This window comes from Arachis hypogaea, chromosome 1 (genome assembly GCF_003086295.3).
Source record: "Arachis hypogaea cultivar Tifrunner chromosome 1, arahy.Tifrunner.gnm2.J5K5, whole genome shotgun sequence".
In the NCBI taxonomy this organism is placed as follows: Eukaryota; Viridiplantae; Streptophyta; class Magnoliopsida; order Fabales; family Fabaceae; genus Arachis; species Arachis hypogaea.
In genome coordinates, this window is record NC_092036.1 from 4,205,175 (window position 1) to 4,323,895 (window position 118,721).

The following is a 118,721-nucleotide window of genomic DNA, read 5'->3' on the forward strand; positions in this document are numbered from 1 at the left end:
ACTAGTTTTCTTGTGTTAAAGGCCAAATCAGAACTCCGTTGTTTAAAGAAACATAAGCACCTGCTGAATGTAGCTAGAGATCTTTTTTTCAGTCCAAGGCACCAATTGATTTTTAAGGAGAATGCATTCTAACTGCCACCTCTTTTATTAACCAGCTGCCAAGCCCAGCTCTGCAATACTAATCTCCCTATGAAAGATTGTTCCTTAAGTAGCCAAACTAGCACACTCTAAAGAGATTTTGGTTGTTTGGCTCACGCATCAACTTAGGCATCTCAAAGACACAAGTTCTCCCCAAGATCAGTGAAGTAAATTTTTGTTGGCTATCCTTCTGGGTACAAAGGTTATAGGTTGCATGATCTAAAAAAGAAAAAGGTTCTTCATCTCAAGAGACATCACCTTTATTGAAACAGAATTTTCCTTTGCCCAATTAGCTTCCAACACCTTCTCATTCATTGACAACTTTCTGGATGTTATTTCGTCTAACATGATCCAAGACATATTTCCTTCAATACCAACACCTCACCCTATCTCGATGCACGATAACCAAGCTAGCTCACTAGAATTATCTTCTCACCAAAATCCCACACTTACCCCCCACCCCCCAATACCTGAACCTGCCTTTTATCATCAAACAGTGAAATTCCCAGAGTGGGGGAAGCCATGAATGAAGAACTTCAGGCTATGGAAGATACCAGAACTTGGTCATTAATTCAACTACCATAAGGGAAATACACAATTGAGTGCCACTAGGTTTATAAAGTGAAGTGAAAAGCTGTGGGTCTGTGGAAAGATACAAAGCCCTTAGTCACTAAAGGCTATAATCGACAAGCTGGCATTGATTACAAAGACACTTTTTCCCTAGTTGCAAAGCTGATAATACTCAGATTCTCCTCTCCCTGGCAGCCACCAATGGTTGGTCTCTTCTTTAAATGGACATCAATAATGCGTTCTTTAATGGGGATTTATTTGAGGAAGTGTACATGGACCTACCCCTTGGGTACAAAACCAAAGATTCAAATCCTGTTTGCAAATTAAACAACTCAATCTATGGTTTAAAGCAAGCCTCGCGACAATAGTTTTGTAAGTTCTATTCGGCTTTACTTTGTACTTTCAAATAATCCAAGCAAGATTACTCTTTGTTCACTTATGGTGCTGATGACAAAGTAGCCTACTTACTGGTTTATGTGGATGACATAATTTTGGCTAGTCCATCTAAAGAGATGTTATGCAAGGTGCAACAGATTCTTGAATCCCTCTTCAAGCTCAAGGTATTTGGTGACCTTAAGTACTTTTTAGGCCTCAAATTGGCAAGATCACCTGAAAGAATTGTTTTAAACCAACATAAATACGCCCTAAGCATTTTAGAGGACACTAATTTTGATGATGCCAAGGCTAGCTCGCTTCCCACAGAGACTAATTTGAGGCTGAGTGCTTCTGATGGGGAACTTCTGGATGACCCAGTGATCTATAGGAGCATCATTAGGAGGTTTATGTACCTCACTATCTCGCGTCCTGACATTTTCTATGTAGTTTTCACATTGAGCCATTTTTTGTCACAATCACATTCTACACATTTCCAATTTGATTTTCAAGTTCGGCATGTTAAATATATACATGCCAACTTGAGTATGGATATTATGACACATGCTTAATTTAATTAGTTAGTTAGATGCTAATGTAATCAAGTTAGCTACTTTTATTTTTCTGTTCTCACTACTTGTGTGTGTATATATATATTCCCCTGCATTGAGAAATCAGTAATGAGAATCATTCTCTTTCTCACATTTCTTCATTTCGTTCCCTAAGGCATAAGACATTCTATTAATTATATATAGAGGAATGCTAGGGGCCAACAATTTTGGTGTTTTGTAACTATCAATTAGTCATCAATAGTATTTTTAATGGTGTGAGATTACATATAATAATATCTAATGGTGGAAGATTTATCACTTTTGTTTTGATGGTTAAGTGCTGGCCAAAAGTTACAAAAGTTGCTGGTCCTTAGACTTTTCCTTATGTATATATATATGCATTTTAATATCTTATTGTTTTGATGACTATGCCAAATGAACAATCTTGATGTTAGGTATTATATTATATTATGGGTGAGTTCTGTGCTGATATAATAATTGAAAAGAAGGGTGAGGTACAAGTGTTTTGTTGTATTTTAAATATTTTTGTACTCGAACTTTTCTTCCTATTTAGGTCGAAATTTAAAACAAATATTTAAAATAAAAAAATACATGGACATGAAACAAAGATCTCCTTAGGTTTTTTCACAATAGAAGATGTTGGGTTAAAGCAATGAGATTTCATGGAGAAGCTCTACGTTCTTTACTTTAATTTGGGTCATTTCCCTTGCTCGTTGATTTCCACGCTTGATGTTCTGTTCGTAATAGCCTTAAACATCTATGCAAATAAGTGCAAACATATGTAAACACTTAAATGCTTAAACAACTAATGTAAATGCTATAGTGTCTATCATTTTCTATCTAAGTTATTAAAAAAGATAATTAAATAATATTTAATAAATTTTACATAATTTATTTTTTATTTTAAATATTTTACTTTTTATTTTAAAAAGGAAATTAAGTAATTTAGGCACCATAACAAAGGCACCATAAAACTCACCAACAATTAAATACACCGTACACCATACCCAAAAAAAAAAAAGGAAAAAAACACAGCACAAGACACCACTCCAATAAAACTATCCATTAAATCATCTTATACTATGAAAAGAATTTCAAATATTTTTGGAATATCAATTTTTTAATAATTTTATCCATTAATCTCAATTATAAAAAATATATAATAATTAAAATTAACGACTAAAATTACTGAACATCAATCTTCCAAAAACATTTCAAAAATTTTTCATACTATATGCATAATAAAAGTTGATAAAAAAATTATAATAAAAGTAGTCAAGCCAGGCTAAAAGAAAATAAATTAAATTAAGTGACAATTTTATATGAAATATCGAAGGTCGCTTTACGCTTTTAAGAATCTTCAATATTTTGATGTTGGAACTTAATTTGAATACAACTTCTAAACATGCATAAAAAGGCTATATAGTATTGTAATTAATAAAGGATTAAACAAAGCTTGGTGCTGAATTTAATATATCAAGATATAATATCACACTCATGAACTTTATAAATGAGCTTTAGATCTAACGTCGAAATATAAACAGCATCACTTTCGTTCTCCATTAATAAATTAAAACAGTCCCGTCACATATCTAAATTTTTTTGATTAAATTGGTCTAATTCTCCATTAACACGAATGTTTTGTATCACCTACTCTTTAATATGAATATCTTTTTTTTTGTGTTTCTTTTTATTATTTTTCTTTATCATTATTCTTTTATTGTTATTGTTGCTGTGTGCTTTTTTTCTTTTCTCTTTTCTAATAATTTTGTAGCATTATATATATTTTTTGTTTATTTTTTTTCTTTTTTTTTTATTTTTATTTTTGTTAAAAAGATAAAACATGAAAAATTATGAGAAGGTGAAAGAAGAAAAAAGAGACGAAAGAATTTTGAGTTATACAAAATTTATCAGAAAATAGCACCAAAACTTTTTAATTGTGACATAAAAAGTTTATCAATTTTGACACTAAAATTTTTTAATCGTGACACAGGTTCTTGTTAAGAGGGTGAAATAAAAATTATGAGAATATTACTTCTCAATTTTGACACCGAAATTTTTTAATCGTAACACATGTTATTGTAAGAGGGTGAAACAAGAATTATGAGAATGTAAAACAAGAAGAAGATGATGATCAAAAAGAAGAGGAGGTAGAAGCAGAATTTTAAATTGTGCATATTTTATCAAAAAAATAGCACTAAAATTTTTTAACTGACGTAAAAAATTTCTTAAGTTTGACATCGAAATGTCTTAAGTGTGTCATTTTCAACTAAATGATATAATTTTCTTATCATTGAACTAGTTGAATCGTATTGAATTCATATATAAGAGGTTTAGCCATTTCTGTGCCATTTATAATAAATTAATGTATTTTTTTATTCTAAAACATATTTGAATGTATTTTGTTAATTGAGTGAGTTAAGATTTTATACTTGTGATTTTTAATTGTGTGGTATCAAACAAATATATAAGAGATTCAGTTTTTTCTGTATCATTTTTAACAATTTGATGTGTCTTTTGAATATAAAATATATTTAATATATTTTGTTAGTTGAATGAGTCGGTTTTAAACTTGTGGTCTTTTGAATATTTTTATGTCATCCACCAAAAATTTCAGTGTCATTTATAAAAAATTCTCGTGTCATTCATAAAAAATGATGATGATGATGATAAAGAGGAGGATGAGTTTTGAGTTATGCAAAATTTATAAAAAAATATGACCAAAACTTTTTAATCGTGACACAAGAAGTTTTTTAATTTTGATACTAAATTTTTTTAACAGTGACATAGATTCTTATTAAGAGGGTGAAACTAGAATTATGAGAATGTGAGAGAAGAAGGAGGAGAATTTTGAATTGTGTAGAATTTAACTAAGAAGAATAAGATGATGATAACGACGATGATGATGATGATGGTGGTAATGACAATGAAAGAGGAGGAGAAAAAAATCAAATGAGGAAAAAGGGAGAAAGAGGTGGTGGCGACGACGATAACAAAAGAAAAAGATGAGAAAAAAGGAGCAAAAGAAGAGAAAGAAGAAACATGAGTGTAAATTGAAGAAGAAGAAGAAGAAGCGCGTTCCACGAACTGCAATCAATTAGAGATGAAACTGGTTTACTGATGAGTGACATTCTTGGTTTACTAGGTGCTGACTATAAAAAATTTTCTATCTGTGAGGAAAGTTGGAAAAAGATTACCATTAAAAACAAGGTTTATAACGAGTGTATAAAGATAAAAGTTTATAGCGTCGTTGAATTAAATCTGTTTTGTTTAACATTTATTAACAAATTGAACTTATCTTTGCAGCAAATTTTTCACTTTGATAAAGATAATGGAAGAACTATCAAGAAAACTATTTTTAAAAGTATAAGGAAGTCCTGGAAGAATACAAGGCTCAGGTTGTATGATGATTATTACGATCCAAAATCAACAATTGAACAAAATATTGAGAAACGCCCGCCGAAAATTGTTAGAGAGCATTGGAGATGGTTCCTTAGAAATCGCAATAAACTTGAGACACAAGTAATATATTTTTCATTTGTAACACAATAATATTATTTATCTTGCATTGAGTCTGATAAAACCAGTTTCTAATCACTCTTATATCTGATGGCATAATAGGAGAAGTGTCGAAATATGTATACACTCACATTGGCGGTTCGAAAAGTTTGGCAAGGCGAAGGAAAGAAAAGGTAATTTACGTTTGAATTCACTCTTTGAACTATATCTTTGTCTTCATTTTCCTTAATTGTGTAGACTACAGGTGATGGCATAAACTATATTGTTGCAGTCAGAACTACAAGAGAGAAAAGTCAGTAGAGGAGAGTTATAGACCGTAGTGCATAAAAGAAAAGATGGATCCTATATTCATGAAGAAGTTAGGACAATTAGTGTAAGTACTACATTGACATTCATTGTTGTATCCCATTGGTTTCGATTATAAATTTGGTTTGAAAGTTTATTATCGTATGCTCTATGCTTGCTAATTTATGTCTGTAAAAAATAATTATGGAGATTAAGCAACAGGATGAGTCTTCTAGAGTGTTATCTCAAAATGATTCGCTTGTTCAAACTCTCAGAAAAGAGAATCCGGGTAGAGTGCGTAGCGTGGGTTTTGGACGACTCCTAATTAACTCTGCGGTCGGAATTTGTATCCGTCGAGAAATGGAGTTCAAATAGAGGAGACCCAAAGAGTGCTGCTTGAATTACAGGTAGAGTTGAAAGCCGAGAAGTTGAAAAGGAATGCGGTAGAGGATGAAGTAGCAATAGAGAAGAAAAAGAGGTAGGCAACGGAGAGTGCTCTAAGATATCTAATTCAACGGCAGGGTGAGGAACTGCCACAAGATATTGCTGCAGGGTTGAATTCCTTGGAAGGACAGAGCAAAAAATAGATATTAGGATTGAAATTATTTTGGTTTGAAGCAGACATTTTTTTAAATTTAATGATACAACTCTTAACAAGCGATTTACTTTATTGATATTTTTATAAAGGGTAAAGTATATTTTTTGTCCTTAAAGTTTGACAAAAATTTCAAAAATACTCCTAAGTTTTATTTTGTTTTAATTTTATCCCAAAAGTTTTTTATTTGCATCAAATATACCCCTAACGGCTAAATTTTTAAAAAATTTAAGACCAATCTAATAATAATGCATGAAAATTATGCTTGATTTGCTTGTGTTGAGGATTGTTCTTATAAAATTGTTGTTGAATTGACCTTAAATTTTTTGAAAAATTAGTCATTAAGGGTATATTTGATGCAAATCGAAAACTTCTGGGATAAAATTGAAACAAAATAAAACTTAGGGGTATTTTGAAACTTTTGTCAAATTTCAGGGACAAAAAATATACTTTACCCTTTTATAAATATATTAATTTGTTTCGCAGTTATTTTTTTATTTTTGCCATCAACTTAGATTTTTAGATGAAAAATAATAAGATTTTTAATATTAAAAAATTCCAAAAAGTGGAAAAAATATATCTTTAATATTTAAAATAAAAACAGTAGCGATTTTTAAATCAAAATACAATATTTTGCGGCACTTTATACTGAAATTAGTAGCGGTTTTAAAACGGCCGAAAACAAATTCAAAAATTATGCCGCCTGACAATTGCGGCATATTGAGAACTGCCACCAAAATTAGGAAAAAATTATTCAATTTGCGGCGGATTTACACCCGCCAGTAAACATGGTATCAATTCTAACAGAAGCATATCGTGGCGGTTTTGAACCGCCACTAAATTATTTGCCACAAAATATTGGTCTTCAAAAAATTTCTAACCAGACACTTTAGTCCTCAACTAAAATTAATTACTCGATTGGTTTTTAATAATTAATTTCGTCTATTACTCAGGTCCTTGACTCCGTCAACTCTAACGGAAGACAAAATGGTCCGTGACAACTCTAACAGAGAAAATGATTCCTGACAACTCTAACAAGGGACAAAATGATCTCTAACCCCTTTGTTTGAAAACAACTGTTCTTCCCTAATTGTCATTATATCTTGCATAACGCTAACATACATGCTCTCCTTCTTCACATTCACAGTCTTCTTTTCCATCTTTTCTTTCCTCCTTTTCAACTCCAAGATCAAGCCATGGTATAACTGCCACACGTATCGTACCTACCTCAACATGTCATGGACCACATACTTCCTAAATCTTTGTGACTGGTACACCCACCTCCTTCACACTTCACCCATCAGAAGAATCCACTTTCACGTCCTCGATAACAGCATCACCTCCAACCACGACAGCGTCCACCACATCCTTAAGACCAAGTTTCACAACTACCCAAAGGGCACACCTTTCTCCACTTTCTGATAAGTAATATAGATTGTTGGACATTAGGACATCATGAGAACTCCTTCGGCATCATATGCAAATTCTCATTTGAAATAGACCACGAGTGCTTCATTCCTTCTTTTCTGGAGTCCAAGTTAGCAGACAACTTCGACCTCGCATCCAAGCTATCAGTACAATGAGCAATGTCGTCGTTGCCGCTCATATAAAAACTGAAGCAATTACTGAACATTGGTTCAGAGAAGAAGATGAAGGAAACGATCGGAGTGATAGACAATGTGGTCAGGGAGATGATAGGACAGAGGAGGAGGGAGATGGCAACGATGATAACGGGTCTTAACAAATCAGACTTGCTGTCTAGACTCATAGGATCCATCGAAGACGACAAGTACTTGAGAAACATAGGTATTAGTTTTCTGAGTATGAATTGGTTGAGAACAAGTTGATTTTTTTTCTTGTGAAAATTGAAGTTGCAGAGTGTACATTATGTAACTTGATGTTACAGTATTAGTTTGTTAGTGTTATGCAATATATGATGGAAATTGGGAGAGAATAGTGTCGTTTCCGAACAGAGGAGGTCATGGACCATTTTATTCCCTATTAGAGTTGTCAAGGACTATTTTTATCCTCTGTTAGAGCTGACGGAGCAAAGGACCTAAGTGACTGACGGAGTTAATTGTCAGGAACCAATCAAGTAATTAATTTTAATTGAAAACTAAGTGTCTGGTTTAAAATTCTTTGAGGACCGAAATAAGTAAATACTCTAAAAAAAATCAAGTAAAGTACTGCTTAATGGGAATTGGAAAGCATAAAAAACAAAGAGAAAAATGAAAAATAAAACGCGGGCAACATGCATGAATAGTAATGCAAGAACATGTTGTTCGTCGTCCCTTCATAATTTCTTAACTACTACTAGAATACTCGCCAAAAAGAATTCAATTTAGTAAAACTTATTAACCATTAACCTTTCTTCTAAATGAAAAATTTTATTTCTCTAAAATTCGTTAAAATTTTTGTTATTGGTTGTAGTAGTGCTTTTCTTATAGCTAGCTTGATGACCTGAAAAGAACAAGGCAACTTGCATGAAACTTCCATGGAGAGCATTATCATATTTTTCTAGCTTACTCAACTTTTTGCTTAAGCCAAAAATCTCCTTAATTTTCTAGGAATAAATATATTAAATAGTTTAAGCAAAATAATTAGATGCATGAAAATTTCGAATTGAGAATTGCGTTAATATTTATTTTATATATGAATTTAATTTTGATGTATTATTAATATAAATTAATTTTATACATATCTCTAGTTAAATAATGACATATTAGTATAAATAATTATTTGTATATTTGACTTCTTAAATAATAATTATCCCAAAAAATAAATATTATTATTAAATATCTTTTTTATATTGTTTGCGGATTAAAATTAAACTGTGTATAATCCGAAAGAGTCTCTGATCTTCTTTCATTTGCAATAAATAGCAGTGTTAATAACACGTTATTAGTTTACATGCCCCTACCCGCCAATTAAAAACAAGCCTAAACTTTAGTTGTTTAATAATTGTTAGTTTTTTTTTCCTTAGGAAATACAGCCACCTTATATGCAACATGTTGCCAATTTTTGTTGGTTACATAAAGTTGGAAGTCTAGATATTCAAGTAACATACGTACCAAAACCAAACCACCTTTGTTGTAAGGTCATGTCTCCTAGTTTGAATTATATATATCAATTTCATAGGTATTAGTAAAATTTATTCATAAAAGATCATTTATTTTTTAAATTAATTTTTAAAAAATTACATTAATTATATTAGTTTTTAAAAGATAAAATTAAATTAAATTGATTCTTTCATTAGTTAAATGATAACATGTCATATTAAGTACTATATAACATTATGATGTAGTAAATTAATATTATATGTTACAAGATAATTGGTTGACGTATCAAATCAATAATACCTGGCATGCCACATGTGCCACGTGTTATAATTTATTTGACATGTCATAAAGTTATTTAAAGCCAAATTAGTCTTTAAAAATACATATATAAATCATTTTTATTTTTAATATTTTAAAAATTAATTAAATTAGTCTTTATATAAATCTCTCTTATTTTTTTCATAATATTATATTTTTAATATTTTTAATACTACTAATTTAATATATTTTTTAGATCTTAATAAATAAAATTTTCTTTTCATGAAATAATAAAAATAATTAAATTATTACAAAGTTATTTTGTCATTAGTATTTTAAAATTTTAATTTTTTTAGTTAAATTTTTTATTTAAATAATTTTATCAAATTATTATTATTTATATACTTAAAAATTTTAATTTTTTTAAATTTTACTAGATAAATATAATAGTTATTTTAAAATTTAAATTTTTTATATTTTTAATTTATAATTTTTGTTATTGTTTAATTTATGTGATAAAATTCAATAATTGAAAAATTGATTTATGGGATCACTCGTTGAATCTTAACATCTTAATATAGTTTTTTTAAATATTATTATTACTTAGTTAACCTCATTTAATTTCTCTATATCTTTTCAATTCTCATTTTTAATTTCTTTATAAAAATTTAATTTGTTAAAAAGAATTCTAAACTAAAACAAATATAAAAAGATGAAAATGAACAACTAGTGATAGATTAAACTAAATTTTAGTTGAGATCCAAAAGATTAAAATTTTAAAATAATTGCTACATATTTAGTGAGATCCAAATTATTAAAATTTTTAGTATATAATTAAAAATAGTTTGATAAAACTATTTATATAAAAAAATTTAAAAAAAACTAAAATTCAAAAATGTAGAATCTAAAAATATAAATGAAGAAAAAATAACTTTGTAATAATATAATTTTTTAATTATTTTATTTAAAAAGATTTTGTTTATTAATGTAATGAAATCACTCATTCCAAAAGTTTAAGTTGATAGGAGAAAGTAACATTAATAGTTATATATCTCTAATACTCTCCCTCAAACAGGAGCTTCTTTTTGGTTTGTTTGATGCCTTTCATTTTTCTTTTTTTGGCCGTGCTATTTTGTTCACTTTTGGAGTTTACCAATGATTGAACTTTTAATCTTTCCGGCATAAAACTCTGATATCATGTAATGAAATCACTCATCCTAAAAGTTTGAGCTGATAGAAGAAGACAGCATTAATAGTTATATTTTTAACAATTAAGGTATAAAAAATGAGATTAAAATTAGTTGGACTAAGAAATATTAAAAATTTAACATTATAAAGAAAAATAAAATATTTATATAAGGACTAATTTGATCATTTTTTTAAATTTTAGGGATGAAAATGACTTACACGTATATTTTGAAGGACTAATTAATTTGACTCTAAATAAATTTATGATATGTCAAACATGTGGCATATTACGTATTATTAACATGACACGTCAATCAATTATCTTGTGACACGTGACATTAATTTACTACGTTATTATACCACATAATATTTAATATGATACATCATTATCTGACTAACAAAAAGATCAATTTAACTTATATTTTATCTTTTACAAAATAATATGATTAATTTAATTTTTTGAAGACTAATTTAAAAAATAAATTATCTTTTAAAAATAAATTTGATTATTATCTTTATTTGTGTTGTTAAACATGTAAAAAGTACGTTTAGGGTCTTCACACCACCAATACATGAAAATGATTCTTAGACAATGAAACATTACTATTTGGGCATAAATTTAGACCCACCCATATACATGAGATAGCCCATCCAAATTTTAGGGTTTTTTTTATATAATAATGATAATAATAATCACCAGAAAATGAAGCGTAAACGGAAACCTTGCTAAATAAATATATGCATGTATGTCCTATTCCAATAATTGATTAAAAGAAATGATGAAACTTTGCTTTCGTTTAAGCAGGTAGGCCTACTTACAACAACATTAATTAGGGGGTGTGACCTATTCAGCTTTGATACCTGCCTTATCCCCTATCATGCAAAGATACGAACACAGTATCATGGAACACGATACCATACGAGACATATCGACACACAAATTTTAAAATTTTATACGTATATATATAAAATATAAAATATTTTTTAAATAAATTATAATAATATTTTAATATTTTATTGATATTAAAATATAAATTAATTTTTTAATTATTTTTATTATTTTATTTTAATAAATAATAATATATACTATTTCTAAATTTATTTTAAAAATGTATCTTAAGAATAAGACTTAATACGTTGACACGTGATAGTATTTAATAAATGTGTCTAAATGTGTTTGAAATTTTTTTTTATTAAGACACGGCAGACACATATATCAGACTAATATCAATGAGTGTTGTATCCAGAATGTATCCGACCATAAATACAATAACCTAGCCTGTGTTTTATAGTTTATCCAAATTCAAATTTTATTGTTCATGGCAAATAATTAAGATTAACCCTCATGTTATTTTTTTTATATACCAAACATTTTTAAAGGTGAAATAAATAGCATCTTTGAGTTTAATTTGCATGCAATATTAGTGCACAAATATTTTTTTTTTTACAAATATCAAACGTGTATTATTGATTCACAAAATAGAAAAAAATATATATATTACTACATTAGAAAAATATTTAACTTAACTAGCTATATATTCATTATTTTAAAAATCTTATTACAGACATAAACATACTATTAAATGACAATTTATAGTTATTTTAAAATATTAATACGCAAACATTTATCTAATAAACACTTGGTTGTTAGGAAGATTGAAATGACTCTTCTAAAAATATATATAAGTTAAAACACATAAAAGAATTACATTCAATAAAATATAATTTTTGTTACAACAATAACACCCAAACTAGCAAAAAAGGTCGTTATTAAATAGAGAAAATTTTACTCCCCTTTCTTGCGATATGCTAAAATGACACTTCCCTCTCCTTTATTTTATAAATGTACATTTTTCTCCCTTCTAATTTTTAAAAAACCTCCTCTTTAATCTATTTTAAATTTTTTGTGTTAACTAATATTAACTTTATCCATTTTTTAAGAAAAAATAAATTATTTTTTGAAAAAATATCCATTAACAAAAATTTTATTTTTTATTATTAAATTTTACTTATCAAAATATCCTTTAATAAATTATTTTTTATTGATTAAATTGTATTTTTATTAAAATATTTTAAAAAAATTAATAATTAAATTATTTTTTTAAGATACTTACCTTTCAATAATTTTTTAATTATTAAATTATAATTTTACCAAAATTTTTGTTAACAATTATTTTTATATTTTACTATTAATTTTTTGATATCAATATATATTATTTTAATATTAAATAAAAAATCTTACTATATATTGTTAATATATATAACAATGAATATATTAATATTAAAAAATAATTTTACTAAAATTTTTTGTTTAACGTTAAAATAATATATATATATATCAAAAAATTAAGAGTAAAATATAAAAAAAATTGTTAACAAAAATTTTGGTAAAATTATAATTTAATAATTAAAAAATTATTAAAAGATATTTTAGAAAAAAATTATATAATTATTAAATTTAAAAAAAATACGATTTAATCGATAAAAAGAATAATTTATTAAAGAATATTTTAATAAGTAAAATTTAATGATAAAAAATAAAATTTTTACTAATGAGTATTTTTTAAAAAAATAATTTATTTTTTTTTTAAAATGGATAAAATTAACATTATTTAACACAAAAAGTTTAAAATGGATTAAAAAAGAGTTTTTTTAAAAATTAGAAGGGAGGGGAATGTACATTTATAAAATAGAGGGGATGGGAGTGTCATTTTAGCATCTTACAGGGGAGGGGAGTGTAATTTTCTCTATTAAATAAGAACTACATGTGTTTATTAATGACTCCTATGGTTAACATAATTTGGGAAAAATCCAATAGTCATGTTCGGTAAAAGTCGTTAGAACATAAAAACTGTGTGTGTCTATATATATTTTTAATTTCACGTTAAAAAAAAAAAAAGAAAAAACACAGAAACACATGAAGCTTTCAACATCCAACGTGCATAGTACTAACAAAAAGAACGTTGTTAGTTGTTGCAGCAAGAATAGGTGGATGTTTTTTGGTCTTCACTTCACTTAAAAAGAAAAATATCAGAAACTGTTAAATATGCAAAATTGTAACAATCATTTCTAGCTTCTAAAGGAGGGCCACATTATGTTACACAAACAAACAACTTGTTCGATTTGGTGGCCAAACGTTGATCACACAAATCTCCCATCATATCAACTATACCCGCCAGAATTCAAATATTTTTTAATATAATTTTTTTTATTATTTCAAATAAGTTTAGATGTGTTTGATGTTAATCACTCTTGTATGAGAGCCAGATATATATCCCTCATCAATAAAATAATGGGTGATATATTTTGGTGTATGTACATCACTATTGATTGACTCTTATATCTTTTAGATATATATAAAGATAATAAAAATTGAATTAGTTAAGATGATAAGTGATTTATAATTTAATAAAAAGATATGTGTTCGAATATTAAAAATAATTTTTTTATAAATTATATACAACGAAGTATATTTTAGAAAAAAAATTAGACACCAAACTTTTTTTGTATTTTCATTATATATAGTATAAATTTGAATATACGTTTATTAGACAAATAAATATGAATGGAAATCATAATCTAATTAATAATTATAAATCATAATGATAATTATATAAATATTATTTTCCGTAAATAATTAAAAGAATATCTATATGTAATATTCTAAACTAAATAAATCTTTAAAAAATTAATGAAAGCCATGCCATAATCACACAAACAGGGACATTGAGCCTTATTATTAGATAATAATCACTTTAAGTCTTATCCACTTGAATTCTAATAGAGATAAACACAAACTCTATAAAACTTTACTTCAGTTTCAAAGAATTAAGAATCATTAATTATTTTAAATAAAAAATAAATCTTTGCGTTGGTCCTAATTTTCTGAAAGCAAGAAAGAGAAATTAAAGGAGAAAAAAGCCCTCAATAAAATAAAATAATTTTTTGCATTTTTTTTTCTTGATAGAAAATAGTTTGGCCAACGGTTAACACTACATACCTCTGAGTCTCTTGTATTCTAATCAAAGCAAAGTTTCTTCATCAGTTTCTTGGTCACCCTCTGAGACTCAAACTTCACCTTCCCTGACATACCCTTCACACCAATCCCTCTCTTATATATCTTCTCATCATTTTTTCATAAAAAACCATCTCTCTTTTCTTCAATATTGATTCTCAAACCTTGCTTGAATGTTTCCTTGAACTATTTAGGTTTGAATTCTTATTATTATTCTTTTCTTTTGAGACTTCAAAAAAGTTGGCTCTTAATTTTTTATTTTGTAAAACAAGACTTGGTCTCTCTCACAAACACGTTTGTTATTCAAATCTTGGTCTTTAGGACTATTTCTAAAATTTCTTTATATATAAACCAAAAAATTGTGTCATACATACTCTGTTCAAATTCATTATTATCACACAAAATTTTTTTTTTCCAATGATGAGTTCTGTTTCTTCTGAAACACAACAAAATAGGCCTTCTTTGATGACTAGAATGGCCATGAGAATATCGAGATCGAGATGGTTCACATTCTTGAGGAGAGTATTCCACTACCAAAACGGGCCGAGTTCTACTTCGTCAGAACTCGGCTCGAACCCTTTCAATTCCAGCACCTGGATGGGGCTGGAATTGGTTGCATTGGTGGTTCAAATAACTAGCACGACTCTCACTCTTGCAATTTCCAAGAGTGAGAGACCAATTTGGCCTATGAGGATTTGGGTAGCTGGTTATGACATTGCTTGTGTCCTTAATTTGTTGCTTCTTTGTGGCCGCTACCATCAAATTCATGTCACCACTCATAGAGATGTTCTTAGCGATTTGGAGCAGCAGAGATACAATAATGGGGATGCAAGGTAACTACTTCAATTTTTAAGAACTTGAATTTTCAATAATGTTTTACTTTTAGAATTAACGTTTTATAAACATGTTCAATTTATAACGATAACAACTTGATTTCATGTAGTTTTGTCGTTAGTGATTGGTAGTTTATTTAGTTTTATTTTACAAGGAATCTTTAGGGGATTAATTGGGTCAATGAGTTAAAAAGAATCTTCTTTGGGAATATGGGATGGGGAGAATCTTCTTGGTATATATAAATTATAAAAACAATACAATATCTTAGAAAATGAATTGATTATATTGACCATTCATAAAAAAAAAGAAAAACCTTAAATTATCATAGGGCATCAACTAAGATGATTGTGTATTTTGAAGATACTTACAAAACTATTAACTCATCATAATTTCTAATTTAGGGTGCAAAAGTTAAAACACAGAAGGATGGCTTGTTAATTCACTTTGATTCTAATTTTGTTTTGGTCAACTACTTTGATTCCGTTTATTCACCGGAAAACTGGGAATAAATAAAAAAGAGAGAAAGAAAAGGAAAGAGTTGGTCATAGGTGTGCGGCAAATATTAGTTAATAAATAAAAACAAACCATCCCTTATTAAAGTGAACCCCTAACTTTTTTTTTTCTTTTAGCAATTTAAATAATTTGATTTCACTATACTGTCACTAAAAGAAGTATCAAACTATATTAAATAAGTATATCCATTATGATGATTTCTCACCTTAAATTTATAAAGAAAAATGTTATTTCAACAACTAAAAGTAGCTTGACAATTAACAATAAAAAGTAAATTATCTAAATTGTCTGATGCATTATTACGCATATATTCAAGGCAATAATATAGTATTATATTAATAAAATTAAATATTTTTTTAAAATTTATTATTAAATAGTCATTTAAATATAAAAAACCTGATTAGGCGATCGTATAGTTTTTCACATAATGCATCTATTAAAATTAAACTCATTTTATTTATCGATTGCACTAAAGCCAGAAATTATTTTTTCAAACTTAAACAATAATTTTATTTACTTTTCCATTTATTTTTTCACCATTTTATTTACTTTATTTATTTATATATATTGTTCATGATCAGTTTACAGAGAAGGGCACATTTGATGAACAAATGCCGGAGTTCATTGGAGCTTTTCTTTGCAATGTGGTTTGTGATGGGAAATGTTTGGGCCTTTGACTCACGGTTTGGGTCATTCCAAGAAGCCCCAAAACTCAATATTCTATGCATAATTTTGCTCTCTTGGAATGCAATATGTTACTCTTTCCCTTTCCTATTGTTCTTGTTGCTTTGTTGCATTGTCCCTTTGATTAGTACCCTCCTTGGTTACAACATGAACATGGGATCTAATGCTAAGGGTGCCTCTGAGGATCAAATCTCACAGATTCCAAGTTGGAGATATAAACAAGTTCATGATCATCATGCCTTGGATCATTGCAATCATAATGATTGTTCTCAAACATCCATAAATGAGGATCAAGTAAGTAATAATGAATTTATTTACTTATCTCTTCTATACATATAAATTAAGAAAATTTTCAAGTGTACCGTCATACTGGTATTTTACTGATTTTTAACCGTTGATCTTAATTATAAAAAAATATATAATATATATAAATAAGAGATTAAAAATCACATATACACTAGTATGACGGTACACTTAAAAATCTTTATATAAATTAAAAGGAACACATTATAATGCAACTATCTTTTTAGTGTCTTTCACTCAATTGAATAGTTTTTTTCAAGTTCACTAATAAGTAGTTTATAAATTTTAAAATCCAGAGTTTAACTAAAACATTCTATTGGAAAGAGTCCATATTTTTCCTATAATTTTATATATTATATTTTTAAAGTTAGATTTAATAAATTATATTAATAAAAAAAGAAAAAATGATCTAATGCTTATATTGATAGTTAGTATTCATCATAATAAGTAATGAATTAATCTTTTTAATGTTTTTTTTGGATTATAGATTTAATTAATAATGTAGAGGTATTCCATAATGTAAATACATTTATCAAAATATTTTATATGTTGATAATAGATAAAAAATAAATTATTATTAATCCTATTGGCATCTATATTATTATTAATTTTGTAATATAAAGTAACAAATTAGTTATGGTTGGTGACTTGGTGTGATGACAGGAGTGTTGCATTTGTTTGAACAAGTACAAAGACAAAGAAGAAGTTAGACAATTGCCCTGTTTCCATCTCTTCCATAAAAAATGTGTGGATCAATGGCTAAGAATTATATCATGCTGCCCTCTTTGTAAACAAGGATTACAAAGGTAGCAATAATAGCAGCAGAAGCAAATTAAACAAAATTCACCAAGAGAATTTTTAATAATTTTATTCCATGTATTATTTCTTTCTTTATTTATTTTTGGTCATGTATATGTACACACTTTACACACGGGTTACTTGAGTGAGAATTTACATGTACAGAAGACGCCACCAGTAACCCCATATTGAATTGAATATTTAAAGATTGAGATTGTAAGTATAAAGCTTCTTGTTTTTTTTTTTTTTTTTAATTTCAGCAAACATGTTGTACAAGCATGAAGCATCTCTTTGTATTGAATAATGAATCCTTCTTATTCATGCAACTAGTGAAAGGGATTTTTCCAAAAATATTTAGATTTTATTCATGATAAGGTTTAACTTAGATTCTTAAAGTTTTACTTAAATTTTTTATTTGAGTTCTGTATAATTTGGATTTTATATTAGAGTTTTTATATTATTAAAAAATAAAATATTATTTAATTCTTAATATTTAAGTTAAATCTCAATTATAAATTTAATATTTAAACTATTTTATTTTTATCTCAAATATTTTATTTTTTTATTTATGTTCTTTGATGAAAATTAAAATTTATATCTATTATTATCTTTTTCTTTCTCTTATTCTTTTGATCATTTCACTCTTAAATTATTGCAACTACAATTATTATGGTGGCCTAGAAAAAGATGATAATAAAAAAAGTATATTTGAAAGAAATTAAGTTTGATAAAAAAAATGTAAAATAAAATAAGATGTTTATAACAAAAATAGAATATTTTTTTAAAAAAAATCAATTGTTAAGTTACAACCTCAACCCTTCAAAAAAGAATACAGTTGGATGAATGACTTTTGATCAATTAAAGATTGTTTTGACATTGTCATTACGAGTAAGTAATTACAGCAAAAAACATAAAAAATACACAAAAAGAAAACATAAACACAATCACAAAAGCATTACGCCCAAAATGCAAAGAAAGCACCACAACCAAAAATAAAGAAACAATAATCCCAGCGTAGAGAGGCACCAGCTGCATGATAACATGTCCAAGCACAATCACAATAATTCCATTTTCCAGAACCACCTAAGCTTCAATAAATAGACCCACCAAAAATTCATGCTACACCAAACCTCCGTGCAAAGTACTCCCATATTGTATGATAATAATCTCTAACTCATCAACATTATTATCTCCATTAGCCCCATTGGAGCACTACTCGTATATAAAATGCAATGAATCCAATTTACTATCGAACCATATAGCAAAAATGATAGAGATACTATATTCTTGGTCCTGTAAAAGCAAAACACACCAACCCCTTGCCATCAACTTCTATCTCTACCACATTATTATTCTTTTAGCCTGTGTTGTTACTAAATTTCACCAAAAATCAGAGGCCATTTTGTTCAGCAATCATATTAGATGTATTCAAAAGTCAATCACCAATATAAATATATGTCAAAATATAAAATATATATATAAAAATAAATTAAATATATAGTGATTAATGTTTAATAAATATATATATATATATATAACAATTTTAATTTGTTTGCTCAAAGAATAAAAGAGTCATAAATTAGAGAGATAAAAAACAGTTATAATTATTTACTTTGAAATAGATTGCATTTGTTTTCTAAATATAACTTTTTGAAATAAATTACATTCGTGTCTTAAACCGTTACATTCTATCACAGTTTAAGATTTACATGTAATTCATATGGAAATACTATCTTGCTTGGAATGAGCGAAGAAAAACAACAAAAAAAAAAAAGAGAAAGAAGAAAAGAAGAAGGAAAAAAGCAACTACAAGTGACACCGATGGAATAATCCCTATAAAAACTAAGAAAAAGAGGAAGACAAAGATATCGAAGATGATAAAAGACAACTATGACAACAACAATGGCAACAAGAGGAAGAAAATAAAGACAAAGATAAAGACACTGATAAAAGTCTCGCGTTGTCAGGAACAACGACAGGATTCTGCTTTGTCATGATGGAAGCCCACCACAATACATGTAATGTTACCTGCACTGCCACCACGAGAAAATGTTGCTTCTGTTAACTCACGAGCAGCTGCCTCAGGCTCCTCTTCTGTGCAAGCAAGGGTGATGGCATCATCATTTAGTACTACATCCCAAAGTCCATCACGTGCAAGAATCGGTTCATCTATCTCCTGGTCCTGGGTCTCAGGTTCTGCAACGACAAACCGCTTCAACATTCGATTGCCAAAGGCGCAAGACATTGCTGCTGACATTCTCAATTCTCTTCCGTTCATCACTTCTGTTTGGCTTATGATCCTCAGAGAGCCCAATTGCTTTACCAGCCTTGGATATGATAGTCCTAGAATCTCCAACATTAGCAACGTAGAGATGGTTATCAATCAAAACAGCTGTGGAAGCAGTAGAGCCATCATCCTGAAAAGTGTCTTTTCCAAAATCCAGAAATTGAAAATCAGTCCCTTGATACGTTTCACTTATAGCCAATTTGGCATTAGTAAAAAATTTTGGATGCGTCATGAGATTATCAAAGAGATGCTCTTTCAAATACCCTGCAGCACGAGAACCACCATGACCATCAAATATTCCAAATAATCATACTGAATGACTACCAATCTTCAATGTTTTAATATCATAAAAATCCTCCATCGTCACTCTCTTCCCTCTGAAGCTTGAATACCCACAGCTAAGCTTTCCATCCTCACTCTTCCACCCTCCACTTACAAACTGGTCATCATCATCTTTCTCTGGCATCATATCCACAAGGGAACCAGCACTTCTTAACACAGAACCCGTATCTACCATCATCACTGTGAATGTCTTAAATTGACGAGTAGGCGAATAAGAAATATTAGGGACAGCTTACAAACTCCTCCTAGTGTTGTTTATTCTTACTCGTTTGGCAAAGGTTCCAGTTTGAACAACTAAAGACCTTACACAACTGCTGCATACCATCTAAACGACCAACCTGATAGAACGTTCAACTCTCTAAGCTAATGCAACATCTATTCTAAGAAAAAATTGAATACGATACTGCGATAAAAGTGCAAAAACAGGTGCTGATGGTTAGGGTTTTCGAATTCGAGATGAAAAGGATCAGATCGAATTAAGCAGAAAAATGTGGCGACTGAATGGGGGATTAAAGAATCAGGAACACCTGAAAGGTTGGGGAGAAGAATCGAGTACAGATGGTATATGCAGTTGAAATCTAGAAAGTGGAATCCTAAAAATGAAATCGTAATAAGGATAAAAAAAATGATAAACATAGCAGATGAAGAAGTACAGGATAATTATTACTTTCTAAATCTTGGCAACTCTATGTATGTTCTGAAAATTTTAATTAATTCCTTTAGTTTTAGTATTAGATTTAAGTTTTGTGTTTATCATTTATTTTTCATTTAGTTATATTTGGAACTACTTCGGTTTAGAGTTGTAATATATTAACCTATAAATAATAAACTTTGACTGACCTAAAAGTAACACAAATTTACATTTAATTGGGTTGGTAGGAAATGTAATTATGCAAGATTCATTAATTCAACCTTAATCACCACATATATCATTCTAACAAAATCATTAAAATTCCTATTCACTTCATTCTTCACCGATTCCAAATGCAAGGTTCTCTAATTAAAACTTGATCAAACTTCATAATTTGTATAATAAGTAAAAGGATAAAATTACAGTGAATTAAATTTTAGGAGAATCTGATAAATTTATAACTTATTTCGATTAAATAAGTGAATTCCCTTTCATAATTGGTCATTCTTACAAAAGCAAATCAAAGATAAAATGTAGGTACTCCCTCCGTTTTAGAGTAATTTTCCTATTTCAATTTGTTAAAATTTAAAACATTATTTGTTTCCTTCACAATATTATAGGTAATATTAGGTAACGTTTGTTTTGAGGTATTAAGACTAAGATTAAGATTAAGATTAAGAGACTAAAATTCATCATCATGTTTATTTATTTAAAGACTGGTACTAAAATTTTTATTTTTGTCTTCAAAATTTTGGTATTCTAGTACTTCCAAAAAGTAGGGACACAAGGAACTAAAATTTTTAGAGATTGAGACAGAAACTTTAATAACATTTTATACCTAAAATACCCTCATTTTAATTAATTAATTTCAATTTTATCCTTTATATAAATTAATTAGAGTTTCATTCTTGTTTCAATTTCTGTCTCCCATTTTACACCAAACAAAATACTGAGATTTATTTTAATCTCTCTTTTAATCTTTGTCTCTTAGTCTTTTCGTCTCTGTCTCTCCACCAAACACTACTTTAAAGCTTTCTTTTTTTTTGGTTTGCACTTTGCAGAGCTTTCCTTTGTAACGTGGTTTGTCATAGGAAATGTTTGGCCCTTTGACTCGCGTGTTGGGTCATTCCAAGAAGCCCAAACACTACTTTAAAGCTTTCTTTTTTTTGGTTTGCACTTTGCAGAGCTTTCCTTTGTAACGTGGTTTGTCATAGGAAATGTTTGGGCCTTTGACTCGCGTGTTGGGTCATTCCAAGAAGCCCAAAACTGAATATTGTGTGCATAATATTGCTCTCTAGAAAATCAACTTGGATTGGTCGAGCTCACTCGTTCGCTTATGCAAGTGTGTGAGAAATTCGAATCCCGCCTTGTGCATATAGCATCCCAATTTAATTTATTGATTTAATTTTAATACATTAATAATGTAAATAGAAAAGAAGAGTGCTGCATTTGCTTGAACAAGTACAAAAGCAAAGAGGAAGTTAGGCAATGGCCTTGTTCCCATCTCTTCCATAAAAAATGTGTGGATCAATGTCTAAGAAAACAAATGCATGTAATTTATTATTTTTAGCTAATATTTTTAGTTTATATCATTTTAAAATATAATTGACTAATTGTTGATAAAAAATGATAAATTTTGTTAACTATTTAATATTTTTTGGCTAAGAATAATATTACATCATTCACATGTAGATAGTACTTGAACTAAAACTATGCATGTTACCCATATAGGTCAACGGATTTAAATTTTAAATTAAAGAAAATTAAAACTAAATTAAGTACTAATAAAATGATGACAATAAGAGGTTTAACTAAATATACAATTGAAAAGAAAACTGTACGATATCAAAAGAGTCAAAACACTTTCTAACATCCCCATATTGAATACTAGGTGTTGATCATCATATAGAAAAAATTTAAAACAAATAAAATTGAAGAGTAGCAAGATTTGTTCTAATAAAGATGTGGGTACTCCTTGCGATTTTGTTCTTCCTCTTCAGGAGTGAAGCCATGGTCTTTGATGTTGAAGATTCTGCGTATCTCATCTATTTTCTTTCCCTTTATCATATTTTTTATAGTTCCGTATATCAGATCCAAGAGATTTCTAATCTCAAGATAATTTGCTGCCTAAATTTACAATAAAGAAATCAATACAAATATACCAAAATTAATTTACAATGGGCACTAATTAATGTTATTTTATGTTTGTTCTACAAATGCTGCCGATAAATCTAAGAGGGTAATGTGATCAACATTAACATTAACAATAAAGGAAAGAGCAAAATATAGTAGAAGACTAGAACTCTAGAAGTATATACTATTATATATAAGAAACTTCTTTAAAAGTTAGTATATCATGAAAACGAATCAATTAAAAATTTAATTTTTTTTAGTCAATCATGCATTTAAAAATTTTTTTCTTTTAAATCTTAAATCCTAAATTCTAAATTCTAATAAAAATTAACTAAAAATATAATCTTACGATTAAAAATTTGTTAATATTAACTAATAAAAAATTAATCTCTATACTTATTAAAAAATCTAAAAATTTTAAAAACTAACTACGAACATAAGATGTGGAAATTTTTTTTCCTTAAATTCTAACTGTAAAAGCTAAATTCTAAAAATTGAGATTTTAAAAAAACAATTACTACTAACTAAAGATTAATTTCTTACCCTTATTAAGCAAATAAATAATATTAAAATTAACTACGAACATAAGAGGCAGTTTTGTTCAGAAAGACCAAAAGCTTTGGGGAAAAAAATATTTTTTTCTTTTTTGTTTTTAATTAATTCTCAGTGGAAAGACAAAAAAGAGCAATTATAAAAATTGAAGAGAGATCAAAAGCAGTTTTTATTTTTTTCAGTCATCTTCGTCAATATATAATAGTATATCTATATTCATAACATGCATGTGCAGTAGTGTATGAGAGAAGAAGAGAATGAGAGGGTTAATCACCATCAACAAATCATAAAGGGTGTTAGGATCAACATTGAGAAATTGAGCATCCCAAGCCTCAAGATCTTTTTGGTTGTCGTTGTGGTGGTGAGTGTGGTGCGTACAATACTCGATGATCTTCTTGAGGGTCTTGGAGTCAACGCAATCCAGTGGAATCTTGCTCTCTTCATGGTTAAACGACCCATCTTTGATCATGTTGTTTATGATCACCGAATGTTGCACCATCACTTGTTCTTCCACATTGAAAATCTCCTTTTCCGAACTGCATAGCATGATCTTCTTCGGCGGCGAACCCATCACTAACAATAATAATAATAATATTAATAATGTATTGCTTGAACTATTTGATTAATCAGAAAACCAAAAGTGTTTGGAGTTCAAGGACTATGTGTATGGTGTATACACTGACTCAAGAGTTTGTGTTGTATTTATATGATGTAGATAACAGCACCCATACCATAATTATCAAAATCGAACCGGTATTTGATCCGGTCATACAACTGAATCATCGGGTCACTAGTTTAACTGGTAGATCACTGATTCACCCGGTTAACCCAGTCATAATTAAATAAAAATATAAAATTATAAAAATAAAATTAACATCAAAAGTTAAAATTTAAAATGATGTCTTCAGGAACATATTAATAACAATTAATTATCAATTCTTATACATAACTAATGATGCAAAGAGATAATAAACTAATCACTAGTACAAAATATTTTCTAAATTTAAATAAACAAGAAAGGGCAAAAGATAACACAATCAGTGAATCAAATCCAAAAAAATAAACTGAAAATCGACATCTATATCTTCATAAGACAAATTTAAAGCTTAACCAACATTTCCTTCATTTCAATTTGCATCTATATCTACATAATCAATACCAAGAATAATTCATAATAATACAAACAGAAAGCATAGAAACAACAATTTAACTGAATAATTTTATTCTTGAGTTGCAGAGAACATGAACCCCATTTTCAACAATAAATTTAACTATAATAATTTTCAGCAACGAAAGATTTAGCTCAAAAGATTATTTACAGCCATCAACATAAAATTTAGCCAAGTGATTATTTCACCAGGACAACAATAGCTTCAATCGTGATGATAACTAATAATAAATTTAACTCAGTGATGATTTTCAGTAACAAACAAATTCAAGTGAGTGATTATTACAGCAACAAACTCAACGGTCAATCAGAAACAAATTCATTCAGCAATGAATAAATTGAAGTTAAGTGATTATCTCAACAAAACAACAAATTCAACGTTTAGTGATAACCAGGAACAAATTGCAGCAATACATTCAACTTTCAGTAACAAAATAAAACTGCAGTGATGAATTACAGCAACAAAATCGAAACAGAAAGAAAAGAGGAATTTGTTGGAACTCACCAGATCGGGTTGCGCCAAGGAAGCTGACGGCGAGGCTCCAAGCAAGAAGACGAACGCCGAGGAGAGAGTGGCGAGAAAGAGACCCCGAGGAGAGCCGTTGAGGCTAGAGGGCATTTGGGGGTGGGGGTGAGGTTGGGGATTGGCAAACGACGCCGTTTCCTTTGCAATGTGGTTTGTAATGAGAAATGTTTGGGCCTTTAACTCACGTTTGGGGTCATTCCAAGAAGCCCAAAACTGAATGTTGTATGCATAATCTTACTCTCTTGGAATGCAATATGCTACTCTCTCCCTTTCCTATTGTTCTTGTTGCTAGTGATGGCTCCGGGCAGGTAACCCCACTTTGCTGTATAATAATTCGTATAGAATTTGCTCGCTTTTATTTTATGAGTAGTAAAATATTGAATCCTAACTCGTTTTTATGGGTATTCGTTTCGGTCCTGTAATTATTAAAATTCAATAAATAAAATTAAATTTCAAAATTTATATAACTATCATCATATACATAACATAAATTAAAGTAAAAATTTAGATATAATATAATATTATTAATTATTTACTAATTATTTTATATATATTATATATATACCGGAACAAGTAGAGGCGGATATTACCTAAACTTAACTTTGTCTTGCCCCTCTTGAAAATCCACCTCGAACAAATAGAAATAGAATGAATACCCGCAGATTCAGGTAGTGTTATCATCCTACTTGTTGCTTTGTCCATTACATTGTCCCTCTAATTAGTACATGAATATGGAATCTAATGCTAAGGGTACTTTTGAGGATCAAATCTCTCGGATTTCAAGTTGGAGATATAAACAAGTTCATTATCATCATGTCTTGGATCATTACAATCATAATGATTGTTCTCAAACATTCATCAATCAGGATCAAGTAAATAATAATGAATTTATTAATTTATCTACTCTATACATATAAATAAAAAGGAAGATGTTACAATGCAACTATTTTTTTTAAAACTAGCATGTGAATAATAAAAAATAGTAATCAAATTATGTATTTTTATATAAATATATATTATTTAAATTATTTTTAATATATATTTATATTTTAATATATATTCTATACAAATAATTAATTTTTATATGTATAATTTGCATGATTGCTTTTTTTTTATTGTCTTTCACTCAATTGAATAGCTCTTTTAAGTTTACTAATAATGAATTTATAAATTTTACAATTCAGATTTTAACTAAAAGATTTTATTGGAAAGACGAGAATTAAAAGTATTCTGGATGTGTTTATTTTTTCTATAATTATATATATTATAATTTTTAAAATTAGATTTAATCATAAGTAATAAATTTAATTTCTTTTAATGTTTATTTTATTTTTAACTTATTGATTTAATTTTGATATATTAATAATGTAAATATATTTAGACAAATATTTTACGTGATGATAATATATAAAAATGCATTATTATTAATTCTGATCCCATCTATATTATTAGTAATTTTGTAATATTAAATTAAAGTAACAAATTAGTTATGGTTGGTGTGATGCCAGGAGTGCTGCATTTGCTTGAACAAGTACAAAGTCAAAGAAGTTAGAATATGTGTAGATCAATGGCTAAGAAAAAAATACATGCCTAAATACAGCAAAATTTATTATTTTTAACTAATATTTTTAGTTATTAATCTAATTTATTCAGTCTAATAATATAATAATATATTTTTAATTTATATTATTTTTAAATATAATTGACTAATTACTGATAAAAAATAATAAATTTCGTATTTCTGTTGGTTATTTAATATTTTTTGAGCTAAGAATAATATTACATTATTAACATGTAAAAACTAGTACTTGAACAAAAACTGTGCATGTTACCCATATAGGTCACTGGATTTAAATTTTAAATTAAAGAAAATTAAAACTAAATTAAGTACTAATAAAATGATGACAATAACAGATGTTTAACTAAATATACAATTGAAAAGAAAATTGTAGGATATCAAAAGAGCCAAAACACTTTCTAACATCCCCATATTGAATACTAGGTGTTGATCATCATATAGAAAAAATTTAAAACAAATAAAATTAAAGAGTAGACAAGATTTGTTCTAATAAAAATGTGGGTACTCCTTGCGATTTTGTTCTTCCTCTTCCGGAGTGAAGCCATGATCTTTGATGTTGAAGATTCTGCGTATCTCATCTATTTTCTTTCCCTTTATCATATTTTTTATAGTTCGGTAGATCAGATCCAAGAGATTTCTAATCTCAAGATAATTTGCTGCCTAAATTTACAATAAAGAAATCAATACAAATATACCAAAATTAATTTACAATGGGCACTAATTAATGCTATTTTATGTTTGTTCTACAAATGCTGCCAATAAATCTAAGAGGGTAATGTGATCAACATTAACAATAAAGAAAAGAGCAAAATATAGTAGAAGACTAGAACTCTAGAAGTATATACTATTATATATAAGAAACTTCTTTAAAAGTTAGTGTATGATGAAAACCAATCAATTAAAAAAAATATTTTAAATTCTAAATTCTACTAAATTAATTAAAAAAATATAATCTTACGATTAAAAAATTGGTAATATTAAATAATAAAAAATTAATCTCTATACTTATTAAAAAATCTAAAAGTTTAAAAAAAAAATTCTTAAATTCTAGCCATAAATGCTAAATTCTAAAAAATTGAGATTTATTTTAAAATTACTACTAACTAAAGATTAATTTTTTACCCTAATTTTAAGTACCACAACACACTCACCCACCCAACACTAAAGGGCTATATTCAACACTTTGACACATTTACCAAAGTTTGAACGCAGATGCAGCATATTAAAAAATATATGGTTTTACCAAAACATATGGTTTTACCAATTGAGGTAGGTAGTTTTGTTCAGAAAAACCAAAAGCTGTAGGAAAAACAATATTTTTTTCTTTTTGGTTTTTAATTAATTCTCAGTGGAAAGACAAAAAAAAAATGGCGATTATAAAAATTGAAGAGAGATCAAAAGCAGTTTTTATTTTTTTTCAGTCATCTTCGTCAATATATAATAGTATATCTATATTCATAGTATGCATGTGCAGTAGTGTGCGAGAAAAAAAGAGAATGAGAGGATTAATCACCATCAACAAATCATAAAGGCCGTTAGAATCAACATTGAGAAATTGAGCATCCCAAGCCTCAAGATCTTCTTGGTTGTCGTTGTGGTGGTGAGTGTGGTGTGTACAATAATCAATGACCTTCTTGAGAGTCTTGGAGTCAACGCAATCCAATGGAATCTTGCTCTCTTCATGGTTGTACGACCCATCTTCAATCATGTTGTTTATGATCACCGAATGTTGCACCATCACTTGTTCTTCCACACTGAAAATCTCCTTTTCCGAACTGCATAGCATGATTTTCTTCAACGGCGAACCCATCACTAACAATAATAATAATGTATTGCTTCAACTATTTGATTAATAAGAAAACTAGAAGTGTTTGGAGTTCAAGGACTATACACTGACTCAAGGGTTTGTGTTGTATTTATAGATGTAGATAACAGCACCGACTCTCTAATTTTTTGGTTTAAATCTTTTATTTACACATTATAAATATAATAATTTCGCATATTATCTTATCTTATTTTATTCAAGAGATATAATTTTTGAAGATCTTTACAAATCTTTTACTACTATGAAATCTTTGTGGCCAAAGTAACAGATTCTGTTAATTTGTTATATTTTTAAATTTAAAAGTACCACTTTTTTTTTAAAGAAAAAGATAATGTTTTTTGAAAATCGGATCGATTATCTTACCGCTTTAGTCACTAATTTACTGGTTCAATCGGTCTAACCATGGTTCAACTAAAAAAATTGTTCCATAATAAAATAAAATAACAATAAGAATAAAATAAATAAATAACAATAAGAATCTGTTGAAAATTCTATTTCTTTTGAAAAAAATAAAATAAAATGAAAAATTAATATTCTGAAATTGAACGTTAGACTCATTTACTTACAGGCTAATTACATATATTCTGGTTCCTGCCTAACAAGTGCTCCACCAACAGGTTTTATGCACCATGCATTAAGCCACTTCTCTTTAATTGACATAATTTCAATTAGTAATCAAGAATTAGAATGCAGAAAAATAGGGCTAATGTCACATATGATGTACACTTAAGAATAATTTAATATAGCTCCTCTATCATCTTAAACCAGAGTTAGTTGGTGGTATACAGTTATCAAAGTTCTTAAACACACCAACGAAAGAGTAGCAATTTCAAGTGAAAAAACAATTTTTATGAAGAGATAATTCAAGCTTACATTAATTATTGTATATATCCAACTATGAAATTTTCTGTTTGTCGTTTATTTACAGTCTCTATATGAAATCAACAAGGTGGTCAGTATCCAATTCATTATAAATCAATCCATTATTTCTGAAAAAAAAAATACACTAATAATTTTCAATATAAGTGATAAATTATAATTCCTCTTACATGGTAGACAGAAAGACGGTCCAACTGGGTCATAGTTAATCATCAAAGCAGCTTTTAAAGAATAGCCTAGAAGATGCAAGAGCCATATAAATTATTTAGTGAATAATCTGTATTAAATTATTTGATTTATTTCAATATAATAAAATAGAATAACAGCTTTAAGCAATTTAAACTCACTCACGGTTGGAAGAAGGCCACTTATCCATTGTTTGATGCACAAAAGCTCCATCTGTTTTCCCTGGCAAGGAATATACACTAACATATCAACACATTTATGTTTAAATTTCATTGCAACTTATACGTGATAAAAACACATATCAAAATCATAGTTGATGATGATACGCAAAATATTGTAATTATATTAAAACAGAATAGAGAATCGTTTATGGTTTCTATTGTTTATTGGAAATTTCGCTATTAATCGTTTATGATTTCAACAAAAACACAAAGCAGCAGCAGCACAGCGGAGCCACAAAACACACAACAGCACACCAGAACCCACAGCAGCAAGCCAAAGCCAGAGCAAATCAATGATTTCAACAAACGAATCCGATGGAGGATGGGCGCCGAGCGAGGAAGAAGACAGAGAACAAGGGGTTTGACTTGGATAACGCCGATAGTATGAAGAAAGACTCGTCGGACAGCCACGAACGGCGGCAGTGGATCACGCCATTCGGCGGCGGTGAAGGCTAGCTAGGGTTTATCCTTTTTGTTTTCTTTGAGTGACGGAATGAATGAAAGTAACGAAGACCAGCAAGGCTTTCTCCCCCCCGGTCCTCGTTTTCTCTCTCTCGCGAAACGACGTCTTATTAGGCATACCGGCCGGTTTAACGATTTTTCTCCGGTTCGTCATGAACGGTTTTAAATAATGAACCGAATCGCTTATACTACCGTTCCCAGTCGGACCGGTTCAAAATATTAGGTCCAAATATAGATTTAAATTTAAAAAAATCTTCATTTTTCTACAAATAATAAAAAATTACTTTTACATATATATTTAAATTACCTTTATATTTTGGGTTCATAAATGATTAAATTTTAAAAATTATAAAAAAACGTGATTTTGACATTTATAAATATTTTAAAAATTTTAAATAGTTTAATAAGTATTTTTAAGACACTTTTAAGTTTTAGGTAATATTTATAGAATAATATTATTAATAATCATTTTATTTCTTTTAATGTCTCAAATTGTTTTTTTTTCATTTTTTTAATTCTATTCTCTTTATTATTAGATTTGAGTTAAAATTTTAAAGAAAAATTAGTTTTAGTGTTCATTATTGATATTTTAGGTTAGATTTTTTTTTATTCTAGTCCCAGTCTAATTCATTAAGTTGATATACTATTATATATGCAAATCTGAATAGATATGCTATATGTGGATCAATTTTTATCATAAAAAATAATACTTTTATTTTTATGTTGTTGATGCCCGAGTGGTTAATGGAGACGGACTGTAAATTTGTTGGCAATATGTCTACGCTGGTTCAAATTCAGCTCGGCCCAATAATTTGCCGTCGCTTACTACGCCCTTCTAAAAAAAATCTTTGTTTTCAATTTTTTTCAATAACTTTTTGGTATTGTTTTTGTTGTATTTTATTTTGTTCATTCAATCTATAACATAAATATTTTTTTTACATTATAATATAGATCTAATTTGAATATTATTTGATTAGAGTTCTCAAAGGGGGAGTTCCTTTAGTTTACCTATCTCAATAAAATCTATGATTGGTTCGAAGAACGTCTTGAGATTCAGGCGATTGCCGATGATATAACTAATAAATATGTCCCTCCTCATTTCAGTTAAAAGTTTTTTATTTATTTTTGCTGACATCGTATATAATATGAGTGTCCAGTTTTATTTAAATCATTATGCTATTATCATTTACATTCAAGTATGTTATTGTCATTTACATTCAAGCAGTTGCGGAACTTGAAATAAAATTTTGAGGGATTAGATAGAAGATAATTATCAAGATATTTTTGATATGGACTCCATTTAAAATAAGTTCATCTAATTTCATTTCTCTAATTTGGGTAATATTACCAAATTTAAAGCCGTTTTTCAGAGTCTCATTCCAAAGAATTAAGGTCAAATTCATCAGATGCAACTCTTTAAACTTTTGAAGGTTGTATTTCGTTTTCTTTGTGATTTATTAAAATAGAAAAACTATCTACAGGTGTTAATATTGTAAAAGTTATATTTTCCCTTCTTGAATATTAGCCTTTTTCTTAAAAAATGTATCAATTCTTTGATTTTGTATGATTATTTTATATAAAAATTTGAATATATATCCTGTAAAATATATAAAAAAGAAGTTAGAAGGACAAATATTAAAATTTATAATATTTATTGAATTTTTTATCAATTTATACAAATACAATAATATCAATACTTATTGAATATTTTAATATTTTTTATTATATAAAAAATTAAATTAAATAAACAGTAAAATATAAAACAATATTAAATTACATAAATAAAAAATACCTAATTTTTTATATTTGAATTCAAAAGTAAAATGAGTGTTGCTTATTGAATAGAGAGCTGCGAAATACAAAATGGGGAAATTATGCCATTTGAGTTATTACCCATGATCCCCCTTGTCTGAACTAAACTCCGCCCCTGTATTCAAGTAATAAAAAAATAAATTTTATCATTTCACCACTTTAAGTACTTATACTTGTTTTAGTAATTAATGATATCATAATATATAAAATATGATAAATATTTTCAGTCAATTATTTTTCTATTAATTAGCTATCATGTTTATTTATTATTTGTTATTAGTAAAATAATGTAAAATAAACAGTAAGAACTTTTTTTAATAATTCTTAATTTTTAAAATATTCATTGATTTTTTAAAAATTAAACAAACACTTAATTTTTTTTTACGTAAGAATTGATTCTTAATTTTTTATTAGTATTTATTTTAAAAAGTTTATTATTAAATTTTTTTTTCTAGAAAAAAAATTTTACTTCCCTCTTTAATTTTGTGTTAATACAATTTAATATATGCGTAAATAGTCAAATATATCAGATATAAGTTTTTATCATTATCTAAATTTATTATGTATTAAATAAAATAAAAGAAAATAACAAATAAATCTTTGACATTTTGATACGCGGACATTTAACTTTTTGAGAATTTGATAATACATTTAAAATCAAACATGACTCACGTGAGAGAGTTTTAAAATGAGACAAATTAGATGTGTCCAGATTTTAAAGAAGTCAAGACTTAAATATATTTTTAAATCTTTAGGGTTTAAATGTTCGCAAACCAAAAGGTCAAAGATTAATTTATCATTTTTTTTATAAAATAAAATATTATTATTTATAGCATAAATTAAATAAAAAAATCCAACACTTTTAAAATAAAAAAAATTAGAATTTTAAAAATAAATAAATATTTATCTATTTAATATATTAACATAATTATCTTTTTGTATGAGATGATAAATTAATGACTATAAACATTATTTGATGGAGATGAAACTTAATAAGGCATGCTGATGATTATCACAAAAATTAAAATTGGCAATACCATGAGAATATTTCAATTAAACCATATTGAAGAGAATTTTTTAAAATCAGAGTTAGATATTAAATAAAATAAAATATTATTATTTACAGCATAAATTAAATAAAAAATATAAATAAATAAATCTATCACTTATTTTTAGAAGATTTTTACACGGTGAAAATTCAGGTGAAGTCGACTTCCCGTGAAATTGATATCTCAGAGTCGTTAGATGAAAATTTAGTCAAATCAGTCAAATCATCTAACGGCTCTCAAGTATCAATTTCACGTGAAGTCGACTGCACCTGAGTTTTTACCTTTTTACACACGTTTATTTACCGTGTAAGATAGACGGTGCAGAGAGGCATAGATAAATCCTAATGAGGCAGTGGCGCAAGGTAGGAATCTATATATGATGCATATGATGTTTTGAGTAATTAAGTAGAGGTTGTTGAGAGGAGAAGGAGAAGTGGACGATCCTTTGAGGACAGAAAGGCGCTACCAAGAATAACCAATATTATTCAATGAAGGAATGTTTTAAATTATTACACTATTAAAGAGAAGAGAATTTTTTGTATGGAGGTTATGGGCGTAGTATTATTACACATCTAGGTTGGGATTTTATACATAGATATAGGAAAGAAAGAAATATTTACATGACTTTTGTACAATTTTTTCGAGTAATTGCACATGTTGTTTTAGATTATAGTGGTAGGGATGAAATGAAGATTTTTTATTTTAATAAATAAATATAATATTTATCAAAATAAATAATTTTTAGAGAATTTACCGATTTAAATTTTTTTTCATATTTCGATTACAGTGTAAACAAGATGACAATGCATATATCTTATTTACAGCAAGGTTCAGAAAATCGGACCAGTCATCAAACTGCTCTAGTCACTGGTTCATTGGTTTACTGGTCTAACCGGTTCAACCGGTGGTTCAACCGGAAAAACTGTTTTAGAATAGAATAATAAATAAATTATAAATACACATCCTAAAATATAATTATAGTCTGATATAAATCTTAAAATATCTAAATATTAAATCCCAAATACATATGATCTTATCAAAATCCAAAGTCAAAAGTTAAATAGTAATAAAAGCATATCTAAATATTAAATCCCAACATCATGGTTTATCAATCATCAAAATCCGCAAGAACTTGTTGCAAATCTGCTTCGGTGGGATGATCTTCACCTTCATTCCCACCCTGATCAGCAGAAGAATCAAGAGATGCAGCATAAAGACCACTACTACCACCGCCACTTTGATATAAATCAGTATCAATTTCACTAATAAAATAAACATGTTATCATTATATTATAAACTAACAACATTCTAATAAATCATTAGAAACTAAATATAATATACTCACGCAATAAGTCATCCACATTACTAGGAAGATCAGGCTCTTTCTCTACAACCTCTTCAGTCACCCAAAAGTCAACTTGACTGATACTTTCATAATCAATTGGATCATATTGTGTCTTTTGCTTTCTTTTTTCTTTTTCCTTCCTAAAAAGTTAAATACAATATATGAAGATTTAATAATTTACAAATTTGTTATGATAAAGATTACAAATGAAACAATATAGTTTTTTCATGAAACATATATTACCTGGACTTAAGACGCAAATTATAGGTAACATAAACAATGTCATTCAGTCTATCATGCTCCAATCTATTTCTTCTTTTTGTATGAATCTGGTCAAAAAGGCTCCAATTTCTCTCACACCCAGAAGAAGCAGATGCTTGGCTAAGAATGCGAACAGCTATCTTTTGTAGACATGGAGTAGAGCCTCCGAATAACCTCCACCATTCATCTACCAATTATAAAACCATAACATATTACAAGATATCAATTAAGAACATAGGAGCATAAAACAAGTTACTATTAATTAAACAAATATTCAGCCATATTCTTACCAGGCTTAAGTTCAGATGCAGCTGGAATAACTTCTTGTCTATCAAAACTTTTCTTCCGATCTCTATATAAATGTATTTCCTTCATTGGCTGAACTGAATCCAAATTGTTACACTTGCAATACAATGTAACAAGATCAAGCAAACCTCGCATAACATCAGGTGCTTCTTTATAATTTTCATTAAAAAAGAATTTAGGATTCAGGAAGTAAGCTGCCGCATGAAGATCTTTCTTCAAATGCTTGTCCCATCTTGAGTTGATAATATCTGTGTACGGCTGATATGTAGTCTTGGATTGCCTAAACATCTCCTTAATTGTATCTTCTGCCCTTAGCATTCCTTCATAAACACATCCCAAAGATAGTTTGTCATCAGTATCAACAACCCTCAGCAAGTAAATCAGAGGGCCCACAAGTTTACATACAGTAAAGCAATCGTCCCAAAATTTGCAGTCCAGAATAATAGCACTCACAGCTCTACCAGTAGCACTCATTCCTAATTTGTGATCAGTGAAAATTGAATCTACAACCAATTGTTGCAACTCTTTTTTACGGTCAAAGATGCTCTTCAATGTAATAAACACAGTTGCAAACTGGGTTGCACCAAGACGTACAATTTCTCTCCAATGAGGTCTTTGTCTTAGCCAAGATAAGAAAACCGTATGATTGTACACAAATACTGTAATCTTTGAAGCACGTGTTGCAAGGTTAGAAATATGCGCCATGCTGCTTATATCTTTTAAAATAAGATTAAGGCAATGAGCAGCACATGGTGACTAATATATATTATCATATTTTCTATTGATAAGCCTACCAGCAGCAACATAATTGGCCGCATTGTCAGTCACAACATGCACAATATTATTTGGGCCAATCCATTCAATTACCTCAGAAAACAAATTACACAAGTGTGAAGCATTTTTTACCATACTGGAAGCATCTACTGATTTCACGAAACACAAACCTTTAGAACAATACACCAAGAAATTGATTAATGTTCTTTGTCTTTGATCTGTCCAACCGTCAGCCATGAGAGTACATCCAGTTTTCTTTCATGCACTCCTATAACTATCAACTAGCATTTGGCTTTCTCTTTTAAGATCAGCCAACAAATGAACCCTTAACTTATCATAAGAAGGCCCTTGTAACCAAGTCCAATACCAGCAACACCATCCAGCATATCTTGAAAATATGGCGACATCACAACATTAAATGGAATTTTACAATCCAAAAGCCACCGAGCAAATCGTTTATCAACCTCGTGTATCGCCTCTTTGTTTTGCAAAACACTTTTAATACTTGGTTGAGCTCCTAGAGTTGTTCTTGGTGCAAACATAGGAGGAATGACTTTGGCTTTTTTCTTTGGATCGCCTCCAATTCCTTGATGATTCGAGGTACGCTGCTGTTCCTGTTCTTCTTGAGCTATTGCATCATCAATTGCATCCTCTACCTCATCACTACCCTCTTCACCAAAACTTACTTTTCTTTTCTTTTTGTTGGTCTGAATATCTTTCAACAAACTTTTCATCTGTTTTTCCATATCATATGGAACTTTAGGACATTTTTTCACGTCTCCAGTAATCTTTGTTAGATGTTTCTTCATCCTGTGAATTCCACCTCCATTGAAAACTTGTAGACAAAATAAACATTGATACTGTGATTTTTCATTCACCATTTGTAGAGCAACATATTTTCAAGCTAAATATGTTTTCCCCTAAGGTTCGAAGAACCTTGTGACTGACTATCGTTAGCACTACGGGAATTAGGATTAGCAGCATCATTCGGAATAGGAGTATCGGCAGGCATGTTATTATTCACAGAAGCATTGTTATCAGCAGTTGCTTCTTGATTAATACTATCTTCCATAACTAAAATTAATAAAACATATATGAAATTAAAAACAGCCACAGCAATAAACATTAATAATTCTATCTACACAATGAACATTAACAATTATGCATAACAAATTTGAGAAATTCAGCCAGTCAACAAATATGCAAAATCGAGTAAGTTTTCAGCATTAACAAAGTACAAAACAGTAACAAATTTGAGCTACAAAACAGAAATTTAAGCAACACACAGAAATTGAACTACAAACAGATATTGAGCAACACACAGATTTTGAGCTGCAAACCAAGTTACCAACAAACAGAAATTGAGCTGCAAACCAAGTTACTAACAAAGAAGTTCACAAAGGCAAAGAACAAAGATGAGCAGGCTACGAGTCACTCACCGCGCGACAAAGAAGACGATGGGACGGGCAGGAACCAGGCGAAGAAGGAGGGTTACTTGGGCTGACGACCAGGCTGGCGGTTGCGCTGTTGACTGGTGACCGCGGCGACGAAGGAGGGCGCGGTGGCAGGCTAGGGTTCAGTCTTCTCTGTTTTCTTCTCTCACTCAGATGAATATGATTTAGCAGTGAATGGGTTCGGGAAAAGAAAGGGGGGTTGGGGTGCATGGTGCAGGGTGCTCCACGGGTCGGGTTGGGTTAATGGTTTCTTTTTTTTAAATAATAAAACGGCGTCGTTTATGCAGAACCGGCCGGTCACCGGTTCGGCCCAACCGGCCGGTTTTTGGCCGATTCGCCGGTTCTTTGCCAGTTCTTTTTAGGACGGTTTTTACAGGAGGACCGGACTGTTTGCATCGCTGGTTTGCAGTTAAACCGGTCGAACCGGCCGGTCCGATCCCGTTTTTAGAACCTTGATTTACAGTGTAAACGAGATATACACGTCATACGTGTATAAACGAGATATAGGTCGTACACGCTTATATATAGAAGTCGTTTACAGCTGACTTCCAGGTCCCAGTTTCACTTTGTCAATATCTTTCCCCTCTCTTTTAACCCTTTTTAACTATACCTTTGACCCAAGCGGTGATGGCGTGCCAAGTGGGGAATGACAGTGACATAAACAGGCTGAACGAGACAACACATCTTTCTCCAGCACAAACTCATCCTCATCGCCACCATCGGAAGGCTCACTGTCTGCACTGCCTGCCATGTAATCATCGTCCGACTCCTCCTCACCCTTCTCTACCTCATGCTTCGGAATCGTGACATGAATGGGAGGTGGTGTGAGAGGTCAGTCGTCCTGCACGTAGATTTCGTGTACGGACGGCCCACTACCACCGTGACCCACCTCGGCGGACAGCTCCATTACCTGTTCACACATGATCCTCCCATGAATGTCGAACATCAGTCGCACATGCTCGTCCCCGTGAAGTCGAAATAGTCGAAACCGAAAGACTCCATTTTTCATAGGTGCCAGTAACCTATACGCCATCTTTTCAATTTCTCTCGCTTGTGTACCACCGAACTTGCTCAATATCAAACTCTTCAAATCCGACAACGTCTCCACACGCTGAGTGCGAAACAATATCGGATCCTGACACTTAAATGTCACCCCGTTGTCGCCATTTCTCATGCGACAATTGGGATAAAGAAGCACAACTATGAATGGATTGTTACATACTGGCCATTCAGCTATGTCTTTGAGAGAAATAAGGGACAGAAGAAGGATATGAAATGTGTGTGAAGAATACCAAGGATTACACATTCTTTTATAAAAGCTGAACATTTGTCATATATATATAGATATCTCGTTTACAGTGTAAATGTATCTCGTTTACACTGTAAACGAGATATACACGTGTCCGTCTGACTTATTGTAAACGAGATATGGTAAAGAAATTTAATTCGGTAAATATTCGTAAAAATATTTATTTTGGTAAATATTACATTTATTTTATTTAATAAAATAAAAAATTCGATAAAATAAAAATAAAAAATTGGACACCAAACTTTTATTTTTTTAATTTATTAAATATTAAATAAAATAAAATGTTACTATCAATATAAATTAAATAAAAAAGATCTAATACTCAATTTATAGTTAAAAAATAATTATTACGATAGAAATTAAAATTACCAATCATACAAAAATTATGTCAATTTAATCATGTCAAAAAAATAAAAAAATCAAAGTTTAAATTTATTAGATATTAAATAAAATAAAATATTACTATTTACATTATAAATAAATAAAAAATATTCAACACTTTTAAAATAAAAAAAATAAAATCTTAAAAATAAATAAATAAATATTCATATAGAAATGTTAGCAATTATAAAAACGGTTAGAGAACGTAACTTTTGTAACAATTTTGGATATAATAACTACTTTTAATATAAGTTTAGACAATAACTGAACATTTTTGAATTATAGTAATAACTAATAAGGATAAAATGAAAAAATAGAATTTGACACTAAACTTCCATGTTCTTTTTATATATTTTTATATATTGTTATAGATTATCATGCAAGACTGTATCACGAATGAGTCCGTCATTCACGTCCACATTCAGTGTGTTTCCTTAGTTTTCTAAACTGAATCTATCTCCAATGCTAGATTGACAAGAATTTTGAAACAAGAACATATACATTTATAATTATCCCCGCTAATAAATTAGATTAATAATTGATCATTCCTATGAAAGCAAATCAAAGATAAAATGTATGTACTCCCTCACATTTTAGAGTAATTAATTTCCCTACTTGAATTTGTTAAAATTTAAAAAACATTATTTGTTCCATCATTCACAATATTATAGGTAGTATTAATTAGTTTCCTTTTTCCATCTTTTACTATACTAGTTATAGTAATGACAATGATGTAATTTTAATAATAGAAAATTAGATTTTATTATTTTCGGTAATCTTAAAAATATAAGATAAAAAATATTGAAAATAATAAACAAGAGACAAAAGAAAAAAATTTTAAAAACACTAATTCCATTTCCTTCACACAATTCTAAAATATTCTCAAAATAAAATAAAAATTTAATTTTAATACAATAATAATATAAAATATTTTAATATTTTACATAGCCATACAATTATATCTATTTTATAAATGTAACATTATATAGTTAAAATACTGATAAAATTATTTTATACTGAGACTTTGTATCAAAATTAAATTTAGCAAAACAATCCTCTAAAAAAAACATTGATATAGTTTGTTACGAAACATGACTATCTACCGTTGACAATAATTATGATGATACAATTGGTCATCATTTATTTCCATGTCCAAAGTGAAAAGAATATTGAGCAAAATTGTATAAGACATCATTGTAATCATCGATGGCTTCTCAAAACAAAATTATTACCTTAACTTTAGCTTTAAGTTCGTTACTTAAAGAAATTAAATCATTTGTTACCTTAGCCCCAAATTAACTAACTTATTTGCACAAAAAAGGAAAACATGTTGGAGAGTTTTTCGGACGCAGCACACAAAGTAGTAATGGCGGCGCAACAAGAAGCAAAGCATTTAGGACACAAGTATATTGGGACAGAGCACATACTTCTTGGCCTGCTTCTTGAAGAAACTGGGATGGCTGCAAAAGTTCTAGATTCTTCCGGAGTCGATCTTGGCGCGGCGAGGGAGCAGACGGAGAATTTGAGTGGAAGGGGTGGTGGTTGTAGTGGCTTGATATGTACGGAGCTAAGGTTCACTGCTGATGCTAAGAGTGTTCTTGAGCTCTCTATCAAACAAGCCAGGCACAAGGGTAATTTTTTTCGAGGGATGCTAGGGGGCAGCAATTTTGGTGTTTTATAACCATTAATTGGTCATCAATAGTATTTTTAATAGTGTGAGATTACATCTAATGGTAGGAGATCACTCACTTTTGTTTTGATGGTTAAGTACTGATCAGAAAATACAAAGTTGTTGGCTCCTAGACTTTTCTTTTTTTTTTTTGTCTTTTCTGTTTGTCATACTTCTGCCTAGAGATTATTAGGTCTTTGCCTGGAGTAATTATGTCTTCAATTTCTTTATGGTGAAATAAATAGATGTCATATAAAATTATATTTTCTATAAAATTTGATTATATTTTCTATAAAATTTTATTATAAATGTAAATATTTAATCATTTTATATTCTACTATGGTTAGTAGTTGATTTTTTGTATCCATATATCAAGAATATAATCTATTATATTCCTCTACATACTAATTAATTCTCCACTACCACATTCATTCAGGTCACCATCAAGTTGACACAATACATTTGCTTTTAGCATTGCTTCTGGGATCAGATCGCATGGTGACTCGTTTAATTGAGAATCAAGGTGCCGACGTGAATAAAATTCGAGCTCAGGCAAGCCATATTGCATCATATGCATACCACACTTAAATAATTATAGTGTTAATTACAATATTAATTTATCTAGAATAAATGTTCAATTAGTCCTTCTAAAATTTTATTTTTGAATCAAATTAGTCTTTAAAATAGGAAGTTAATTTCTATGCATGAACGCTTTCGCTGAGTTGTGGATGGATAATACGACGTTGTTTTGGTGGTATTCACTCAAAAAAAAAAAAAAATCTGTCACGTTAGTATTTAACTGTTCACGCTAGCACACTTTCTTAACGAATTTTTTTTAGGAACTAACATTACTCAGAAAAAGTTTGGATACCAATTTAGTGTAAAAAAGTTTTTGAAAACCAGCTTGGTGATTCATGTGTATGCACTTTAGCATGAATTTATCAAAATTTAGGATGTTAAAGTGTCATAGTTAAAAATTAGGGAAATAACTTGCATATGATCAAATGTTTCGGAAGAACTAATTTGGTCTGTTTAAGTAAGTTGGGAGTTTTGAATCTCGTCAGGGTGGAGTTAGATAAAATATTAGAGGAGATAAAAAATATTTATATTATAAAATAAGACTAAAATAAAATTTTAAGGAGGTTAAATTCAAATTTATATGTAATTTATATGTAAAAAATTAAAATTAGGAGGCCATTATCTCCCTTTGCCACTATGTGGCTCCGTTTCTGAATCTTGCCTTGTACATGCAGTAATTCATTAGTTAATAATAAACTCTTAAATAGAGTTATGATATGCGGTTAATTATTCTTTAATCTGTCGGAATAAGAAATATCATAAAAGGAAAAAAAAGACTTCATACACTATAGCGCATTATTTTGTTTTTTGAGTAAAACAACAATTAAAAAATAAAAAAAATAATTTACACATTTTAAAAAATGTTTAGGCGAGTCAATTTGTACGATTTACAAACTTATGGGATAAAATGAACATTATCTAAGTTAAAAAATGAAGAGTACTGGTGAAACTGAAATTTGACTTTATGATTTAAAGTCTGTTTGAAAAATTTTAAAAGTAAATTTTTTGAGCTAATGACTTATAAAAAATAGTAGTATTAATGTTTGGTGTAATTTTCAAAATCAAATTGCAGCTTTCTAAAAAACTATTTAGAAACTTATAGAGAAGTTAAAAGAATGACTTCTCTCATAATACTACTATTTTTTATCACAATTTTATAAAATAAGCACTTTTAGTGTAACACCGACCCTACCACATTGAGCTTTACGCTTAAGCCGTAAAACAAATGTGGGGTGGTATTACGACCTCTAAAATATAATATATACATATAATAGCAGAAAGATTATAATATATTAGGAGCCTTGAAGAATAGATAAAATAAAAATAGCGAAATAAAAGCGCAACGCTCAAGAAGCGAGTTAACTTGCATACTAAGAAAGCTATAGCTGTTAAGTGTAAAGTAACATAAAATAGGAACAGAAGGTCAAAGATACAAAGTAACAAGCTCCTAACTCAGCCTGCGAAGTCAAGACTGGCTGGAGAATATATACACATATCCAAAACCCAAATGTACATAAACAAAATCTTGTCTTTCCATAAACCTCTACGAGGATAAAAAAGAACGAGTTATGCGGAGAGAAAGCTAAGCCCACATATATCACTGTACAACAAAATAACCCAGTAACCACTTCGTTTCAGGAGTCCAGACGCCTAACGAGATGCCTCTCGACCTGCATCTGAAAAATAACAACATAGTATGGGGGTGAGAACCAAAGGTTCTCAGTATGGTAAAGGTGTCACACACATAATATATAAGGTTCTGGGAATGCCAGAGGTAATCCTAGAACGCCGATACTCAAATTATAGAGCTTAAAGTATTAAACAGAAGGGATAAAAGGTGGTTTTCTAAGAGTATCTAAACCTAACTTAACTTAATCTTAAATCTAAGTCTCATTCTGCCAGTCCTCCATACCTCCATCTCCGTCAGCATTTCACAGATAAATAAACAGATAAAGGCAAGCACAAAAAGGTTACAAGTACTACAGATAACAAATATACATTTAACATGGAAAATGCACTTAGGCACACCCATTTAATGCACAAACAAGTAATTCAAGTAGTATGCATATGATGCATGCCTGTCCTATGGCTGATGAGGCTCATCTGTTGGTTATCCAACCAACCCGACAAGTCCGAAAATCTTAGACTGTCCTTCGACGTGTATCCCCAAGAGTCTATGCATAGCTTTTTCTCAAATAATCAATATTGCTCAATGAGGGTTAACATTCCTGGGAATTTATAAGTGCCCGGTCACCCTTACATTGTAAGGTCAACGGAGTATCGAGTTTTCAACCTAGTACACGTGGTGGCAAGCCACGACACTTTATCCAGGAAATCTCGTATCTCAGATCATTTAATCATTCAAGCCAAGTATCATACATGATCATTCATTTGATTATCAAGTCAAGTATCATACATGATCATCTGTAATATTTCATAATCAATTCATCACTTTTTAGTTTTACTTCACCTCCAAGTTATCCCTATTTCCTAGCTTCATCTGATTATCAGGTGTAATACTATTATTTATGACTAAAAGAATGAAAATAGAGGTTTAGAAGTCTGAAATAGAGTTTAAAACTCAGAAATCATGTTTGCTGGAATAGGGGCCACGCGTACGCGTGGGAATGTAAAAGTGCAGTTCACGCGCGCGTCCCCTTGTCGCGCGTACGCATGGGACCAGTCGCGTACGCATCGCCAAAAACCCATGCCACGCATGCACGTGGGCCACGCGTACGCATGGACGTACGTTCTTCAAAAAAAAAGGATCAACCAGAGAGCTGCACAATCAGGAAAATCACCTGCAGATTTACATATTCCTCACCAAATTTTTCGACGGACATAACTCAATCGTTTTAAATCGTCCGTTCTTCGAACGGCATAAATTTCACGAACCCAATTTTCATTTAAAACAAGCTGTAATCAATTTGGGATTCCGGAAGCCAAGTTATAACCCGCCGAAATTCAGTCCAAAACCAAAGTTCCATAAAACTCATAAACCTCATTTCATTCAAAATTCCAATTTCCATTCATTATCATACCTACAATTCTCAACATAACAAATTCTTCTTTATCATCAAACAACCATCACAACAATCTATTACTTAAGTTAACAATAATACACAATCATTTTCCTAAAATCCATCAAATATTACCAACCAACCAACAAGCATCAAACCACAATAATTCATCAAATCTTCAATTTATCCAACAAGCCAAATCAAATATGTCCATTGTCAAGATACTAAACATTAAGTATACACCTGTATTCCAACTTATCCTATGGTCATCTAACCTAAGTTTTCACAAAACATTATATATTAAATGCAAGAAACCTAAACCATACATTGGCTAATTCCCACGTAATTATCAAGGCAATTTAATTAAAACCAACACAGCCCCAAAACCTCAACTAAATAGCTTCTTCCAAGTTCCGGTATTCACAATTTCAAGCTCCAATTATTTATTCATAACCTAATACACATTCATAACACATATATACCCAATTTAATACCCGAAACATAAATTCATCAAACTTAAAATAGATTTATGGTATCCTTACCTTACTCAAGCTTTACATAAGCAAGAGTAAACGTTTTCCTCAAGCTAATTGGATCCTAAAACATCAAAGAGTAAAGAAATTCAATATCTCTACTTAATTTTCCAAAAATTGGGGAAGAAGATGCTGAGGTGAAATAGCAGGTTACCTATGAAATTGTTCCGGTAGAAACGTAGAGCTCGACGCGGTGGTTGCGTGGTCGCAAACAATGCAACGATCGAAACTCGAACGGAGGAGTTACGTGGGTTGGAATTCACCGTAAGGGTTACAGGAAATGTTTTTCCTTCCTTCCCTCCCCTGTGTGCTTCAATGCTGCTTCAGCTAAATGGGAAAGAGAAGGAACGTGGGTTCATTTAAAGGTTGGCCCGATTAGACCCACGGACCTGGTTTGGATCCGGTTCGACCGTTAGATCAAATCTTGAACCGATTTTTTTAAAATTAGTGTCAAAATTCTCGTTTTGATGAGTTCTATCCTAATTTAATATAATATTCGCATTTCTAATTTTTTTTATTAAAAACTAATTTATTGACTAATTATTTACTAATCTAACGAAATTTACATTTAGAGCTAAAAATTCAAATATAAAATAATTTATTTATAAGTTATTTTTAATATAGCCATTTATTGTTTAAGCTATTTTGTCAAAAAAATTTAATTAAACTGTTTACCTAAACTACACCTTATTTTGAGCAGGTAATTAGACTAGTGGAAGGCCAAGTTAAAGAAATATTTGTTGCCCCTCCAACTATGGATGAAGGTTCTCCAAAGAATAATATTGAGATGGCATCTTCTGTTGTGGCTCAACACAAAGATCTCAATCAAAGAATCAACCTTGACAAGAATTCTAAAACGCCCATCCTTGACATTTATGGAACTGATGTCACAAAATTGGCACGAGAGGTAAAATATATAATTATATATATATATAGTAGGGTTTCGTTTACATCTATTTTGTTGACTTATATCATCGAATAACTTCAACTAATGAATTTCATTAATCAAACCGTTGAATCCAAATATTTATAGATCAATCTAGTAAAATTTTATATAAATTAAAATTGATTTGACATGACATCATCATAACGCTTTATTTTTAAGTACAACGAAATATAATTATTGGATTACAAATCTACTGATGTCCGATTTTTTTTTAAATTTTGCAAACTTTGTTATCAAGATAATATGACATGATTATGTGTTTGTTTTGATGAGTTTTTATTTTTTTGATTTATTTGTTTTCAAAATTTAAAAAAATAAAAATAATTTTATGTTTAAATATTTTATATAAAAATAAATTTTTATTTATTAATTATGTTTAAATATAATAATATAAAAATATTTTATTTATTTATTATATAAAAAATATTTTTTTAAATTTTTTTTAAAAGATGTAAATTGTGATATTTTTTAAATTTTTTATTTTTATTATTAGAAATTTATTAAGTACATTAAAAAATTAAAAAGATATATATTTTTTATTAAAAAATATCTTTTGGTATCAGTTTAATGATACGGAAACAAGCCCTATATGACCGATTGTTAAAATTCATCACAAATTAAAATTTATTCTATTGAAGGTTCTCAAAATTCCTTAACGTTAAAACTATTAATATTAAATTATTAAAAAAGAAATATTTAAATATGGAAGCGTACCTGAATTTATAAGTATGATAAAAAAAAATTTGGTTTTTTTATATTTTTCAACTAAAGTCATCTGTATTCTTAATAGGGTTGAATCATAACTCTAACCTTTAATGAAAAAAGAGTTACGGATGTGACTTTGGTATGTTGGAGATCAAAACTCTAAAATCACTATTTATATTTAAGTGTGACACCCATTAAACCTAAAACCCAAATAAAATAATATTTTTTATTTTATTCTAAATCAAAAAGTAATAATAACTTATTCAATTAAGTATTTATGACAATAAATGAGATCACTCTTATATATGTCATATAATATGAAATAGTTTAATTTGTGAGTATAATTAATGTATGTATTGCCCATAAATAGATTAAAAAATAACAATTTTCTAACAATCTCCTACTTGAGCTATACATATATATTTTCCTAAGATAATTACATCTGAATATTATTTCCATGATTACTTTAACAATTTAGTCCGTCTTATACATTAGTTATAGAATTACCGTTGTTTTTATCATATTAGTGTCGCGACGAAACTATGATGATTACCATACTAATATACTCTACGACATAGATCAAATTTAGATGAGAAAATTCAGAAATTACATGCGAAAGTGATCTCATGCATGCCTATTTTCAACTGGTTCAACTTTAATAAATTTTTGGAAATCACGAGTCAAAGTAAAAATAAAACTGAATATTTTATTTCTGCAGAAATATCTATCTTTGTAAATTTGTCTAAACTATATGAACATCCAAATGCACACTTTTACTGAAACAATATATTATAAAATGATATGAGACCCATATAAATAGTATTTACGTGAAAGATCTTGGGTATTTGTTTCTTACTAATCAAATATGCATGCATTTATGGAGTTTGTGCTAACTTGTTCAAACACTCTGAACTCTCTTATTTAACAAAAATTTAAAATATTAGACTACTTAATAAATTGTCATAAAATAACTCAAGTGATCTTTTAAATTTATTTTCGTAATTTATGACAAGTATTTGTAGTCACAAAAATAGATGCCTTCAAAAGGTATATTTTATATTCAAGTGTTTTAGTAAAAAGAGTAATAAGTGTCTTCTCAACACCTTTATATAATAGTGGACCATCATAAATATCTAGCATAACATTAATATTTAGTCTTTGGACAAAAATATTAATTTGCAAGTGATATTTTAATATATTAATCAAACATTGATAATAAATCCTGTCAAACTATAAGTCTATCTTTGGACAAATTTATTGTTCACATGGAGTCAAATAAGTATCATATATTTATTACCACAAATATTCTCAACAAAATTCTATCAAATAATAAGTCTATCTTTGGATCGACTCATTGTTCACATGAAAACTTGATAATTATACCTATTTATTACCGCATATATTTTCTATCAATTGGCCAAATATCAATATTTCTTTGGGCCGACTAGTGGTTGCATAATTAAATAGACAATAAATATAAGGTTCAATATTTATTATTTGGCCAAATAATAAACTTTTTTTAAGCCGATTATTATATGCATGAATAATAAGCATTGATTTAAGTTTAACTAATTACCCAAACATATATTTACCATCAATATATGTATGCAATTTAGCTAAATATAGATATTTTTTTGGGCTACCACTATTCGCATAAATTATATATCATTATAGTTTTAATATTCCAAAATAAATCAGTTTTTATAAAAGAGCTACTTTAGTAGCGTAATATTCAATTAATTTATTCTAAAATTAAATTTTATAAAATAACTGGATATAATAATTAAAATTATTACTAATTTTTTTATGTAACAAATTTAAAATGCTTTCATAACAAAAAAAAATAAAATAAAACACAATATATAATAATCCCATAATATTGTAAATTCTTATTAATCAATTGTTAATTTCTTTATTTAACATAAAAATTGAATCCACAACAAAAAAATTCAAATAACAAAAAAATTACAATAATTTTTCTTATATAACAAAATAAATCATGAAATAATATTCATGCTATTATCTTCAATAAATAAATAAATAATTACATTTTTTCGTAAATTAAACCCAAACAAGAAAAAAGAATAAATAAAATTCTGTTTGTCCAAATAATATTCACCATAAAAATTTCTAACAAAATAAATATGGGTAACATCAAGTTAATGTTCATACCATATCATATATCTTTATCTAGAATAAATATTCATGTCATGTACAATAATATAAACAAAAAGGTGAAATCTTTATAGAAAAGTATAGATAGATAATAAAAATATTAAACAATATGAATAATAAATATATTAGATGTTCAATTTACTAAGTGTGTAAATGATTATTCTAATATTTAGATTTAGATGAGTATTTTGGAGTGTAGTGTACTAGTGCGTTTTATTTGAATTGAGTCAATTTTAAAACATGTTGTTTATATTGTTCAAGAAAATCATTGGTTACCTAACATAACTCAGTCCTTATTATTATTCTTCAGTATATGTTAGTTGAATAATTTTTGTTAATTATGAATCGAATCTCCCTTTTTTTTCTTTTCTTTCTTATTATTATTTTTTGACGATTCAAACATAGATAGCTCTGATACTACTTGTTAGACATTCTTAGAGTTGTTTAACTCCAAAATCATTCATGTTAAATCATTAACAAAGAAATACTTGAATCTGAAAGCGTACCTCAATTCATAAGTATGGCAGAAAAAGTTTAATTTTTCGATCTTTCTCAATCAAAGCCTTCTATATACCTAATAGGGTTGAATCACAACTTCTTTAATAGAAAAAGAGTTATGGAGGTGACTTTGGTATATTAGGACCAAAACCCAAAAGTCACTATTTATATTTGAATGCGACATCCTTTTAGTATCGCTTATTTTATTCTCATTCAATTCCAAATAAAAAAAAATAATAATGACTTATTCAATTCAACATTTATGACAACAATGAGACTATCATTATATAAGTCACAGTGGAGCGTGAATACACACTCTAACTATGTGAAACGATTTTTGCGTTTCATTCCTTCTCCTTCTCCTTCTCCTTCTTATTCGTGTTTCTCCTCCTTCTTCTTTGGGTTCTTTCTTCTTCTTCGCATGTTTCCTTCTCATCATCATTCTTTTATTGTTGTCACGGTATTTTTTCTTTTTCTCATCTTCTTTTTAGTAATTTTGCATCATTATATGTTTTTTTTGTTTGATTTTTTTGTTTTTATTATTGTTAAGAGAGTAAATGAGAAGGTAAAATAAGAAGAAAAATTAAAAAAAAAAAGGAGGAGGAGTTTTGAATTATCAGTAAGTAATTTTGGTGCATTATGGATTTAAATAAAATGAACTTTTGGTTTGTGCTTGTTTGAATTGAGTTTGTTTGTATGTCATCATCATTAAATAATTTTGGTGCATTCTAGATTTAAATAAAGTACACTTTTGGTCTGAACTTGTTTTGAATTAAATTTGTTTGTTTGTCATCATCATTAAGTAATTGTGATGCATTCTGGAGTTAAATAAGGTGTACTTGTAGTTTGAATTTGTTTTAAACTGAATTTGTTTGTGTGTCATCATCGTTAAGGAATTTCGATGCATTCTTGATTTAAACTATTATACATATAAAAAGAAGACAACGATGATGACAACAACGATAATGAAAGAGAAAAATGAGAAAAAAAGAAAAAAGGCATCCCAATCTTTAGGACAAACTGGCACAAAAAACACTGAAAACTTATAAGCACGATACCAAAAATAATTTTATATTACACCAAATTGTGTTTCAAAATGCACCGAAACTACCATTAAACGTAACATAAATAGATTCATTGAAAAAACAATTCAAAACTCCAACATTCTATTCAAATTCAAACCTTCAACCATGAACACTAATTTTTACAAAGAAAAATGAAATTATTCAACTCGTAGATAAGACAACTACACCAGCATCAACTACTAACGTACTACGCTATCGAGATTCGAACTAACCCTCCTCCACTTGATTCATTTGGAAACAATAATCCAATTCGCCCTAACTCAACTGACAGTATGAACTTGTATCATTCATTGTCTTCGAAAATGAAATACCTGTTCAAATCTGATTTCACAGCTTGATTTAAAAAAATTGATCCAAATTTTCAAATCAGATCAAAGAGCATTGATCGTGAACGAAGAGAATATAGAGAACGAAGATAACATAGAGAAGAAAGAGAACACAGAGAATAAAAAGAACATAGAGACGTGTTAAGTTAAAAGATTGTTAGAAATAGTAGAGTGTGGAGATGAATTAGATTATAACAACTTGATTTAAATGATTTGGATGTAGAATTTTATTATAATATAAAATAATTTAATTTATTATTATAATTAATATATATATTATCATAAATAGATTAAAATATAATCATTTCCTAACATATTCAACAGTATAAATTAACAAGATTTACACTTAGATTTTTGCATTGATTAAAAAGATTAAAAGAAAAAGGAAAAAAAAAGAGTAGTTGTATATATTAAGTGAAAAGGTAGTTTAATTTAATTTGTTATAGGGGAAACTTCATCCTTTTGTGGGAAGGAAAGAGCAATTGGAACGTGTGATTAAGATAATTTGTAGATTAACGAAGAACAACCCTTGTCTTGTTGGAGAACCTGGAGTTGGCAAAACAGCAATCATAGAGGGCCTTGCTCACAGGATTTTGAGTGGCTCTGTTCCTCAAAAACTCAGAGGAAAGAAGGTCATACTCATGCTTTTTACACCTAACAAATTTTAATTTTGACAAAATAGATTTTAACATTTGTTTTTGACAGAATAAATTCCTAAATATCAGTTAAAATTTGGCAAAATGATTAGTCTATTTTGTCAAACAGAAATTGATATTAGAGGTTCATTATGTAAAAAACAAATATTAAATCTATTTTATCATAACCAAAATTTTTTAAATGTCAAAATAACTATTTACCCTTAATTAGTGCTTTCAGTTACTTAAGAAAAAGAGAATTCAACTTAGCATATTTTTCATGAGCAGGTAATCAAATTGGACGTTGCTAATTTTTTGTATGTGATACAAAGTCAAGGAGATTTTGAGAATATCATTAAGCGTATAATTAAGGAAGTTGGGCAAAGTGGGGATGTGCTACTTTTTGTGAAAGAGGTTCAAAACATTTTTGAAACATCATCTTCGGCCCAAAATTTTGCATACCATTTGGGACATGCCCTTGAAAGAGGTGTTATTCAGGTACTCTTCTATTTTCCCTCATATCCCTGCTATTTTGGTATTTCACTCAAACTTTATTTGATCATTTATTTTAAGAATTTAATTTTGATATTCTATCGGTATTTAATTATATATCATCAGCAAAAATATTTTTTTTATTGACCGCGTAAATTGTCATGCAAAATGACAAAATGATTAACGATTGCGTAAGATATTAGTCCATCAAAATTAAATTCTTATTTTAAATAGGATTTCATTTTGCTCTCATTAAACATCATTTAATAAAGTTTAACTTGTATGTATATAGTGCATTTTTGCTACAACAATGAATGAGCATAGGAAGCACATAGAGAATGATGCAACGATGAATAGACTATTTCAACAAATTAAAGTGTTTGAGCCATCTGTTGAGGAAACCATACAAATTCTAAAAGGTCTTCGTGGAATATATGAGTCTCATCATAAACTACAATACACAGATGAAGCTCTTGCCGCTGCTGCAAACTTGTCTCAACAATATATAAGGTAATTTTTTAAATTGTAGATTATTATTATTATTATTATTATTATTAGAGTAAACACCAAAATTAGTCGCAACGAATTTTAGATAAGATATTTTGGTTTTTAATAAATTTTTAATACAAATATTGGATAAATAAATCTCTCAACAAATTTTAGAAAATAAAAATTTATTAGAATAAAGTATCTGATCTCAAATTATTTGATGACTAATTTGAGCGTTTAAAATTAAAAAATGATATTATATTATTATAGTTTTAATTTGCATTTGTCATATAGTATATTTCCTTCTGTAGATATTCTTAATTATTATTAGAAAATACATAGAAAATTTTGTATGAAAATAGTTAAATTTGAGATAAATAGATAAAAAATTTTAAAAATTAAAATTAATTAATTTAAAAATAGTTATATATAAATAATTCAAAAGAACTATTTTAAAATTTTTAAAAATTTTTGGGAATGTTTTGAGATTTTTAAATTTTTCAAAAATTTATTTATACTTCATTTTAAGAACTGATTTGTTTATATTGCACACGTAGATACTTAATGGTCACGCGTGCACATGAACACTTAATGGTCACATGGACACTTAATAGCTATACTTAATAGTCACGCGTGCACATGAATACTTAATGGTCACACAAACATTTAATAGTTACGTGTGTAAGTTAACGTTCTACACCTCAGCAGTCACTGTTAGTGAATAACAGAGTAGAATAATATCATTTAACAGAAATAAAGAATTTAAAAAATAAAGAATTTAAAAAAATCCAATAATTGAAAAATTCAAAAAGATTAAAATTTTAAAATTAATTTATTCTATATTTGTGAAAAATAAAATTTTTTGATGAATAAAAAAATAAAAAAATATTCTTAAAAAAATTTAAAATTTCAAAAGATAAAATTTTTTATTTTTTTATTTTTAATTTAAAGTAAAAAAATAAAATAAAGTCCATTAATATTTAGAAGACAAAAAGATTCAAAACTGTTTTATAAATTTTAAATCCGGCCGGGCTAAAGTGTTCTATTTTAAAAATTTCGTGGACTGATTTGAGTTTATTATTATTATAACAATATATGTCAGTGATCATTTACCAAAAAAAAAATATATGTCAGTGATCGGTTTCTTCCGGACAAGGCCATTGACTTGATTGATGAAGCTGGATCTCATGTCCAACTTTGTCACGCAAAGGTAAATTAAAATGCATGTTGGTACTAAATAAATAAATACATATATAATTCCTAGCTATATGCATTGCTATTAAGTTGAGAATTAATTAAGTTGAATCCTTTGAACAAAGACAGGAAAAGAATAGGCAAAAAGTAGTGACAAAATATGACATCCAACATGTAGTGTCATGTTGGAGTGGAGTCCCATTGAAGGAAGTATCAATGGAGGAAGGAGAAAATCTTCTCAACTTGGAACACACTCTTCACAAATATGTTGTTGGTCAGAATGAAGCAATAAACTCCGTTTGCCGCGCCATTCGCCGCGCCAGAGTTGGCCTTAGAAACTCGAAAAGGCCCATAGCCAGCTTCATCTTCACTGGCCCTTCTGGTGTTGGTAAGACTGAAATAGCAAAAGCACTTGCTGCTCATTGTTTTGGCTCTCAAGATGCCTTGCTTAGGTTTGATATGAGTAAGTATTTCAATTTCATTTCATTCATGTATACATGCCTCTTATATTCTACCTTAAACCTTGTGTCATTTACTGATTTACCAACTATTAAAAATATATTTAGTTTGCGTTTTTGTTTTTTATTTGGTGTAATTATTCTGTTAGTCTTTATTATTTTATTAAATTTTTAATGAGGTCTTTACAATTTAAAAAGTTTATAATAGATTTTTATATTAGATAAAAATTTGTAATTAAATTCTTATTAGTTGTTATTTGGAAAAAAAAACAATAATATTAAAATATTGCTTTTAAAATATTCTATGATTCAACCCATGTTAAACATAAAAAAGAATATTTAAAAAATTATTCTTTTAGTTAAAAAAGACTTAATTAAAAGTTAGAATATAATATAGAGATTTTCAATTATAAATTTTTTAACTATAAAAACCTATTTAAAATTTTGATAAAATTGTAAGAACTAATAGAATAATTAAATATTTTAGATTTTATTTTCAATGTTTTTTGTTTGGTGACTCACATAAAATTGTTTTTATGTAAAGATATAAAGTTAAAAATCGTTAATTAACTAAGTCTGAGTAGCCACCTTTCTGTTTTTAAGCTTGTGAAAAAAAATATTTTTTTTTCATAAAATCTTAAAAACATAATATTCTATAAATTGAAATAGAAAATAAAAACTCAGACATATTTTGTAACATAGGTGAATACATAGACAGAGCCACCGCATCGAGATTGATCGGAGCACCCCCGGGCTACATCGGTTTCGACGAAGGTGGGCAACTAACCGAAGCCGTTAGGAACCGGTCGCATGCCGTGGTGCTCTTCGACGAAATCGAAAAAGCTCATTCAGATGTTTTCAACTTACTGCTTCAAATTCTTGAAGATGGAAGGCTTACAGATGGAAAGGGTCAAACAGTTGACTTCAAGAGCACACTCATCATAATGACTTGCAACATTGGTAACAACATCATTGTTGAATCTCATAAACAATTGTGTGATTCTACTAATAACAACAATGATGATGATGATGATTCCTTTGAGCATAGAAAGAGCCTAGTGATTGAGGAGGTGAAGCAACATTTTAGACCAGAGTTTCTAAATAGAGTTGATGAGATTATTGTGTTCAAAACATTAACAAGATTTGAAGTTGAACAAATTGCAAATCTGATGCTTGGAGATGTGAGTCAAAGGTTGAAGGGCAATAAAGACATTCACCTTTCTGTGACTTGTAGGTTTAGGGACCGTGTTGTGGAACATGGGTATGACCCTATTTATGGGGCAAGACCCTTAAGGAGGACAATTTCAAGATTGTTGGAGGACACATTGGCAGAGAAGATGTTAATGAAGGAAATAAGAGAAGGAGATTCGGTTGTTGTGGACACTAATATTGAAGGAAATGTTGTTGTCCTTAACCAGAATAGTGCTTTGAGGGAATGTCTAACTTGTATTGATCATTCAAATGGGAACAGCAATAATAATAATAATAGTGTTGGTGATGAGAAAAGAGAGAAAATGGTTGGGATCTCATGCAATTTGATGGGCAAGGTGTTTGACTTGTTGGGACATCGAAAAAGTCCATAGCTACTAGCAAACTCTGAGTGTGTTTGGAATCACAGAATGTTATAATGAAGTAATTGAATTGATTCAAATTGACGAAATGGTGAGTTACAAATACAATTTCAATATTTAGAATAAATTATGAAAATTGATTATTGAATTGATTTATCTGTCTGTATCTCTTTCTCTATCTCTCTACCCCAAACCCTCCCCCTCACCCTCCCTCACATATATATCTTTCTCTATTATCTTTTTGAGGCCAAGAACATCATATATATACTGCAACAGCAATCTATTAGCAAAGTGAACATGTATTTTCAATTTTTCTAGAAATCGTGTATCACGGTCAATTTGAACAACTTATAAATTAAGTCTGAGAGTGTTTACTGTTAATCATAACTGGTTACTTCATTCAATATAATTATTACATTTTTTATATGCCCCAATTGCATTCTTTAACGAAACTTAACTAGGAAAAAAAAAGTAAGATACTGGATACTAGAGTCTTTATTTTTTTCTTTTTTTTTTTGTTTCCCACAGTATCCCCCAACACGACAGGTCAAGAACTAATCTGTCGCAGATCTGAACTCCGTTTAAGGGTCTGCCGCTGACCAATGGGTTGCTGCATATACAAGGCGGGATTCGAAATTCGAACCCCCGACACTTGCTTAAGCGGACGAGTGAGCTGACCACTCGACCACTAGAGTCTAATTAATGCCAACGCGAAAGTAACGTACTCGATGTAGTAAAAAAAATTAAATTTGGAAGGAATCTAGTTTCTGAAGTATGACACTACAATTAATCAAAACGCTCTTCACGTGTACTTGTATATTTTCACATTTTATAAGCACTTGCTGGTATGGGGAAGATCCAGTAATGTGGATTAGCAGAGTATAAATTAAGAGGACCAAATCCCTTTTCTTTCTCCTTTCAGATTCCCTCGAGTCTCCTTTGGCTTTCTCCGAAAACTGGTTCAAAATGATATAACACGGTGCTTAAAAATATAAGCACAGTAACAATAAACTAAAATTCAGGGACAACGCATCTTTGCACATCTATCAAAAACTGCTTACTAAGCAATATATAAACATTAAAGTCCTTGTAACTATTAGCCTACGACACTAGCCACTGGCGAATCGATAACCGCTCATTTTGTCGGTCGATCCCATGTCGTTTCCAAGGTGATAGTGTTACCATAATAAACCTGCTTTGAGGTCTCATCCCAATATGCCTGGAATGCAAGTAAAAATTTCAATGAGAAAGATCAGAACAATGCACATGATACATATCACTAAAATTAAAATATCACAAGTCACTAGCCAATACCACGGCTCAAATTGCCTATTGAGACAAAAGATATCGATCCTTTTAGTTTCAAAAGATTGCCATGCATACATAAGTAAAACAAATATACAAGGAGAAAAAGGAGACAAACGCAAGTTAGATCCGTTAAAGCAGAAGAAATATAATACGTGTATTCAGAAATGCTTGATCCAGTCTCCTCATATGATATTTCACCCTCAAAGTGCATGCTTACAAGGTGCAAAGTGTTAGGGACTTGGGTATTATGGGGTGCCCAAAGTCGCACATTGGATAGTATGGAATGGAAAGTGGTTCTTCCCCCTTAATAGCTAGCTTTTAGGGTGTAGTTTCCCACACTTTCCTTAGGTACTTAACACAGCCAACAGAAGATAGCAGATAGGAGATGAGACGCTAAGTACACACCTGCCAATTAGATGGTAGACCCTTGGAGAGTTCAGTCATATCAGGCTGCTGTTGGCGGGGCTCAACTGCGTCGTGCGGCGCCTCAAGAGATTCACGTGCTTTTTGTGCCCTTTTGCGCTTGACCCGCTCCCGCCTACATTGCAGAATTGCATTATTGTATGTTTAGAAAGTTGCACAAGTCATGGATAAGAAATTGGAGGGTTTTGGAGTTACATACCAATCACCACCAAGAGGTTGAAAGTTAGCATTATCTTTGGCCTCTCCACTAGCAATTTGCTTTGCATGCCACTCCTAAAACCAAAGGAATTAGAGGAACAAAAGATTGAATGATGCAAATCTCATAAAAGGATAAGTTCCATGTGCAAACCTCTATTTCCCTTTGGCGCTTCCTTTCGAACACCTCATACACACTTTCAGGCTCTTCCTCTTCTTCAAGCAACTCCTCTTTAGCCGCCTTCCACTTATATTTACAATGTACATATAAATAATACAGAAAATTCAATGCAATATAAATTGAAATGAGTTTAAAATAGAACTGGAAAACCGATGGCATTTAAGCACCACACGCAACACACACACAGTAGCAAAAGTAGCTCTACCTTGTTCACCAAACTTGAAACCTTTTTATTAGACTTTAAGGAAGATCCAACTGCAACTGCCCGCTTTTTACGCACTACTGAAGAAAAGATTGAGTCAGGTAAAGAAATAGGAATCATGCAATGCAGGACAGCTTAATATATTGTAGCCTCACATAGTCATGAAATTTTTTTAACAATGACAATTACAAAATCAGGTGTATTAACAAATAAAACGAGTAGGATTTAAGATCACATACTGACATGAGATGTATAGTCATATAGACTCATTCAAAATTCCATAATAAATGGATGCCATAACACAGTGAAAGGAATGCTAGGGAACATAGCATTATACTAAAATATACCCATCACAAGGAGGGCTGGAGGGGGGGTGAAGATTCACCCAACATTGCTAAGAAATTGTAACTGGTTGTGATTACCTCTGATAAGCATAATAGCATACGACCATATAGGCTTAGGATTATATCTATATGAACATGACCCTCGATTGCATTAAGGGTAATGAATCAGGCCAGCTCAATCTTAACAACAAAATTTAAAGCAGAATAATCAAGTAGTAAAATGGCAGCATTTGTTCAGAATCTTTACCTTTGGTTTGGGTTTTAGCAACTGCCGATGAGGCAGCACTTACTGCAGCAGCTTCAGCAATAGTTGATGGCAATGAGGCACTCTCATCAACCGAAACAGTTGCAGGTGCCGCCATGCTAGATGAGGTCGATGGAACATCACCAGATGCCCTGTCTACCCCACCAACACAAGAATCACTAGAATTGTTAACAGGTATGTTAGTTGATCCAGCTCCTGGAAAATTCAGAAAACCAGAGTGAACAAAAAAAAAAGGTTGTAACTTGTACAAGTAGATTCATGTTACAAATAAAAACATACCCTCTTGAAGCTCATAATAAGAAACTGGGTCAGATGGATTGACCACAACTTGAGGATTTTCGCTATACAAGTTTGGAACTGCACTATAGTAGAGCTGTCCAGGTGGCATAGCAATTTGTCCATATATATTACTTGTTGGGACTTCAGGAGCTGTCTGTCCATAATACTCGGAGCCAGCAACAGGTGTGTAAGAAAGTGACTGCCCTGTCTGTCCATAAGATAAACTATATTGTGTGTAAGAAAGAGGCTGTCCTGTCTCGGCGTAAGATGGGAGAGCATGATATGGAGGTGGTTGTGGATCACCAGGTGGAGGAGGGGGTGCCTGTTCATCATCAGGTGGCAGCGGAGGAGGAGGGGCCTGCTCATTATCAGGCGGTGGTGGAGGGATCCACTCATCGTCTGGAGGTGGGGGGACAACAAACTGATGTTCTGGCAACAAAGAATGGCTGTCGCCTAGTGGATTCAACTGAACCTCATGCTCTGTTTGTCCAAGATCCTTTGCAACTGATGCATCTGCATCAGTTACATTGCCTGAGGAATTCATATCTTCAACTTCCATGTCCACATCCATGTCATCATCATCTTCAAAATTATACCCATGTCCAAGAGTTGATTGCTCAGGATTTGTATTTGTTTGAACTTCTGTATGAACATCTATACCAGTTTCCAAATGATTATCAGAAACATTAGATGAAGAAAAATGCTGAGAATTTGTAGGAATTTCATCATAGGTATCTTTCAAAACTACAGGTGAAGCATCAGCCTGAGGTCCATTCGAAACTTCAGAAGTAAGAGTGCTGTCTTTGTTGTTATTGTTATATAATTCAGAATCATGTCCCAAGCCATTCTGCTGCTCACCCACTGCTTCAGAGTCAGGGACATCTTTATCCTCAGCTTCAACTTCTGCTGATTCCGCAGTTTGGAAATTGTTTATCACACTTTCAAGTAGTTTTATCTGATTGTCAGAATGCACCCAGAATGGAAGCAAAGATGCTCCATATGAAGCAAGGGACCTAATATCAGAAAGTCTAATCTCAATCTCTAACATATACTTTGACAAGGTATCCTGATCTTGCAAATTGCCCTTTGACCTGTAAAATATGTCGACAGTAATTAAATTTGGGAAGAAACAATGATTAAAGATTACAAAAACTTAACCAAACAACTAAAACAAAAAAAATGCTGCAGAAAAGCTAAAGCTATATACTTACTCTTTTAGTGACTTCATCCTCCCTAATAAAATCTCACACTGTTTTTCAAGATGAGAAGGCAAATCAATTTGTGACTGCTGCTCTTCAGCACTGTAATTTGGAACATATGAAGGATCACCTCCATAAGGAAAACTCATACTACCATTATTCCCAATCAATTCCCTTCCATGAGTTACATTTGTATGTTCACCACTACATCCATTCATTTGGGATCCATGCCCATACAACTCATTATGAGAAGCCACTATGGTTTCTGCTGAACTATCAAGTGTGAAAGTAGCTGAAGTGTCCTGCATCACAGAAGAGGGAAAAGTGGAATTATCGATACCAACAGCACCGCCGACTGTTTTATCATCAACAGAAGGAAGCATTGAATCGCTCGATAACTGAGCTGCTTGCGCCAAAACCTGGGGCACTTCCCATGAAGTTTCCCCAGTTTCAACATTCCAATAATAATAGCGTTGGCTTTCCTCATGCATCACCATCTTCCATCCAAAATTAATATCAGTACCAAGTTGTTCATCAAAGCTTCTTGAAGCGGACATTTGGTCATTGGAAACCATTTCCTTTGGAAAATTACCAGCAGCACCATTACTTGCATTTTCTTTGCTGCCTTCAGGATCAATTGAACTAGAATTTTCCATTCTAATCTGCTGTCCATCATTCTGAGATACATGATCAACAGAGACACTGATGTTGTCTTTGGATCTTTCCTCAATAGAATCCTTAGCCTGATAAATATAAAGAACCTCTGTATAAGTAGTAACCAAAATACATAGCATATTTACTATATATTATGTACCCTACAAATATATTCCGGACTATGTTCTCTAAGTCCGAGAGGAGTTACTATACATCAACTTCTGGAAGTAAGAAGCCACCCATCAAAAAGTCGTTACCATATAAATTATTATATTACATCATAAAATAAGGGCTTTAAAGCAAAGGACCGTAGAAAATTAAAGGCCGATAGCAAAATAATTTCACAACTATGCTATAATTAATGAATAATAGAGATGCTCAGATGCAGAACCCAGTCCGTTATCAAATAATCAAGGGAAGAATTGAAAGAATATATTAGCATTGATCATGGACCAATATAGCCACATCCCTTCTCATCATATATATATATATATATATATATATATATATATATATTAGGAGTATAAATGGTTAGAGCGAATGAACTCTGATTACATCCTGCTTTATTCCAAATCTATACATATACAATCAAAGCGCAGATAGAAAAGATGGGTTGAAAAGAAGGGTTGTGTTACACCATGATTACCAACATAAACTTCATGAGTCTAAATCACATGGATAAAAAACACGATAGTGATGTCACTGGAGACTTTTCGATTCATTTAGCTAACCCAACCTAATAGGCCATGGTATTAGCAAAATCAACATTTTGGATGAGAGTAGTCAATAGGTAGCAGATTACCTCCTCATTAGACACTGGACTCTGCACCTTATCATCACCAGGCACTTTACTTGATCCATCATCCATTTCATCATCACTATATTGCCCAAGCAGCAGCAATGGATTCTGTGGTTGACCTGAGACAAAACGCCAGCTTATCAGATACTACAAACACTGGATTATCAATAGTATAGCGATGATAATGAAGACAAGAAAATTTGAAAAAATATGCCAGAAATTTTCAAAAACTATAAAGGCGGTGCTGCAAATGACAATAAATACAAAAATATTCTTCAAGAAGAAAATAAATTAACAAGCAATTATCTTGTACATCTGATTCACCTGTTAGATATGGGAAAATATCAGTCAGTCACTAAGCAAGCAAAGCCAGAAACATTCGAACCGATAAAACTTTTTACCGTCTGAACCTCGAAAATTCCTTGATGCTGACAAAAGGGGGGAACAATTGGGAGTCATTCATATTTCAATGTGGCAGCACCGACCGCATCTGAAATGAATGTTCCCAAGATCACAGCAGCCCTACAGTCTGAGAACAGTTTCTTGGGGCAAACAACATAATATGTCTTGTATAAATAGATCCATATTTCCACCAATTTAATGTTGAGCACTCATGTCGTCTAAATATAGTCCTTTTTGAAGAAAACTGACAGAACCCACCTGAAGAAGAGGGTGAATTGGGTAACCCATCACGATGTTGTGAATCAGTATCCCCTCCAGCATCACCTTGTACATTGGAGCCACCCAACTCTCCTGGAATAGTAACTATTCAGAACACGGTACATAAGAGAAATGCATAAAAATCACTCCGTAATTTGATTCCTTAAGTATTCCCTACCAACCTTAATTTCTTTAAGGTGAAATGGCTGACATAAAAATACAAATAATATACGAGATACATTATATTCATTGTTCAAAATAATAATAATAATAATAATAATAATAATAATAATAATAATAATAATAATAATAATAATAATAATAATAATAATCATCTCAAATGTAATGCTTCAAATTGCAAAATATATCTTATGTACACCAGAAGTCGTTTTGATAATCAAGTGTACTGTGCCAAATCATACAGAGACATACATTAACCCTACAACAATGTTCTACAACAAGTATCTAGCAAACCCTAGAATGTAGAAATCACAAATGACATAGGATGAAATACGAGTCATAATAATAATATGCAAATCATTTGATTTGATAAAACAAGTGCACTAAACTTCATCTACAATTTTAAACTTCACACCAAGTTATATCTTATCATAGCATACAAAAAGATATATAAACGAAGCTCATTAACTTCAATTTGAACAAAAATAGCTGTTGATCATTAAACCTCGTATACAATACAATTACAATAATCCATCAAATAACATATATATGTGCGAATTAAAAAATAATATTTTTATAAAATTCAGCAAGAAGAAGATTCATATTTGCAAACATCAGCAGAAACAAAAATCAAGTATAGTCCGTTTGCCAGGTATATGGGAATTGAACAAAACTAGGATTTCTAAAATCGAAGAAATCGGAACAAATAAACTGAAAAGAAATTTAAGCGTGAAGGAGCGAGCGATGGTGATCGAATACCAGAGGGTTCCGCAAAGAGGTCAAGTTTGACTCTGCGACCAGCGTTGCTGAGAGCGGCAAGGCGACGCTCTTTCCTCTTCCCCATTCGTAGGTTTCGTATTCGAATTCCTTATTGTGCTTCTGTTTCTGTAGTGTGCGCAATTTGGTACTCCCAAAGAAGGGAGCTTCGGATTTTCGGGTTAGGGTTTGTGGCCTTTGAGACTTCGAATCGAATCTTTCAGAATGTAAGGAAAAGTAAAATTAAACAGAGTCGATGGGATAAATAAAATAAAATGAAAATAAGATCAAGGTAACAAGCTCTTCAAAATTGGCTGAAATGTTAGATTTAATTTAGAATTTAATTTGATTTATTTATCCGCGTAAAACACACTCATTGTTAGGTCGTTCTTTTAAATAATTATTTATGTAATTAAAATAAAAAATAATTATTTTTATTAATATAATTTTATATAATTAAATATAAATATAAAATTATTTTATATTAATTATTAATTATGTATTATTATATTAATAAAAATAATTAATTTTTAATTTTATTACTTAAAACTTTATCTAAATATATAAATATAATTGGTAAACTTTTCGTATTGTTAGCATTAAAATTAAATTCTATTCTATTTTCATAAAATTCTTTAGAATAGACCTACAAATTAAATGCAGGAACATCAACTCAGGGCTTCTTGCTGATTGTCAGAAACATTATTTTCTTATTAAGTAATGGTTTTGAGTCATAATTCATTTTATTATTAAACTTCTAATAGTTAAATGAATAAAAATTTAAATATTTAAACATGTTACTTTTTGAAACTATAAAAGAATAAAAAAACATTTTTTTATTTATTGTTGAGTTTAAAAAAATAATATATTTTTTGTAAAAAAAATAATACATTTATTTGATGATAATATACATTAATAATTTGGGGTAAAAGATCAATAGTGTGTATAATTTATTTGGTTATTGTGCATAAAAATAATTAGTTCGAAATTTTTTTGACAACACACTCTTTATATTTTTTTAGTCCATAACCACTTTTCTAACTCATAACTACTGTATCCAAATATTCTCTTTTCTCTTCTGAACCAAAACCTTACCCATGAGTTAAATTTTAAAGTAATTCTTTAAATTGTACTCAAGTTGTAAAGTAGTCTTTAAAATTAATAGTTACTCAAATTTGTTTGAAAAATTATATTATAGAACTCAGTAATTCTTAAGGCATTTTTTGTAATCAGAAACTTGAGATAGACTGCCATGCTGGCACTGTAATTCCTTCGTTTTTAGTCCCTTTACTTTTTAAAATCTTAAACCCCAAATTATCTTCCCTAACTTCTCTTCCTCACTCTCTGTTATGGCAATCATCATTGCTTCAACTGCTGATTATAACGAGAATTGATACATAAATGTGTACAAAAAAACTTGAAAAATTAAAATTATGTGAAATTTTTTCTCTAACAAGTTCTCATTTATCACAAGTCAATGGCTTTCCACCAAACTCGTCCAAGTCCAAGCCATATATATAATATAGATGGAAAAATCATATACATCAAGCAATGACAGCTGCTCTACTATAGAGATGAATTCAGGATAGAGGAGAGGATGTTACCATAGACCTTTCTTTGGAGTTCGAGAAGCAGCGCATCAGGAACGCTTACATTGCCTTGCAAGCATGGAAGCAAGATTGTTTCCTATCCCCTCAACTTCACAGCAAACTGAGTAGAATCTGATACGTGCAGCTACATTAGGTTCTACTGTGCATCAACAAGTTTATTCCATCAAAGCAATCTAACTTGACAAATTTTTGATTCATGGTCTTAACATGATGTTTTGATCTTGTGCCATCTTCAATAAATATCTCTCTAAAATTATTGGATATATGAAGATGGAAAGATAATAAAACTTTAACTATGTTTTGGTTTCAAGGCACGATTAGATTGGTTTTTTTAGAGAGATATTTGTTTCCACACTTAGTTGCTGTAGGGTTGATGACAACACTCTCCCAAATACAATAAAACCTAGGAATTTCTTAATTAGGAATAGTAAGAAATTCTTGAACAAAAAAAATCTCTTAATAGTTAAGTAAAATATACACTTAATACTTATGTGTTTAAAACCGTGGATAAAGACTTATTTATACATATTGCATATAGTAATTATAGTTTGTTACGTATGCAAATGGTTGTGTCTTTGCTATTGTCAATAAATACAATATTTTGAATATACACAAATGTGGAGTTCAAAGGAGAAAGTGAATACAAGCTAAAAAAACTCAAGAGCAATAATTGAAAACTATAGATAGATAAAGTGGGAAAAGTGAGTATATTGGCTTCTTATGGAATACAGGTGATGGAAGAATACAACAAAAACGTATTACATTTGAGGAATGATTTGGTTCTTTGTGTATATGATTCGGTTCTATGTGTATTGTGTACTTGTTTATTAGTTTTACGTTTATGGTTTAATCTGTTCTTTGTGGTTGATTTTGGTCTTTGATAGTAATGCCGAAGGGGATTAAATTTAATCACTTGATATTAGAACTCTGTATTCTCTAAAAGGGTCAAGTTTTTCACTACTAATCTAAAAAAAATAGTTTTAAACATGATCAAACATCTTATCAACTCGAGAAAACAAGAAAGGAATTGGCAATTCAGAATCAAATTTTTTTGAGAAAGTCTCAAAATCGAGTTGAAGTACTTCTAAAGTATATTGACTCCATGGAAGAAGAATCGATCTAATCTGACCAAGAGGATGATAGAGCTCTTGGAAACCAAGAATGAGGGATCTGATGTCTAAACCGTTGTCTCTATTACTGCTATTTAAAAACTATTTCTACTGTGTGTGTTATGATCTTTTGATACACTTTTTTTTTGTCTGGATGATTGTAATTTGACTAGTAAAGCTTAAACTTTAAACTGCTCAGTTTATATGGCTAACAAAATATTTTGTGAAAACTATTTTTTTTTTACTTTCTTGATGACAAAAGGAAAAATAAAAATGAAACATGAATTGAATGAATATTATTGATAAATTAGGTTATTTGATTGGTTGGTACCGATATATGAATTTGAGGATTGATAGCTTATTGAGCTCTAATCGAATATATTATTAGGCTGAATAAATATTTGATGAATCAATTGTATAGGTGGACCAAGCTGTTTTGTGAATTTGTGAATGATAGGTTAATTTTTTATGTTAAGCATTGTCATTGATTATAGTTTCTGCATATACATTGCTGTTTCAATGTTGATTACAGGTTGAAAAAAAGCACACATGAAGGGAGAGCTAACTGAATGAAAGAAATGGGAAGACCAATAAAAATTGGATCATTAAAGGAAAGTATGTTAACTCTTCTCATCTCTTTTAATTACAATTTATTTTCATTTATAATGTTTATCATCAAGAAAAAAATTGTTAAGTTTAAAAAAAATAATACATTTATTTTATGATGACAAACACTAGTGATTTGGGCTTTTAGCCTAATAATGTGTGTAATTTGTTTGGTTATTGTGTAAAAAAATAAATAACCCAAAATTTTCTTGACAACACTCTTCTCTTTTTTAGCCTGTAACCACTGTACCCAAACACTCTCTTTTCTCTTCTTACCCAAAACTCATGTGATTATTCAAGAATTAAGAATGAAAAGATCTTTCACAAGTCAAATGGTAAGATCAGAGGGTTTCAAGCAAAATGAAAAAGGTGCATCACCAAACTTATGCACTAAAAGGAAAAAAGAGGAAAAAGTCAAAAGTTAAAACTAAAAAGTAAAATTAAATCCGATTTGATGCAGAAAAAAATCAAAGAAGATGAGTTATTATCTTTGTGTAATCACTCTAATTTGTTGAATCTACCATTTTCCTGCTACACATTTTTAGGTAAGAAGAAGAAAATAGAGGTTATTTTTTTCTGCTGTAAATTAAATGTTATAATTAAAATTTGGAGCCAAAGAATATATCAATAGTTCATATCTTTGAAGTAAAAAAAAAAAAAGAAAGAGAAATTGCAAGCCAACTCCACCAGTCATGAAACTCTGCTACTATTTCATCTCTTCTGAGTGTCTTTATTTTGGTTTTTGAGAAAGAAAAATAAAGTTAAAGGTGTTCTACTAAACTCAAGTTTTGAAAGATTTACTCTTATATAAAAAGGTAAACAACTAGAAATTGAAGCAAAAAGAGTGAGTACACTGTTTGGGTCTTCATATCTTTCAAGTTATACCTTCTTCTCCTTCATAATTTTACATTAAAATTTTTGTTCTTCAGTTTTATCTTTCTTTGTTTTCAATCAATGGAAAAAGACAAATTTATAAGGTATCAATAAAAACCATTAAGAGAAAATGCAAAGAGAATAATCTTGGAGAAAAAGTCAGAAATTATGTCAATCTTTTTGTAATTGTTTCTGTTTTGTATTCATGAGTTTGAGAGGTTTTCCTTGCTAAGTTGGGTAAGCACTTAGTGTTGAGAGTCTTAGTGAACGGGAGTGGATCCTCTCCAGTGAGAAAAAAAATGGATGGTGTCTAGTGTAGGATTTCACCCTTCATTGTTCTCTCTCTCCTATTTAATTTTGGTCCCACTTATAGAATTAAAGGTGAGAGATCACACTTTATTCTCTCAAGTGTTAAAAAAATGGAGAGTATCCATTTCCTTAAGTGAACCTAGTCAAATCAAACTTGGGTAAAAGTTCGACCTTGTCCTTGATAGGATTAGGCTGAATCCCTGAGAATTTGTGTTTGTAAAACTTTAAAAAAGATAGTGAAAATTTCACCACAGTTATGGTGAAAAACTGGATGTAGGCCACATTACACATGGTGGTTGAACCAGTATATATGACTGTGTTATTTTCTCTTCTCTGCTCTTTCTGATTTGCTCGTTATGAAACAAAATAAATTGTCTCCTACTTAAGGCTTGTTTGGGTAAGCTTTTAAGAAAAGATCTTATGTAAAAGTAAAAGTGATTTTATATGAGATTGACATAAACAATTACAAAAAGATTGACATAATTACAGCTTCTCAAAAAAAGATGTTTTTTTTTCTAGTGCTTTTATTTTTACTATTAGAAATTTGCCAAACACACTAAAAAATTAAAAAAAATTATCAAGATAATGACACCCAAATAAACACTTAATCAACTATATAGAAATCACATCAACACAGAATGTTAATTTTTTTTTCTTTGTTCTATTTCTGATTCTCTCGATGAGAGATAAGATGAATTTGTCTCCTATATAATCATTATTGCAACTCCGTAGCATCAATGTATTAAATTATGGTTTAAAGTTTAAAAGTGTATAAATTTAAAAGAGACCATAGGTTCAACCCTCTTCTCTAGGCTATTGAGAATCATCATTTATAAATTAAAAAAAAAATTAACACTTCTAATCATTTTTCTTTTTCATTTTTACAGTGAATTTTTTTTCTCATATTTTTTTGTCTTTTTGCAGAGTGGATAAAAACAAGTTGTAGTAACGGATTAAACTTCTCACAAGATGCGAGAAATATGTTTTTCATATTAAATTGACAGTTTATTTTTTTTTTGTCTGCAAAATGATAAGATAATATTGTAACAAAATTTAGTTGTTACCCGGTGGAAAAAAAGGTTAAAAATTTAGATTGAGTCTATATATACCAATAGTGGCTCTTCATTTTTTCATTGTAAGTTTTTCTTCTTCTTTAAGCGTAAACCCTCTTATTCATCTCTCTAAGAACCTTATAATGTCACCCTATACTTTATTAATTTAGCTCCTCACCTAGAGAGATTGAAGAAGAGAGTTTACATTTCACATAACTAACTACCTTTTATTCAATTTATCTAATTATGCGATGCTACATCACTAAAAATAACACTTTTTATGTTGACCGCATAAATAATTATTCAAAAAAACGGATGTGATTGCACGATTGTATAAAACATTTTACAATGTTAGTGCATCGAAATTAAACACATCATATACACATAATAAAAGTGTAAAAGTCCAACCACTTTTTTTATTCATTACGGTGTCACAAAATAGACTATGCCAAAACATACACACTCATTTAAAGTCACAAGTATGTTATATAGACAAGGACTGGTATTTAGTGGGTTAATATAATTTACAATAAATATAACCAATATGCAATAATTGTTTTTGATCTATTGACAAAATCAAACTTATGTCAATCTTAAAGCTATATGATTAATTCAAGCAATTGTTTACTAATCAGAAAGCAGACGACTTAACCATGAATACAGGAGACGACATGGAATGAGAAGAAAATAGGAGTAATAATGAAGACGAATTCTGAATTCTCAACCCACTATGAAATTTTGGAGGGAAACAATGAAGGTAAAGGACGAGGCAGGCAACACAAAAGTTCAAGTTGCAGTATCGAGAAATATTTGTTAATTATATTGCATGCTTAGCTTGTAATTGGATTCAAAGTGCTGCCTTCACATTCGGTTTGAGTTGGGTTTCAACCAAAAATTAGAGTGGCTTTTTACAGTAGCCCTAGGAAAAAAACCACCAACCCTTATTGGTAGCAGTGAGAAACTAAATCAAAAAATGTACTAGAAATTTTTGCAAGTAAGTTGACGTGTTAATTTGCACATGAAGACGACTCCAATCCATAAAAAATCTCCACCCAACTTTTATCTACAATCCAAGCATACCATCTAAAAAGCCAAACTTCTACCCCGTTCCTATTTGCATGCTAGCAATTGGGAAATTTTTACTGGCGCTGAAAACATAACCACTAGAGACCTTACCATTGTGAAGTTTTAAGGAGAGTTTAATTTGTAATAATAATACAAAATTTTGGTAGCATACATCATATCATCATAATGAAGCATATAATTGAAGCTCAATACACCAGCTAACCAATATAACCTACAGTCACTATGAGGAAGGAAATTCCAAGAAATTCAGTACCAAAACCTTCAAGCAAAGCATGCATTGGTCTGATTCTAATCCTCACCTCCTCCTACTACTCTTGTATGCGTCACCTTCACTTTCCTTATCCTTTAAGAATCCAAGAAAAGCAAGAAACCCGAAAAAGAAAAATCCACCAGACCAGTTGCCTCCACCACCACCACCTCCACCGCCGCCATCATCATCGTCGCCAGGTGGAAATCCAGTTCCTCCATCATCAAGTTGTGGTGACTTCTCCTTCGCTGAAATTGAGTTAAATCAGAAGCCATTTAGAATAAGTTTTTGATGTAGTATAGTAATGCATTTAGTTGCAATTTTTTTTTAATGAGCAACTCCAATGAAGAAGTTAAATTTATTCAGCAGTGAGAATTTTTTTTTAATCATAGTTAATTATTCAAACATTTGATTCAGCATCTCGTAGCCTTTTCTTGTAAAATGCTTTTCAGGTCAATGATTACTGGTAAAGAAATATATACAGAAAACAGAGTGCAAATGGAACAGCTAATATATGCTAATAGCAATGCAAAATAGCAAATAAAAGGACACAAACTAAGTTTTAGCAAATCTATGTTTGGAATAAACAGTACCAGGAACGTGAGTCATTGTTGGAGCTTGGCGTGTAACAGTTTGAGTTTGCTCTGCACCACATCTTGCATTCTGCATATATAGGAGGATATTAAGGAAATCAGTGGAAATATATTTTTCTTCCCATTATGACATCAAGTGTGCATTCAAATTGGATGCCTCAGCACAATGCATAGAAGTTAATAACCATATTTAAACCCCAAGTGATTTGTGCATTTCTCTTTTTGTAGAAGTCCACCAAATTAGGTATGTCATTGCAATGAGCAAACAATAGTATTCTAAGTGTCCTGTCGGTGAGTGACACACTATCAATAATGAACATGGATCCATTTATCTATGATGTTTAACACTAGCCACACTTCCTCAAACCAGAAAGCTTACAAACCAAAAGCAACAAACAAGATATGAATTTTCAGCCATTCATTTCATTTTAACCATTTGTCAGAGATGACTATTAAAACACCCTTATCTAATAAAGCTGTCTCCCAAATGTAATGCAATTATATGCATTATAGGTGAGTAGAAAACAAATATAATTTACATGGTGGTTATACTCCAATTTCAAACACATAAACGAGTGGAATATTGGAATTAGAAAATATCATGATTTCCACGTAAAGAGGGAGCACCAAGAAGATAAACAATTGAGCTTTTTCTTGAGCTTTTTCTCACTATGCAGGGATGGCTAAAGCTCCAATGATGATAAATCAAAATAATTTAAAAAATAAATAAAAAGAAAGAGGACATAGAGAGAGTAAACAACATACCAAAGCTGCAGCACATATAAAAGTTGCAGTCCGAGCAGAACATGCTCTCGTACCAAATGGAAACTGTGTATAAGTAGGCTTCAATGATCTTGAACTATAAGTCGTCCGTGGTCGTCCTGGAAAGTTATCTGAAGAAACAATATTCCTCTTGTGGTGCTGACCACCTGTTCTCACTGTTAAACAATATAATAAACAAAATCACCATTTTATTATCATCACAATAGTTAAAATTCTGAATTATACATTTGATAAGTTCTGTTAATAATACAAAACTTATTTTGTCAGCCAGCTTAGCAGGAAATTTATTTGCAGTGAACGCTAAAGTGCCATGTTGAGATCGTATGCAGAATTATAAAGGAAAATACAAAGTTGTACAATGCGGAATTGTAATGCGGATAGTAAGATTCTATCAAATTACATGATGTTCATAATATACATGTCGCATAACATAAATAAGCAGATAAGTCACCATTAACACAATTGAACTTTAATTAAGTATGCAAAAGACGTTTTCTACACTCAAATGCTACGTAATAAAAAAAATAAAGGACAGAATTTTTGCAGAACCAAGTACCCCAGCAACAGTACCCTCCTCCCTAAATTTCTCTCTCTCACACACACACACAAACAGAGAGACATAGAGAAACAAAAGAAAAAGGACAAAAATAGAAAGCTGTGCTCTCTTCACCAGCGGCAGCAAGCTCTACGTACATTGGACAGTTTAAACTTTGGCCTCAAAATGAACCAATTAGTAAAGCAATCAACAAATTACATGCATTTATCTGTAGAATTTAATGATTGACACATTACACGCATGTGGATTCATTAGAAATTTGTGAGACGTAAACACTACATCAAACCTTGGATTAGATGAAAATCAATCATCCATCCATCAAATAAATTATCAAGCACTTCACATCACCACATATGAACACTTTTATTATTAAGTTATTATGCCTTTAACAGCACTTCCTATGACTAATGACTTATACAAGCTTCAATTCTCGATTCATGTGCTACATATTTGGCTCTCATCCTTCAAAGACTACAAGTAAAATAGGAACATCCATCAACAAAGGGATCGCCCAATCCCCATTCCAAGGATATCATGTCTTAGCTATTGAAAACAACAAAATCAGATGGTTCTATTGAGCATCTAAATATGGAGAAAGGCCACTCATTCACAACCAATAATACAGAATTCCTCAAGAAGGAAAGGAAAGGGTACAATTCACGTTTCACTAATTCTTATTGTTCCAAGAATTTCGGTTCATGAAAGCAACTCTAATTTTTCCAAAATCATATTTCCTAATTCTTACATGAATATACAACTTGTCATCTTAATTCGACTCGCAAGAGGGGAAAAACAGTTAGAAACTATAATTTACCCGGTGGTAATATGGGCAAAGGTGAAGATGAAACTGCACAAGTGCTCAACATTGATATCCAGATAGAAGCCGCGAAAAGAGCTGAAAATTAATAATTTCGAATCAGAAATAAATAAATAAAGAAAAAAGAAGAAAACGAAAAGGTAATAATATCATCTACTTGCTAATTAATCGACAATTACGAAGCAATGCAAAATAACAATCAATTAGGCATTCACTTTCCAAATTTCAGTTTCAAGACGAAGAGATATCATGGTGGTAGGAATTAAGACACTATGGAGCTTAGGGTTTTAAGATGAAGGGGAGGAACATAAAAATGGTACCTTGGATAAGCGAAATTGGAATTTGCAGAGTTGTTGGTAGGAGTTGGGGAAGTTGTGTTGAATGGCGGTGGATGTGGGATTGGATTTGTTGAAACTCTTTCAAGACGGTGAACCCAAAAGCCCAAAGAAATGGAGGAAGGAGGAAGGAGGAAGAAAGAAAGAAGATGATAGAGCACAAGCAACTTGCTTTCAACACACCAACAATTGCATCCACAACTACTTCCGAAAATTTTTTTTTAATACGAAATGTGAAATTAGGTAATAACTTTTGATTTTTTTTAATGTATTTAACATATTAAAAAATTTGAATTTTCAATAATTTTAACATATATGATATGTCCTAAATGTACATATTACCTAAACTTTTAATTGATAAAAAAAAGTATTCAACAAAAATTTTAGTATTCAAATTGCATTATTACCAAAAAAAAAATGTACATTTTGATCTCTCTTTATAATATCATAACTATTAAATTTTAGTCTCTTCATCTAAATTTAGGGTTGAAATATAAAAAATCCAAATAAACTTTCAAACAAAAGTATATGTAAGAATAAAAAATAAAAAATTATTATAAAATAAATAAATAAAAAAATAAATATAAAATAAAAATATATAAATAAAAAATTCTAATATTAATATTCACTAATATTATTATCTTAATATATCAAAAATAATTCATATATTACTTGATAATTCACTTTTATATATTGGAACGTGTATATATATAGATATTTTATTAGTCTTGTGTGTGTTTTTGGTTTCAGATTATGCCTCCTATTTATATATATGCAAGGTTAATTTTTTCAAGTCTTAGAAAAAATTGCACATGTCCATCATCAAAGGTGTAAACTACCAAAATGGTTTTAATTAGAGGAATATTTAATAGTCATCTATATTACTATATTCTTTTTTGAATGTCCATTACAAATATGCATCGTTAAAATCTTACTAATCTTACTAAAATAAATTTAACAGAAAAAAATTTTAGTGAAGGAAAAAGAGTACAATCTCATTTGTGATGAAAACTGTCTCGTTAAAAATTTTGTCAAGAAAAATTCAAAAGAAACAAAAATCTAACCAAGGAAAAGAGTACAGCTTCCCTTTTTTGTCGACATTATCTAATATCTCGAAATCGGCGCATCCTAATATGATGTACCAATCTTTCAAAAAAAGGATTTTGGAAGTGACTTTGTAAATAAATCTGTCAGGTTATTGCTTGAGCATATCTGTTGGACATTAATTGTTTCTTAATTTTGAAGGTCACCAGCGAAGAAGAATTTGAGAGAAATATGTTTTATTCTATCACCTTTGATGTATCTACTCTTAATTTAAGCAATGCATGTTGTATTATCTTCAAACAAAATAGTTGGAGCTATTTTTCTATCAGTCAGTCCACATGATAATAGAATATATTGGATTAAACTCCTGAATAAAAAATATTTGTGACTTACTTCATGTATCGCTAGTATTTTAGCATAATTAGAAGATGTTGCTGCTATCCTCTGTTTCATGGACCTTCATGATATAGCTGTATCACCATATGTGAATACGTATCCTATTTGAGATCTTCTTTTGTGTGGATCAGACAAGAACAGTCCCATATTAATTGTTCCATAAAAATATCGAAAGATTTGTTTAATTTCATTACAATGTCTTCTAGTTGGAGAATAATACCTTGCTAGTAAATTCACGACAAATGATATGTCAGGTCGTGTATTAACAAACCCTAATAATAAATTTTTTTCATCAATGATTAAATGACCAATATTTCATTCAAGATCCTCAAAGAAATTAGATACTTCATAATGAGTAGTGTAATTTTCAGCAACATTTTTTGAAACAAAATTTGTCTCCTTTCTTTTGTCATTTTTTTTTTAAGGATACTTGATAAAGATCAACTAAGTGCCTTGGAGTAAAACAGGTACGAGACCAATGGTTTTTTTCACCACAACAGAAATATTTATCCTCTATTGATTTATTTTGTCCATTATTTCTTTCTTTATCCCATTTTTTGTGAGATTCTTTTTTGTGAAAATAATTTTTCTTTCTTCTATAATTTATCTTGTTACCAAAGTTTTGCCATTTATCTTTTTTGGGGTTATAATTTGCCGCATTTGCTTCAGAAAATGAGGCGGCACCAACTGGGCGCAGTTCATAATTTTTTAAAAGCAATTCATTGTTACGTTTGGTAACAAGAAGACAATAAATTAGCTCAGAATATTTTTTAAATTCTTTTTTTGATACTGCTACTGTAGGAGCACATTCGAGGCATGGAAAGTCGAGAAATCTTTCTCTAATATGTCATTTACCAGTTATCTTTTTTCCACATAATTTCATTCCTGAAGTAATTTGGAACATTGTTCAATTGTATTCGTTTATTGATTTAAAATCTCGTAGACGCAAATGTGTCCACTCATATCAGACTTGAGAAAGTATCATTGTCTTTTGATGATTATACCTTTTTTTAAGGCTCTTCTACAGACCTGCATAATCTTTTAGGCTATGTTGAGTTTGAAGAAAATAAATAGAGAGAAAGAAAATAGAAAAGAAAGAAATCGAGTGAATTTTTATTTTTCTTAGATGTGTTTGGATGGAAGGAAAATAAAAAAAAAGAAATATTATAAAAAAGACAAGCTAATTTTTTTCTATCTCTTTTCCTTCTTCTCTAATTTTTCTCCTCAACCAAACAATAAAAAAATAATCATTTTTCTTCTCATTTTCTTTCTTTTCTTTTCTTTCTTTTTATTTTTCCTTCAAACAAACATAGCCTTAGTGAGATATTTATTTTTTAATCATTCGTTGTGACAAAGGAAGATCATGACTTTGGTTTTATCCTTTTGGAATGTTTTATTTTTAGCCTTAATGGTATCTCTAAAATCTATTGAATCAAAATAAATTTTGCCATTTAATATCTATGATAAATAGCTATTTTTAGATATATCAAAAGCATTAAATTCAAGATAAGAGAGCTTTGATATAATGAAAATTTATTACCTACATTTTTTTAAATTTTGATTAGAATCTCGTGATAACATATAAAATAAATAAATAAATAAATAAATATATAAAATAAAAAAATATAAATAAAAAATTCTAATATTAATATTTACTAATATTATTATCACAATATAACAAAAATCATTTATATATTGCTTAATAATTCATTTTTATATATATATACATACATATATATATATATATATATGTGTGTGTGTGTGCAAGGTTAACTTTTTCAAACCTTATAAAAATTACATCGTTTATCATTACAGGTGTGAACCGGCCAAATGATTTTGATTGGAGAAATGTTTAATAGTTATCCATATTACAATAAGAATAATGATTTTTATATTTATGTAAACCATGACATAAAACCTTATTACATAAAAAAATTTATAATTTTTTTATGTTTATATTCTCGTTATAAATATGTTGAAACAAGTATTTTAAGTTAATAATTACTCCAGTATTATTTAGATTTTAAAGGATAAGCTACTTTTATATATATATATATATATATATATATATATATATATAAAAGTCTAATCATTCACATATTTAACACATGAAATAAATTTTTTACATATTTTATTTTAATACAGAATACTATTTTTTGAATTAAATCCTAAATAATTAATTTATTGTATTGTTTTAATTCTTATGAGAATATAAAATTTAAGAAATATTTGCATAATGTTATATTTAATACATATTCCAAAAGTTTATTTTTATTCTAACTTCTACTATATGTTAAATTAATTAAATATATGATTCTTCCATATATTGAAAATATGTAAAATGGAATTATGATAATGATAAGAAAGAAAAAGGTGAGACCAAAAAATGGCACAACATTTATATATATTGAAAACGTATGCAAGCCTACCCAATCCTTTTATTTGTTCCTAGCTTCATTAACGCAAGTGCAAGTGCTCGGATTGTGATCCTCGGAGTGGTGATAGAGACAGAAGAGAATCGAGAATTCATGCAAAAAATTGCATCAAAAGGCAAAGAAAAACTCTAAAGATGAGTTGTAGTAGCAAGGGCCAAAGATAGAAAGATTACATTAGATAAAAGGAATAGCCCAGGACGGAATAAAGAGGCGAATACAGCAAATTCCAAGCAAAGTAATTTGACAAGAAGCTCGCGCGTTAAGGACTTGATTCATTTTCCAGGAAATTTAGAGCAGTTTCAGTGCAGAAATGTTTAATAAAGTTTAATGTGAAAACTGAAAAGTAAAACATGCCGTGTACGATGTACACCTAGCACCACTGCTAGTATATCTATATCTGGTCTAGCAAATTTACTTCCACAGCACTCGATAGATCCCCAAAATAGGTCCCAAAACTTAAAATACGCAGGAATCTAATACCAAAATTTACCACGGTAAAGTGATAAAAAGCTTAGCTCAAACATTAATTCAGCAAATTGTACCTAACTTGCATAAATAACTGCCGAACATTCCAAAATAGAAACGTAAAAACATAGTAAAAAAAAAACAAAAAGGTAATGGAAAAAATAAAAAGATTGTCCAACTTCACTAATTAGCTACTAAAATTAAAAGTGGAGAAAGGTTAAAAGTTTTAGTCAACTTCTTCCATCTTGCTTCCTTCAGCATCAGCATCAGCTTCCTCCAATGGAGGCATGTCAGCATCTACATCACCAGCATCCTCATCAATGCTCAGACCAAGCTTCAACATTCTGTGGATCCTGTTACCGAAGGTGTTGGGATCATCAAGGCTGAACCCAGATGTGAGGAGTGCAGTTTCAAAGAGCAAGAGAACAAGATCCTTGACAGATTTGTCGTTCTTGTCTGCATCTGCGCGCTTCCTCAGCTCTTCCATGATGGGGTTCTCTGGGTTAATTTCCATTGTCTTCTTGCTTGACATGTACCCTGCCATACTGTTGTCCCTCAAGGCCTGAGCCTTCATGATCCTTTCCATGTTAGCAGTCCAGCCATATTCACCGGTCACAAGACAGCAAGGTGAGTCGACAACACGGTCGGAAACAACCACCTTCTCCACCTTATCACCCAATACATCCTTGATGACCTTGCAAAGACCATCGAATTTCTCCTTCAGCTCTTCCTTCTTTTTCTTCTCATCCTCACTCTCGTCAAGTTTGAGACCCTCCTTGGTGGCAGACACCAACTTCTTGCCCTCGAATTCCTTGAGCTGACCAACTGCATACTCATCAATGGCATCAACCATGAAGAGAACCTCATAACCCTTCTTCTTCAGCTTCTCAAGGAATGGGGAGTTTTCAACAGCTTTTTTGCTTTCACCAGTGATGTAGTAGATATCATTCTGGCCTTCCTTCATCCTGGTTACATAGTCCTTGAGGCTAGTCATCTCATCACCACTTTTGGTGGAATGGTACCTGAGAAGTTCAGCAATCTTTCCCTTGTTCTGAGAATCCTCGTGGATACCCAGCTTCAGGTTCTTGGAGAAAGATTCATAGAACTTGTTGTAGTCCTCCTTGTTCTCAGCAATTTCAAAGAACAGCTCAATGCACTTCTTGACCAAGTTTTTGCGGATGACCTTGAGGATCTTGTTCTGCTGAAGCATTTCTCTTGAAATGTTAAGTGGAAGATCTTCTGAGTCTACGATACCCTTGACAAAGCCAAGGTATTCAGGAATCAACTCCTCACAGTTGTCCATGATGAAGACTCGGCGAACATAGAGCTTGATGTTGTTTGGCTTTTTCCTTGTGTCAAAGAGATCAAAGGGTGCCCTCTTGGGAACAAAGAGGATAGCCTTAAACTCCAATTGACCCTCAACAGAGAAGTGCTTCACAGCCAAATGCTCTTCCCAGTCATTGGTCAAACTCTTGTAGAAAGCAGCATATTCCTCCTTTGAGATCTCCTCTGGCTTCCTCATCCAAATAGGCTTCTGCTTGTTCACCAAGGACCATTCATGAGATACCTCCTTTATCTTCTTTTTCTTCTTCTCTTCCTTCTCCTTCTCTTCATCAACTTCCTCCACTTTACCCTCCTCTTCCTTCTTCTCTTCCTCATCCTCGTCATCAGAAATTTCCTTCTCGGTTGTCTTCTCAATCCAGAGAGAAATTGGGTAGCTGATGAACTCAGAGTGCTTCTTAATTAAGTCCTTCAATCTGCGTTCCTCAAGGTACTCTAGCTGGTCTTCCTTCAGGAAGAGAGTGATCTTAGTACCTCTGCCAAGAGGCTCTCCGGCTGTATCCCTGGTGACAGTAAACGATCCACCAGCTTGTGACTCCCACACATACTGCTCATCATCATTGTGCTTGGTGGTGACAATAACCTTCTCAGCAACAAGGTATGCGGAGTAGAACCCGACTCCAAACTGACCAATCATGCTAACATCAGCACCAGCAGCCAAAGCCTCCATGAACTCCTTGGTACCAGACCTCGCAATGGTACCGAGGTTGTTAACCAAATCTGAAATAATATACAAATCACAGCATCGATTAGAATCATTTTATGATTAATCAAACACTGATAATAAAGTAGGTTTAACTAAGAATTTAAATAACCAATGTTAACTACTTACCAGCCTTGGTCATGCCTATACCACTGTCAACGATGGTAAGTGTGTTATTGGTCTTGTCAGGGATAATGTGGATGAACAACTCAGGCTGAGCATCGAGCTTGCTCTTATCTGTCAAACTCTCGAATCGAATCTTGTCCAATGCCTATATGACAGAAATGCACAGACAGTAAATTTGTGTGCGAAAACAAACACGTGATGAAATCTAGTATTAACACAGAAGCAAAACTGCACGAAAATTACAAGGGATATTCCAAACACCAAATGCAGTACAAACATGCTTGCAACTCGATATGATTTGAGTTTAAATAAAAATAATTCAATGCAGAAGGTATACAGCAAAAATATAAACGAATATAAACGTATAAATAAGCAGAAAAAAATATAAACGAATATCAATGAAAAATTCATTGAGCCTCAAAATATAATAACTAAAAACAATAGGTATAATCAGCTAACAGATAAGCAGATCTTAAGAACGCTATAAAAAGAAAACGAGCACTAGTCGAATTGAACCAACAAAAAGTAACATAAGAGATACACAAGCAAAAGCGCAGATCGAGAAAAATAAAAAAGAAAAGGAAATGGAAAAGGAAAATGAGAGAGAAAGCGGATACATACATCAGAGGCGTTACTGATGAGTTCACGAAGGAAGATCTCCTTGTTGGAGTAGAAGGTGTTGATGATAAGGCTGAGAAGCTGGTTAATCTCAGCCTGGAAAGCAAACGTCTCAGTCTCCGCCATGGCCGATCTAAGCACAGAGAAGACGCGAAATGAGGGAGTGAAGAAAGAAAGAGTTTAGGGTTTTCGGTGAGAGAGTGAGTGTTGATTGGAGGCGTCTGAAGAGCGAGGGGAGGGTTTATGTTTTATATGACAAAAAAGGGTGGTTTCTAGATCCTTCTATGAGGCAAGAATAATGGTTAGTTGTGGGGTTCAAATTGAATATTCAAATTTCGGTAATTTCCCCTCTTGCCTTGTCATGTTGGCCACGCATTTGGCTTTCATTAGTTGGGATTTGGGGAACTCTTAGTTGTTGTGTATAAAAATTAAAAACTATAAATTTTGTGACGGATGTATTTTAGTGATTAATTTTTTTATCCAATATATATTAAAATATAAAATAATATATATAGAAATATGTACATATGTATAGTAATTAATTTAATAATTTCATTTTTCATATATATAATATTTATGTTTTATAATTTAAATAGTTTCTTTCAATAATTTTATTGTACTTTCAAATATCTTTGTCTAATTAAATTTGTTTAAATCTAAAAAAAAATCGTTTATACACATGTGTGTGAATTTATTAAACGTGACACAAAAACTCTTTTAATTTGACACTGAAATTTCTTAACTTTAACATCAAAATTTTTTAAAAAGTTCCGAATTTAATGCTGTAGTTTTTCTTTTTTTTGAAAAATATGTGCTTTTACTTTTTATTTATAAAGTTGTGTATTTTTCTTTCAATTTTTTTATTTATTGTCAAAAAGAATAAATAAAAAAATAAAAAATTATATATATTTTTTATTTTTTTTTAGAAGATGAAACAAAAAAAATAATAAAAATATGAAATAAGAAGAACTATGAAAATATGAAGAAGAAAAAAAGATGAATTATTTGAAAAAAATATAAAACAAAAAATAGTATTACAATTTTTTAATTTTGACTAAAATTTCTTAATTAAAATTCTCAAAGTTTAGACTAGATGCAAGAGTTTCTTAAGAAAAACTTAGGGCAAAACACTAAAATAAGCCAAGGGAAAGAAATTTTTACCCAAATCCGCCAAACCAAAATTTATTTCATGAATCAACCAATGCATGTTTATATGTAGTTCGAATCAACTAGATTCGAACTCAATCTAAACATAATTCGAATCATATTGCTTCGAATTATACACAAAACTCACACACACACTAATTCGAATCAACTTGATTCGAATTACACACATACAACAATTCGAATCAAGTTGATTCGAATTACACCCTGATTTATTAAAAAAATTAATAATTTATTAAAAAATTTATTAAAAAATAATAATTTAAAATTAAAAAATATATATTTTATTTCATGTATTAAAAAAAATCTAACAAAATATTTAATTACGAGACTTTTTTTAAATATTAATGAGCTATCAATTCAAATTCCATACAATACTCTTTTGTCCATTTTTAATAGCTCATGAATATTTTTTAATAAATTTTTTTAAATTATATGGTGAGATATTACATGATTCGAATTACGCATGAAAAGTTCAATCACTCTGATTCGAATTATATGGTGAGCAATTCGAATTCTATACAATACTCTTCTGTCCATTCTTGATAGCTCATTAATACTTTTTAATAAATTTATTTTAATTATACCACAAAAAAATATTTTATTCTATGCAAAATAATTTAAAAATGGCTTAAAAGATGTTAGGAGTATTATAAAAATTTGTGATGACTTAGGACATTAATAATTTAGAAATTAAAGAAAATATATTTTTATCATGTATTTACCTAAATCACTAGAATATTACAAACTTTTATAGTACTCGTAACATTTTTAAGCCATTTTTTTAAATTATTTTGTATAGAATAAAATATATTTTTTAATTATTTTAGATGGAATAAAATATTTTCTTTAATTTTTAAATTATTATTGACTATCTAGAGTATTTTATTTAAAATTTGTGTACATGCATATATTTACCTAAATCATTAGAACATTACAAATTTTTATAGTATTCCTAATATTTTTTAAGTCATTTTTTAAATTATTTTGCATTATTTTTTTGTGGTTTATATAATTAAAATAAATTTATTAAAAAATATTCATGAGCTATCAAGAATGAGCAGAAGAGTATTGTATAGAATTTGAATTGCTCACCGTATAATTCGAATCAGAGTGATTGAACTTCCCATGCGTAATTCGAATCATGTAATATCTCACCATATAATTTTAAAAAATTTATTAAAAAATATTCATGAGCTATTAAAAATGGACAAAAGAGTATTTTATGAAATTTGAATTGATAGCTCATTAATATTTAAGAAAAGTCTCGTAATTAAATATTTTGTTAGATTTTTTTAATGCATGAAATAAAATATATATTTTTTAATTTTAAATTATTATTTTTTAATAAATTTTTTAATAAATTATTAATTTTTTTAATAAATCAGGGTGTAATTCGAATCAACTTGATTCGAATTATTTTATGTGTGTAATTCGAATCAAGTTGATTCGAATTAGTGTGTGTGAGTTTTGTGTATAATTCGAAGCAATATGATTCGAATTATGTGTAGATTGAGTTCGAATCTAATTGATTCGAACTACATATAAACATGCATTGGTTGATTCATGAACTAAATTTTGGTTTGGCGGATTTACGTAAAAATTTCTTCCCCTTGGCTTATTTTAGTGTTTTGCCCAAAAACTTATTTAGCTTCTTCTTCTCCTTTTTTTTTTTATTTTGTTGCTCTTACTTCTTTTTTTTATGTATTTTCTTCTTCTTGTTTTTGGTTTTTTTTTTTAGAAAGAAAATAAAAAAAATAATGATGATGATATTGATGATGCGAAAGAAGAAAAATGAGAAAGAGAATTGTACAAGATGTCTCTGGTACGGGTTGAGAGATGGATCGGGAACTTGCGGGTTGAGGCGAATGCCGGATCACTTGACTGGAGCAATGGGGGGAGGTACCTGCAAAGACACTCCGACGCTCAAGTCAGAATGGATCTGAGAGATATAAGGTGTGAGGAGTGAATGAATACCTGGAGGGACTTGGGTCCTATTATTTATAGGTGATGGGGATCGTCTTATCTTATCTTGTTTGGTTAAGATAAGGGAGGTGTTTGAATTCGAAAGTTGATTAAGAGCTCCATAGGGCTGGTTTTGGGCCTTCCGGAGGGGGGAGACGGGTTGGTCCGAGGAGCCGGGTTCGGGTCTGGCCTCGGGTCCGGGATCCGTGGACCGGATCCGTAACAGTTGCCCCCGCAGCGAGAGAGCGAGCAAGGTCGGTCTGTCGCTGGGAGGTGAGGTGTTTTTATCGCGAAATGGGTCTTCAGTCTTTCTTGAGTGTTCGTTTGGTTCTTTTCGTGATGAGGTCGGTGTCTCAGTTTCATCTTGTGGAAGATTTGTCTGACCGTTTTTGGTCTTGACGTGACCCTTCCGTGCCTGCTGCGCCCGTTGCATTCTTCGAGGCGTGATTTATTAATTGTTTTTTCCAAGGGGGCATTTATTGCGAGAGGGTATTTTCCCTTTTTTGCCCTCACGTTTGTTTTGCTTTCGAGGGGTGTTTGCGTTATTTAACTTTTTCAAAACCGTTTTGGTTTTCTTCCTTTAGTTCCCTCGTTCGCTTCATTTCTCTATTGCTCTCTTCTTCCGAAAGAACAGCTTCTGCTTTCCTTTCACATTTTGTGGCTCTGGTTGGTCTTCTGCAGCATTTCCTTTTTGGATTTATTTCCTTCGCATTATCAGGTTGGTGTTCTTCTGTTTCCTTTTATTTCCTCTGTTTTTCCTTTCTCTGCATTTTGCTTTGCCTTTGCTTTGCGTGGATTTAGGGTTATTTTTATGGTATACGATGGTATTATATAGTGGTAGATGGTTTAGTTGGGGTAGTGGATTTTGTAAGGGGGGTGAGTGCCACCGTACAACTGGTGGTGTACGGTGGTGTCTATTTTTTGGTTTCATCCGCCGTTTTCTGCCGCGGTGTTTGGCTGACGGTGGTGCTCGTCACTATTTTAGGTATGGCTCGTTGACGGACTGAGGGTGTGAGGGCTCCGGTGGCCCCGGCGGGGGGTGTCCCTGGTCTTTTTTCTTGGGTCACTAGTGATGTTTGGGGGACGCCGTCGCAGATGACGAAGGCGGACCTCTAACGGCTCCGAGATGAAGGGGCTGTTTGTGGGGGTGGCGATGCTGAACGCCATTATGAGCTTTCCCTTCCTGGGGTTGACGAGAGGGTTTGTTATACCAACCTCGCTTCCCCGTCTATGCCAGATTGGATGTGGGTGTATGAGGCGATGTTTACCCGGCTTGGTGTTCGGCTCCCTTTTTCTCTGTTCGTCCAGCAGTTATTGAACCGGTGTTCCGTGGCGCCGTCCCAGCTACATCCAAACAGTTGGTCGGCGATACGGTCTTTTGAACTTGTTTGTGATTTTTTAGAGCTTCCTGCTTCAGTAAATGTTTTCCTTTTCCTCTTCTTGTGTAGTCTTCCGACTAAGGAGGGAAAGCACAAGAAGGGGTATGTGTCTTTTAGAGCTCAGCCTCATCGTCGGGTCTTCGGGTTATATGAAGACTCTTTTCATGGTTTTAAAAGCAAATACTTTAAGGTTCGTCCTGTAAGGGGGCATCATCCCTTTTGGTTGACGTTAGAGGGTGAGCGGCGGTTCCCCACTTACTGGAATTTCAAGGCGGGGCCGTCCGTTTTTACAAAGGTTTCTCAGGAGTTTTTGTCTTCGGAGGAGCGGGATGTTGCTCTTGTCTTATGGCAATTATTTTGGGAGCGTCCTCTTAATACTCGGGACGTGATGGGTGATCCTGTTGCTTGTCGTTCGTATGTTGGTGTGTGTCTGTCCTTTACCTTGCTTTTTGTATTTGTTTCCTGTTTTTGTAACTTGGGATTTTTATTTGTTATCTTTCAGTTGAGATGGCCGGTGGTTTGACTTCCTTAGCACGGCTGAAGGCAGCGATGGCCCAGGAAGAGGGGTCGCCGTCTCCGTCTACTCCTGTTTCGAATCCGGTTATGGGGTCCCAGGCTGTTTCTCAGGAGGTAGTTTCTTCGGGGGGCCGGGCCGTTGCTCGGGCTTCTCCTGGTCCTGCAACTTCGCCTGAAGTTGTTGTGGTGACGGCTGGTGAGGCCTCTCGGAAGAGGAAGAGGCCTGAGGAGCCGGGTAGTGAGACTTTCGAGGAGGAGGAGGGTTTGGCGCTCAGCGTGATGGACCGACGCTTTGATGCACCGGGTTTTATTGATCAACACTTGATGCCTGGTACAGAGCCATTCTTTGATGGCTGTGATGTATCGTTTCAGGCTAAGTCGGTGTACCGTGCGCTTCTTCGATCTGCTGTCGTTGTCCGGAAAGCCGAGCTCGTAATGGCTCAGGTTGGTTTGTTGGATAAGAATCTCCGTCTTTCTCAGGCTGAGGTGGCTAAGCTAAAGGAGGAGCTTGAGGCCGCCGGGGTTGCGAAGGAGAAGGCAGTGAAGTCTTCTGAAGAAGCCGGGGCAGAGATTCTCCAACTTTCCGAGGTTGAGACTTCACTTCTTTCCCAGTTGGCGGAGGAGCGTAAGCGGGCTTCTGATACGGGTTCCCGGGCAGCTGTGCTTCTCAGTGAGGTGGAGACCTTGAAGGCCGAGGTTGCTGCCTTGAAAAAGGAGAAGTTGGAGCTACTGGCCGATGCGAAGGGTGCAATTGTGGCTACCGAGGAGACGATGAGGGCTCAGGCTTTGGTGCTGGCTCCGGGTGCGGACGTGTCCGTGATGGGGGCTTCAGGACTGTTCGTGATGGCCAGATCGTCGACCTTGAGTAGCTTCTATTATTTACCTTTTTTGGATTTTTTCTTTAAACTGTTTTTTGAGTGTTTTTGGATGGCCGAGGGCCGTGTACTTGATATTTTGGAGCATCTTGCTTTTGTTTAGTAGTGTTTGTTGGCCGTCCGGGCCTTTTTGTATGTTCCGTGTGTTCCGTTTTGAGCTATTTCGTTTGTACGCTGTTTGTTTCCTCGGACCGTCGTTTGGTCGGGTTTTGTGGATATTCGCGTGCATGGGCCTGGGGGGTGATCAGTCCCCCAGTTGTGGCCGTGTTTTTGTTCCATATTTGGGACGTTTAGGAGAATCGAAATAGCTGTTTTAATGGAATTTTTATTGATGGTCGGGCCTCGTTAAAACCCTCCGTTGACAGCGGGAAAGAGTACCCGATTTTGAAACTTAGAGATGAGAAAATTTAAAAAATTCTAGGAATCGTGAACTGGGAGGGGGAGTACTAAAAACATAAATAAAGGAAAGATATAGACGAAAATAAAGGGGGGCGACCTGTTTAGGTCGGTATAGGTGTAGTATCGTCGTAGGTTGGCGGCGTTCCGTGTCCTTGGGATTTCGTCGCCGTTGAGCCGTTCGAGTTTGTATGCTCCTTTTCCGATTACGGCCTTGATTCTGTATGGTCCTTCCCAGTCGGGGGTGAGTTTTCCTTCTCCTGGAGTCGGGGGACCGATATCGTTTCGTCGTAGGACGAGGTCGTCGGCCACAAATTCTCGTCGGATAACACCGTGATTGTATCTTAGGCTGATTCTTTGTTTGAGCGCTAACTCATTGATGTGAGATATGCTTCTTTCTTCGTCAATGAGGTCTCGTTCTGCTTCTTCGTCGTTACCCCCGACCATTTTCCTGGGGCTGGGGTCCCCGATTTCTACTGGGATGACTGCTTCTACGCCGTATGTTAATCGGAAAGGCGTTTCCCCGTGGTCGTTTGGGGTGTTGTCCGGTACGACCATAGAACCGACCCTAATTCGTCTGCCCACATTCCTTTGGCTTCGTCGAGTCGTTTCTTGAGTCCTTTAACGATTATTTTGTTTGCGGATTCCACCTGTCCGTTTGTTTGGGGGTGTTCTACTGAGCTGAAGCGATGGGATATGTGTAATCCTTCTAAGAACTCTCTGAATTTTTTGTCGGAAAACTGGGTTCCATTGTCCGAGATGACAACCTCGGGGATTCCGAATCGGGTGATGATCTGTCGCCAAACGAATTTCCGACATTGGGTCGTCGTTATGGAGGCCAGAGGTTCGGCCTCGATCCATTTAGTGTAGTGGTCTATGGCGACAATGAGATATCTGAGTTGGCCGGGTGCCGTAGGGAAGGGTCCGACGAGGTCGATCCCCCAAGTGCCGAACGGCCGTTCTGCCGATATGGTGCTGAGTTGGTGTGGGGCGGCTTGGTGGATATTGACGTGTCTTTGGCATTTGTCACAGCTTTTTACTAGTTGTATGGAGTCTCGAATGATTGTGGGCCAGAAGTAGCCAGCCCTGATGATTTTTTGGGCTAATGTTTTTCCTCCGACATGGTGACCGCAGCAGCCTTCGTGGATTTCGCGGAGTATGTACTCCGTGTCCCCGGGTTCGATACATTTGAGTAGGGGTTGCGAGAATCCACATTTGTATAGTTGTCCTGCTACGATGGTATAGTTGGCGGCTTCCCTTTTTATTCGCTTTCCCTCTTTCGGGTCTGGCGGCAGGGTTCCGTCGAGGAGGTATTGTAAGATAGGGTGCGTCCAAGACTCCCGATTTGAAGATGTTAGGTGAGTGTTGATTGTTGTTGACACAGAAGGCGATCTGATGACCTCCTGAATTAGTGATTTGTTACCGTGTACCGGTTTGGTACTAGTTAGCTTGGAAAGTAGGTCTGCCCTGGTGTTTCGTTCCCTGGGGACATGCTGTATGGTAATGCTTTCGAACCCTTCTTTCAATTTGTTTACCTTGGTGAGGTATTGTTGGAGCAGGGGATCTCGTGCCTGGTAGCTTCCGTTGATTTGGGAACTGACTACCTGGGAATCGGTATTTATCTCTAGGGCCTTTGCACCGACTTTCCGGGCTAGGGTCAGTCCTGCTAAGAGGGCCTCGTATTCTGCTTGGTTATTTGATACTGGAAATTCGTATCGTACTGACTGTTCAATTGTGATCCCGTTTTGGCTTTCGAGTATGATTCCGACTCCTCCGTGAGTGGAGTTTGACGAGCCGTCGACGTGCAGTTTCCATGGTTCAGGGGCGAGCTTTCCCGGAGTCATTTCGGCGATGAAATCGGTCAAGGCTCGTGCTTTGATAGCGTTTCGGGGTTCGAACTTGATCTGGAATTGGGATAACTCGATGGACCATGCTATCATTCTTCCTGCTAGGTCGGGTTTCTGTAATACTTGTTTGACCGCCTGGTCGGTTCGGACCGTCACGGGGTGAGCTTGGAAGTATTGCCGCAGGCGCCGGGAGGCCGTAAGGAGTGCGAAAGCTAGCTTTTCTAAGCGTGAATAGCGAGCTTCTGCATACTGTAAGACTTTGCTTATGAAGTATACGGGTTTTTGCTCCTTTTTCTCGTTTTCTCGGATGAGAGCTGCTGCGAGTGCCTCTTCCGTTATGGAGAGGTACAGGTAAAGCGTTTCCCCTATTTGGGGTTTGGCGAGGATTGGTGGTTCCGCTAGAACCCTCTTGAAGTGTTGGAATGCTTCTTCGCACTCCGTCTCCCATTTAAAAGGGACTCCTTTTTTCATTAGTTTGAAGAAAGGGATTGCTTTTTGAGCCGATGCCCTGAGAAAGCGTGATAACGCGGTCAGTCGGCCGGTAAGCCTTTGGATGTCTTTAAGGTTTTTGGGGCTTGTCATCTCGAGGACGGCACGACATTTCTCCGGGTTTGCTTTGACTCCGCGTTGCGTAATCATGAAGCCGAGGAACTTCCCTGCTTCCATTCCGAAGGCGCATTTTGCCGGGTTGAGCCGCATTTGGTGCTTTCGTAGGGTGTTCATTATGACCTTGAGGTCGTTGGTTAGTTCCTCACCGGATTCAGTCTTGGCGAGCATATCGTCTATGTAGACTTCTAATTTGTTTCCGGACAGGTCTCAAAATATCTTGTTAACAAGTCTTTGATAGGTGGCTCCAGCGTTTTTTAAGCCGAAGGGCATCACTGTGTAGCAGTAAGTTCCGTCCGGGGTGATGAACGCTGTTTTTTCTTCGTCTGGTCGGTGCATCGGGATCTGGTTGTAGCCGGAATACGCGTCCATGAAGCTGAGGTACCGGTGGCCGGATGCAGCGTCTACTAATCCGTCGATGTTTGGTAGGGGAAAGGCGTCCTTTGGGCAGGCTTTGTTGAGGTCCGTGTAGTCGACGCACATTCGCCATTTCCCGTTATATTTCCTTACTAGTACGACGTTGGCTAGCCAGGTCGTGTAGGGGAGTTCCCGGATGAAGTTGGCTTCGAGTAGGGCTTTGACTTGATTTTTGACTTCGGCGGCTCGGTCTGGTGACATTTTTCGTCTCCTTTGTGCCACTGGCTTAGCTTTGGGGTCCACGGCTAGATGGTGGGACATTAGGTCGGGGTTTATCCCCGGCATATCGGCTGGTGTAAATGCGAACAGGTCTCTGTTCTGTTTCGGGAGTTGGGAGAGTTCTTCTTTAAGATCGTACGGGAGGTTTTTGTTAATGAAGGTGTATTCCTCTTTGGTTGGCCCTATTTGTAGCTTTTCCATGTCTCCTTCTGGTTCTGGCCTAGGTTGGCCGTCTTGTCGTGCATCTAGGTCGGCTAGGAATATTCCGGCCGCATCCCGAGATTTTTTCCTTAGGGCGAGGCTGGTGTTGTCACATTCGGCTGCGACCTCTCGGTTTCCGTGAATGGTACCGACGGAGCCATCGTCGGTTCTGAACTTCATGAGAAGGTATTTGGTGAAGATGACTGCAGAGAAGTCATTGATTGTTTTTCTTCCGAGAATCACGTTATAGGTTGTGGAGTCTTTTAGGACTACGAATTCAGATAGGATTGTCTTTTTCTGATTGCTCGTTCCTATGGTGATGGGGAGGGTAATTGAGCCATTTGGTTTGAGAAAGTTGTCGCCGAGTCCCGTGACGTCGTGGCGGTGTGTTTGGAGGTTGTCGTTACGGAGCCCGAGTTTGTCGAAGGCTCCTCGGAAAAGGATATTGGAGTCTGCGCCGGTGTCTACCAGTATTCTTCGTACTAGTCCTGTTCTGATTCTGGCTGAGATGACGAAAGGGGCATCTTCGGCCGAGGTGCCGTGTTGGCAGTCCTCTGGTAAGAATGTTATCGTATTGTCGGCCGCGGTGATTGGGGCTTGGTTTCTGACGGCCATTACCTTGAGATCTTTTTTCATTGAGAGTTTTGACTTGCTCGGTATGTCCTTGCCCGTGATGACGTTCACTATGATGGTCGGGTCTTCCTCTGGGCTCTCCCTAGGGGGTAGCTTTTGAGTTCTCGGGTTACGCCCTTCTCTTTCCGGCGACTTGTCTCTTTCCGCGCGTCTTGGTTCTCTGATGATTTTGGCAAATTCTGGAAGTTTGCCGTCTCGTATGTCCTGTTCGAGAGCGTCTTTAAGGTCGAAACAATCTTGTGTTTTGTGGCTGTAACCTCGGTGGTAGTCACAGTAGAGGGTTTTGTTGCCTCCTGTCCTTTCTTTGAGTTGTCGGGCTTTGGGGATGATGCCTCGATCTACTATTTGATGGTATATCTCCGTAATTGGTGTTGTTAGGGGCGTGTAATTAGAGAATTTGCCTATTCTCGGTGGTTGGTTGGCCGGCCTGGGGTGGTCCCGTTGATTCTCTTTGGGTGTTGGGTTATGACGGGGAGCCGAATTGCCTTGTTGGGCGGTGGCGTGCTGCCGCTTGTTGGCAGCGACGATCTGGCTGACTTTTTCGTCGTTGATGTAGTCCTTGGCGACGTTCTGGATTTCGTGCATGGTCCATACTGGTTTAGTAGTGAGGTGTTTGCGAAAATCTTCATTCATGAGCCCGTTAGTTAGGCAAAGGCTTGCAACGGAGTCCGTGAGTCCGTCGACCGTTAGGCATTCATCGTTGAAGCGGTCGAGGTATTTCCTCGTGGATTCTTCTTGCTTTTGTGTGACCCCTAACAAGCTGATGGGGTGTTTGGCCTTGGTGATTCTGGTCGTGAACTGGGCCATGAATTTTCGTGCTATGTCGTGGAAGCTGGCTATGGATCCGTTCGGGAGGGCGTTGAACCATTTGATCGCCGGTCCGGCAAGGGTTACCAGGAAGGCTCTGCACCGGACTGCGTCGGCCGCTCCTTCTAGGTTCATTCTGGCCTCGAAGGCCGTTAGATGTTCCTGAGGGTCCTTGGTTCCGTTATACTTCATGTCGATGGGTTTGTCGAAACCTTTGGGGAGTTTCGCTCTTAGGATTCTTTCTGTGAAGGGTGTAGCTCCCATTATGGTGTGGTCATTTCTCGTGCGTTTGGTGTTTCGGTATCTCCGGTCCTCGTCCGAATCGTGTTGACGACTTAGATCACGGGAAGCGCTGCGGTGGTGTTTCTTGTTGTATCGCCGTTCCGGCGACTTCTCGTGTCGGTGGTTGCATGAGATGCTGCGACCATCTCTTATATCGTGTTGTCGGGTTGGCGACCTGCCGCGATGGGACCTTGACCTGGAAGTTGCCTGGCTTCCGTGTTCGTTGTCATGTTTTTCTCTGTTGGTTAGTTTGCCTTCAAGTTCCTGGACCCGGAGGCAGAGATCCTGGATGATCTGTGCCGCTTTGTCCCTGGCTTTCTCGGGATGTCGCGGGTCCGTGACGACGTGTTCGTTCGTGTGGTGGATAGTACTTGCTACTCTTGCTTGGTTTGTGACTTCTTGGTGTTCTGAGGCCGGACGACGCGGTTGGGAGTCATCCTGGCTTGATGGGTTCTCCTCCAGGATGCCCTCCATCCGGTTCGACTGTCGCAAGTCCCCACAGACGGCGCCAATGTACAAGATGTCTCAGGTACGGGTTGAGAGATGGATCGGGAAATTGCGGGTTGAGGCGAATGCCGGATCACTTGACTGGAGCAATGGGGGGAGGTACCTGCAAAGACACTCCGACGCTCAAGTCAGAATGGATCTGAGAGGTATAAGGTGTGAGGAGTGAATGAATACCTGGAAGGACTTGGGTCCTCTTATTTATAGGTGATGGGGATCGTCTTATCTTATCTTGTTTGGTTAAGATAAGGGAGGTGTTTGAATTCGAAAGTTGGTTAAGAGCTCCATAGGGTCGGTTTTAGGCCTTCCGGAGGGGGGAGACGGGTTGGTCCGAGGAGTCGGATTCGGGTCTGGCCTCGGATCCGGGATCCGTGGGCCAGATCCGTAACAAGAATAAAACGTAGAAAAAAAAGAAAAAAGACAAAATGCAGGACGTGTATATATATGTAGATGAGATCTTAGATATATTATTTCAATTCGATTAAATTTTGTTAAATAAAAAACTTAGATACGTAGTATTTATGGTTTTTCAATTAATACATATATTTGCTTCAACTCATAAATCAAAATTGATTATTTTTTGACAAACTAGCAAAATTTATATAAATTTTATTTTACACACAATTTGTGAAAACTAATTTAACCTAAATATCAAATATCTTATATATTTAAATTAAAAAATAATTTATAGTATTGTCTTTGATGTTAATTTGTAATGGTAATATGTGATAATTTTAATTTGTTATAATGTTTAATTATAATGATAATTTGTAGTTTTAATTTATTATTTTAATATTTATAGTAGTTTTGTGATTTTTTTATAGTTTTCACTTTTTAATTTCATTTAGATACTCATAATTCGTAATTACTGCTTCGGATCGAATTAAGAAAATGTTAAACTGAATCCAAGCTGATTCAACTACATTTCAATTAGTTTAGATAGCTTTTTTTATTATTAAAATCTAAATCAACTCGACAGACGTACGAAAATAACAACAATAATAAGGGTTTATTTATTTTGTGTTCTAAAGACACATTAAATAATATTTAAAAATTTGGTTAATATTTTTTTATATATAATTTATTTTTTATTTTTTATTTTATAATAGTCAGTATATAAAATTATGAGTTGCATACTTACATAGTATAATTTGTAAAAATAATTTTAACTTAACCTCCATAATTTTACATATATAACCTCTATAATTTTATATAAATAATATCTATAATTTTTTTATTTTCATAACATCCATATATTTTATATATATAATATTCATAATTAACAAATTTTTATAATTAATATTATTTAATTTTAACATATATATTTTTTAAATTATCTCACATATAAATTAAAAAATTATAATTTTAAATTATTTTAATATTTTTTACTTAATATTTATATGTATATTTATTTATTAATTTTAGTATGATCAATTAATAATTATATTTAATAATTTATTTTATATTTTTTATATTTTATTTTTATTTTATAATATATAATTCGTATATAAAATATGAGTTATATAGTAAAAATTATTAAAATATTTATAATTTAAAATCTATAATTTTATATATATAATATTTATAATTTTAAATATATAATATTCATATTCATGAATTAAAATTAATATATGTTTTTATTTTCCAGGTTATAAACTAATAATTTTTTATGTTTTTTATTTTTAATAAATTAAGACTAATCCAATTTGAGATTTTGAATTTTTTATAAAATATATTGTGGTAATTTAAAAATTTGTTGAGAATAATAATATAAAGATTTAAGATTTTCATTTAAAATAAAAATTGTATAATTATGGATATAATAAACTATAATAACAATATAGAAATTTTTGAGATTTGATTTTTATAAAATTTGAATTGATTTTTAGTGTAATTAAATAAAAAATATTTATAAAAAAATTAATTATATCAATTAATTAAAAAATAATTATATTTTTTATAAATAAAAATATTATTAAATATATATATATATTGATTTATTGTTTGTAATTTTTTATTATGTAGGATTATTGATTACGGATTTGGATCCTCTAAAATTTGAATTTCATTTTAAAGAATAAAATGTGATTTTTTACTATTAATTTCATAGGTAAGACAAAAAATAAATATAAAAAAAAATTATTCAAAAATAAAAAATTACACTTTACTCTCTAAAGTAAAATTCAAACTTTAAATATCCAAATCCACTTATTACTAATTAGCAAATAAATATTTACGGCTAAAGTGGGATTGTTGGGTCGAGACTCATTAATAGAAAGCTAGCGTGATGTTGACCCGGCAAAATAATTAAATAATAAAATAAAAGAAGAAAGAAAAGCAAACGTGATAAGCTTTGTCCTTTGGATGCAGATAATGTTTTCCTCAGCTTCAAGCTTCTCTGCTGCTGAATTGTGTCAACAACAACAAACTATTCTCAACTTCCAAACTCAGCATGCATGGCACTTTTAACATTTCTCATGCTTTCACCTCCAAGGTAATAATATTTTCCGATTTCTTCAATTTTATTATTACATAATTAAATGCGTGTTCAAAGAACATTCACAACCGCTATTTTTTTTTTATATAATTTTTAAAATTTGCAAATGAAAATGTGCATGAAAATTAGGGCATACAAGAATTTATGCATTTAGTTGCTTCAAACCTTGAAAAAAAAAAAATCCAGGTGCATGGAGAATGCAAATCTCAAATGTGCTGTACCTAAAGGCTTAGAAAATAATAGTCTCAGAGCAATAACAGAGAGAAGATTTTCCAGAAGGCTAGTTCTGCATTTTCTGGGTATTAACCATGTGATTTATAAAGCTTCTCTTGCTTTTGCTGCACCAATTATGCCAGAAATGAAGGAACCTGAAGTTATAAGGTTTGTGTCTCTCTTCATATTGATTCTTAATTTCTTGTTTGTGTGAATTGACAAAAATTGTTAATGTATTGTGATATGTGATTTATTGTTCTTTATGTGAAGCATCTAGGACTTTGAAGCTGCCTAGTGGAGTCATAATTCAAGGTAAATCAAAGCATACACTATAGATAATCCAACTGTAGTGGACATAAAAGGAGACACAAATATCTGTTATAGCATTGTCCTACATATGAAAGATATTGTTGATGAAGAAACACTTTGAGGTTTCACTGTAATGAGTTTGATTCATGGATTGAAATGAACTTAGCTATCAATATAACTTTTTCTGCATAAACAGATTTTCTTATATGTTTCCAAAATAGATATAGTTGAAGGAGGAGGACCAGAGGCACATGATGGAGACTTGGTTGAATTCAATTATGTATGCAGGCGTTCAAATGGCTACTTTGTCTACAGGTAATTTCTTACCATGAAAAATTTTGTGTTAAAATGATTTCACAGAAAAGTTAGGTATTAGGCTCATTGTTATGAGTTATATAACTTATGAGTATGACCCAATATTTGTTTCACATCTTACAAGTAAAGTAACCCCCTAAAATAGTATTTAAAAGAATCTGTCATTGACAAAAAGAAACCTGAAAGAACAAAGGTCCCTTGAAAGCAAACGATCTAATCATGATTAAATTCAAGGCAGCTGTTAAGAAGTAAATGGTCATGATTTCAACCATTGTGTTCATAATCTTTGTTACAACCCAACTAATATTAAGCTGCTTAATTAGTTGGTTAGAACATTAGAATTTGTTAGGAGTATACTGTATACATAAGAGTATTGAGTCATTGATTGTATTGAGTATGGAAAAAGTAATGAATTGGTGAATTCCTTAGAACTCTTTGGAGATTGATAACTCGTCTCGAATAGAGTTGCAACAATCTTTTGGGGCCACGACGGCTTTCATTCTTTTGCGGTCCATTTTGCTCCGCCAAATCTTGTGTAACTTTTGGTGGTTTATGCCACATTTTACCATTTTCTTGTACTTAAGCTAGCATATATATCTGACCTATTACTCTCTTGCTGTATATGATGATTGATAATAGTACGGTGGACCAATTTAGTGGAGAAAGTAAACCTGTCACACTTCCTTTGGATGAGAACCAGGTTAGTTTCCTTCATTCAATAGTGAAGGCTAGTGAACTAATTCTTGAATGTGTTTAGTATTCATTTCACATGCGGTTATAATTTTTTTTTTCCCTATATTCGAGGTTAGGAGTTCTAGGCAGTGTTTGATTTGAGAGAAGGACAAATATACAAGGACAGAAACTTAAACACATTTCTACTATTGATTTGGGGGTGGCAATGGGTAGGGTAGGATAGGGTTTAGAGTCAACCCTAACCCTACCCACGGGTTGAGATTTTTATATAAACTCAACCCTACCCTACCCGCGGGTTGAGAATATCTCAACCTTAACCCTACCCGCTCTTAACCCGCGGGTACCTGACCCTATCCGCGGGTTACAAAAAAAGATGCAATATTATTAGATAACTTGATGATAATTTAAAATAGAACTGACTTTTATGTAAAAAAAAAATTATTAAATTATCAATTAATGATCTTCTTTTAATAACTAAGGATCTTTTGCATTTAGTGAGAGGTTTTTGGTTCAACATCCACTTAAAATATATTTTTATATAAGTATATAATATATACATATATAGGGTGTGGGTTGGTCGGGTAGGGTTGAACCTCAACCCACACCCTACCCGACCCGCACGAAAACCCTACCCACACCCTACCCTACCCGCTGTGGATCGGGTTGGCAATCCTACCCGACCGGGTGGGATCGGGTTGGGTACCCGCGGGTAGGGTACATATTGCCACCCCTATATTGATTAAAATCTTTTTATCATTTTGTTTTTTCTTTGTCGAAGCAATCAATTCAATAGTGGAAATGTGAACATGACCTTGTCATATTTATTTCAAGAGAAAGTCTAGGGCCAGTATTTTTATTAAAATCTAGTCAACACTTAACCAGCAAAAGAAAAGTGAGTAATCTCACACTATTAGATGTAATCTCATACCATTAAAACATTAATGATGGCTAATTAATGGCTATAAATCACAAAACATGCTGGGTCCTTAGCACTCCTGTTATTTCAAATCTGAGTGGATTCGAATCTGGCTTTCAAAAGCAAGCTTTCTATTCTTTGTGTAAAGAGATTAACTGAAATATATGATATTGCAAGTTGCATGTTTGAACAGATGATTGTGGGTTTAAAGGAGGTTCTTATTGGCATGAGATCTAATGGTATGTTTTAAGATCTTATCATTATTCATGAATGTTCTTACATGACAATTTTGTTCCGCATCTATAGCTTTTTTAACTATCTAAAAAGTACTTAGGGAAATTGTTGGTATCTTTGTTTGTGTAATTGGGTCATGGAAATTTTTTGTTCATTTTTTTTTTAATTTCATTTCTAGGGAAGAGAAGGGCACTAATACCACCTTCCATGGGATATGTGAATGAGAACTTGAAACCAATACCAGAAGAGGTTAGTTGCGCACAACATAATATAGGAAAGTTTTCAAGTGTACCGTCGTATCGGTATTTCAGTGATTACGGTTAGTGAAACTATGACGATACACTTGAAAATTTTCCAATAATATATATAACATAACATAACATATCTTTATTTGAATATAGTGAATTTGTAAATATTCTTTTTTGGTAATTGCAGTTTGGCCCTCGACGCAGCCTTTTCTCTCATGCACAAGAGCCCTTGGTATTTGAAGTTCAGCTCTTGAAAATCTTGAGTCCACCATCATCAACATCTTCATTCAACTAAATGAGTTCTTTTTCCTTCTCTTGTTTCAACCTGCTTTCATTGCTTTTACGATAAGCAATGGAGTCTTGATTCTTTAAAATGAAAACCTTGGTGGGAGAAGATTGAAAGTTTTATAAGGACATGGAAAGGAAGTTTTGTAGGGCAGTGTATGGATTGGATTATATAAAATCCAAACAATATATCCATATTAAAAATAATTTTGTGGTTCAAGAACCAATTTAGAACTGGCTTGTATAAAGTAAACCAGTTTTTAATTATACACAGTTTTTGTTATAAATTCAATTTTAAAATTTTTCCATTTATATATGAATTTAATTTTGATTCATTGTCAGTGTAAAGCATATTTACACATGCATCCAATTATATAACTCCACATCAGTAAAAATAACTACATTTCATATTGATTACGTGAATGGTCATCCAAAAGAACGAATGTGATTACATGATTGTGTAAAATATTTTACACAATTAATACATTAAATTAAACTTTATATATATATATATATGTCTTATTTGTGGGCACAAATAGTGTGACAAACATGTTATGGAGCAAATGCTATCTATCAAAATTCATGTTTATCTAGCAAATGTATGAAGTAAGACTTGTACATATTTCCATTTTCTGCTTGAAAATAGAAGTTAACATGTTTGTCAAAGATAAAAAATGATTCGTAAGGCGGTTTAAAATCTTCAAAGCTTGAGACTCGTTTTTAAAAGAGAGAGAGAGAGAAACGAAGTAGCGCTTCGACAGAGAGAAGTAGAAAATTTGGCAAGCTATTTTTAATGAACTGATAAATTTGTTTTATGGTTATTTAGTGCATGAAAATATCTAATTAGATTGCATAAAGCAATTTAAAAATTTTCTTATGTTAAAAGATTTTTTATTTTTTAAATTTTAAAAACAAAATTATGAAGTTACAATCTATTATACATATCAGATAACATACAAAATTATGCAAATTTTATGAGTAAAACACTATTTTTTAATTTAGGTAAGAGATTATCGATGCAAAAAAAATTAAAATACAAACTATAAGATTGAAATTTTTAAATTTTTCTAAGTCCTAACATAACACAGGACATAAGGAACCTTTCGAAATACTAACTAAATTCTGCTTTGTCTTCGAGTCAAGTGCTTGTTTTAATTTGTAACTAAGGCGATGAATGATGTATTTAACAAAGTAAATTACTTATTTTTTACAATAGCAAAATGAAAATAGAACATATATAAGTCTTTGGTGATACTTCTTTTTGTTCATTATACATAAACAAATAAATTTAGGTATCTCCATTCAATTTAAATAAATGATAAAATATAGAATCCATCACATCTCATAACATAAAAAAGAAGTTAATAATTTTGGCAAAATTTACATGGTATATTTAAAAAAGTAGATTCATAAAGAACTAAGAGATGGAGAGAAACTCATTGAAAGAGTCCCAACAATAGCAAAAACAGAATATAGCCACTTAAGTATGGCAAAAATATCTCTGCACAAAAAGATGAAATCGACAAAAAAAATATGTTAAGAAAGAAGAAAAAGAAACACAACATTGATGGAGAAGATGAAAAAAATAGAAACACAAAGTAATGAATAAAAAGAAAAGAAGAGAATAATAGAATAATTTTATTATTTTAAGTCTTATTTGATAGATCTTCTTTAATATAATATTTATTTAGCTTTTTTATTAATTTAAATCTCTTGATGGTCCTTGATACTAATTTTTTCAGATAATATTCTCAATTACAAACTAAAAATGAGTATTAAATTAAAGTCGAGTTAATAATATTGACAGTTAACATTTTATTTACGTCAATTTTTCGTTAATAATATTAGCGATAATACTAAAGAAACAATCATTCAAACTTATCTTATTTAATTTGAGGTTCGTATATGTATGTAACATAAAATTATTAAAAATATAAAATAAAATAAATAATAATTAATAAATATAAAATAAAAAAATTTTAGACTATTTTAAATTAATTTTTTATTATTTCCCAGATATTTTCGTAATGGCAATGGCTATTTGATTGAAGAACTAATTTGATCTATAATAAAAATTGAAAAACTATTTTGATCACCAATTAAAACAAAATAATTATAAAAGTAAATAGTAATTTTTATTTTTTTTTAATAAAAATCCATCTTGATCATCATCGTCATCAAATCAATTTCTCAGTCACAAAAAAAAAAAAAATCAATTTCTCGTAGCAGGAATCGAGAGACCGAACTATGATTCTTCAGCAGCTAATCCAGCGTATAATAATTAATCAGTTAACCCCTGATCATTGATTCCAAATTCCACTTAACATATCCGAAAATAAAACTCAAAAACACATTACAGAATAAACAATCTTCTTCGATTTCTCTCTCAAGTTCGAAAAAGGAAAAAGGAAAAAAAAAATGCAGGGTTGGTTTTCGGGACAAAGCAGTAGCAGCGGCGACGATCAGATGCAAACGTCGTCGTCTTTGTTGGCCGATTGGAACTCATACGCCGCCTCTCAGGAATCCTCCACTTTGATGCCCTTTGATATTGAATCCGCCGTTAGGTCCGCCAACGACACCGTTTCAGGAACCTTTAGCGTGTAAGCTCCTCTCTCTGCTTGTTCAAATATGTCATTTTAGGGTTCGTAGGATTGTGCATTTGATTGTCTATGTTAGTGATCTGGCGATCTAAGTGCGGTATGGGATATGGCATAGTTGTAATTTGAAGATATTTAAGTTATTTCATTCTAGTTATGATGAGGAATTGCAAGATTTTGCACTTGGATTACAGGGTTTGTTGGTAAGTGATACTGTTTCTGTGGAATTAGAATTTGAAAAAAAAAAAGAAACTTTGAAGTATGTTAGTTTAGTTTCCAAAACTATGGAAAGCTAGAATGTCAACTACGAAGGGTTTCAGACATTTGTTGAAGAGTAGATTTCTAGAATTCTTGATGTCTTGAAAGAGTGTGAAGTGTTGTAGATGTAGACAATTTGGTTTTTTTTGTTTTGTTTTTACATTCCCCCCACCCACCCATTTTGTTGATGACTCTCGTTGCTTCAAAAAAGAAAAGGGTTCTCTTAGGTATTTTGTGTTTCCTCTTTTACAATGAAAATGCTATATTGTCTTAGAATGAAAACCTTCATGAATTATTTATAGCTTGAAAAAACTGAGGAAATGTCATGGAGAGTTTAGATGGTATTGGTATGTAGAATTAGTTGAGCTTGGAGTCAAGATAAAACTGGTAGCTTTTGAGAGATTCCTTTTCAGCTGGATTGCTTTTCCCAGAATCATCTTCTTCCCTTGAAATACTTTGCAATGACGGCGTAACATACTAACTCCTGAACTTAGTTTATAGTTTTTTATTGGAGAAATGTGGGCCAAGACTTCAAAGATATTCTTTGAACAAAAATAAGAACGCTGATTTTCACTATTGAACTCGAAGTGTCAACCCTTCAATTGACACATTTCGATGTATGGATATCCAATTCACCCATTCAAGGCCATGCTATAATCTGAAGTGTCAGGAAAAAGCTGCAGATAGCTATTGGTTGATGTTGGCAAAAGGTTATCTCTTGCTAGATGCTTTAGAACAGTAAAAGAGTATTTGCAACACAGCTAAACAAGAAGGAAATAGATCAACATGAATTATAGCTAACATGTAGAAATGATTCGTGTATTAGAGCTCAAGATCTTGGTTTATGAGAACAAAACTTGAACAAAGACTGCTCAAGTCTCAGATCCCTCTTTGATGTCTTGCTCAAACACTTCTTATTGATGGGTCATCTGCCATTTAAATGTGATGTTAGGGGAAGTGGAGCTGTTGTGTGCAGTGACTAAGGAGTTGCCACTCTCAGTTATGCACTACACAACGAAATAGAGTGCATCAGGGGGAAAAAGGGATATTTTATCGTATCTGCTGGTTTCTGCTTTAGGGTTCAAGGACCGCATCATGCTGCAAGCACCTGCTCCTTCTCCTGCGTAGGGTGTCACAGAGGTGGTGCAGTTGGTGGGTTGATAATGATATTTAAATGTCTATCCAATGTTCCTTCTCTACTGAGTGCAGGGTCACAGGAACACTAGCCAACAATATGGACAAGAGATCGTAAATGGAAAGGAAGGAAGGAAGCATGCCAAACAATAAGTTTGTTTGTTCCATATGTGGTGCAGTCAGGTTGGGTCAACTAGATGGCTAAATATGATGCCATTTGATCTATGTAGACGATTCCACCTAGTGTGACAAGGCTTAGTTGTTGTTGACAGTTAACTTGTATTAGTGAGAAGCTGATTCATGATCATTTAAAAGATTGTTTTTGCTGGTGTTAGCTGTCTTTGTGTGAGTAGATTATTATTTGAAGCGGTGATTGAGATTCTCTTTCCAATTGTAAATTATGAAGCATAAAATTGCTAATGTCTTTGATGATAATTACTCTAGTGTCATGTTGTCCTCGTGTGAATTGATGTTTGGATGGGTATTCATTTTTGACACTGGAAAGATGGACTATTTTTCTACCTTATCTAAATGTGGGAGATCGTTTTTATTGTTCTTAAATTTCTTTCCTTGTGATGATATAACTTGCTGTCAAACAAACTAATAGTGGGCATTTGCAATTTCCTGAAATTTTTCTTGTGTCATGGTTAAGGGACATGCTGTCCTCAAGTAGTTAATCTATCTCATAATTGTGTAGGGTTTCTAAAGGCGTGAGAGATTTACCAGGAAACTTCCAGTCTGCCACTAGTAATGTTCCTTCCGGCAAATCGCTCGTGTACTTTGGTTTGTTTCTGGCAAGTGGGATATTCTTCATTTTCATAGCATTTACATTGTTCCTGCCCGTAATGGTGGTTATGCCCCAGAAGTTTGCTATTTGCTTTACACTTGGATGTGGATTTATTATTGGATCATTCTTTGCTCTCAAGGGTCCAAAGAATCAGCTTGCTCACATGTTGTCGAAGGAGGTAACTGACTAGAGTTCCATTTCCTTGCTTGTGTAGTAATATTTACAACTTTGACCAATAATTTGTTGGGATTTTTGGAAAATTGTAGCCTCGTTGTTTTGATTCATGTACCTTTTGCTTTGTTCTAACTGTCGTTACTCATGATTATTTTTCAGAGGCTTCCTTTCACATTGGCTTTTATAGGCAGTATGATTGGTACCATATATGTATCAATGGTGCGCCATAGCTATGTTCTTTCTGTGATGTTCTCCGTTATACAGGTATATCCTTAACATCTTTTTAGCATTACCCTTCATGTGCTTCAGTATTGATGTTGATTTGATGTATGCTCAAATAATTTTTTGACTTGTATATGACACTTTTCATAGCAATCATCAGCAATAACTTCAATATCGCAGAGCTAGTCTTACTTTAAATGGCCTTATTTCTAGCTTTTGTGATTTGTGTGAATATCATGACATGGTTCTAAGAACTATGGCCGTAGAACTGGCTCTTATTGTGTGTGTATGCATATAGGTTTAGCAATTACAGACACCATTTTTTAGCTTTTTATAAAATATATTTTCTATTTCTAACTGTTATTATGATTCTCTATTAGATCATTTTTATCAATATTTGACCTTGAAAATAAAGAGGAAATAATTATTCTTTTTTAGTCAAATTTTCTTTTTTTATACAGTTCAATGATATATATATATATATATTATGATGATCTCAAGCTATATAAAAACTATATTAAATGACTATGAAGTTTTTTTATTTTTTTCCAAGATAGCAACTTCCAATCTTCAACATTAGTCTCTTATCCCACTTGATGGGGGTAGTCTACATGGATCAAATAATATTATTATGTGCTGTGATGGATCGTGTTAGTACTTATCCCATTTATGCTTAAATTTCTTTTGATAATAATTCACCAATAAAAAGTATAGTATTGGAGTATATTCATTGTAATATGATCTCTCTCTATCTCTATCTCTCTCACACACAAACCATCAGGATCAGTATTGCATTGAAATTTTAATTATACTTGCAGGTTCTGTCACTTGGATACTACGCTATATCATATTTTCCTGGTGGATCTGCTGGAATGAGATTTCTGACTTCTGCTTTTACCTCTTCAATAATGAGATGTTTTGGGAGGTGACACTGTTTTGGTTAAATGGTAGTGATTGAGTGAGTGAGGTGAAAGATCATTGTCTATATGGTTAGCTGACTTGTAAATTGTCTCTTGAGATCTAGAGGTTAAAGCTTTGAAGTTTAAACTGAACTAAGAATACTGCTGAGATGAAGTATCATCTAACATATGAAGCATCATCTAACATTTTCCCTCTGAATGGGGGAAAAAAATTGATTTTCCTCTTAATTAGCCTCAACTTTCATATTGCAAATTAACTTCAGCTGATAATATTGCTTTTTCTTCCTCTTCCCACTTTTATGCAGACTGGAATTTAATTGTATCCTTCTTACACTTTTAGTAGAGCACATGTTGACAGAAAATTAAATCCAAATAATATCAATTAGACATTTCATATAGTTGATGTATCCAAATCATATCCAAATGCAGAATGAATGATTGTTTGAAAATTCCTTTAGCAGTTGGAGATTAACAAGCTTCCAACTATCCTTTTTTAGTTACATCATGGGAGCTTCAAATCAATGGTGGTCCAAAGTTGTGGTCAAGGATCCTAAAATTTGCCCCCCAAAGTAACTTTAAGCCATCATCATTCAGAGGTAAACCTTCCACAAACAAGAAAAGATTGGAACTTGATCCTCGTTGGACTGTGATGTGCATTGGTGAAAGATGGAATAAGTGTATAACCATTTTTTTTCCTTTTGCCTAACCCCATTACTACAAAGAGACCCATTTCCGGGTTTAAAGGACCAATGTATGTTTCCGTGCTACTTTTTGACCTGGCCATTGGAATTCATTACCCCAACAAATGAAAGACAAACATCTTAAATATGGCCAGACATTTAAATGGACCTCTATAGTAGAAGATAGAGATTGAGAGATGAGATTGAATTAAGTTTTTCTATTGTGTTTGGTATAAAATATACTGAATTGAATTATGTTTCAGTATTATATTTAATTTAAAATAAATATGGAGATTGAATAGTAGATTTAGAATTTGAAAAACTAAATAAAGATATTTTTAATAAAGAATATTATTAAAATTTTAGTCTTTATTTTTAAAATTTCAGTCTTTCATATTCTTACTTTCTAGAGATACTAAAAATTGAAATTTTAGAGGCAAAAATTATAATTTTAGTTTCAATTTTTGACTATCAAACATAATATGAATCTCGGTTTTCCAATTTCAATTTCAATCTTTTTAACCAAACGCTACCTAAGAGTGTTTCGTCGTGACTAAACCGTGGATATTCCTTTTTTCCTTACTAACAACGAAAGAGAAAAAGGTCAAAGTGAAAAGGCAAGCCAATTAACATCCTCAAGCCCCAAAACCAGTAAACCTTTTTTAATTTTAATCAAATATGACAAATTGAGAAAGCAAAATTGACTTGGAAATTGGTATACATACATATATTGACTGGTGGACATGATTGGACAACTTCAACTTAGTGAGGTTTAGGTGCAAACAATATCTTTTTTAAACTCTCATTTGTATCCCTTAACTCTCTCTCCTTTTTAATAATTTATTGCTATTGGAATTTGGAAAGTAGTGATTGGTGATTAGGGAGCATAGACCCAGATTTTAAGGAAATATTTGGACACCAAATAATGGGATAAACGCAGTGATTTGACCTTTTAATTAACATGATGAAGATTATGTGTAACCAAGAGGTGTTTTGTTTCTATATTTTAATCATTGAATTATTGTAAGTCATATATCATCTTCTTCATTGACATAAAAACAAAAAGCTTACCTCAGCGGAGCACCATGAACGGTCTACAAAACTAAACTGAAAACTTAGGAGTCACACATTGAAGGAGTTGCAAATTGCAATGATACATTGTCATAGCTTAATTAAATGTGTCATAACATAATTAAGTGCCTTTAAAACTTAAAGGTAAATTCTATCGCACCGCTATAAGACTGGTTATATTTTATGGTGCGGAGTGTTGGGCGGCTAAAGGGGAGCACGAATATAAGCTGAGTGTGAAAGAGATAAAGATGTTAAGATAGATGAGTAGTCATACGCGATTAGATAAAATAAGGAACGAAGATATAAGGGAGAGATTTGGAGTAGCACCCATTGTGAAAAAGATGGTTGAATTGCGTCTCAGTTGATTTGGACATGTGAGAAGAAGAAAGATAGAACATCCAATCAGGAGGGTGGATGAGATGGAAGATGGATAAGGGGCGAAAGGCAGAAAAAGATCTAAGAAGACCATTCATGAGGTGGTCAAATGAGATCTACATGTAAACAGTCTCTCTGTAGATATGATACATGACAGAACACAATGACTTCGTTTGATTCATGTAGCCGACGTCACTTAGTGGGACAAGACTTTATTGTTATTGTTGTACCGATATAATTAAGATCAACAGTTCAAAATTACTAAAACACAGTGTACTACCATATTTAAAAACTTTTTTTTTTGTATGATATGATAGGACTATTTTATTATCTTCTTTGTTAAGATTTGGCAAGCTACATTGCTGCAAATGGGTGGTGTTATAATGTTATAAATATGACAAAATTAATAAGCTTTCAATTTAATTAAGGAGTGCTATTTAAAACCTAACTTAATATATAAGCTAAGTGTGTACGCCATCATTTTTCTTTTATTCTGGATTCACTTAACACTACTTCTCTTGAATTTTTCGATTAGCATAAGATCAAACATGTGATTATCATGTAAGAGCATTAGAATTTGAAGTGACAAAATAGGTTAAAATCTATCGTGCCAATCTAATTAACTCAAAAAAATATAGACAAATTAAAAAATTGACTTGTTTAAAAAACTCTCTCTCTTTTCTTTTTGATAAAATCTGCATAATTTAAAACTCTTTCTTTCTTCTCTTCTTTATTATTATCGTCTTTTTTTCTTTTTATTTTACTTTTTCATAATTCTTTTTATTTAATCTTTTTAACAAGAATACAAATAAAAAAATTAAATAAAAAAAAAAGATATAAAAAAGATTACAATAATTATTTGGAGAAGGAAGAGAAAAAATAAAAAAATACAGCAATATCAATAATAATAAAAGAATGATGATTAGAAAAAAATACAGAAAAAAAAAGAAGAAAAAAGTGTGGTAATTTAGGCACGTATTTTGTAAGTGATTTTGTTTGATTTAGATTAATTTAATTAAATTTAGTTGATAAAAGTGTTTAAATGTCTAGGAGGACCGAATTGTAATATGATGGGATGATTTCATTATGGCAATGATCCATTATTAGTCAGGGTTAATGTGATTGGGAAATTTTAAATTAAATCAAATTGAAGTTCAGTTTATGTATATCCAAATTCCAATTGCCAATTTTGCAGTGCACGTGTGGCATTTATCAAATGACAAAAGTTCTCATAAGATGGTACAATAATGAACTACTATAACCAAAGGGACCACCAACCACATGAACCGCCATCAATATATACATGCAATGATGCAATGATGCATCCAATAAATAATATCTCAGATGGTATAGTCTTTCTATACTCAATTAAAAAATTATAAATTTGTGTCTTTTATCTTTGATAAAAAAAATGATGCAATGATGCAAGCCAATGAAGCCATCAAGTTTCTCACCCCTTTGTTTCCATTTTATTCTTATATGGGTTGTTCGTATAATATTTTGATCCATGCAAAGCCGTTTAATTTCAAATGAATGGTACTAATGATTAAGAATGAACTATTATTATTTTGGCACTCAAAATAAAAAATTTTAGTTATAAAAATTCAACAAATAAATGTTACCAAAATTTCAAAAGTGTATGCTTGTTTGCTGTATATTATTATTTAGTGGAACCATTTATTGGCATTGCCATTGCCATGAACAAATACATTCTCCATTAAAGAATATTATAATCATCAATCATGTTATGTATATATTAAATTTAGTCATTATTAAAATATATAGAATATATATTAAAATATAAAATATATATTAAAAATAAATTACATTACACATATAATATATGCAAATATATAATAGCTAATTTTAATATATAAATAATATTTTTAACTTTTTAAATATGATAAAAAAATTACATTTGGCAATAACACTTGAGAGAAAAAAGACAATTACCGAAAGAAAATTCCAGATTTTTCTTATTATAATTTAATTTATATATAGAATGATGCAAATTAATAAGTGGGTGTAACCAAGAATCAATAGTTAATCGTACACATATTAGCTCCACTCCTATCCATTTGATAACGGTAATTATTGGTCTTCAATTCATGATGGTTGTGTCCCTAGCTTTGTAGCTTATTAGCCACAACTTTTAAGGGTGTTCGGAGATGGGGTCATATCACATGAAATTGAGTAATATAATTATACAAAAATATTATTTATATATTAAAATTAACTACTAAAATTAATTATTAATATATTTTTATATAAATATATATTATTTAATTTATTTTTAATATATATTTATATTTTAACGTATATTTTATACTAATAAAAAATTTTGATAATTAATTTTAATATACACCAAATATAATTAAATATTTTTAGATACTTATCATTATCATGAGATTTCATACATAAGTGGATAGTAGTCTACTTGGACTATTGTGTCCAAATTAGAATGTCTAACAAAGCACACACGCAATAACACCATTATAATTAATTTAAATTAATTTAATAATTAACCTCTAATTTATTTAAGTAAGTATTAATAACCTATATATAATTTCGTTACAATGAGGAATTTTTTATTATTATTATTACATAGACAAACTAAGGATGAAGACAAGGAAAAGGACAGAGAAACTAAAGAAAATAACTAAATCGTGAAGTAAGGTACAGTACTTAATTTTTAATATTTAAGAAAATCTATATTCAATAATGCTTGGTAGCATGTGACCTCTAATGTTTTTAATATTAATAATTTGGTAGTGACTAGTTTGTGCTTGTTATTGCAACATTATTTTGAAATATAATGTGACATAGATCCAATCATACCAATGAAAATTCTCACATATGTTTGTCATAAACCTTAATGAGATAGATTTTTCATAATTTATTTTATTTTGTTTACTATTAGATCAAGGAAGTTCAAATACTTGTGAGCAAGGAAAGCACAACAAAACAAAAACGGAAAAAGAGAAATGAAAGAATGACGAAGGTAAAGTATTCTCTTTTTTATTTTTTTTTAATTTTAATATAGCTCATGAATTTATTAACTATGTTATCATCAATACCGAAAGGAGTCAACAGAATTTTGTCTTTGTAGATGCAAGTGCTAAGTGGCTTCGTATTTGAATCTTTTGGTTAATTAAAGTTTTGTGGAGCTAATAATAATTATTATCTCTAGTATTAATTTATTAAGGTGTTTAGTTAATTGAAGATGAAGAAACAATTGTTGTAGATGAGAACGAAGACCATACCTTTTTCTTCTTTTTTCAGGTTTTGTTGTCTAATCTTCCTTTTTCAGTTTAGAGTATACAATTCATTTTGCCTCGGAATTACCAAGTAATGATGCAAAAGGACCTTCTTGTTTTTCATTACTATTAAGTAGTGAAGAATGACATCATGACATTCGTGTTTCTCAAGAGTTGGATATGCAAAATAATAAGTATTTATTCTTAGTAAATTTAAATTTTTTGCCCTAATAATATAAAAAAAATAAATAAACATTCAATAGTGATATTATTAAAAGTGAATGATTTTTAAATTTACATATTAAAAAAGTTATCTAAACTCATGATTTTTTTTTACGAAGTGGTGGCCTGGCGTTGTTAGCTAACACATAAGTCTCTCATAATTTCTCTGAGTTATTCTGAGAAAAAAAATATAGAGCATGAAAGATAAATATCTTAATTTGGAAGAAGAAGACAACGATGTGCCAACATCTATGATGTGCACAAAGAATAATAAGATCAATAAGACAGACATTACATATATATGAAGATTATTTATGAACTCAGAGAAGTGGACAAACACGTAGAGAGACGAGATCCTTTCGACTTATAAATAATGAAAAATATAACTTTCACAGAAGGTTCAATATCAATTAGGTTCAATATCAATTAGGTGTATCTATTATGTAAAAATTTTAAAGAAATAATACAAGAGATGCATTTAGATTTTGTAGGGGATCAGAAAAAAGCTAATCTTTTAAAAGCAAATAAAGACAAAAAAGATGAATATTTTTAGGACCTTTATTTTTGTCTAATGTTAAAGATATTATTGAGAAAAATAGGCACAAGTCAGGATAAAAGAAAGAAGAAAGATAAGTAAAAAATTTCAATGATAAAAGGGTGGTTAAAGTAGATAAAATAATTTTAAAAAAGAAAAAAACAAAACTAAGAGAAAAAAAAAGAGAGCTCACAAAACATAGGGGAGCAAGCACACATCTATTAAAAACAGAAAAGTATAAGAAAGAAACAAGAGAAAATTATCAAATAAAGAAGAAGAAAAGCGTTTAAGATTCACATAGAGGAGGAAAAGAATAATTCTAGAAGAAGTGATGAAACTGATATAGATATAACTCAGAGGAGGAAGCAAGAAGAACCTGAAAATTGGGTTCCGAACTCAATTTATAATGTAGTGATGAAAAAGCCGTGGTAGAACATTTAGGCAACTTAGAAAGAAAATATCAACATAATTGACAGTGCAATCAAGAAAAGAATCAAAAGGCGAAGACGCAAAAGTAGAAATTAGAATTTTATTATAAGGAGCAGTGAGTGTACGTCATCTTTTGAGGAGTTACACTATAAAAAAATGCTGAAGTCAGAATAACCGTAAAAAAATGAATAAAATTCGACGGAATAAACCTCACTGGTAACATATTACCGACAGATTTCTTGCGTTTGATGGTAATTTCCATTGGATGTAGCGACGAAATAGATAGTAAGAAAATAGAATCTGTTGAACATTATCGTCGAAAATTTTTTGACGGTAATGTTGGTGCCATATCATATGTCTCCGCGCCATTTTACCGACGGATTAATTTGAGGATAATGTCGACGGGATTTTTTTTAGTTCGGTAGTCTTTTTTATTTTTTTAATAATTTTTTCATCCATTTATAATGTATTTTGAAACAGTACTTTAACCTGATGTGAAGTATCAAACATACAAAGTAAAAATACGGATCATAGTAATTGAAATATTTAAAACAATGCTAATTATATTACATTCTTCTCAAAGTTTGATAAAGAAATACATAGCATAGAACTATATTTACATTAACCTTATTCAGATTCATCATCTTCTTCCTCTGGTTCACCATCCTCTTCTTTCGAGGTAGTTTTCTGATCATCGAACTCGTCTTCCTCTTCTTCATCGCCTTCGACCCTGTATTCTTCTTAAAGATCGTTGTCCTTTGGTGGTAGTGCGTCAATATCTATTCCAAGGTCAATTATGTCATCATCTGTAACAACCAATCTTAGGGTGATTGGCTCACCGGTATCAACCACCGTTTTCGATGGAGTTAGGTCATCAATTTGGTAAGGTTCCTGACTCTCTATCCTATTATCAGACTCGATGCGGTCTCTTGGCTTAGTCTTAGCCACAACCACCCAACTAGACTTGCATGAAGGCGGATAAGGCAAATAGTATACCTGTCGTGCATTTTGAGGTATAATAAAAGGATTGTAGTGCCTTTATTTCTTAGTTACATTAACTTCAATGATATTGTAGTCTTTGTGCTTTCATATTCTTTGTTGCGAACTTAGATCATACCATTCACATTTAAACATGCATAACTTGTACGTAGTGCGACAGAAATACTCTAATTCAATTATGTTGTGCAACACACCAAACCAATCAGAATGACCCTCGCCTGAATCCCACGAACCCAAACTCCGGTATTATCTGTTTTCTTTTCAATTGACCACTGTAAAGAATGGAACCAATATCCATTAATATTATATATCGGGTAGCTAGTGCCCTTATTCATTGGTACCCAATTAAATGCAACTAGTTCCGAATCTGTTGTGTCAGTTAGATGCACGCTGATGTATTCTCTGAACCAATGTGTAAATTTATTCAATGAGATATCAGGATTTGTCTTTTGGAATAACCTATATGATTAAATAGGATAAAGAAATTTTGATTATATTAAGAAGTTAGTATCTCATGGATTGCAATATTTAAGAAGACTTAAAAAATTTACATGAGGTAGGATGAAATATGGTCACAGTTAAGCAACACATGCAGATATGCAACATCGATTTTCTTCTGCTCTAACAAGTAGTCACTGTCCGCACCTATTGTAGCTCCTTTTAGAGCAAAGATTGGGTATGTTGTTATACTTGGAATTGATTCTCCCCTTTCATTGTTCCTGCAATCCTTGTTCTACATGACTCAACATGAGACTGAAAATAGAATAAGCAAAATGCGGATGTTTTCTTAGTTAAGAATGCTTCACAGATGTTGTCCTTAATCCGAGCTCTGTTCTTCACGGTGCGCTTGAATAAATCTATCATTCTCTTAAATTGGTACATCCATCGAAATTGGACCGGCCTACAAGGCATTGCTTCGTACTGTAGGTGGATTGCTAAGTATTCTATAACATCAAAAAAAGATGGAGGGAATATCCTTTCTAACTTACAAAGTATGATGGGAATATTCTAGTCCATGACTATGAGATCATTAATGCTAAGCTTTGTAGCACATAACTTCCTAAAGAACTCACTTATTTCTGTGAGGGGTTTCTAGATGTTGGTTGAAAGTTTTCTGAACGCGACAAGAAGCAAAGACTCCATGAAAACCTGACAATCATGACTCTTCAACCCAGCAAACTTACCCTATGACACGTTTATACACCTACTTAAGTTAGAGGCGTAAATATCAAGAAACCTTAATCTTCTAATCCACTTAAAAACTTTTATCTCCAGTCCTTCATTAGAGAGAACAGCGTCTTTGGTTTAGCCCACCACCCGTTATTAAATCTCTTTAAGTTCAGATCTGACCGCTTGCAAATGTCTATCAAGTCTAACATAACCTTATCGTTATCCTTTGTTCACTCATCATTTATTATTATGTGCATGATATTATCAAACACATTTTTTTCAATGTGTATCACATCAAGATAATGTCGAACTAAGTTGTCTTTCCAATAAGGCAATTCCTAAAATATATTCTATTTAGTCCAATTATGCTTCCTGCCATATCTCGGAGGTCTCACACCTGCCCTGTTTTTGACGATCCTTGGGATTCTACTGACACAATGTCAAACTTGCCTACCACCCAACCTCACGGGTGCCTCTCATTATTCATTTGTATTTTATTTGAATGAGTCCTTGTTGTGCAAAAAGGATGATCTATAACAGAAATCTTTGATGGCAATCAAACCACAAATTCTTACCACCATTCGCCAATCAAAATGTCTTTGTATCTTCCCTACAAATGAATATGTCATTCTACCATAAGTGGACCAACCTGATAACATTCCTTATGTAAAAAAGTCGTTAATGGTCAACATTAATACAGTATACAGTTAAAATTTATCTTCATCGAAATATTATACGTTTCTACACTACGGATACACAACTCTTTTAATGATTAATTTTAATATACAAATAATATTTTTTACTTTAAAAATAATAAATGCTCTGCTATTATTATTTCTGCCTTCTCATGCATTTTTTTTAAATGCAACTAGAAATGTATAACAAGAAAGGTTTATTTACAATTTAAGAATATAACTTGATTATAACAACAAAATTAATTTAATATTAATAAAATTAATAATAAATCAATAATAATATTATTCATATACTAAACATTTCTGATATTTGTAAAAAAACATAGTTATTACTAATTAATTATATATTTAATTATTTTTAAATTAATTGAATAACAAAATACATATTGGTCATTAAAAAAATAAATATAAAGAATTTTTTTATAATTCAAAACACTAACAAAGAAACCCATAAATAATATTTACTACAATAATAGACGTAAATGTAACAGAATTATAAAATCAATATGAAATATATAAATACTATTTCTAAACACTTATTTAAAATTGAAAAAAACAATCACATGCTCAAAAAAAAAAAAAAAAAAAAAACAGAAGTCTTCGATTTTTTTTCTTTTTCTCTTTTATGAGTTTATCTGTTCTCTCGTTCTTTAACAAACAATCAAACTCAACAATTAATAGTGAATTTAAATGAGGGACCATACCAAACCATACAAGATTTTCTATCATTAAAGGTAAATTATGTCTATCATTTGTCCTTTTCCTTCTTTTTTGTCTTTTTCCTTCTCTTCCTAGTTTTTTATTTTTTTGTTTCTTTGATTCTTTTCTAGCGTCTCTTTTGTTTATTTTTCTTGAATGTTATTGAAAGTTTTTTTTATTTTTTTTATTTTACGTTATCTTTTAGTTTGATATATCAAGGAACTAATGTATCACGTATTAAAATATTATTTAAAAATTTATTACTTATCAACAAATTGCTATATATATAAGGCAAAATTTAAACTCTGATCTCGACACTTATTTAAACAGACTAGTGAATTAATTATTCGACCAACTCAAATTGGTTGTTGATGATGTCTTTTTATTTGGTTTAAGTTGATCCGTTGATCTATTTTATTACCATGAAATAACGAAAAGTTATGGTTAATTAGTTGGCTAATTAAAACCACTAAATTATGAACTCAAATATACAAAACTGTCCATATTTGGTTACCAGTTTTACAAAGGAAATAATTCCTCTTAGCTCTTGCCTTCTTTCCACTTAGTGGCGAAGGATATATATGCTTGAGTTCTTGTTTATTTTTTCTAGAAACTCCTACTAGAATGCAGTAGCTAGAACCAAAAAATGTTAGACAATGATTCAACTAATCCACACAACTAAAAACAATAGTACTCAATATATAAATAATGGAGCTATAACAAAAAATCACTAGTACAATAATTCAATGTACAAATATTTTGTGTGATGTCAAATATGGAAATGAGACATTCAAAAATAAGATTGACAAAATGGTTCGAGTCTATTGGATTGTTTCGTTTAGTTATTTTACATGAAGGATTTTTTACTCTAAAAATAAGTTCGTAAAAATAAGAATATTTAATGAGTGTGGTCCAATTAACACGTGAATTAACAAATTGGCCATAAAATAAATAAATTGACCAGTTTAATTCATTTAAATTTTTTTCTTATTCTTTTCCAACCTAATAACTTATTAAAAATGCAAAACATTTTATCTTTTTATTTTTAATTAAAAGTTATCCATTTAGACAAAAAATAAAAAAAACAAAAGTGAATGTCCGACGGATTTTTTTTTAACTAAGTTAGGCTTTCATTTTAAAGATTTTGTATATATACTTAAGGTCCGTTTGAACTTTTGACTTATGAAAAATAGTAGTATTAATGTCTGGTATAATTTTTAAAACAAAATTGTGACTTTCTAAGAAACTATTTAGAAGTTTATAGAGAAGTTAAAAAAATTACTTCTATCATAATACTACTACTTTTTATCATATTTTTATAAAATAAGCACTTTTAGAATTAAAAATCTAAACACAAAATAACTTATTTATAAACTACTTTTAATATAATCATTTATTATTTAAACAAGTTTTTCAAAAGAAATTTAATTAAACTGTTTATCCAAACTGGACCTTAAACAGGTTGTAACTCGTATCCTTATTTAAAGAGCCATGTAAGTCTAGTCTAATTTAACCTTATAAATCATTAAAAATTAAAAAAAAAATGAAAAATCACTAGATTCCAAACATGAATAGGATTTAAAACAAGCATCTTAGGACGGATAAAAAGTTCAATTTCTAACAATTAATGTATCTTATGACAAATAACAACATATATAGAGATTGATCATGTTGTCGCTCCTAATTATGAAATGAAAAACTTGCATAATGCACTCTATCATGGAGAAGATCAATCCCAATAATAAGTTTAGACAGTTAAAGGGAATATTGCAACCCCAAATCATTAGTTAAGGGCAGTACAGTTGGATTTTTTTTTTCTTCATACAAGGTTAATTATTAATGATGTTTATATAAACAATAATATATTTCCTCGTGTTCAATATAGTCAATACTTTAAAGGCAATTTTCTTAATTCAATATTTATGTTATTTTCGCATTTTTAGGTAATATTTGTGAAGCATTCTCTATCACCCACCTTACAATATTAATTACAGCCAACGATGAAACTATATAAATTAGTTTATGTGTTTGTCTTAATATATAGTTTTTTATTTATTAAATATACAAAATTAGTATAATTCATTAATAATAGAAATGTTTTTGTCTTAATATATAGTTTTTTATTTATTAAATATATAAAATTATAATAAATATGATATTAATCAAGTTAATAAATAAATATCTTTTTTACAAATAAATTTTGTGTATGTTCAAGTCTTATAATAACTAGCTAGCATGCAAAAAAATATTTTTTATTTAACATATATGACAACAAATATTTTGAAAACAAAATTCGTACAAAGTTTTCTTCAATCCTTATTATATATAATAAACTAAAAGATCCTTACTTCCAAGTTCCAAGCTCAGTTACATATTTGGCATTAAGGTACCTAGCTATTACTTGTTATATTATTGTTATTTCTTGTCTAATGAGCTAATGGCCCTTGATAAATTTATACTACTCTTTTTGAATCTTGAATCACATAGTGAAAGAGAAATATAATATATATTATTTTTGTTTTTGATATTAAATTAAAGGAGACCGATAAAAAGTAAAAGAAGATAAATATTTTATAGCATAAAAGTAAAACGTATAAGAAAGTATACACACAAAAAAAATATTATTTCTTATGATTAAGCACTGATCTTGTATAACTAATCAAAATCATTTACATTGTTTGATATTAAATAATAATATTTTAACTAACAACTTTTGTAATCAATTATTGATTTTAAACCTTTTAATTAGCGTATAGATGACAAATATTGTCAAAGAAAGCATCAATTTTTTTTAGTTGCTCATCACTTTTTTTTAAAGATAATAAGTTATATTTCATTAATTATTAAAAAATGAAATACAAAGATGTCTAAAAACAGGACAACATTATAAAAGGTGGGAATTTCTCAAAAATACTATACTGAAGGTATTCATCCAACGGTGTCTGGTCGAAAAACGAAGAAAAATCTTAAAGAAAAAATAATGATAAATTAAATTAAATGCACCTAAGAGCTTGTCTCATAGAAATGACGACTTAAATTAGAAATTCTTTGGATTTCACGGAATAGTTGCTCATCACTTACTATATGCATCAAATAAAATTTTAATTTTTAAAATGTAGTTAAACTAAGAATGAACTCACTATTTCACGAATTTAAATTAGCTAAAGAAATCAGAGTATCGTCTTTATTTACGGTTAGTTGTGAGTTGTTCGACTCACAATAAATAACAACTTTTGCACTCTTCCCAAGTGCTTTTGAAATCTAGGTTAATCATAAAACGCAAATTTATACCTTTGTTTTTTACTTTTTTCTTTTTTACTTTGGAAGCCGTCTTTTATTAAACTGAAAAGCATGATCACTTTATCACATTAGCCATCAAATCCAACAGGGAGCGTATAGTCGTATACTACACATATTCTTTAATAATAATAATAATAATAATAAATATTTTAAAATGTTTTTATCACTTATGAGTAACAATAAGAATTTTTCGTGTACCTATATTGCTATTAGGGCATAGTTAACAATATTATATATAAAAAGGATTTTTTGTTTTAAAGATAAAGAGTCTCGAATCTGCAACCTCTAAATAAGTATGGAAAGACTATATCATTTGAACTATAATTCATTATAAAAAAAATCTAATTAATACTTTATATTTCTAATACATTAAATACATAAAAAATTTTATCATCATCTTGACAATTTTTTTACGACAATTTTTTAATTAAATCAAAACTACTAAAAAGGAAATCAACTTCTTTATTACTTATAAAAATGTTTTTAAGTAATGGGGTGGGAGTTTACTATATAATAATAGAAATTACCCCTAATATGTAACAGAAAAAGAATAAAAATTATTTTTTTCAACTAACAATGAACAAAATTTTTTTTAGGAACATAATTATTTTCTTTGCAATGTCATTATTTCTTCCTAGTTTGAACCCGTGATTCATGATGACCCTATATGGTACAAAGAGGATGATGAGAAGATGAAGTACATAATAATTAAACAGATAATAATAATTCATGTATGTAGTTTTCTTGAGTAATGTGGATTTTTGATTTATGAATTTAATATTTAAGATGTTGTAATGTTGTTCCTTTCACTCAAGGCCAGTATGCCCTTTCATTGTTTTATAATTCATTCTTTATTTATATCAAAGGGTACCCGACATTGTGACCAGATCTTTCATCTTTCATATATTATTATATCATTATTCTTTTAATATATTTTACACCTCCATGTGCACTTCACTTCTCCGTTAGATTCCTCAACCAGTTCTTCCATCCATATATGAACAAACCAATCAAATGTATTTCACTCTATTCTTCTTTTTTTTTTAATTTTACTAAAAATCATATATGCTATTATTATTATTATTATTATTATTATTATTATTATTATTATTTAACGGTGAACATATTTTTTCTTAGAGAAATTATATTTAGACAATCTCAAAAAAATTCTTATAAAGAAATTATTAAACTATTCTTTCACTTACAGAAATTATATTTAGACAATTTCAAAAATTTTGTAGAAATTTTTTTTTTTTTTTATTCTTTCACAATTTTATTATCGTTACATATTCTTTATGTACTTTTTTTGTTTTTTTTTTGAAAAAAATTTATTGATTGTTGATTAATTAAAATTTATAAATTATAAAAGTAAAACTAAATATATACAGAGCATGGATCTATGAAAGATAAAAACAAATAAAGATAAGATAAAGATAAGATAATAATAAAGACTAAAATTATAATTGAATTTGTGTATTCTGTTGGATTGAATTTATAGGGCGTGAGACTTTTTTATTATTGTCATGGGTTAAGGTAGAAGAGTGGTTTAATATGCTCTTCCAAATTA

General features: G+C 31.2%; 8 protein-coding genes, 1 long non-coding RNA gene and 2 pseudogenes across 36 annotated transcripts; 4 read left to right on the plus strand and 7 right to left on the minus strand.

Annotated features, from left to right (window-relative positions):
* Window positions 1-14,388: 14,388 nt before the first annotated feature.
* LOC112791228 (E3 ubiquitin-protein ligase At4g11680) lies at window positions 14,389-18,065 on the plus strand. Its single transcript, XM_025833971.3, has 3 exons — window positions 14,389-15,404; window positions 16,500-16,896; window positions 17,569-18,065. Exons 1-3 carry the CDS (start codon window positions 14,989-14,991, stop codon window positions 17,713-17,715), a joined length of 960 nt encoding a protein of 319 aa, XP_025689756.1. The 5' UTR covers window positions 14,389-14,988; the 3' UTR covers window positions 17,716-18,065.
* A 1,173-nt stretch (window positions 18,066-19,238) lies between these two features.
* On the minus strand, window positions 19,239-21,000 carry LOC112790903 (probable protein phosphatase 2C 76; annotated as a pseudogene).
* Window positions 21,001-22,753: 1,753 nt separating this feature from the next.
* LOC140172840 (SKP1-like protein 11) lies at window positions 22,754-25,641 on the minus strand. The gene is made up of 3 exons (XM_025834096.2): window positions 25,322-25,641; window positions 23,923-24,221; window positions 22,754-23,090 (listed from the first exon to the last, which is right to left on the minus strand). The coding sequence occupies exons 2-3, from the start codon at window positions 24,217-24,219 to the stop codon at window positions 22,917-22,919; spliced, it is 471 nt and encodes a 156-aa protein (XP_025689881.1). The 5' UTR covers window positions 24,220-24,221; window positions 25,322-25,641; the 3' UTR covers window positions 22,754-22,916.
* A 1,616-nt stretch (window positions 25,642-27,257) lies between these two features.
* LOC112791237 (SKP1-like protein 11) lies at window positions 27,258-30,595 on the minus strand. 20 transcript variants are annotated; one of them, XM_072235977.1, is made up of 6 exons: window positions 30,298-30,574; window positions 29,977-30,033; window positions 29,796-29,861; window positions 29,313-29,393; window positions 28,435-28,733; window positions 27,258-27,581 (listed from the first exon to the last, which is right to left on the minus strand). In XM_072235977.1, exons 5-6 carry the CDS (start codon window positions 28,729-28,731, stop codon window positions 27,408-27,410), a joined length of 471 nt encoding a protein of 156 aa, XP_072092078.1. In that variant the 5' UTR covers window positions 28,732-28,733; window positions 29,313-29,393; window positions 29,796-29,861; window positions 29,977-30,033; window positions 30,298-30,574; the 3' UTR covers window positions 27,258-27,407. The 20 variants fall into 20 exon arrangements, with proteins under 20 accessions (XP_072092078.1, XP_072092080.1, XP_072092077.1 ...); XM_072235979.1 differs by having other exon boundaries at window positions 29,973-30,033; XM_072235976.1 differs by having other exon boundaries at window positions 29,313-29,388; window positions 30,288-30,574.
* A 12,220-nt stretch (window positions 30,596-42,815) lies between these two features.
* On the minus strand, window positions 42,816-45,320 carry LOC140184479 (uncharacterized). Its single transcript, XR_011881410.1, has 3 exons — window positions 45,141-45,320; window positions 44,996-45,050; window positions 42,816-43,109 (listed from the first exon to the last, which is right to left on the minus strand). It is a non-coding gene; the product is annotated as an uncharacterized lncRNA (long non-coding RNA).
* A 420-nt stretch (window positions 45,321-45,740) lies between these two features.
* On the plus strand, window positions 45,741-55,716 carry LOC112790679 (chaperone protein ClpC, chloroplastic-like; annotated as a pseudogene).
* Window positions 55,717-56,346: 630 nt separating this feature from the next.
* On the minus strand, window positions 56,347-63,369 carry LOC112791320 (uncharacterized). Of its 9 annotated transcripts, none has more exons than XM_025834122.3 (11): window positions 63,009-63,369; window positions 62,070-62,162; window positions 61,413-61,528; window positions 59,969-60,699; window positions 58,758-59,848; window positions 58,461-58,673; window positions 57,873-57,949; window positions 57,641-57,733; window positions 57,491-57,564; window positions 57,274-57,406; window positions 56,347-56,779 (listed from the first exon to the last, which is right to left on the minus strand). In XM_025834122.3, the coding sequence occupies exons 1-11, from the start codon at window positions 63,091-63,093 to the stop codon at window positions 56,696-56,698; spliced, it is 2,790 nt and encodes a 929-aa protein (XP_025689907.1). In that variant the 5' UTR covers window positions 63,094-63,369; the 3' UTR covers window positions 56,347-56,695. The 9 variants fall into 9 exon arrangements, with proteins under 9 accessions (XP_025689907.1, XP_025689916.1, XP_072092102.1 ...); XM_025834131.3 differs by having other exon boundaries at window positions 57,873-57,946; window positions 63,009-63,326; XM_072236001.1 differs by having other exon boundaries at window positions 57,873-57,946; window positions 61,820-62,162; window positions 63,009-63,323.
* A 6,373-nt stretch (window positions 63,370-69,742) lies between these two features.
* On the minus strand, window positions 69,743-73,220 carry LOC112791366 (uncharacterized). The gene is made up of 5 exons (XM_025834173.3): window positions 72,967-73,220; window positions 72,644-72,724; window positions 71,256-71,428; window positions 70,491-70,560; window positions 69,743-70,145 (listed from the first exon to the last, which is right to left on the minus strand). The coding sequence occupies exons 2-5, from the start codon at window positions 72,693-72,695 to the stop codon at window positions 69,946-69,948; spliced, it is 495 nt and encodes a 164-aa protein (XP_025689958.1). The 5' UTR covers window positions 72,696-72,724; window positions 72,967-73,220; the 3' UTR covers window positions 69,743-69,945.
* Window positions 73,221-77,330: 4,110 nt separating this feature from the next.
* LOC112791373 (heat shock cognate protein 80) lies at window positions 77,331-80,437 on the minus strand. The gene is made up of 3 exons (XM_025834183.3): window positions 80,113-80,437; window positions 79,495-79,636; window positions 77,331-79,382 (listed from the first exon to the last, which is right to left on the minus strand). Exons 1-3 carry the CDS (start codon window positions 80,233-80,235, stop codon window positions 77,548-77,550), a joined length of 2,100 nt encoding a protein of 699 aa, XP_025689968.1. The 5' UTR covers window positions 80,236-80,437; the 3' UTR covers window positions 77,331-77,547.
* A 13,803-nt stretch (window positions 80,438-94,240) lies between these two features.
* LOC112791382 (peptidyl-prolyl cis-trans isomerase FKBP16-1, chloroplastic) lies at window positions 94,241-97,965 on the plus strand. Its single transcript, XM_025834195.3, has 8 exons — window positions 94,241-94,414; window positions 94,604-94,798; window positions 94,908-94,942; window positions 95,161-95,254; window positions 95,894-95,954; window positions 97,057-97,102; window positions 97,276-97,346; window positions 97,533-97,965. Exons 1-8 carry the CDS (start codon window positions 94,377-94,379, stop codon window positions 97,638-97,640), a joined length of 648 nt encoding a protein of 215 aa, XP_025689980.1. The 5' UTR covers window positions 94,241-94,376; the 3' UTR covers window positions 97,641-97,965.
* Window positions 97,966-99,697: 1,732 nt separating this feature from the next.
* LOC112791390 (protein transport protein sft2) lies at window positions 99,698-103,950 on the plus strand. The gene is made up of 4 exons (XM_025834208.3): window positions 99,698-100,230; window positions 102,317-102,584; window positions 102,740-102,844; window positions 103,621-103,950. Exons 1-4 carry the CDS (start codon window positions 100,049-100,051, stop codon window positions 103,729-103,731), a joined length of 666 nt encoding a protein of 221 aa, XP_025689993.1. The 5' UTR covers window positions 99,698-100,048; the 3' UTR covers window positions 103,732-103,950.
* The last annotated feature ends 14,771 nt before the right edge of the window (window positions 103,951-118,721 follow it).

Coding starts and splice junctions, on each gene's coding strand:
- LOC140172840 (XM_025834096.2), bottom strand. CDS start 24,219: ATGGGTTCGCCGCCGAAGAAGATCATGCTATGCAGTTCGGAAAAGGAG. Junction 23,091..23,922: donor CCCTTTATGATTTGTTGATG/GTGATTAACCCT, acceptor TTGTAAATTTAG/GCAGCAAATTATCTTGAGAT.
- LOC112791390 (XM_025834208.3), top strand. CDS start 100,049: ATGCAGGGTTGGTTTTCGGGACAAAGCAGTAGCAGCGGCGACGATCAG. Junction 100,231..102,316: donor GTTTCAGGAACCTTTAGCGT/GTAAGCTCCTCT, acceptor ATAATTGTGTAG/GGTTTCTAAAGGCGTGAGAG. Junction 102,585..102,739: donor CTCACATGTTGTCGAAGGAG/GTAACTGACTAG, acceptor ATTATTTTTCAG/AGGCTTCCTTTCACATTGGC.
- LOC112791382 (XM_025834195.3), top strand. CDS start 94,377: ATGGCACTTTTAACATTTCTCATGCTTTCACCTCCAAG. Junction 97,103..97,275: donor TATTGGCATGAGATCTAATG/GTATGTTTTAAG, acceptor TTTCATTTCTAG/GGAAGAGAAGGGCACTAATA. Junction 97,347..97,532: donor TGAAACCAATACCAGAAGAG/GTTAGTTGCGCA, acceptor TGGTAATTGCAG/TTTGGCCCTCGACGCAGCCT.
- LOC112791228 (XM_025833971.3), top strand. CDS start 14,989: ATGATGAGTTCTGTTTCTTCTGAAACACAACAAAATAGGCCTTCTTTG. Junction 15,405..16,499: donor TACAATAATGGGGATGCAAG/GTAACTACTTCA, acceptor GTTCATGATCAG/TTTACAGAGAAGGGCACATT. Junction 16,897..17,568: donor CATCCATAAATGAGGATCAA/GTAAGTAATAAT, acceptor GTGTGATGACAG/GAGTGTTGCATTTGTTTGAA.
- LOC112791366 (XM_025834173.3), bottom strand. CDS start 72,695: ATGTTGAGCACTTGTGCAGTTTCATCTTCACCTTTGCCCATATTACCA. Junction 70,561..71,255: donor TTATATGTGCTGCAGCTTTG/GTATGTTGTTTA, acceptor CTATATATGCAG/AATGCAAGATGTGGTGCAGA. Junction 70,146..70,490: donor AACAATGACTCACGTTCCTG/GTACTGTTTATT, acceptor ACTCAATTTCAG/CGAAGGAGAAGTCACCACAA.
- LOC112791320 (XM_025834122.3), bottom strand. CDS start 63,093: ATGGGGAAGAGGAAAGAGCGTCGCCTTGCCGCTCTCAGCAACGCTGGT. Junction 60,700..61,412: donor GTCCAGTGTCTAATGAGGAG/GTAATCTGCTAC, acceptor TATATTTATCAG/GCTAAGGATTCTATTGAGGA. Junction 57,407..57,490: donor CAACCTCTTGGTGGTGATTG/GTATGTAACTCC, acceptor TCTGCAATGTAG/GCGGGAGCGGGTCAAGCGCA.
- LOC112791373 (XM_025834183.3), bottom strand. CDS start 80,235: ATGGCGGAGACTGAGACGTTTGCTTTCCAGGCTGAGATTAACCAGCTT. Junction 79,637..80,112: donor TCATCAGTAACGCCTCTGAT/GTATGTATCCGC, acceptor TCTGTCATATAG/GCATTGGACAAGATTCGATT. Junction 79,383..79,494: donor TATAGGCATGACCAAGGCTG/GTAAGTAGTTAA, acceptor ATATTATTTCAG/ATTTGGTTAACAACCTCGGT.
- LOC112791237 (XM_025833983.2), bottom strand. CDS start 30,084: ATGAAATTTAAACATAAATGTGTTGATATGTTAGTGTATATTCCTTGC. Junction 28,734..29,795: donor ACCGTCTTTCTGTCTACCAT/GTAAGAGGAATT, acceptor TATTATTGTTAG/TGATGGGTTCGCCGTTGAAG. Junction 27,582..28,434: donor GCCTTTATGATTTGTTGATG/GTGATTAATCCT, acceptor TTGTAAATTTAG/GCAGCAAATTATCTTGAGAT.